The sequence below is a fragment of the Ruditapes philippinarum genome, unplaced genomic scaffold (assembly GCF_026571515.1).
Source record: "Ruditapes philippinarum isolate M1 unplaced genomic scaffold, ASM2657151v2 ctg282_1_1_1_1, whole genome shotgun sequence".
NCBI lineage: Eukaryota > Metazoa > Mollusca > Bivalvia > Venerida > Veneridae > Ruditapes > Ruditapes philippinarum.
The window spans coordinates 1-144,179 of NW_026862013.1; the positions used below are offsets into that span (position 1 = coordinate 1).

Here is a 144,179-nt window from a genome sequence, read left to right on the forward strand (position 1 = left end):
TGACCCTTTTGGGGAATACCGGGTGCAGTAGACATTTTGCATATTTTATTTCCACTGAAGAATGCGTTTTGCTCGTTCCTTTTTGGCAGCACGGGCCTCTAGTTTACGGATTTCGCTTTATTTTTATTCACAATATGTTTTCCTACCCTCAATTGAGCCTGCAAGCTTTACATTTTGTCTACGCTACAATAACGTCATGAACAGTGCAGTCGCATCAGCCGTAACTAGGCAAACGCGTGTATTTACGTCATTACAACGTTGTGTCCATGACGTGTCATGACAACGCTGTGTCCTTGACGTGACGTCACTCTATTGTCAATTACGTTGGTATTTGGCAGAACAGTACAGTAACGGTATGCACGTACGCCAGTAGAGCGGCGTGATTGCCGAAATAAATGTACGCGTCTCGTCCGATCACCGAAAGTTAAGTAATAACATTTTATTATGTTGGAACGTTCATTTGCGTTGGAAAGGCTTGTGATTATTATTATGCAAATGATACTTTTTTAGGGTTTATACATGTATGATGAATTTAAAATATTTAGATCGGTTGCAAATTTTTTTAAATTCAAATTGAAATTATTGCGTAGATTTACATTCAATTTTTTATTTTGATTAAACTTTTTATTTTTTTATCCAATTCACCTTGTGTTCTGTTGAAATTAAACGGTTTTCCCTGCAACTTTTTTCAATCCCAATCCGGCTAAATTAAAAGAACCTTTATACTAGGCGTTTCTTGAAGGGGAATGACCCGCCAAAGAACCAATATGACGTACTCTTTTATTGACGTAAAAATTTTCGCCCAAGCTTAACGCGATTTCAAATTTTTTTTTTTAAAAGTCCCATTTTTTTGTCAATATTATATCTTCTTGACAAATGTCACGGTATATGACCGAAACGGTACACCGGATACGATCGTGTTTTGAGGAGAAAATTGCAAAAGTTCTGGCTTCCAAAACTTTATAAGCCGCTTTTTAACATTTTGTTTTTCATCTGATGCGGCATTATTGTTTTGTTTAATTATCATTCATACGATTGGTGCCGTTGTAGTATGGGGTCGTTTTGCACACACAAAGTCTTGTACGTGTTTAACCAAAATTAGGCAAAAGTGGCGTCCCCTCGTCAAACTGTACATAAACGGCAATGAATTGCACCGTGTCCGTGTAATAAGTTGATAGAGTACATATGTGTGCTCCCGTCTTACTAATTGTTTTCCGTAAAACATTTAAACATTAAACAAAATTCAGTCATAAACTTACCGACAACAGCAAACGGCCGCTTCTGCGAAGAATACTCCACCGCCACTGCGATGGTTTAGTGTATTTTTTACATATTTTATTTTTATACATACATAAATTTTCAAAATTATACATAAATACATTAATGTAAATATACAAAAGGGTTGGGCTAAAAGATATAACAACATTATCCAGGCCCTCCCCTGAAATACTGACTGCAATGTTATTTAAAAATAGATGTGAAAAAGACATATGTAAAGTATGATTTATTAAATTGAAATCTAAGACGAAAGCTAGGGCCATTTCCCCAAGTACAAAAAAATCTAGTTTCTTTATAAATCTCATCCAAAAATAAAAAATTCGAATCGACTGTTTTCTCAAAGCTCTCCTCATGTATACACGACACAGTATACAAAATTCGGAAAATGTATTTGCATTAGTATAATTGATTAAGACAATACAACTCGTCCTTCTCCAGAGTCAGTACTTTTTTGGAAATTTGCTTGCGGGATTTACATTGTTATTAGAATATATAACAAATTGTTATAAATTGATTAAGAAGATATTAAGTGAATAAAATAAAAAAGCGTCAGAAAATAGACCAAGTATCTATCCTTTTAAAACACAAACAATTAAGAGAAAATTTTATAAGGTGAAAAAATACGAACTGAAATATTCAGGTATGTTTTTATAACAAGTGTTTCTTTTGTAGCAAATCTATGTAAAAACTTGAGAAATTAAAATTAATTATTAATCATACTATAAAGTAACGCTTAGATAAAGACATAAAACAAACGTTTTATTCGGTAACCCTATTTAGCAGCTAGTATCAGTCAGTGATGGGACCGTAGTACATTTGGTCATCTTATGTAAAGATATGCTGACCATTTGTTAAAAGATGACAAGGACATCCATAGATTGTGTTAAAAATAAGCGAAGGAAATAATTAAATATCTTCGATACACGGGAATTTGAATGAACTTTACTTTTCATATTTAATATTTAGTACTCACTTATTTTTAAACCACAGGACACTTTCAAGATGATCAGTTTTGAATTAATCTATGTTTTTGTATGCTTGGCCCCCTTGGTCAATTCGCAGACGACAATTAGTGGAAATGTACAGCATGCCGTTTCCGGCGATGCGCAGACAGTCCAGGAGTTGAAGTTGATGTTGCAAACGCTGCACACACAGACGCAGTCGTTGCAGTCGCAGATTGCCGCCATACATAGCACTCTTCTTACGCAGCAGACGATGAGTGTAGATGACATCTGTAAACTAATTTCTAGCACGAAAGGTACGTTTTTTGAGAGCTATATACTATTTAATTCTCATGATAACTTTTATTTTTTTATCTGATTTGCATATTTTTCTTTAACCTGCTGGAAAATGATTACAGCCTTCGCCACCAGTAAAGAGCCAGACAAGCATGTGAATCCGTGCAGTCTGACCAGGCTCTTTACTGATGGTAGCTCAATTTTTTGTACATTTATTTTGATACTTAAAATTTATTTTGATACTAAAATCTCTTAAACTTCGACTGGACTATTCCATATCGTCAGCATATCCAATCCAATCAATTACACCAGGTTGGCGGTCAATTAAGTAAGAATTCTCTAATAGTGACTGTTTTAACTTTTTAGCTGCAAGTGACCCAGTGGATTGTGTTGACGTCAAAGACGCCGGAAATACGAAATCTGGAGTGTATAAAGTGACGCCACCTGGTGAGGCTCAGATAGATGTTTACTGTGACATGGATACAGAGGGCGGAGGCTGGCTGGTAAATGAATCCGTTTTATCAATATCTATGCTTAAGCTATCAAACTTATAATTATTATGGCGTTCTAAACATTCATTAAATTTTACATTCAAAATAAAAGACAACACAGTATTTTTCCTTTCTTTAATGAAAATGTGAATTATTCAACCTATACTGTATGCGTTCAATTTTAGCAAATTCAAAAGAGACAGGACGGATCTGTTGACTTCTACAAGACGTATAGCGAGTATGAAGCTGGCTTTGGTAACCTGACTGGAGAACATTATCTTGGTACATTGTATACATTAATATACAATCGCTGCTTCTATTTCTATATTTGCTTTACATTTGTAATAGTAATGATAATAAGAATAGTCATCATCATCGTTGTCAGCACTATTATCATCAAAAACAACAATAGTATTAACAACAACAAAAACATCATCATAACAACAAAGAATAACAAGAAAACAAATCAGCATTATCGACAACAAAAACGGCGTTGTATTCATCATCACGGTTAATGTCGCAGTTCTTATTAATATTTTTGTGTTGTCACTTAGAGAATATTATTTACTTTTTATCTTAAAGCGTCACATTGATTTGGGAAACGATCATCCATTAACATGAACATCATTGTTCCTACTTACATGTTATAGTTTTAAGTGTATATGTATTGTCCATGTTCATTTATTTTCTCCAGGGAACCGCAATATCCATGCTATAACAAAGTCCGGAAAGTACGAACTCCGTGTAGAGCTGGAAGATTTTCAGAAGCACGTGAAATTCGCGCATTATTCGTCGTTCAGTGTGGCCGATGCTGCCTCTCACTACAAGCTTACTGTTGATGGTTACAACGGTACAGCAGGTTGGTTGAAACATTCTAATCTTGTGTATGGAACGCCGAAGCTGTCTTTATTATTTAATGAAGACAGTATTGAAATGTGATCTGCATATCACTGTTATGCAGTGGAAACATCATTTCATGAATTACTTTTCGGTATTTGTAATTGTATTCAATGAAAACGTCCATATATATTGTGAAATATGTTATGAAGCTTACGTACAAGTTATTTTTGTTCAGATATGAATCGGGTAAACATCATGGTAGTTTAGTCACAGAAAAGTGATGAGCTTAGATTCCATCGGGATGAACTTAGATTCCACCTAGAATTTTTATAATTATCACCATGACAAACAATCCTTTCCTTTTGCTTTAGGCGATTCTCTTATATTTGATCACAATGGACACGAGTTCTCGGCTCATGACGCCGACAATGATGGTGCAAACAACATTAACTGTGCGGAGAAACAACATGGTGGCTACTGGTACTCTGCCTGCTTTAAGAGTAACATTAATGGGAAATGGGGCGTTCCTGGTGAGCAAGGAATCATTTGGGGATCCTATAAAGACTGGACCTTGTACGTCTTAAAGAGAACCGAAATGAAAATTCGTCGTGTGAAGTAACATGCATTTTGGACAGCGATGCTACATGATAACCAAGTGTTACTTGCTTTACGCAACCAAGTAGTTTTTACGAAAATGACGCAAATGTTTATTTTTAATACATGTTTTTGTCACTGTTTGATACTGTCATGTTTAAATAAACAATAAAACGCAAAACTAGTATACCAGGTTTTAATGAGTTAATTTTGTTTTATGTTCTGATCCTTTCCTTTCTAATTAACGTGCGGTCGAGCTAGTATGTATCACAAACTGAGTACTAGTATACGTTTTGGGGACTAGAATTCCTTTTTGTTAAGCATTATATTATAAAGATTTTACTTCCCACAAAAATTTTACTACAGAGAATTTCAAAAAGTACGGGAAAATGAAATTTTCACGGCAAAAGTGCGTATTATTTTAGAGTCGAACTCTTTCCCTTTAAACTGGTATCAATCAAATGTTTTTTATTTTAAAGAAAATGGGGGTTTCAAAACCTTTTTTCATTGTTCACACCGACCCTGCAAAGGTCAAACGGTGATTTTCCAACTTTACTGGAAAAAGACCTCAGGTGCCACCCCGAGCTTTTTTTTTCAGGCATAAGCTGGCACCGGGCACCGGAGTAGAACCACCGACGTCCCGTACCCTAGCTGCATAGTTTCCTTACATGAAAGAATATAAGTTCCTGGCAGGATTAAACCCCACGGGGTGGGGCAAGATGTTTCAAGTCAACGACCTTAACCATTTGGCCATAGACTCTCCATGTCTGATAACAGCTACAATTTTTTTTGAGAATGTCAAAGGTTTTTTTCTATATTTCTTAACCAAAAGGAAGCACATTCTACGAAATTGATAGTTGAGTCTTACAAGAACTGTCCACGGAGTAATACGCTCCACCTTTCTCAATGCTTGAAAGTACTGTTCCAAACTGAAAATATTGCAAGTTTAATGCTGCAGTCAATTTCATGACGGACAATTTCGGGACAAACAACCGGACGGACAACGCAAAACCTATGACAAAAAATTGGTGTGGTAGATAGAATTCATAAAGGTACATTTACATACAAAGTTTAAAGTTCTTTTGTCAATGGGTCCAGCTTTATGGTTTGTTATAACAGGTCTTGGTTACCTGAAAAGGGGTATTGCAGGTAGAACTCATCAAAGGACATCTACAAACAAAATTGTAAGTTCCTAAACGTAGGTCAACGCACTTTGATTTAATATGGCCAGTTTAATGTTTTGTTATCACAGGATCCAGCGATCTTAAATAGAAAATTTCGATCTGCAAAAGGCTGCTGTTATTAGAACTCATCAAAGGGCATCTACAAACAAAATCTGAAGTTCATAGGTCAATGCAATTTGATTTAATGGCCAGTTTTACCTTTTGGTATGACAGGCCCCAGTGACCTTTACATTTGACCTTAAAATGGGTATGACAGAAAAAATGATCCAAGTGCATTATAATGTTATATTTTAGTAAGTGTTAATGACCATAAACGATACTTATTTACCAAAAAGGTGAACCAGCACAGACCAGTGAGTCATGGCATATATATTCCAATATGGAAGTTAAAAGAACAAAGTAATATTTATTCTAAATAGAACAAGTATATTTCAAATTTCTACAATCTTTAATATAATATTATATGGCACTAAACCTGTTTTCAAAAAAAAAGAGAGCAAAATAAATAAAGCTTCATAAATCTAATACTTCAGACTTAAACATTTTTTTCTCATGTTTTGACATCAACATTGTAAATGTATACATGTAAATGGTTAGCAATAACGCATAAATACGAGTATAAAACTAGTGGAGATATAAAATCAGTCTTTTTTCACTAACTAGCATTCATTTCTTTAAAAAAAATCTTGGCAAAATACTGATTTGTTCATGTGCTATGATTAATTTTTATTTATTACATTTGTTAAAATGTCCCAACTTATTTTCTTTTTGATACATCAAGCCTTTAAAGTTAAAGCTATTTTAAACAATATCACAAATGTCTTTCTATACATTAAGGAAAATTTAAGTGTCAAAAATATTTAAACATTTACAAACTATATGTACATGTAATAAGCAAAATTTATATTAGAATTGAAAACTATCCATATCTAATTATGTAAATTGTAGACATGTAATTACAAAAAAACCTTAATTAACAGAATCAAAATGTGGTCTCATAACAGGCCAAAAGTGACTCCCAGGTGCAGATCCAGGAATTTTAACCAGAAGTGATCACAAAAGTAAAGAATAAACCTAAGGGGGAGCTAAGCATTTCACTAGTTTTCCATCCAGGAAGGAAATGAGTGGATTTTTTTTCACATGATTTTCTTAAAAAACTTAAGGCAAAGTCCAGACCCTAATGTAGTTTTAAATTTTTATGCATAATAGCAAAATCCTGGAGACATTCATGATCCCCTAACCATCCCCCACCCACTTCTGGATCTGCACATGACTCTATTTATTACTATTATTACTCTACAATGACATATATTCACAATGATGCTTACATAGCTTCACTATATATTAAATTTTCTAACTAAATGCTATAAGTTGATATAAAATAATGAGGTATATGTAGGTATTAATCTTTTGTAAAGAGGCTACAAAATATCACCCAATCACTTATCAAGGCTACAAAATATCACCCAATCACCCAAAAAAAAACATCTCTGTCCTCACTGTTTTTTCATCATCCATATTTCATTTAATCTGTTAAACAATTTAAAAGGACTGTCATAACCAGCAGAAAAGTAAAATTCTTGATGTATATTTTTCTCTTTCACTTTCTCTGACAGATCTCTTGCATGCCTTATCCATTCATCATCATTGGCAAAGCCTCCAAAACCACTGGCATACACGTTCATTTGAGGAAAGTCTTCAATAAAAACGTCTGGATTTTTTGGTTTAGGTGGATTGTCCTGATGTTTGGGTGGAATGTAAAATGACACAGTAAATGTATTTTCACAGTTTGGTCCCGCTCCTGGAACTATTCTAGTGGCCACCGGGGCCGTCATGTCTATTTTTGTTTCTGTAATTATAGAATATAACAATTTAATGCATGAGCATGGCATCATGTAATTTGGTATAAACTGTGTGGATCATCAGATACAGGTAGTGGAAGATCTTATTAAGCCTTTTACATATGCAACCAGTGCAGACCAAGATAATCTCAAACCTCTGTGCCGCCTGTTCATAGTCTGCATTGTTTGCTATTCAGTCAAAATAAATCTTAAAAATTTCCCCTAAAAATGATGAATGGTTGAAAGATGGGCAGGTCCATTAATGATATTTAGCATGATAAAGGTTAAGTATACATGTATTACACTCGCATTTACTCTTCACCTTTTGAATTTATGTAATGGATTTGCCCATTTTGAATTTGGAGTTTTAGGGATTTCAAAATCAAAGTCCAAAATATAAGCTACCTGGTAGTTGTATAGAGCATGGCTAGGCTGCACAATAGGCAAGCTGGTCTAGCTCTATACTGATGGCAAAATGCTTATTACCTTCTTTTTTGGACAACAGGTTAAAGAAATCGAAGTCCAAACAAGGATTTGAACTCATGCAGGTGAATAAATGTGTGTAGTTATTTGAACTACAACTTCATCACCAGTTACACAATATATCCTAATTCATGCTTTATCAAAACGTTTATGATTGAAAAATTACATTTAAATAGCTTGAATTTTGTAAGTGAATTTTTTTTTATTAAATTCTGTTTTTAGTCACGCCAACATGAGTAATGGTAAAAATTGGGAGTTTATAGCTTTTTAATGTAAATTACAAGAACAATACCTCAGATACCCTTTCATTTCAGGCAAGTGTGGGCATCTGTGTGAAAACACCAATCTTCTAAAAGCTAATGAAAATTGTTGAATTAGAAAGTATGTGTAAAATAAGGTATACATGTAGTTGGAGAAATAATCATTTATACTGAAATAAGCCACCTTACAGGTTGACTGGTTGAGTTTCATTTGGGGGTGGGGTCCAAGAAGTGAACTAATAGAGTTTAGATGTAGTATCAAACAGACTTTTCGGGCAAGTACAGTAACTTAAATTGTCAACTGCTCTTCATGCAATCATTGAAAAACAGGTTACCTTTCTCATTATCTCCAGTGATGTAATTAAACAACTTTCTAAAGCCTTTACTTCTAGCAGATTCTGAACTCATATCTTGTACAGTTGTTGATACCCATTTACATGCCTCATATTGCCTTTCTTCATAACCCTGTGGAGACAGATAGTTTTTGTAGTATAGGAGAATTAATTTGAAAACACAGTGACTATGAGTGATAACAGATTAAGAGTTAATAAAAGACTTATATCATTAAGTATTCAACTTTGACAGTTTTTGGGAAATCGACCTCAGAAGAAGAAAAGATTGCTAAAAGATGGCGTAAGTTTGCCCTTCTGAAATGGTGATATGTTTTGATTCCTTCAAAAACACTGTTAAAAATAATATCTCATTAAAATAGGATTTTATTTTATGAGCAAGAGTATAAATGATCATAATTAAGTTTAACAGCATGCCATAGACAACTGGGTTTATGAACATTACTTACTTCATGATTTAATGACTTATTTATGAAACCTACTTCCTTTATTTGTTTATTCACTATTTCAAATATTTCCTCATGACCTCAAAAATAAAAAAAATAAACATATTAAAGTCAGAAATCTTTGTGTAGATATCAATCACCTTTGAACTTTAAATGTATTGAACTTATATTGGCATTTTATATTACCTGGCCTTTCTCCACAACTTTATAAACTGGTTTTTCAAGGCCAACTCCTGTAAATCCTTGTCCTATGGTTTTTATAAAATTCATATTTGTTTTCTGACTGAAACAAAAAAGTAATAGTTTTGTTGTCTTTCAAAAAAATCTTTTAGAAACATGTTGCTTTAACTTTAGGGGCATTAAATTTTTTTTATAAATAGTATTTTACAATGGACAATGTATAATGTAATGTTGAAACAAATATTGATACAGTTACTTATATATAGATAAAGTCAACACAGAAAACACTAAATCAATCAGATTTCAAGCTCAATACAATTATTTATTTAATAAAATGTAATTTCTACCATTTTCACATAATTCATCAAAATGATCTTTCTGTACATCTAACAGAATATTATAAAATTTTAGTAAACATCTAGTATGTCTAAAATATTTATAACAATTTAACATGTGACATGTTGCACTTAACACTTAGATTTTAATGTTAGCACAATAATATATATTTCTTTATCAAACATAAAGAAACTTATTCCATTTCACCAAGAGTATTACATATTATGGTAGACTATATATATACAGATATTTTATTTTTCAAATATTATAAAATCATTTTCTGTAGAATCTACAAAAATAATCAATCTAATTATAAGTTGTAATGCTAATTGAAATAAACAGTGATAAAATTCGATTATACATAATACTTTATAAATCTATTACCTAGAAAAGTTCACATGTATCGACAAACTGCCTTGAGGCGAAGAGTTAAATTTAGCAACAGCAGTCCTGCACTTACTTAAGATCTATATGTAATTTTAACAGCCCTCCAAAATCACGTTTCCCAACACGTGCAACGACAGCAAACATGCGAACAGTACCAGCCGATCTTTACAGGAAAAGCTAGTTTTATTTTGCCTCAAGTGGTGTAACTTTGCCTGAAGTAGTAAATCTATCACCATCAACTCGTTTTATAACCTTATATTCAATAGTGAAATGTTCATTTCATAAGCGACGGCACGCGGCATTGACAGTTTGTAAACATTCTTACTTCCGGTATGGGGGAGTCCATTTGTGGCGGGTTAGGTTGGATATCAAAAATAAAGAAATTCTCATTATCACGAAAAAAAAACAAGGGAAAGCTAACAGTTTAGTCATTGCACAATTTTCATATTATTATATGCTACTAATAATTATACCTTTCATTTGAAATGTGAAGTAAATTTGAAAACATTTAATGTCGTATTGTCCCTGCTTAAAATAAATTTTACCATTCTTATCACGTGACTGTCATGTGACACTAAATTGTTATACAACCAATTTCATGTTCTGAAAGCCATTCAGCGTGTTTACAGGACAAAGAGCAAGTAAGAAATTTATAAATTTTTCTTTTTCTTTCCGTACTTGTTTATAAATTAGGCCTATGCAAGATTGCACAACGTATCTAATCTGCTACAGTATAACAGGATACTTTACATAACACTGCGTAATACTACATGTATAATTTATACTCCTGTACTCTAATTATTATTGTGTTTACAAACAATATACCTTTCTGACACTTTGCAAACCAATGAAAATGTAAGAGAGAGACTGTGGTAATTGAATTAGCAATCATAATTAATTGCAATTTAAAACAATTATCCAAGGTGGGTCGATCCAAGGTAATTGAATAAAATGTTTACATCAACAATTCAGATACTTAGATTAAACACTAAAACTGAGACTTCTGGGTTTAACGTCTTCCGAAGAGACGTGCATCAATAAGTAATGCCCCGGTCACATATTTACGGATAATGCCACGGAAGAGCTACGGTCTAATCGTTCACGGATTACTACGGAAATGTGAAATTCCGGAGTCCGCTACGGTTCCAGTACGGACACACAACGGTATGAGTACGGAGTCCGACGGATTTACCACCAAAAGCCCCCGGAGAGACACGGACTGTTACGGACCGACACGGTTTGACACGAATCAGGACAGACGCACTACGGATACACTACGGTCTGCTACGGTATAAGCACGGGTTGGTATGAATAAGTACGGTCTGATATGGAGAAGAACGTATTGATACGGAGAAGAACGAATTGCCACGGATCTATACGGACCTAATACATCCGTCCACAACCTCTTGTTTGCTCATTTTCAAAATGCCTCAAAAGAATAGAACACATTCGTTTTGAATTGCATCGTTCAATGATTTTGGCGGAGTGGATTCAGCCTAATCGCGTCCGAACCCCGAGACACATCAGGTCCAATTAAATTGAATTTCTTGAAGGACGCTGGATCCTCAACAAGTTCGGCCATGAGAGCCTCATACTAAACATGAAGCGGTCTTCGTAAAAGCCAATCTCTAGTCCACCATCTCGTCTGTCTTCTCTTACCTGATTATATATGGACTAGTAATCATTAATGAAAAATGTTGATCAATACTGCTTCTTCTTCTTCCAATATAGTACAGACACCTTCCGGCGTATACTCGTACTAGGGCAGCGCAGTGTGAGAAGTGTCTATGTACAAGAGTGATTTAAAAAAGTACTATGTATAGTGCTGGTAAAAAGGTAAAAACACCGGACTGTCTATCGGAGAGTGAGTGGGAGTACTTCCCTCTTGAAGCTGTCTATGGTTGTACAGCTTACAACTGTCTGGGGAAGACTGTTCCAGAGGCGGATGGTGTCTGGGAAGAAGGATCGCTGGTAGCACTGGGTCCTTGCGAATGGTACCAGGTAGTGGAGTCCATGTCCTCGAACAGAGATGACTGGGGTGAGGTTGGATGTAGGGACTTCTACTAGGCCATTTACTATACGGTACATCATGGTCACCTTGGCATGGGCTCTGCGTTCTCGGAGGGTAGGCCACTGTAGATGTTGCAGCATCGATGTCACACTGCGGGTTCTTCTGTAGTCTGAGAAGACCATTCTTGCTGCTCGGCGCTGCACCATCTCCAGTTTCCAGATATTTGCCTCAGTGAAAGGGTCCCAGATGATAGAGGAGTATTCCACCAGAGGTCTCACGAGGGTCATATAGCAGAGCTCTTTGGTCCTTCTTGGGCATTGATTGTGTTTCTCTGTAGAAAGGATGTGGCATTGTTGGCTTTCTTTGTAGTTAGATCAATGTGATGGTTCCAGTTTAGTGACTTTTGGAAGTTGAGGCCTAAATATTTTGCTGTATCTACTTCTTCTAAGATGTGTCCATGGATGTTATATGGTTGTCTGATTGGTTTTCTCTTGTTTGTTATGTGGAGTATCTGGCATTTTTGAGGGTGGAATTCCATCAACCAATTCCTTTCCCATCTTTGTAGTCCATCTAGGTCTTTTTGTAGGGCTATAGCATCTTGGTCTGAGTGGATAGAGCGGTAAAGGGCACAGTCGTCAGCAAACATTCTAGTGGTGGATTCAGGTGATACATAGTTGGGTAGATCATTAATGAAGATGAGAAATAAGAGAGGTCCTAGAACACTGCCTTGTGGGACACCTGACTGGACAGGTGCTTCACCTGATTTGCTGCCGTCTAGTAACACTCTCTGGCTCCGATCCCCTAGGAAGCTGTTTATCCACTTTAGTAGGTTGTTTCGTATACCATAGAATTGAAGTTTTGTAAGTAATCGGTGGTGTGGGACCTTGCAGGATCTGCGTTTACGAAATCCATGCTGGGCATCTGTAAGTATGTTGTAGGTGTCAAGGTGTTTCATAATGGTGCTTGTAACGATGTGCTCAAGTGCCTTACATGCTATGGAAGTAAGAGAGACAGGTCTGTAGTTCTCTGCTTTACTGCGGTCGCCCTTCTTGAAAATTGGTACCAAGTTGGCAGTTTTCCAGTCGTCAGGGATGATTCCTTGGTCCACAGATGCCTGGAAGAACAGTGTAAATACAGGAGTAAGTTCTGTAGCTGCTTCCTTTAGAAGTCTTGCTGGGAGTTGATCTGGACCTGTAGCCTTGTGTGGATTAAGTCCTGCAAAGATCTTCTGTACTCCGCTCTCTGTGATTGTAATATGTTCAAACCGGATCATGTGGGCTTGGTCCCATATCAGGAATAGTTGAGATGTCTTCATCCTTGTTGAAAACTGAAGAGAACTGCTCATTCAGGATATTGGCCTTTGTGTCACTGTCGGAGTGAGTCATGCCCGTTTTTTTTGCTTTCAGTGGTGCTACTCCCTGACTATCTGTTTTCTTGCTTTTAATGAAACTGTAGAACCTTTTGGGATTAGAGGCAGACTCTGGACTGACAATATTGTTGACATACTCATTGTAGGCTTCTTGACATGCCAGTCTAGATTTTTTCTTGAGATCTTCATATCGTTTTATGCTTTTATGAAACTTGGTTGATTTTGCACGGGCATATGCTCTCTTTTTCCTTCGACTCAACTGTTTGATGTCTTTGTTTATCCATGGCTGGCTAAATCTAGAGCTGCTCATCTTGGATGGCACACAGGAGTCCAGGACTTTCAGGAGATTGTCTTTTATGTCTGCCCACATAGTGTTGATATGGCTAATTGTTGTGTAAGTTTCTTTAAAGTGTTGTTGAAATTGGTGACATTTGCTTTTCAGTTTGCTTCTCTTTTAATTTTAAGATTTGCTGTTCATCTTACAATTACATTAATGATCGTGATGTTTATGTTTTTAAAATGTGTAAAAAGCTTGTTAATTAATCTTATTATCACTCAAGGGCCAGTGTCCGAGGCTTATTAGACACTTCGTTTTATGTACATATTTACTCAATTTTCACGATCCAATGTTTGTAAAATATGTAACATTAAATGTTATTCTATTTCTTATGAATTGTAGTACGATATTAATATAAATTTACTTCTATGCATGTCATCAAGCAGCTCGACCACTGCCTCCGCATTCTGAGCCATTTCAATATAAAGTTGCAGCCAGTAAATGGCAATTAATATTTATTAAATGTTCCTGCAAATAAATATGTCTGTTTTTAACAAGAAGGTAGTATTTATACCCTTGAAAAAGTACATGATACTTAATTCATCCGTACTAAACAGTGGTGGGGCGTACCATTCCGTACCGTTTCGTGTTGCAACGCAATAAACCTTATAAGACCGTGCTAATCCTTGCCTCTCCGTAGTACAACGTATTACGATCGTGGCTTTCCGTGACAATGCCGTATTAATCCGTATTAAAACCGTAGCTTATACGTAGGGTAACCGTACAAATACGTAGTTCTCCGTACCAAACCGTCGAAATCCTTGACAAGTTGGTGGACTACGAATCAGTACGGACTATTATGGTTTTCGTACGGACCAGTACGTATCAGTACGGATTAATACGGACTAGTAGGGATACGTTACGGTTGATTTTTCCGTAGCAAATTTTTGTGCATGTTCAAAAATTGACAAGGATCGCTACGGATATACAAGGACTACTACGATTGATTACAGTAACAATACGGAGAGCTACTGACCAGTACGGGTAGCTACGGACGATGCCGGAATTAATCCGTGGGCGTATTCCGTGAATATGTGACCGGGGTATAAATTAGTAATGCCCAATGGAAATAGTCAATTTGCCCACAGATATATATACAATGGATAGGAAGCTCCAAAAATATATGATAGTCAGATTCAGACCCACAATCCTTTGCGCACTTTAGTGATAATCGGGTTTCCCCACTAGTCTTTGATTTTGCACTCTCGTTAAACTTTGGCGATATCCATGAATTATTGTTTACATTGCTGACAAGGATTTTCATCGGAGAAGTATTTGTGTGGAAAAGTGTGTGTTGTACATTTTAAAATAAATAATGTATGTTTTGGAATAAATAACTATTGCTTATATAAGTATAAAATGTTTCATCTTTTTGTCGATGTATCTGGGAATTCAATATTGCAGTATTTTGGCAACTTTCACCCAGGATGCATCAAATCTCGCAAAATCCCACAACATATGATAACTTACGCGAATACAATTCTGCCGATACTGAATTTAACTGTGTGATGTCACAGTTTCTTCTCCATCTATTGAGCTTGATGATTTGTCAACTCAATATTTATTTGTTATAAAAATATAAACTTATATAAAGTTCATAATCCAATCCAAAATGTATGGCAAATATAGTATATAGAACAGAACTTTTATTTTTTTAGACTTTTTATACAAAGAGCATAGTTTTGATTGAATAATCCAGTGAATAAATGTATACAACAATTAATCATGTAAAGAAATGTATGATCAGTGTTTATAATTTTAATAAAAAGTTTACAAAATAGGCACATTAAACTTTCTTAGAGGATACACTACAATTGAGAGTTCAAAATTGATATATACTAGCTATTGAGGAAAGTATGCACTAACCATCTTATATGTAATAGAAAGAGCATCAAAACACGAGGCTATCTGATTTGTACTAGGGGGCTATGCCGAGTGTTTGATGTTCTTTCTCTTTTGTATCATAGTCAAACATATAAACATGGTCTCTGTTGTCACAATATGAAACCCCAGAAATGGTAACCAATGAACGAGCATCTGAATATGATATTTCTATCACTTTCCCTTTCTCTGCCGTCACAATAAGTAAACCCCAGCAAAAATGAGCCAATCAATGGGCATGCTCTGGAGTGCGGGTAACTAATACCTGCACTCCAGTTAACACACTCAGTGCATGTATATGTATACGATTTAACTCTGATAATTTTCAACAGAAAGGTCCCCTGAAACTATGATACAAAATTATAATACGTACAGCACTCAATAACACTTGTCATACAGTTACACTAAACAGTAAAGATATACTCCACTTGATATTTATAACTGAAATGAAAATATGTTGTTTTTTATGGTATTATTTACTGTTTGGAAGGACAACAAGTACTTTACATGTAAGATTGGAGTGGTCATCCCACACACATAGTAATGCAGTGAATCAATATTAGGATTGTTATGATACTTAAAGGTTAAGTGGTTGGCATAGATATATTAAAATACATTTACTTATCTTGTACTTTTTAAAGTCTTTTATCATATTTATACAGTAAATGTATATATCATAGTATAGATACAGTATGTATATATGTACAGACTAGCAAAAGACTAGCTGAACATGACTTGATAAGTAAAGCAAGGCAAATCATCTCATGGCTGACTTGTTTAAATATGTATATATATATACTCGTAATTTATTATATTTTAATTTTAACTTATCTCTTATCCTGCTTGCAGCTACTTATTCTACCTTATATATATAATGCAACCAGAGCCTGCATATTTGTGATGTGTGCAAATCTGATCATGGCCTGCACTATTCACATTTCGTCTGCTCATTTTGAATATTTTACCGCAATTGATTAATGGTATAGTTCAGTTTTATATAGATGGACAAGTCCTTTTAAGATATTCATCGTGGTATGGGTTATAAACCACTCCAATACTTATTTTTGCTTGGTAATGATGAAAGCATATTTCAAATTTCAACCCCTTTTGAGTCGCCTTCTTGAAGTAGCCAGTACTGTTGTGACAGTGGTGTCATACAAGCAACTATGGCATAATGCATAATGACCCAAGTAGGGTTTAAACTTAGGATCCCTGGATTGAGAGTCAAACACCTTAACCACTAGGCTACTGCTCATCTTAATTAGATGTACAATTGAGGATTTTTCATTTTTACAGTGTCATTAATCAAAATAGTATAATTATGATATTTATGTATTTCTCCAGGTTTATAATCAGGAACAACAAGGTGATCAAGATGGATAAATTTGCACTGATTTCCATGTTCATCACATTTGCTACATCAAATGATGTCTTAAAGTTTGAGCCTCACAACACTGGTCAAGTACAGTCTCACAACACTGGTCAAGTACTGCCCAACCTTCAGAAACCCAAGTTTTGCAAGAGTTTAGACTGCCCTGCATATAAAGTGATCCAAACTACAAAGGTGAGATATAATTTGACTAGTAGATACAATGACATTAATATTGCTCTCTGTGTAGATCTATGAAAACCAAATTTTACCAGTATTTATTTCAACTAAAAAAAGTGGTGCATTAAAAAAACAATAAACATTGATGATATCTAAGACCAATTTTTTTCTTTTGAAAAAAAATTGAATGGAAATAAGAGTATAATTTAAAGAAAAAAAATATTTTTGAAGCTCAAATGTGCAGGAACAAATAAATATTGATTAGTATATTGAAGCTCAAATGTGGATGACAAATTTAATTAGTATTGTAGCTCTATTTTATTGAGATACATCATTAATTTAAATGATTTGTTTTCTTTCAGGATTTTGAAGTGAGGGAGTACTATACTTCAAATTGGGTATCTACCAATCTGACTGGAATTAGTTACAAGGATGCAAGTTCTATGATGTTCATGAAGCTTTTTGGATATATATCTGGACAAAACGAGAAAAGTAAATAGCTTATTAAACAAACGTTTGTTCCATTAACTGATTAAATGCTGATCATATTAGTAAAAAAATATGTGGATTTAATTTATTAAGTAATGTCAACAAATAGTTTTAATTTTTAGTAACTTGTCATCTTTTTAAATCAATAAATAGTTTCAATTTTTAGTAACCTGTGACTGTTATCTCTTTAAAAAATGGAGAGTTATTTCCCTTTGCCACTTTTTTTTAAATAGAAAGTTATTTGCCTTCACCACTTTTTTTAAATAGAAAGTTATTTGCCTCCGCCACCAATGTAGAGTTAGGCCACCATGTACATTCTGTGAATCTGACCAATTTTCACTTTTGCAATAAATTTTGCTGTATTATAGATTTGTTATAACCAGTTGCAAGGACACAATTTATTTTAAATGAAAATCTAGAGCTCAAAGAAAGCTTTCATGAATGTTTCTTTAATTTTGCTTCTTTTATATAACTATTTTTCATGTATTTATTCTTCACTTTTTGTATTTAAATTTTTCAGAGCAGAAAATTGCGATGACTGCCCCAGTGACAAATCGTATTATCCCAGCACAGGGGCCAGCATGTGAATCTGATTTCATCATGTCATTTTACGTCTCTTCGAAAGTGCGTGACATTCCAGAACCGTCCAATAAGGAAGTCTATCTTGATACAAAACAAAAACAAATAGTTTACGTCAGGTAAAAAATTGTTTGAATTTCTGGTTAAAGTTTTTGATCTCTTAAATTTGACAATATTGGAGGCCATGTAAAACAATATTGTTGTTCTTTTATTTAATGAGAAGAATAAATCAAGTGAAAAAAAATAGAAAACCTACCATTTAATAAAGCTTGAGTCAGTTATTTATTCCAAAATCATTTCTAATTATTTCATACAAGTGTGTGATGAGGCATACTAACCCTTTATCTTACATACTTTCTTAATTTAAAAAAAAAGCTTTTCCTTTTCTTTTTTTTAGGCAATTTTCAGGATTTACCTACACTTTTGAAGCATGGTCCAAACATGCAACGGAGCTGGCAGATGCATTGGATGCCAAGGGTATAAAATACGAGAAGAGTTACTACTACACCGCTGGCTATGACTCGCCCTTTACATTGTTAAACAGACACAATGAAATATGGTTTGTCCCAGAACAAAAATAGAGAGTTTGTTTGTACAGGAAGAACAGACAGTTTGTATAGTAAAACTGAAGAGAAATAAAATCAAATAATGTTTCAATAATTGAACTGGTTGGTCTTTGGATTCCAAAAGGAAAAAAGAAATATCACAAATCTTTAAAAAAAATTGATCTTTTTCAAAAGTTTTTAAGAACTATTAAGAACTAACATAAATATACATGTATGTTATGGTAAGTTTATGTTATATTAAAGTTATATCACAAATATTTTTTTATTTTGATAAAAAATGTTTGCTATGAAATTTTGTACTTTTACTTTATTTTGCTTGAGATCTGATTAATTTGTTTGACTTTGTAAACTTGCAAAAATCAGCAATTTACATGTATTTAGACTTAAGTGTGGGCATCAGGGGGAAGGAGAGGATATATATTTGCCATAGTTGCATTGATAAAATTGTCATTACTTTTTAAGTTAAATTTCGCAGAAAACTTTTACTTTGAGTCATTACATAAGATTTTTAAAAAAAGATAAATAAGTACAGTATTAGTCAGAATTGGATAGAATATAAACAAAAGAAAGGAAATTAAAACAGTTTCAAATAAAAAACATGATAAATAAATGGGAAAAAGGAAATTTTTATTTGATGTCAAATGCACAATAGATAAATAAAAAAGGGAAGGACATTTGATTTAGATATCATATACGAAGGAAAGAGAGTAACTAATGTTTTGTTGTAAGTTAAATATTATTAAAATAGAAATATCCGAGGACTGAAAATTTTAGTTAAAAGGTGCTTTATGTAACATAAACTTGTTTTGAATATGTTATTATGTAACATAAACTTGTTTTGAATATGTGAATACTTTCGTAAAGCAGCATGCTTCCAGATTTGTGTTTATTTTTATGAAAACTGAAATACTGTTACTTGCCTGATACATACCAGCATACTAAGGATGCATTACACTATAAGTGCGTCATGGAAAAATAATTTTTTTTTTTACTATAAACATTTCTCATTTGATGTATGTGATAAATAGAAAAATACATTTGTGTAGGTCCTTTACTATATTAATTAATTTAGTTGAATAACAAAATAACATAAGTGATAAATGCTTGCAAGCAGCTCATATAATATGAATAAATTTAATATTTAACCTAAACTCTTCAGTATGGTATATATAAGGCCTTTTAGTTTTTCCTTTATTGTGAATATCTATACATATCTAGAAAGGACATATTTCATAAATTTGATTTTGTGAAGATTAATTTTGTTGTACTCATCTGGAGGCATGCTGCTTTAAAGTGTCATTTTTCTTGTACCACAAACTTGTATAGATTTAAGATTCACGATAAAACATTTGTTAACTCATTCAACTTATATATATCAAATATTTACTGTGATGCATTAGAGTAGAATTGTTATTGTGTTTATAGAACTTTATGTACTTATTTACTATATAATGTTGTAATACAGTTAGAGGTTATTTACGATGACAGGAAATCCATTATATTCCTTTTTTTTTCCTTCATTTTTTTAGACATTTGTGTTCTGTTACAAAATTGTTATACTGCTGTTTCAAATCTACGTAAAAATTCTAGAAAAAAATTATCTTAAAAAGACTTGTTACAATCTATTTATTTTAAGTTTTCATACCAACAGGTCTCAATTTTACATATGTTGATGTTGTTGTTTTCTAGTTATATGTTTAAAAAAAAACATTGTTCGTCTTGTTTTTCATCATTAGCTTAATTTCTGCAGAAGAAAAAAAACAAATACTATGCATTACAAAGCATAAGTGACTGTGATTGTTGAGTAATATCTAAATGAAAGTTAAACTGTGCAATTATAAAGGTTGTAACATTATAGTTGAAGAAGATATTAAACTTGATGCCTCATACTTTTCTCATATATTAGAATCTCATAGTGATAAATCAATACAATAATTGTGCTTGTTTTATTAACAATGTCTTATGATGAATTTGTGTATATCAAGACATGTCAGGTGCAATTAGAATCTGTCTACTTTGTTTTAGTCGAGTCTGTATCATGTATATATATATAATGATTATATGTTATAATCTAATCCAAATACTGTTTCTGAATACAAAACTGTATTCCTAACTGGAAACCTGAATGTCAGTGACATATTAAATTATTCCGTAAGTTTTGACACATTCTAAATTCTAGTTAAGAAATCTCGGATATATTTTTTTACAGTACAATAGAGTTAGGTAATTATAAGATATAAACATGTCATTTGTATAGTGGAATGTGTTTTTGAATACTATCATTTTATGATTATATCCCAGAGTATCAAGATACTGCTTGACACTGTATAACTTTTACCGTAAATCTGGAAAAAAAACTTTATATTTTGTTTGTATCCCTTTTGCCTAAAGTCTGGATAATATCTTTATACTTTTCTTGCATAAAATCTGAAAAAAATCCTCATTTTTTTTATACTCATTGTCTACAATTTTGTTGAAATATACTCAAGTTCATGAACATATATTCATTTCTTTGATATTATATTTTTGTGAATAAATGTTTGTAAAGAAAAGTTTTGTTTGTTTATGTTGAAGGAACATACTACACTCATCTTAATGATCATGTAATGGATGAAACTGTTCATTGTGAAACAGGTTTTCCGAAGGTTATTAGATTGATCATCGTTGGCGGGCAGGCCAAAACAATTTCTTCTGTGCGCAACTCCTCTTACTTTTATCAAGGGATTTTGATGAAACTTCACAGAAGCTTTTTCATCAAGTGCCCTCTCGCATATTGTTAGTGTTTTGTGTTTGCATAATTTTTGACCTAATTATGGCCCTTGTTTTTTTTCCTTATATAGAATAATTCATATAGTGAAGAATTTCTTCTGTGCCCTTCCTACATTTCTCAAGGAATTTTGAGGACACAGATGCTTAATGTCATCAAGTGCCTTGGTGCGTTTGTCAGGGTTCTGTGATTTGATTATTTTTAGCTCACCTGTCACAAAGTGACAGGGTGAGCTTTTGTGATCGCTTTTCGTCCGGCGTCCGTCCGTCCGTCTGTAAACTTTTACTTTAAATGACATCTCCTCATAAACCACTTGGCCAATTTCATCCAAACTTCACAGGAATGTTCCTTTGGTGGTCACCTTTAAAAATTGTTCAAAGAATTTAATTCCATGCAGAACTCTGGTTGCCATGGCAACCGAAAGAAAAAACTTTAAATATCTTCTTTTAAAAAACCATAAGAGCTAGAGCTTAGATATTTGGCATGAAACATTTTCTAGTGAGTGTCTACCAAGTTTGTTCAAATAAAAGCCCTGGGGTCAAAATTGGCCCCGCCCCGGGGGGTCATTGATTTTCCCTATATGCATATAGTAAAAACTTAAAAAATCTTCTTTTAAAGAACCCAAAGAGCTAGAGCTAAGATATTTAGCATGAAACATGTTCTAATGGATGTCTACCAAGTTTGTTCAAATAAAAGCCCTGGGGTCAAAATTGGCCCCGCCCCGGGGGGTCATTGATTTTCCCTGTATGCATATAGTTAAAACTTAAAAAATCTTCTTTTAAAGAACCCAAAGAGCTAGAGCTAAGATATTTAGCATGAAACATGTTCTAATGGATGTCTACCAAGTTTGTTCAAATAAAAGCCCTGGGGTCAAAATTGGCCCCGTCCCAGGGGGTCATTGATTTTCCCTGTATGCATATAGTAAAAACTTTAAAAAATCTTCTTTAAAAGAACCAAAAGAGTTAGAGCTAAGATATGTAGCATGAAACATGTTCTAAGTAGTGTCTACCAAGTTTGTTCAAATAAAAGCCCTGGGGTCAAATTGGCCCCGCCCCGGGGGGTCATTGATTTTCCCTATATGCATATAGTAAAATCTTAAAAAATCTTCTTTTAAAGAACTCAAAGAGCTATGTCTAAGATATTTAGCATCAAACATGTTCTAATAGGTGTCTACCAAGTTTGTTCAAATAAAAGCCCTGGGGTCAAAATCGGCACCGCCCAGGGGGTCATTGATTTTCCTTATATGTGTATAGCAAAAACTTAAAAAATCTTCTTTGAAAAAACCCAAATAGCTAGAGTTAAGATATTAAGCATGAAACATCTTTTAGTGAGTGTCTACAAAGTTTGTTCAAATAAAAGCCCTGGGGTCAAAATTGGCCCCGCCCCGGGGGTCATTGATTTTCTTTATATGTGTATAGCAAAAACTAAAAATCTTCTTTGAAAAAAACCAAATAGCTAGAGTTAAGATATTAAGCATGAACCATCTTCTAGTAAGTGTCTACAAAGTTTGTTCAAATAAAAGCCCTGGGGTCAAAACTGGCCCGGCCCCAGGGGTGTCATTGTTTTTAACTATATGTGTATAGTAAAAACTTAAAAAAATCTTCTTTTAAAAAGCCCTATGAGCTAGAGCTTAGATGTTTAGCATGAAACATTTTCTTATGGGTGTCTACCAAGTTTGTGCAAATAAAAGCCCTTGGGTTAAATTGACCCTGCAACATTGCGGGGTGGGGGTTGGGGGGACTATATACAGGTGAGCGACCTCAGGGCCATCATGGCCCTCTTGTTATTTATCTATTGGGGTCATTAAAAAGCCACTGTTACTAAAAATAGAAAATTGGTTTCAGGTCTGTAACTAGATTTAGGAATGAGATATAAATTTGATTTAATTTCAGCTCCATAGGTTCCTTGTAACTGTTTCAATGCATAGAGTTATATTATAGGTTGCTTCTATTTATATTATATGACAACCTAAAAATGGTGATAATTGAAAACCTGGTTTCGTGGCATTGCCCTGTTTCTTGTTGATGTTTGTGATTTTGATATCAAAATGGGAAAGGCAGGACTCTTATTGTCTCCTCAGTTGCCAATTGCACCAAATGTCACAAAGTATAAATCCTTGTGCATAAAATTTCCACAAAATACTGGCAAAATTTAATGATGTCAATGTAAGAATAATTATCCGTATATGGTATAATTACTTTAATATCTTAATGCAAAAGGCATGTCTCCTTGCACGAAATTGGCTCCGACTTTTGGGGTCAATGGTGCAAACCATTTCTGATTGGTGAATTTTCTGGTGCAAATATATATCAACCAAGACGATTTCCTGGAGACCCTAGGTGAGATTGCACAAATGAGTAGGGTACTTTGGCTCTGTACTGATGTAATTTGCAGTCAATGCCCTGAAAAGCTATGTTTGGAATAATAAGGAGAGCCTTTTTCCTTTTAATTTTTCATTGTCTTAAGATATTAATATTTGTGTCTGCATATTCTCAAAATTCCCCATACCTTCCTGAAACTCTCCCCCCACCCCCAAAAAAAACCCCAAAAACTTGCCAGATTCCTATCATCTACATGAAATAGTGCATTGATGATCCTTTGCATCAGTTTCATTCACACAAGCATGGACTTGGCATTACACTTATGTACATGGACAAATAAACCAAAATCAAAGGCCTGAAGGGCCATAATGGCTTGCGGGTTTAATATGGCTATAGTGTCCATGATGTCTTAAAGTTAAAAGAAAATAAGGCATCTCTTTTATTGTCATAGAATCCTGCAAAACGACCTATTGCAACTATTTGTGATTTATTTTAAAACAAAGTTATATTTTTCGCTCAGTTAATCTGTTTTATTACTTAAATCTTATTGTTTTCATAACAAGAGCTGTCGGTAGGACAGCATGCTCGACTATTCTAAGTGCTTGATAGTAAAAGAGCCTTGATAATGTTAAATTTTCTAAGTTCACAAAAGGGCTAATTTTTTTTTATAAATTCATGTTATAGGCCTTAGAGAGAGCCTTATTATACAGTATTTGCTTGACTATTTGGAAGGTAATGTCACAAGGGTATAATAATACTACTAATTACCTATGAATACATAAAATTGACAGAAAAGGTACAAAGGCTTGTTATTAAGATGTTTTATCAAGTAAATCACTGCTTTATTATGAATGCATAAAATTGTCCCAAAAAAGGCACAAACCCTTCAGTAGTTATGGAGATAACAGCTTACAAGCAAAACTTTACCATGAATTTTTAAGATGAAAAAGGGAAGAAAAATCAGCCTAAATGCATGATAGAATTATGGATCTTTGTCAGTGACCTACAATTCTGGCCCTAAATGCATATGTGAAGTTTTAAATAAATATCTTTAATAGTTATTGAGATATGTAAAACTTGCATGTAAACATTAACCAAGAGACTAAGTAGGAAAGGGGATATGAATCAGCCTTAATGCAAGATAGAGTTATGGAACTTGGTCAGTGACATACAATTATGACCCTCAAATTATTACCCTAAGTACATGTGTAAAGTTTCAAGTAAATATCTTTGAAGACCTTTAACCAAAATCTCTAAGTTTCAAAGGGGCAAATAATTCTGCAAATATTGCAGACAGAGTTATGCAATTTCGCAAAATGATGTACATTGTTACTATAAAAAAGTATTGTAAATTTCAATTGAATATCTCAAGCAATAATTGAGATATTTGACTTAACAAAAAAACTTTAACCAAAATTTCTAAGTTTCAAAGGGGTATAATTCTGTCAATATTGTAGGCAGAGTTATCCAACTTGTCAATCTGATGTACCTTGTTACTATGAATAAGTATTATAAGTTTCAATTGAATATCTCAAGCAATAATTGAGATATTTGACTTTACAAAAACTTTAACCAAAATTTCTAAGTTAAAAAGGGGCATAATTCTGTCAATATTGTAGGTAGAGTTATCCAACTTGTCAATCTGATGTACCTTGTTACTATAAATAAGTATTGTAAGTTTCAATTGAATATCTCAAGCAATAATTGAGATATTTGACTTTATAAAAAACTTTAACCAAAATTTCTAAGTTAAAAAGGGGCATAATTCTGTCAATATTGTAGGTAGAGTTATCCAACTTGTCAATCTGATGTACCTTGTTACTATAAATAAGTATTGTAAGTTTCAATTGAATGTCTCAAGCAATAATTGAGATATTTGACTTTACAAAAAACTTTAACCAACGCCGACGCCGTGGCGACTACAATAGCTCTCATATTCTTCGAATAGTCAAGCTAAAAAAAGCATATGTTGTGCCTGTTTGCCAAAAATTTCCATTGCGTATTTTAGTCATACCCACATTAGAGTTCTCTGACCTTCATTTCAAACTTGCCTTTAAAACATGGTACTGTTATATAATGATTATAACTGTTGGGTTTCAAGTTTATTCAAATGGAAATAAAATTAATTCATATTGGTTTCAATAACGAAAATGATAATGTACATACAAAAAAAAATATATCTAACTAAAAGATATTTTTTTCAAAGCACAAACAGTAAACTTTACATCATTTGAAGAGAACTATTTTGTGTCACCCATGTTAAGAAATATTGAACTCTGCCGTAACTAGATGGCTGTCAGCCATAAAAGGTCGTAAATCATGGCCAATATTTAACAGACCAGTATTCTTTGGAAATTCATGTGTACAGCTCACTGCTGTGATATTTACTTCTTTCACATATGAGCCGCGTCACGACAAAACCAACATAATAACAGTCTGATCAGGATCCATGCTGTTCGCTTACAAACCCTATAACAAGTAGAGAAACTGATAGCAAACAGCATGGATCCTGATCAGACTGAGCGGATGCGCAGGCTGGTCTGGATCCATGCTGGTGGCAAACCCATTATGTTGCTTTTGTCATGGCGCGGCTCATCATTACCTTATATTATCTTATAAGAAAAGCTGAAAAGATCAATAAGAAACACAACAAACTCATCTGTGAAAATGTTGGTACTTTTATTGTTTACAAATTTCCTCTTACATCAAGTACATGTAACTATAAATTATGTCATTGTCTTGAGCAGAAAAGTAAAAGAAAAAAACAAAATACACATTAACTTTCACAGATATTTCAAGTTAGTTTGTTTGGTTTTTACGCCGCACCAACAAAGTTTAGGTCATGTGGTGCTGAAATGGGGAAGATCAAGATTTTTCAAGAAATTTGTACCAGAAAATAAAGACATCAAGCATATTGGGCTATAGTCAAATCAAAGTCATAGAGTATCACAATATTAAAAATTGTACAGTAACAAGGGAAGAAAATAACTTAGCATCTCTTTATAAATACTTCAACAGAAAGTTTATTGATAATTATTACAAGATATTTTACTTATTCTATAACCAAATGTTATCTTAACATTTTCCTTACATTGAAGTAAGATCATTTCTTTATGCTATCAGATTAAAACTGCAGAATATTAAATGATTTTATACAGTCTATCCCGAGTTAATGACCACCTTTCTATTAAGACCATATCTACCAAAACCTGAATATAAAGACCAGAATTTAACTTTCTATTCAATCCAAATACAGTTAAACTTTAAGAATGATAACCTATGAATAAGGTTCTTTTTTCATTACCAATGACCTGACCTTCATAGACAGCCCTGACTGTAATTTTATTTATAATACATTTATAATTGATCATGACCTGAAATCAGCTAATTATCCCTGTAGACATGGAAAAAGCTTGATCCCTAGCAATTAAAGTTAAGTGTTTGTTAAGCCATTTATTTCATGGGTAATAAATTTAGTTTTACAGTCTACAAATACACAATATATTACATTTTTTTTATATCTTGTAAGATTTTGAAGACAAATATTCACATTAACAGTATAAATGCATTCACATGGAATCCAGAACTTGGATTAGTACTCAAGTGTTACCATCATAATGGTGAAAGAGCATAAAAAATGTAAAAAAAACAGAGCACACAAAAATTGTCTTACATTAGTACTACAACATAATCATCACAGATTTCTCTATTTGGTCAACAAACAACAGAAAAAATAGCACTTTTATACAAGAAATTAGTCACTTTTCTACTGTGGAGAATTTCATTGAAGCTCTATAAGAGGTGTAACACATTGCCATTAAATTAAACAAAATTCTTAAACAAATATAATTTTCGAAACAGCACATAACTGAACCAGTATAACCTTGAAGTATATCAAAAGTAAAGATCTACTATAAGTACATAGAGGTCAACAAGTAGAAGTCTATTTTTGCCCCAATTTTTGTGAACAAGGTAAGTTTTCAGAAACTTTTAGTATGGAACAATTCACAGTGAAATTATATTCAAAAATATGTTTTGTACATAATAATATCTTTCAAACAATATATACAGTACACATTATTATATGTTAGCTAGATAACAGAAATCACGTTAACTGTTGAATCATTACTCTGCTAGCTGCAACTGATTCTACCCATGACACCAGTGCCAACCAAGACCAGCCGGTACATTCATGCCATGTGATCAGGGTTTGCACTGTTGGCTTTTCAGTCAGAAGATTTTTTCTTTTTTAATTTCATAAAAATAATGAATTGTTTAGTACATATTGAAATAAAGAAGTTATTAAGTGTGGTAAGGGTGAAAATATATTCCTTTCAAGACATACAACAATAAATACCCAATTTCTTATTGGCTATTCTGAAGTTTGATATCAAAAGACTTGTGAAAAGGTGGTTTTGCTGTATTTCTCTTCTACTATTTATAACATAATGTGAATCCTACATTACTTGTCATTTCATGCAGACAATTGTTCTGGAAATGTTTAAAAAAATCTCACCACAAACTTGTTTCACCACAGGTTTACTACATAACACTTTCCTAAACTCAATAATAATACATTTGTATTAAGAGATAACTCAAGAAAGATCCTCTATAAACATATATGATATTCACATGCAAATGCTTAAGAATTTTTACAAAAGAGACCAGAAATGGTAAAAAAAAAAAATCAAAATCTATCTGAATCAAGACTTATCTTAATAATTTGATTGCGTTGTGGTTTTGTAAGGTTTAACTATAGGTTATTTATATGCACTCAACTCCATAGTCTAATTGTGATAATTTATGGATCTACATGGTCTAATTGTGATAATGTATGGATGTACATGGTCTATCTGCATAATATTATCAAGAAGATCACTTAACCTTTCTGCCAGGTTTGATTGACAGGTCTAATTAGCCAATCAAATAACAGCATTTATACACACCTCCAATACTGATAAGATTCAGCCATTTTGTTAGACAAAAGACTGACAACAACAGTGAAATTGAAAGTGAACACAAGTTGATTATCAACAGGTTAATATATAAATATTAACAACCTATATCTACTGCACTAGTATTGACTAGTAAGCAATCTTGCAATCCATAATAAAACACTATAAAAACCCTTTATAACATCTGAATATTAGAGTCATTAATATCTGATATTGACCAGTTTCAACTATTTTTTGCAAGTGTCCATACACTAATTAAAACCATTTAATCCATCAAATACATAACATGTGTATTGGAAAGGAACAGAAAATGTAGTTAATATAGATACACAAAAAGTCCACACACAAACAAAAACAATCAATGTACTGATAAAACACATTTCATACTTTTTCATGGATGGAATTCCCCTATTTGAATATCCCCCTTACGTCAATTTCCACACCAACTTCTCCATTCTCCTGCCCTACATTCACTAACTACACACCTAAATAAACAAACTCAAAAATTTTCAAACTGTACTCTCTTTTAAAAAAAATTAAGTTCACACTATTTAATACCCTGAAATGTGTTTTGCTAACATAAATACATTAGTTAATAGGACCCTAATTGTTTTTAGTAAATCATAATAAGACAGAGTTAGTAATACTGCTATAACCACCAGGTTTGTCTCCCTTACTTATTACATTATAGGAAGTTTATGTACTATATATTTTACATAATAACAATATAAATATTGAATATTTCTAATATTACAATAACAATTTTATAAATGACAATGAAATGAAGTGAGTTCCTGACACTTAACAATGGTGGAAAAGAAATAATTACATTCAACATTGTTGTCCTAAAAAGTTAAGGAAAATTTTACTTTTTACCTTTAAAAAATACTTGAAAAGGGGAGACAATTGTTTTTTTTAATTGCCACTTTTTCAATATTCTGTCCCTTTGTTTTAACAAACTGAATTTGCAAATATGATCATGATGATTGTATTTTCAAATGTTATATTTTTAGATTTACAAGTACATGAGCATATATTATGAAAAGAAATCTGGATGATAGTTTTATTTTATTTTTTACTAAACATGCATTAATCATTTTATTTTAACGATTATTTACGATTTAAAACCATTCAAAGTTCTATAACACCTACATTATAAAAGTTTGTATATCAGAAAATAAAATGAGAGATCAAACATTTAAGCATTAACAAAACCAATAAAAATGTGTAGGTCAGTTGTCTGAAAGGAATATACATGTTTAGGTTATCTTTTGTTGTTGTTGTCTGAATGAGTATCTAGTTACACTGTTGAAAGTCACTATAGGAAATCTCACCACAACTAAGAAAGTACAATATGGCCTTAGGTGTGCCTTCATGCATGATTTCCAATGAAAACCTATAACAGGGTGGAGCCACTTTCCTTTCAAAAATAATAAGAGAAGCTGCCTCAAATAAAAGAACTCAACTAACAATAATGAAGTGGCAACTGGTTCAGATTAAGTGACATTTGACACCTTGCCAAACAAGACCCTATTCTTTATTACAAATAAACAAGTACAAAATGAATATTACAACACTTACTAAATACACCGGGTATATGGTGCATTTAATGACAATTTTTCTAGCTGTCAAGAAGTTAAAGCGTAGTTTTATGTACCTGTATACAGAACTTGTTCTTTACCACTCGTGATCAACGAAGCGAAAAATTGCATACTTGTATAACAATGTACTTTTATTTCAACAAACAAAAAATCAATATAATAAAAATGTACACATCAAAATATTTCATTTTTTTGTAAATCATTTCAAAATATCCGAACCAGACCATGCAGATTTAAAGGTTTTTTTATAGAAACAAAAAAAAATACCACCAATTTAAATTAAAAAAAATAACAACAAGATATAGTACATCTATAAAGGAAAAACTATATATATTACTTCTTACATAAAATTGTTAAGTATTTGTAGAAAAACTTTGAAAATTACCAAAACAGATAAAAAAAAGCCACAAATAGTTTTGTTGAATATAAACTTGTTACAAAATTGATCATTTAATCTTCTGAATTCCATATTATATAAAATACATATAATCTATTACAACAAACATCCACAAGCTGCATTTCTGAGTGAGGTTATTCAATGCAGTCAGTGGCTGTTCCATTTACCAGCTTGCCATATGTAATTAACAGCTGTTCCAATCACTTGGAAGGCAAGTTTTATTGTCAATATCTCTAACTTTCTTTTTGTAATCAGCCTTTCTTCTTGTCATATATACAAAGTTTACTCAATACATTGTTCACCAGAGTTGCGTCTCTCTGATTTCCCCTATCACATGACTGGCTCGAGTGAGTGCCTAAAATTAAAAGGTCAAATTGATGTCAATAATGTACACAGCAAAATGAGCCGTGTCACGACAAAACCAACATAATGGGTTTGCGACCAGCATGGATCCAGACCAGCCTGCGCATCCGCGCAGTCTAATCAGGATCCATGCTGTTCGCTATCAGTTTCTTTACTTGTTATAGGGTCTGTAAGCGAACAGCATGGATCCTGATTCTTGCTCAAGGAAACAACGGCTTGCCCCTGACAGGGTTTGAACCCACGCGGTCAACAATCCTTAGATTACTAGTCTGACGCGTTAACCACTCAGTCATGCCGCTCTTTTGTAAGACATGTATTCTAAAATTGTCAGAATTGCCACTGGCCTTGCTAAAATACCTCTGCATGTCGCAAGGTATTATACATTTTCATGTTGAAACGGTTATGACTTAAACTTATGCTATGGAAACTAGAAATATGTCCATATGATACTTACACGCCCCCTCCCCTTTCACTGCTTTCAAACTAGACTATGTATATACTTATACACATTCTATTAAAGTAAAGAGTAATATTAATTCTTAATAAATATAATATGGATTATAACTAACATATTTAACACACCTATAAATGATGACACTCGAATTCTTGATTAGACAAGTATTTCATGCATGTGACCTTGACCGAATTAACTCGAAATCAAAATGGGTCATCTTCTAGTCATGCACAACCTCCACATCAAATCTTAAGACTCATGTACGCCAAAGGCTTATCTAGTTACTGGTGGGACAAGCTTTCATATGACAAGGTTACAAAGGACGAGATCAGTGTAACTTTTGAGCTAATAACCTCAAAAGGGGTCATCTACTAGTCATGACTAATTTACTCCACTTCAAATCTTAGGACTGTAGGCCTTAAGTATACTCTGGCATGACATTAGAAACCTTTGACCTTTTGACCCCATATTCAATAGCGGTCTTTTACTGGTCATGACCAACCACAACATCAAATCTTAGGACTCACATCAGATAAACAAAATTGGTTGGTATGTTCAGTTAAATTCTTACCTGAACCATTTCCTGTGCCTCCTTCCTGCGTGTCGCCACATGTTCCGACTCCTCTAGCAACATGTCTATTTCCTCTTTCTTGTACAACTGCCTGACTAGCTCACTCTGTAAGTTGTCCTTTATATAATTTACTAGGAAATGCATGATTGCCTTCGGAACACTGTCCTGTATATTCTTCCGCACAATCATAAAATACGACTTTATTAGTTTTTCTGAAAAAATTCAAGTAGTAAAATTTTGATGATTAAACCATATCTATCAAATTATCAAACAACTTATTGGTTGATAAAAGAATAATATATTAGCACATGACTTTTGATTTATGCTTAAATCTCAAATTAAAGCATAATTAACCATCTCATGGTGTTCTATTTTTATGTTTTCAAACTCATCACATTTTTCTGTATAAATACATAGATACAAGTAAGTTTTTTTAGGTGAATATAGTCAAGAATAACAAAAAGAAACCACATGAAATTGACACACACAAAATATAAGTCAGCAAAATAAGAACAATTCACTGAAAGCTAAGAAACTAAATACTTGTATCAAATTTAAAACTTTTCCCCCCAAAAAAATGTCAATATTAAATAACTTCTATCCCTTTTTTCAAGGGATTACGATAAATTACAAGAAGTAAGTTTAAAAGATATGTCTGATAACAACTACACCATAATGTAATGTACTTTGTACAGAGTGTTTGTACCTTTTGTCATGATAGTGCCATTATAATACATTTGTGCCAATTTTTCTATAATATCATGTATTCTCTGTATCCATAACAAAACAAATATGGTTATGAGTGGAGCATAGCTCTACAAGTATTGAGAAAATTGTTCCAAACAATTTACAAATCAATTTTGCTTGTTTGCTTGAATGAAAGCATTACAACATAATTTTTGTGGGAATAAAAATGTGCTAAATGTGAGAATGTATGTTTTTTGTTTTATTTATTACCATAGTTTTGTGTGCTTTGCTTTGGATATATAGTGACAGCAAATGTGTTATATTTCTTCAATGTGTATGGTATTAATAAAGCTTTATCTTTAAACCCTCGTGGAAATAACACACTTCAAGATTTACTAACAAAGGACTTACAGCATTTCTTTTTTAGTACAAGCAGCGACCATGTGATAATTTCACAAAATATGATTGGTCAGAATTATAGTCACCTTTGACCTTTATATTGCTCTCAGTCAAAGATAGCATTTTTATTTAGATAAATATGTTTAAGCAGTGAAGATAGAACAAAATGTTAACAAGGATCCATGTCAATTAAATCACAATCCTCGCTAGTTTTATGTTAGTTTGAATATAGAAATCACACCAGATCCAATTCAAAATCAAAAATGTATTTCTTTATGTATATTACAGTAAACGTGACTGTCAAGGAATTCAAACAAATTCAGTGATATAAAAATCCCACTTTTTAAAAAATTGGAGACAAAGCACTTACAAAGAATCAGGCAACATAATAAATTTGTATCTCTGACACTATATTGGTTCGCCTATCTTCTGTTGCTTTAAACAAACTGATAAAAACAAGTTTATAATAAATATCTCCACCGTTTTCCAAACTGGGATGGAACCGGATGGGACAGAACAAAGTGATGCTCCCAAAACTATGTTATGTTATAACCTATTTTCATATTAAAACAAATCTACTACTTACTCATTTAATATCATCAAATCAAGACAATAAATACTGTTAATTTATACAGTTAGTTAAGTCTGATATTTCTTTAATGCTTCAAATAAAAATAACTGTACCACAAACCCCCCATGCTGGCATTTAAAAAATAGCAAAGCTGTAAACTAAAATAACACAGTATCAATGCTCTTGTAAATTTAACACTTTGCCTACTGGTAGCAACAGATACTATCCGTGCCTGCCACCAGTGCAAACCAAGATCAGCCTGCAAATCAGTGTCATCTGATCATGGTCTGCACTGTTTGCAATTCAAAAAATGTTATGAACTTTTCCCTAACATTCCTACTCAGGGTCCTGAATTCCCCCCTCTTAGTACATGTAATTTTGTTTCCCGAACAGAGACGACCATGTCTTCCTGAACATGTAAATTTGCAATATGAATAAAACTTTAGATTTTTAAGTTTTATTATAAAATTTACTTTTGAAAATACTACATGACTTGATCTGCAGCTAAGTAAATAAAAGATCACAGTCATAATGAAATCATAATACACACTAAAAGCAAAATCATCCTAATATCATATCTTATCATTTATTCATTATTAATGTAATTAATTAATGTGTCTATGAAACTGCATCTACTACAAAACTAGAAATGTGTCATCATGCCACGGATGCCCCCGCATGCAGCCAAAATTTCAGATGGTGCATTAATTATTTTTTTCATTTTAAGTTCAAAGCCCTTAAAACTTTTCAATGTTAACACAAACCATTTCCATACAATGTTCAAGGCACTGAAATTATTCAGTCTTAACCTTTTAGAAATAGCATATTGCATATTTGCAGCCAAAATAATGGCTAAAAGAATGAGTGGTGAAACTGAAAGTTCAAAATTTTTCCAACATTCAGGAAAGATAAGTTTGTCTAAAATCATTGAACCATGACCAAATTCCAACTTAAACTGCTTATTCCTAAGATGTATCTATATTATTTTCAAAGTGAAAGAGACAAACTCTGCCAAAAAATCATCAAACCATGACCAAATTCCAACTTGACCTGCCCATTCCTTTGACATATCCATATGTCAAATTAAAGTTGAATATGTGACACTGTTGGGTAGATAATGAACAGAAACTGTAAATTTCATATTATTTTCAAAGTGAAAGGGGCATTACTCTGCCAAAAATCATTGAACCATGACCAAATTTGAAGTTGACCTGAGCATTCCAAAAACATTTCCATATGTCAAAATTTGAGTTGAATGTGTTGTACCATTGGGAAGATAATAAACGGAAACTGAAAATTTCATATTACTTTCAAAGTGAAAGGGGCATAACTCTGCCAAAAATCATTGAACCATGACCAAATTTGAACTTGACCTGCGCATTCCTTTGACGCATCCATATGTCACGTTTGAGTTGAATGTGTTGTACCTTGAGGGAGATAATGAATGGAAACTGAAAATTTCATATTATTTTCAAAGTAAAAGGGGCATAACTCTGCCAAAAATCATCGAACCATGACCAAATTCGAACTTGACCTGTATTTTTTCATGACATATCAATATGTCAAGTTTGAGTTGATTGTGTTGTACCATTGGGGAGATAATGAACGGAAACTGAAAATTTCATATTTTTTTCAAAGTAAAAGGGGCATAACTCTGCCAAAAATCATTGAACCATAACCAAATTCGAACTTGACCTGTATTTTCTTCATGACATATCCATATGTCAAGTTTGAATTGAATGTGTCCAACCGTTCTTAAGATAATGAACGGAAACTGAAATTTCATATTATTTTTAAAGTAAAAGGGGCATAACTCTGCCAAAAATCATCGAACCATGACCAAATTCGAACTTGACCTGTATTTTCTCATGACATATCCATATGTCAAATTTGAGTTGAATATGCCCAACCGTTCTTAAGATAATGAACGGAAACTGATGATGACGGAATGACAGAATGACGGAAGGACGGAAGGACGGAAGGATGGAAGGACGGAAGGACGGAAGGACGGAAGGACGGAATGACGGAACAGGGTAACACTATATGCCCCGGCCATTACATGGCGGGGGCATAAAAATGGAAGCTCCTAAAAATTCTTAATTCTATCAAACTACGTGGTGGTGGTGGTAGTGTTGGTAGTTTACCACCAGATCATGGCAGTAAACCACACTAAATTTTAAAGAGCACAGTTCAGCCACCGCATTGTCCCTGGACAGGCTGTCAAGCAGTTAACCAGTACTAGCTGCCTACACTTATGCAAGGAACTGATAACTTCTGTACATTTCAGAGTAAAGGTACAGTGGGAATGACCATAGAAAGATCACAACAACAGTGACCTGTGAATATCCTGATTCATAGTCAAACACTCTACCTATTAAATTCATAGTCAAACACTCTATTAAATCTATCTGAATCTTTTCTTCATATTTTTTACATGATGAAAGATGCATTCATACATTCGTACTACTTTCACATCTCAGTGTGTATTTCTATGGAAGGGATTATCCGCCAGTTCACCTATTATGCTTTATGACATTCCAATTTCCGTTTTTACTTTTGCGATAGTGAATTTGATGTTAGATTTTGGTTTCAAGACTTAGTGTATTTCGTATCTTTATAATTTATAAAGGTATTTTGAAATATATCTTTGTTAAACGTTAATTTTATTTTTATACTCGTTTTTCTTGTTTCATTCTGAAAATTGGTATGATTTCCCTTAAAATATATATTCAAAATCACACATTAAAATCAACATTAGGTATTTGGTATATGGACGCTACCGAATATGTGTTAATTCATTTGTAATAAATGTTCAACATTTAATCAAAACAATCAAAACATCATTCACAGTATAGAATGCCGTTTAACAATGACTCATTAAAACAAAATCGTCTTCATAACAATGTTAACGTTATCAAAAAACGAAGCGGGGAACCAATTTTAGTAGTGCGTTTTCTTACGACAGAGGTCGCTGTTTAATACTAATTGATCCCTTTCGGTGCAGACGTAAATATCACCTCATGGAAAAGATCAGATCAAATATTGTGATAAAAAGCTGTTACTAGCTTTATATACAACAACAACGAACATGTTCTCTCTTGCATAATGCGCAACATATCATTTTTATTCTTTAAATCAACTCATTTTTGAAGATCTTTCAGAAAAGGTATGCATGTGGCATACTGTATGCGGCGGATTTTGAGATATTTTGCCTCAAACTTGGCCTTTTTACTATACGTTATATATAGGGGGAAATATTTGGTAGTCATTAACCTCCACATGATCGGATTAGTTTTCGTAGTATCAGATTTGTGAACACCGGTCAGGGAGCGGTTATTTTTTTTTACATTTTTACCAGTTATTCCCCGTTGATTAAAAGGGCCAATTCTACCGCAAAAACCTAACTAATTTTGAATTATACTTCGAAACTCTTAGTGTGCTATGCAAACTGCTGTTTCGAATACATAATACACAATGTCAGCATGGGACTAAAATTACGATGATTTTTGTAAAATAAATACTGAAACACTGTAAGAATAAAATGTGTGTCAAATAAATTTTAGAAAGCAAATTCAAATAAAGGAAAAATATTTGAAAGCCAGCAAATTAAATATCTAATTATAGTTTGCATGTTTACAGCCTTAGAACTGAAATGTAAATTGAATGTTCGCATATTTCAATAAGAACTCGAGTTATGTAAGCAAGTGTAACATCTTAATATTGCACAATGATTACAACGTATTAATAATAATGTCTTCATATTGATAACAATGTTTTCAGTATAATAATAATGTCTTCCTATCAATAAGAATGTCTTCAAAATAATAAAAATATCTTCATATTAATTACAATGTATTCATATTAATTAGAGTAGCGGATAATCCCTTCCATATATTTCAAAGGCAATTTGTTTCAAAGACAGTGTCATTCTAGGCAAAGAATTTACATATTTCTAATCGTTTTACTTTATTTCAATCCTAATGAGTTCTGATGTGTTTTACTGGGGGTATTTTTGCCATCTGCAATTCACTTTAACAAAAGTGTAAAACTAACATTAACAGCATGCAAAGCCCAATAGCAAATAAGAAATAAACAGAAATTAAACAAATTACAATATAAATATATCACATACAATGTAACATGATGATCATTTAAAAAGTAGTTATTGTTCCCAATTGTTTTAAGAATTAATGTAATATTTATATTAATACAAATGTAATAATAAATTTTTTGAACAAGTTGAATATCATCATATTATGCGAGTCTATTATTAATCTACTCATTAAGTTCAGTAAATTAAGTATTGACTCCTCACAAATACAATATTCTGTTATCAACTTTTCTCATATCTAAAATAAGAATGGTTAACAGTTCAGAGTTTTTATTTAATTTGACTATTATCACGCCTATAGTGTAACAATAACTTTAGCACACTTTTATGCTATGTCTGTATATAACACAAATAACATCACATCAAATTGTTATTACACTAGTGTAATACTGTTTTCATCAAATGGCCTTATTACGAAGGGTATTCAGTAAATACTTTTGTCCATTTATGTTAAGATCTCAGTTGTAAGATTTCAAAATTTAGTCATTATCATTTCTGTATAAATGTGGCTCAATTGAAAAAAAATAGAAGAAAATATCTCCCAGAAGAATTACTCTAAATACTGAAGAATATATAATTTGTTGCTTTTCCCGCCAACGAACACTGCATTATTACCCGCGCAAATTGGGTTGGTGTGTATTTGTGTTTGTACACTCCTGCACTGTGGATTATGTGATAAATCTTTTTCTTTTTAATCCTTTTAAACAGTATGAAAAACAAGTTATTCAAATAAAAAGGATGACGTCAAGTCTGAGACTAATGTCACTGTAAATTCTGGTAAATCTACTTTTAAAATGAAATTTTCTTTGAATACAGACAAAATTCAAACATATGCCTAAAATACAAATGCAGTAGAAAAATAAAACAGGCATGTACATGTTTTTTCTAAATAAGTATTACAATTTTGAGGCTTTTACATCCAACCCCTCCATCCCTCCCACACACACACATAGGAATGTATATATTTTTCTAATTATTTACCCCCCCCCCTCCCAAATAAAAAAACCTTTGGTGTGTTTTCTGTAAGTTCCGTGTTTGTATAATAAAAAAGATGTATTTATAAATGCAGAATAACACAACATCATATGCAAAGGGAAGCAGTTTACCAAGCGTGCATAAACTAATGATGTAAAATAAGCTTTGTTGTTTGTATCTTTTGCAAAAATTGTTTGTTGTCTCTGCCAACATACCTACTAGTACCACATCTCTATGCTCCCTACTTGTTAATTTTCTAGCTGGTATAGTTTTGGGCTGTAAATGTAATAAATTAATGATTTTTTTATCTATATCAAATTTTCACATTCTACATTTCCTTTCACAAAATCCTGCCCTTTGATCATGGTCAGCACATCTGAAACAAAGCTAAATGTTTTTGAATAATCAAGTCAAATCCAATTAACTATCTAATAAACAAGATTTCATATCAGTGTTGTGTTAAAAAGCTCTGTTTCCCTGATCAAATTTATTAAAAATTAAGTAAATAGTACCTTCAAAAATGAAAATAATTTTTCCTTGTAAACTGTCATAATATGCCTCATATACTTACATTATACAGTAAGCTGATGGTTAAAAGTGGGCCAAAACAATTAGAATAGGGTTTTTAAATTGAAGGCCGCAATAAAAATATCACAAACACAGTGCAATAGGTTTCATGTGCATTTAAAAAAGGATGGTAATTAATAGATGAAATCAGTATTCTTTAATTATGTTTCCTCTTTCTTTCAGTATCAACTTTATTATTAGATTCTTTACAGTTTTTCAGTACATTAAAATATGCTTGATAATAATAAGTTACCAAATCATGTAGGAAAATATTTCTTTGTTGATTAATCACTTCCCCTTTTAACCAGATACCTTACAATTTCTCTTTGTAACATATAGCACTGATATTTAATCTTGTTTATAGAACACTGGAAGAAAGACCACTTACTGATAAGATCACATTCAGCTTGTTCCCTGTGAGATAATTTTCTACTTGGTGGTTGTGACGGCTGAAATTTTCCAAAAGTATAAGCTTTACAACATATTTCATTACTTAAGGTCCTTTCAAAACTCCAATACTTGCAAATATCAACTATGTCCAGAGCGAGACATTTCTTGCCTGACTTTAAGGCCCATTTTCAGCATGTAACGGCCAACTTCTCCACATATACATATTAAAACACAAGAGATGGACAAGTGCTGTGAGATATACTGATGGGAAACACAGCATCACAGAAGACAGTGTACCTCACATCACTCTGGAGTCACAAATTAGAGGTCCATTGACCAAATGACACAACTTTTTGTTACTATACTAATCTGCTTAGCTCATCAATATAAATGTTCCAATACTGATCAATCCTTGCCAAAATCTTAATCATCCATCTTTCTTTGAAATTTCATCAAAAATAAATGTAATATGCATCATTATACTAATCAACTGAAATTATAAAAGTTTGAGCAACTAGAAAAGGTGGATGTTTAAAAATAAACATGTTTTTTCTGTTTGTTTTTTTCATTTTGGTTGGGTTTCGTGTCGCAACAACACAGTATAGGACATATGGTGACGTTACAGTTTAACTGGTGGTGGATGACCTCAGGTGCCCTTCCGTGCATTATTTCAGGCACAAACTGGCGCCTGAGTAGAGTCACTGAGAGTCTGTAAGCTACCTGGATAGCTTCACCACACAAAAAAATCCAAAGTCCTTGTCTGAATCCAAACCTTTAGTGAAGAGATGCAAGTGGTTTGAAGTCAACTATCTTAACCACTCGGCGACAGATGCCCCAAAAATAATAAACATCCCTTATATATATCTAGAGTGTAATTTTATCTATTTTTAAAGGGTATCTACACCTGACTAAACTGACTATAAAATCTTTGTATAATATATTTAGGCATGACATATTCATTATGACTTTAAACAAAAATAGATTTTTAAAGCTCAAACAAATATATTTTATTTCATTTTTGTTTTGAGAAAATGTTCACAACATTAAATATGCCATGCTTCTATAAGACTGTAAAATTTCCTTAGAATATTATAAAAAAAAGACTAAACAATCTAAATAAAACACATCTAAATTTTACTCTCAAAATCTGGATTGCATCAGTCACATAAAAATACTATAAAAATCCTGTAAATTTTTGCTAATGATGAAGTTTGAATTCAAACTCAAGATATCAGCAGTAAATTATATATACTAGGATTCTCAAAGAACATTAGCTACAGATATTTAAACTTTACAATACACTTAAGAATGTTCATTAATGTAATGATTTTTCACTCATATCTTCTATTGTCACATAGAAAGAAAAAAAAAACTGTACTTTAAAGAATGAAAATTTTTAATTTTTTTTTTCTTTTATGATTGGGTTTTACGTCGCAACAACACATTATAAGTCATATGGCAACCTTCCAACTTGGTGGAGGAAGACCCCTGTGCCTTTCCCTGCATTATTTCAGGTATGAACGGGCACCTGAGTAGAACCTCGGACATTCTGAAAGCTAGCTGGATAGCTTCCTCACATGAAAGAATCCAAAGTTCCTGTCCGGATTCGAAGACACAGCAGTGAGGAGCAAGTGGTTTGAAGAAAATTCTTAAGAAAGTATAGTTTCTTACCACCTCTGGAAGAAGATTTAATCCCTTTCTGCCATGGGCTGGGGAGGCAACGGTACTTCCTGGGTTACTACCAGGTTGTGACTGAGGTTCAGAGCCAGGCGGAACAGCTAAAGAGTCCCCAGATCCACTAGGTTCACTCCGATTATTTCTTAACAAATTGGAAATTTTCCAGTTTCCAGCATTAGGGTCGGCTCTCGTTGGTGATTGTGACTGAAAAAATAATATAATCATTACTTAATTTAATTTTTACAGCTGTACCTCTCCAGGTGAGGAGTAACCAAAATTTCAAATCTTCAAGTTTCTGAAACATAAAATATTCACAAGTTTTGATATTATAATAACACTGTTAAAAATGTGGCAAGGGTTATTTCTACATAATTTTGCCATGTTGAGATATTTAGAATCTAATGTACCGGTAAATCATCATCATTTTATTTGTACACATGACATAAGTTTTCTAAGTAGAACGTTACCTTTTACTTTTCACAAAAATTAGCACAAGTCTGGATGACTGCTGTTTAAACTTAAATACTTAAACTTAACAATGAAATACTCGGTTTAACCAATTAACAAGAGGCATGCATTGTAATTCAGTCAAAATCCAAGCTTAAGTTACTGATATTACAATCAAGACCCTAAAGATAACAGAATATGTGATATTCCAAAAAGGGAATCTTAAGTTAATGAGGAGAAAAACCTTACCTGCAAAGATTTAACCCAAAAATAAGTTCAAAATAAGTCAAATACAAATGATCTACAAATATGTGTGAAGTACATATATTCAGTGGTTAATAATGAAATTTTAAATTGCTTACTTTTACAAAGTTATATTTATATCTGAGAGATTAATTATACCCTATTTTCCCTGTCATCAAGTTGCTGCATGTAAACTTTTTGCTGCATCTCCTTCTGTAGCTGTTTCATACCATCATGATCATTGGTAACAGCTCTATGCACCATCTGGGCTTCATGGAAGTCGGGGTGCTTCGTGTTGATGTAGGCTAATTCTATACCAACTATATTCTCTACCTGTAACAATGTAAACACTCAAACTAGTGAATAAAATGAGTGGTAGGAAGAACCACAGGCACCTTGCTCTATGGCAAACCAGAGCAGGTATAAATAAACAATTAATGTATCAACTTTTCATGTTTGTTTTGCCCTACTGTACAGTTTCATGTTTTTAGCAATACATCTGGAACTAAATAAATTGGTGTGAAAGATAAAGTCTACAAAACAGTCTTTTTTGTGAAATTTGAATTGAAGAGTATATGTGTTGAAATGCATAAAAAAAATTTTTTTTGGTGTTCCATTCTTGTTAAATTTTCCATGCATGGTAGGTATGTAATTGTGTTAAATAAACAATGAAATAGTTAAACAAAAAAAAATTTATGAACTGTTTTCTCAGTGTGTACACTTTTAAATGTAAGTGTATTTTTGTTCTCTACCTGAATTACCGCAAACAAAATCCTAACTTTCTTATCAACATGTAATAAGATTACAAAATCAAGATTATATTCTCACTATGTAATATCATGATATATTCTACTTTTGATCTACAATTTCTTTCTCGTCTCATTTTTAAAGAAGTTAATAAACAAATACAGAAAGGCTAGCTATGAGTTACCATGGTATTTGTAGGTGGTAATCTTCTCCTCAATAAATGTGTAACAACGTCTAAAATCTTATCATGTAGTCGTGGAAACCTCAACATCTCCTGCTGAAAGTTATAAAATATTTGTAATTCTTAATAACACTTGTCAAGTTTAACATGCAAACTCTAAAAACATACAGTACCATCAGGAGAATTCCTCAAACTTATTAAATCCCTCACCCTGTAGGCTCAGGCTTTAAATGGTCTCCTGTTGTTACAGATGTAAATCCACAATAAAATGTGCATTAACCCTCTAAAGCTATCAAATACATTGGTGCAAATTCTAAATGTCAAAAAACACATGCAAGTGTTAATTTGTTGCTATGAGGGAAATGCGGAATGGAGACACTTCTTGATTATGCACCATTATAGCTGTACCATGACTTCCCTAAAGGAAGACCAAAAGTGGCAATCAGTGCACTATTGCAGGCATGAACAGATACTTGGGTAGGTAGCCTACAGGCAATCTTTTAACCCCACAGGCTTCTAAAATTTGATATGCCAAGAGTAACTCTAAGAAATACCTATGACAATTATGATATTTTAACTACCTAAAATACATGTAAAATTCTGTATATTTTGATGACCTATGTACAATTCTGTATATAATACCTGTGTTCCACAATGTTGAATAATTCTCTGCATTTCTTCATGAACTAATTCCACACATCTTAAACTTGGTTCTTCTAATCTTTTAATCTGTCTTTTCACTAACAACTCAAATGATATATCAGGTACAAATAGTGCTGGACGAGGTCCCTGAAAATCATCAACAACTAAATAATATATGAATATTGTTTGTTTGGTTTTACAGCCCACCAACACAATTACATGTAGGTCATATGGTGCCGAAACAGGAAAGACGATTTTGGCTAACCTCACTATAATCCCTACAATTACATTTAGACAAACGAATGTAATCTGTTATGTTCAAGACTATTTTAATTTAATATCTACTACATGTATATTATAGGGCTGTAACGAACATCCGGACTCTCGGTACATCACGAAAGTGGCCTGAATTTCGGACACGAATATTCGCATCACTTTGTATCGCCAAATTCGCATTTTTTTGTAATCATAACTGAAAGAGAAATTCTGATATAGGTCTTGCTTTTAATCCTATTATTAAGCTTATAAAACATCTTTTTAAAATAATCATCGTATTTTCATAGCGTATCCGAAACGTGTTATATATCAAAAAATAAACATCTGCGGTAAAGCTAGCAACAAGAAGTTTCGCTTTAACTTCAACACGAAAAATTACCGAGAATGAAATAATCGTAATGTTTATTTGTACCGTAAGTTTATAATGGCAATAAATATTTAATTCTATAAATTTAAAAAAGTATTAATACGATGAAACTAAACACAATATGACAAGTGTTTTTGCTAGCTTGTAAAGAAACACTTGACTTTATAAATGACAGTAAGTCTCAGAAACTTTCTAACCAGTTATAATTTTGAAACTGTTCTTGTTTCTTGTCATTGACATATTATAACCTGTCCTTTGAAACTTAACCTGATCGTTTAGTAAAACATGTTAAAATACATGTACGTTCAAAATAAAACTTTAATCTGAATGTTCATATTGTAAGAATATTTTATAGATTACTACTTTAATGTTCATGATATGAAAGTGTCCCTTGTAAATGTGTTCTGCTATATATTAGAATGGCTGAATTATTATAAAAGTCTCATGTAAGATATGATAGTTTGACACAAAACATTTTAAATATTCAACCATTCAGGACTGGAGTATCGCAAACCGATTTGTGTATTGCTCCTCTGTATCGTGAATCGTATCGCTTGTACCCTGACAATATACAGCCCTAGTATATTATAGTTTGGTTTTGTATATGATAACTCTATTGAAGTGATAATATACATATTGACTAGGACAAACTTTCCTTCTCAAAATGAGAATTTATAGGGACTTGCATCTGGCTTCAAATACTGTATATTAGGTTTTTTATATTACTGCTAAAATTGCAAAATTTGCCAGTAGGAAAATAACCTGATATACATAAGTAAGATGGATGCAATAACAAGTCTTTGAAACTACAGTAACCATGGAAACAGTTAAACCAGACAATAACAGAATATATCAACAGGCAGGATTAAACAGAATTTATCACCAGGAAGGATTAAAACCCATACTAGTAAGGATCTGAGCAACTTTTATGATTCAACAATCCAGGCCATATTACATTTTAGCAACATTTCACTTGATAACTTACCGTTGCATTTCGTATAGCAGTTAAAATGTCCATTGTATTAAGATTTTGAAGAGCATCTATAGTTTCTAATGTTCTACCAAATGTCTCGTGGAAAATATAACAGATTCTTGCTCCACCACACCTGGAAAATGAAAAATATAATTACAAGTTTTGTCTCATCTAACCTTTGACCATAATGTAAAGGGACTCCACTGAGACTTTTTAAAAAGATCAAACTGGGAATGTTTTCAACTTTTTTTTATTATTTCATGAAGGTCTTGACAAATTTGCTCACAAAAGTTTTGCCAGAATAATCATTTCAATTATGCAAAATAAACAAAAAATGAAAAGTGTATAAATGCTAATAACTCAAATCTCACTAAAACTTGGTTTTCAATTTAATGCTCGAAAAGTTTATTTAAAATGTAAGAATTTCAAATGTTATGTTTTTAGGCTTTTGTGCCTCAGCTGAGCTCCTTTCAATACTAAGAACATAAGTATCTATTATCATTTCATTCAATTTCTACCTGTTAATTAAGAATAAATATAATCAGTTATTTTATGAAGTAAGTATGATATTGACAAGATGTATCTTATCTTGAATGTATTTCTGACTTTTAAATTAAATTAGGTCTTCAACCAATTGTGATTCACAGTTTTTTATTTAATTTAATTGGTTCAGGCTTAAGCTGCTATAAATTTCCACCTGCACTACACTATGGACAGGATTTAAAACCACAACTAATGGGAAAGCAAATCACAAGCTTTGGATACCGAGGCCTAGATTCTGAAATTTAAAGTTGTAGTAACAGACAGGATGTGAGCCTAAAGCTACATATAAAAGATAAAAAAGGCAAGTGGAAACTGCTTGCATGACTATCTTAACAATTTTGCCACTGGGGTGTCGGTTCTATGAATGTTATTTGTAACATAATTTAATTACAGTTCAGTAGTCTCTATATTACGGGATGTTCCCTCTATAGTGCTGCAATAAGCCGATGCAAATCTTGTAATAATCTGTAGCAGTAACTGGCTCTGAAATAGAAATTAAAAACATTAAAATGACTGAAAAATAAAACATAAGAGTCTGTAAACATTTTCCCAATAACAGACCTTGCTCTATCTAAATAACAAAACTTGCATGTTAATAATCACTTTACAATGCTTTTGAAATTGTTTGTTTAAGTACATGTATCTTTCACAAGCTGTATATTGTATTTGTATAACAATGGTATAAGGGCTTTAGCAAATATTCAATTATTCATGAAGTGTAACTTAAGTTGAAAATATTGTAATTGATGTTGAAAATATCAATTCATTTAGAAAAATTGAAACATACAAATCCAAATTCATGTTATGAAGTAAACATTTTTCATCTTTCAACCTAATAAGCAAAACATTTATCAGTTTTGGGAGGAGGGAACAGGGATCTATTATTCAACAACTCTGACTTGATAAAATTCAATCGCCAAAATCCAGAACAACTGCGCTCCAAAATTTTTTTTTTCTTAAGTATCACAGTTTGTTTACCTTATCTTCAATAGGTTCCCCGAATGTATTTAACAGTGATTGGAACTGTGCTATGAGAACATTCACCCTCGTCTTTAATTCTGGTAGACAGTCGCGAATATGATGCATCAGCAACTGAAATACAAAGAAAATTATTTGTATAAGTTCTATTCCATTCCCTTAAAATAGCCTTTAAGCATTACCTTTTCACATGGCAATTTCAATTTCATATTAGAATAGTTTAGGTGAATATTATACCATAAAACATGCTACTATTTGTCAATCACCAATAAAACAGTCCATTTTTTTTTTCGTTATTATGGTCAATTCAGCTCAACTTGACAATGAAAAAATCAGCATAATGTCACTAAGATTCATCATAAATTGTTTACTTTTTTTCATAACAAAACCATCCTTAAAACCAATTTGCCTTTACAAAGATAATTACATTAAAGCATACTCACCCTATTAAGGGTTTTACCAAGATGTGCTGTCCCATTTCTGCTGGCTATACTAGGATATCTTTTCTGTAGAAATGTGGCCTCGTCCTTCAATGCATCTCTCATATCCTGATAATACACAATCATTTCATTAGCTAATTCAGCATTTTAAATGTAAATATTAACGATATTGGTTGTTATGCATATATTTCATGTCTGAAAACATTTAAAAGCCAGACTGGATGATGTCAGTAACATCAATACACATCTTGTGCCCAGAATACTGTATTTATAGTTAGTGATGCAAAAATATTGGCGAATTTTGCGAAGTGATGAAAATCGCTTAAATTTCCTCCAGCATAAATATCAACAGTCCTGTCATTAAATTCTACCCAAGCATGATTCGCTAATATTTCCTCATGTGAATTGTCTGGAATTTAAATTCGCTAACACCCAGAAATATCCACCTATACAGTACTAGAAGTTTGTTAAAATATGATACCTAACTGATTAATAAATCATTTCATGCTTGGAACAAATAAGTACAGCTTCTTCATTCAAAAAGTATCCTTCACTGAACAAATTGTTGTATCTTAGAATTAATTCCTATGTCATATGAATAACAATTTGTGTACCTTAGGTCTGCATTTACAATAGTTATGCAATTTTTCATGTCATCATGCACTCATGCTATTTTGCAATTTTAATTAAAATTTTGAAAAGTATGGTGGGTTTTATAGTTGGAATTACCAATATGTTAAAAGTATGTTTTATTCACACTTAAAAATAGCTCCACAGAACTTTGAGCCATAAAAACTCAAGGCCAGCGTTAACCCTAGTTTGAAAATTTCTTTCTGATGTCTGACTGCATATGAAATTTTATCTAAGTACTTAGTAGCATATCATTAAAAAGAAATCTGTTAGTCAAATTATAATTTCAGTAGTCTTATTGGTAAAATATTAGCAAATAGCTAAAAAAGTGGCTAATGGCACTAGAAAATCACAAAAAGGTCAATTATGATAAATAGCCTTACTTTTCTCTTATTTATATCTGCCTGACTTCTATTAACTACACCAATTATTCCTAGTTTCACAGGTATCACATGACCACAAAGTATTTCCATGGCATCAGTACCAGCATCCATTAAGTCCAGCTTGGTTACTACTGCTAATGTTCTACGACCTGAAAAAAAACATTTGTAATTACTGGAAGCATTTGTGCATAAGAAATATATATGTGACAAAAATATCAGGCATTTTAACATAAAATGGGGCTATCATTATATCAAAAGTGCCAGCTTTGAAAATAAACATTTATTAATCTTTCTGGAAAGCTATTTAGATTGTTAATGACAAGGGGTTTTTCTATTTCTCTCCGTTACCATCAGCATAAAGCATTACCAGCCTGCATGTCCATGCAGTATGACCATGCTTCATACTGTTAGCCTACTAACTTCAAATTTTCAACCTGACATCCCTTAAATTGAGAATGAAAATTTTGGATTGACCAGTCAATTTAAGGAAAAGATACAGATTTTGATCATGTTTCAACTTGTATGGGCCTATGAAGTTTTGAGACTGCAAATGACAGGACTTCCCTGTTATTGTCAAGGTCAAATTTATGTACAGACAAACAAACTGAAAGACTGATAAAAAAATTATGCCCTCCAGATGTATTGATTCAGGGGTATAAAAATCACTAATACATTTTGTAGATATTGCGTAATTTTGATAATTCAAGAAAATCAAAATTGAGCAGCGTCATGACAAAACCAACATAATGGGTTTGGGACCAGCATGGATCCAGACCAGCCTGCGCATCTGTGCAGTCAGATCAGGATCCATGCTATTCGCTTACAAACTCTATAACAAGTAGAGAAAACGATAGCGAACAGCATGGATCCTGATCAGACTGCGCGGGTGCACAGGCTGGTCTGGATCCATGCTGGTCGCAAACGCATTACGTTGGTTTTGTCGTGACACGGCTCAAATGGAACAACTTACCATCAGGATCAACCTCTTTGGCCAGTTTCATTGCATCAGATGTAGCCATGTCTGTATTTGCTGCAGAAACGGCTAAAATAATTGAGTTGGGATTACCAATGTATTCCATGCACATTGCACGAATTTGCATTTCTATATCAGATGGTTGGTCCCCTACTGGTACCTTTGTCATACCTGGTAGATCAACTAATGTCAAACTGATCACATGGGGTGAGTATATCTTCAGATTGATTGCCTCTGAACATATGCCCTGTAAATTGTGAAATAAATATGATTGTTATAGTGAATAAAATTGATGCATCACAACTGATTTAACAAGTTCCTTTTAAATTTTTAGGACTACTTTAGCTGGCAATTCTAACAGACATATACAATGTACATCTGATTGGATTTTAAGAACATCTGAAGCTCTGAAGCTGTAAGTATAGAAAAATTCTCAGAATTTATGGAAACATGAGGACATAAGGTGACTTTCTAAATTCATTGGAGGAATGCCACATGTTGCTGGCTGTGCATTATTTTAGGCAAAAGGACCCGAGTAGAACGATCAGACAACCCTTCAAAAGCCAAGTGTCTAGCATCTTCACATTCAAACTTCATGGTGGAATTCTCTTCATTATTGTAAATGACTTAATGATTATAATTCATTTTTAAGCACTCATTTTATTTACCTGAAAGTAAGAACTACACATTTCAATTGCTATGTTACATTGGTATAATTTAAGATCATTCTGACCAATTTTTCATACAGAAAAAACTTCAAAATGTTCATTATCTGCTGTAACCTTTGCCCTTCTGATTTTCAGACCTGGGGTAATCACTAATCGTAATCATCGATTTTTTAATTGATTACATGATTACACTGTAATCATCATGTAATTGATTACCTTGCTCAAAGTTGATTACATTAATTGTAATTAATCAATTACAGCTTAAATTCAGTCAGTAATTATGATTACAATTTGATTGATGTTGATTACTTTCATTTTTACATGAAACTATTGAAATTCAAATGATTTATTTCACATGTTACAGTTTAACTAAGGTAGTAAAATATCAAGTGTGACATTTTAAGACATCACTCACAATGAAGAAATAAGTTTTAATCCATACAATTAACCAAATTCTAACTGAAAGATAGACATCATTGTTTGGCTGGTATTCTAACCAAAATGTCAAATCATTGGATTTATGATGTCTTTGAATTTCCTAAAGAAACATCTGGAAATGTGACAGCACAGTGCAAATTGTGCCCTAGGAAAATAAATGGAAACACAAAGCCACATTCAAATTTCATTACCCACATAAAGGTATGTTAAATTTTGTTTCACATATTTTGGTTAAACCATGTTTTAAAAAGTTTCAAAAAATGTAGATAACTTCTTTACTTTGTATATTCTAGAGTTTATGTAAGATGCATATTACCATATTTTAATTATATGCAACACTTATTTTGTAAGGTGATAGACAATGTGTCTATATTATAATGGATGCTGTTGTACCATTGAAGTGTTTGTAAAAAAATTGATAATTTCTAATTAATCTAAGTAAAGTCTATTGTCTCTTTGAATTCCCATATAAAAATTGATTGTTTTCACACCTGTTTTAACACCTGTATACAGCATACTGTACAATTGACACTTCAAAATTTCTGTTGCAGAGAGTTCATTATTAAACCTACACCAAGAATACTGAGGACCATTTCTGCATCATCTGCCCCTATAGAGCGTTTGTTTAGTGTTGCGGGTAAAATTTTCCATCCTGATAGATGCAGCCTGACTGACAAGACGGTTTCATGAACTTATGATGCTAAAGTGCAATGCTAAAATATGATAAAGTGATGTGACAGTAACTATAAGTGTGTTAAATTGATGACTGTTGATGAGCTGGAAATCCTGTGTGTATATAATGTACATGTATATATTAAATAGCATTAAGAAACTTTTGTCTATAAATATACATGGAATGTAATCAATTATCAATCAATTACTTTCTTAAAGTAATTGTAATTTAATTGATTACAGAGGCAAGTTTGAGTAATCAATTGTAATCAATTACAATAAAATCTGAAAGTAATTGTAATTAAATCAATTACTGATCAATGTAATCATCCCCAGGTCTGCTGATTTTATTGGTTGAATTTGTTTTACTTTCAATATGACCCACTCCCTGATTCATTTACAGGACCTTCAACACCATAAAAAAGCATATTACAGTCTTGCAAGAATTCTTGGATGCTCTAGATTGGTGACAAAGGCCTGTCATTATTAATGTTAGAATTCAGAATTTAGAAGAATTAATAAAATTCAACTAAGTTACTTAGACTTCTATTACCTTGTTTGTACCTCCCATTCTTTCTGTTTCATTGCTGACCTCCTCTCTTATTTCTTCAAAATCTGTGTAAATTTTGTTCTTTGTATGTAAGAATTTCCCCCATTCTTCAGCTTTGATGATCTCTAAGGACAAAACAAAATAAAGATAACATACAAAAATTGAAATCAACATATTATTTTTTCACATTACAGAAGAACTTTCAGGGCCATCCTTAAAAAAGTGTTTGTTTGCAGTAACGCGACCGACTCACAAAATTTGCCCCTACTCAAAATTTTTTTTCAAGGTCTGGATAAAAAAAAATCTTTTTTGAATCAGAAAATTATGCCTTGTGCTTTGTTTTCGTTTTTTTAAAGGTTAATAGAAGAAATAAAATGTAGGTCTTATTAAATTAGAATTCAGTTATCAATTTATTAATTGTTACCAGATTATCAAAGCATATTTTGTCCAGCATTTTGAAATTCCATGTTTATTTGGGAGTACAGTTCAATAAAAAAAAAAAAAATCGACCTACCTACCCACCTTGAAAATTCTGGGTCGGGTTACTGCAAACAAACATTTTTTTTAAGGATGGCCTTGGTATGTCTAAGTTTCTAAGGACTTGTATAAAAACTTTGAGACATCAGGACTTTGACTGATGAATTGAGCTTAATTCACTAACAAAATTTCCGGCAATCTAGATTTCAAGTAACTTACAACAGGAATAGCAGAAGAAAAGGGCAATAACTTAATCATACTACAATTGATAATCAGTGGTGAAACAAATTAGTTAAGTTTCATAGTAGTTGATATTCAAAATATACCATGATGATTAGAGACTCAGAGATTACGATCAAATCATATTCTCACACATTATAGGCAGTTAGTACAAGACCAGAGCACTTAATACCTGTCATACAAGTTAATTGGCTATCATCTTTGTAGCCAGAAAAGGTGAGAAAATATCCCAGAATCAAAGATGTTTTAATTCAAAGGACTTTGACTTTTATTTTATTCATAGTAAAATGTACTAGAATTATTCTATACAGACCATATAAATGGTTCTTCACAAAAAAATTGGATTTTTATAAAAGTTTCTATTAAAAATACATCAAGGAAAATCAAGACTTTCTCTTTACTTCATGATTCATGACTTATCTAAGTTCAACAACCAAACTTCTAATAAAATTTAAAGTAACCAGTCACTTTTTGTCAATATTTACAATATACATAAAAACACTTCACAGATAAGAAAGTATCATTTTTAGCCTTAAACATTTAACTGCCCATTAGTTTTCCATTTTTTTTATAATTATCATAATATTTGCAAGTTGTACTACTGTACTATCTGTTAACTAGGTGGATTGCAATAATGTATTTAAACATAAAAATTTGAGAAGCCATTTGCTTGCAGATACAGTACAGCTCGCGCAGAATGTACATTTCCCTCCTTCCCATAGAGGAACTTGGGAGGAAAATCGCCAAGAAACTGTCAAAGTCAAACTCAGCAATTTTTGGAGGTATCATGGAGACAGAATTTGCAAAATAAACAAAAATAAACAGTGTGTTTCAGTCCTCCGCAATTCTCTAAGACTTTTCTTTCAAATTGTGTAAAAAAAAATTTAAAAAAAAATCAAAACCAAATTGAAATGTTAGTACAAAATTTGATTCTCTGTTATCTTCTGGATGCATGCTTCTTTAAATCTCTCTTGTTTAAAAGACACATTTATACCTCCAGTGTCAAGGGTCCTGGCCTCTTTGTCATCCTTTGTAATTTGGATCAACTGTAAAATTAACGGTCTTCTTGTCACTATCCCTGTACCACGGGGCAGGAAGTCTCGCCCAACCAAACCTTCTAACACTGAGCTCTTTCCGGCACTCTGAAATGTCAAATTAACTTGTATTGTCTTGTTATAAGTAGCAAATAACTAAAATAACCTCAAATGACAGCAAAGGTCTTGCGGCTCCCCACCCACCGGGTCGTTATTTCAAAAACGAAAGAAAAAAATAATCAGGGATTTACCTGGCTGCCAATAACAACGATTTGCGGCAGCTGAATTGTTTCTGATCCGACAGTGTTGAACACATCTTGTAATTTGTTAATAACAGGAATTAAACCTTCCATTTCTACTTCATTTGTAATTTATGAAAAGAATCGGCGAAAATCCCCCTTTTCTCCAATGGAAATAACCAAACACATCCGAGTATGAAATATTTATTGAACCCAAAGTTCATGAAAAAACAAAACGGAACATAACCACACAAATTGATGGGAATAATTTGTTAAAACTTTAAATGCCTTATAAATTTGTTAAAATATCATATTTAAATTTTCTATCAGATTAGATTAAACTATTGTCCGTTATAAAAATATTTGTAAGACTAATTAAATAAAATTTTGAAAAACTTCAAAAAAGTTAAGAAAATAGTTAAACAATACACTCATGCTTCTATGATAGATTGCACTAGCTTTTAAATGCTTAAACTTTAAGTCAGGTACATATATATGTTAAAGACCAAGTTAAATCGGAGAAAAAATTAACATAATTAAATCTGTGGTGAAATATGCACATGATATAATTTAAACTGCAGGTTTGAAAATCCACTCACCTGGACAACCTCTTATTCTGTCAGTTCTAGAACTTCATTTCTGATAATAAATTTTATTTCTCTTCATATCATACAATTGTCAACTCTTAACCATCTTTAACGCTGTTATGCACGATATGTTGTAGTCGCGTTGCAGTGCATATTTCCGCAAAACAGAGGTTGATAGCTGTCAAGCAAGTGCATGACTGAGACCAGATTTTCCTGCAATAGTATATTGTTTTTCGGTTTATATTTGTATTTATCTGACCACTTTCTGGCCGATAATGACAACGGTGTCTGCTGATATTTACATGTACATATAATTGTAAAAATTGTTGGAAATAACAGAAAAGTGGAGCATCAGGAGCTTTGGTTAAACTTAACACATATATAAATGCTTATGACAGTCTACACCACTATCAAATAATCCGACATGTTCAAATTTTATATAATGACAAATGACCCTGTGACAGTCGTATATGAGTTCTCTATGAAAAAAGATGTATGACCTATACTGTCAATAGATTACTGAATCCTGAAAGGAGTGGTTAAACACAAAAAGAAATCGTGTAATACTCTTTAATAGCTCTATATCTAAATCTATCCAGGCAACAATGTGTATTTATATCAAGCATGTAATACTATATATGAGTAGGCCGGCAAAAGGAGGAGCTTAACTGTATTGTTCAGTATGAATGACATCACTATATACAAATATACAACATGTAAAGATAAACATTTATACCAACTATTTCCTACCCTGATGTATACAACTGACAGAAATTAAATCAACCACACGTACATTTGATATCGTTTTCTTTTCTTTGGCCAAAAGTTTGTTTATGAGGATTTCTTTTTGAGTTTGCAAACGGCAGGAACCACTAAATGATTTGAGACACTAGAATTAACCATTCAAAATAAAATAATCGTCATCATTGTCATCAGTATCATCATCATCACCATCATCATCATCATCAGCAGCAGCAGCAGCAGCAGCAGCATCACCAACATCACCGTCATCATTTTTATTGCCATCACCCTAACTATCATATTAATAATCATAAATATAATCATCACCGTCTCCATTTTTGTCGCCTTTGTAACTATTACCTCTATCATAATTATCACCACTAGCAAAACCAACGTCGCTAGAAACCAAAATACAAAAGTCAGGTCGCTTTTTACCAACAACTGTGAATATTGTAACGTGCAACATGTACTTAGATACTTGCATTTTCAATTGAAATTCAAAGTGTATGTTAGTTAACTGCAGAATATCATTGTGATTAATATCAGACCTACAGCAAACTCATTTTTACTAATGTCTAGCAAATTGTTATAAAGGCCCATTTTATATTCCAGAAAAGATTTTATTTTTATTTCAAGAATTTTTATTTTATTTTTGGAGTTCATTTCTAGTTTCCAAAAAGTTACTTATTGGCCATTTACCTGAATTGTCTTTTTCTTCTGTTGCGTTTCGGCAATTATTACATTTATAGTGATTTAGTATTTTGTATGGAAGTCATAAACTCATAATACTACTTTGTTTACATTTTGCTACTTTTATGACATACTATTATTTTCTCGGGTAACAAGCATCCAATTTGTCCTATTTGTTCTAAAACCATTACATGTATTAAACGATAATAATAATAATAATAATAATAATAATAATAATAATAATAATAATAATAATAATATAAATAATAATGATAATAATAATGATAATGATAATAATGATGATAATGATGATGATGATGATGATGATGATAATAATGATGATGATTAAAAAAAATCATGCTTGTCATTTCTACAGAAGAAAAAAAATCGATTCCAAGAGCAATAATGTGCCTTCAATCTATTATTTTCACATAGAGAAGGTAAATTAAAATACTGCCATGTTTCATATCGGTAAGACATAACTACAGACAAATATACGTCTTGAATTAAGTGTATCTAATAATATAAACAGTATTATCACTATACTTTTTACAAAGATCGTAAATTATATATCCATGAAGTATATTAAATAAGTTAAAAGCCCATCAAAGATCGGTTATAGATATGGCTGCGCGAAACAAAAGAACTTTTTAAGCCTTTAAATTTAAATGATTGTAAGACAATACAAACATTGTGTCGTTAAGCCGTCTTTTGTTTTAATGCATAATGCACAAACATTAATCACTGTTGGTTAACTGGTACGCGTTTAATTCATATTTTTTTATTTAAGATATTGATTCGTTCAGTAAACAACATCAGCTTTTTTATCATTCATTCTAGTATTTTTTTTATTGTAATTACATTTATAGAACATTTTTATGAAGAGAAAATGAATTCTTATATCAAACATTATAAAGCATCTAAAATTCTATGTATTTAATGCGTTTTGTACGTTTCCATATTGATGCATTAAAGGCCCATTATGCCTAAGAAATGCTTTTATTATTATTTCTTAAAAGCTTTTAATTTTTCAAAGGGTAAATAGTTGGTCATTTAACCAGGCAATCTATAGCTTCTGTTACTTTTTAGTGGTAAGTAAAGTTATATTGTTTTAGGATTTTGTTTGGAAGTCAAAATACTACTTTTATGACTAATAATTTTATACTGTATTCAGCACTTCTTCTGCAGATGGTAGACATATAGTATGCTCTAAAACCGTTATTTAAACGTTACAAAACTCATGTCTGCCCTTCCTAAATAAAGAAAAGCTTACGTTGTTTCTGAGGTATAATGTGCTGAACATTGATGTACTTCTCTCTGCGGCAAACTTTGATATTGTCAAGTACATCTTTTTATCTTTCGCTTTTTTTCTTGTTAATTGCCAACATGGTACACTTTAAGAACAAGTCTAAATATTCGTCTGACGATTACATTTAAAGTGTTTGTTGTTTTTTTCGCAGAGAATTTACCCTCAATATAAATATTCAAGTCAGATTTTAATGGTAATTTATAAAAAAAAATCTTCTTTTTTGTTGCAGTCGCGTTCGGTACTTGTAATCGTATAAGAACAAGATACCGCGTACATTCTATTTTGAGTCAGAGTGATTCAATCTGTTATGGTTATTTAATAAAATAAAACAATGATCATTTAAATTATAATAAACTTCTGAATAGCGTCTAAAGCAAAGGTTAAATCCTAATTTATATAAAAATAAGTGTGAAACTGAGCCAAACTTTACATTATGTCCTGTGATTACGGATCCGGTGGTACTATGTTGGATAGAATGAATTTGTAAGTCAGTTTATTTTATTTTTACCTATTAATTTAATTGCTTTTACACATTTTTTTCTTATTTTTTTTCTTCATTCTATGTAACCTTTTTATCCTTCATCAAATAAATGAATACATGTTTTAAAATATTATGTACTATACAGATTGATATTTTGTTAAAAAACTGAACTTTTAAAATGTGTTGTTAAGTGTGTGAAGGTTAGTAAAAAGTAAATATTTCACGACATTTTGAAATAGTAATTAACATTTTACCGACATTTTTAGGCGTTTGATTTAGAAGCACTTTTTTCAAATCTTATAATTCCACTCCATGGTCTATTCAGTACAAATGGCATATAAAGAAACACGATACTGGTGGCTTAGTAAAACTCGAACCCATTCTCCCTGGGTGGAGAGGTAGATATCATGAAACATAACATACATTTAGATGAGCAGCGATATATTTCACGTAACATGTTACATGAAAATGACTGCGACTTAAAATGATCTATCGTTAACGTACACATTCATACTAAAGTTACCAACGAATTCATCGTGAACGGTGACTTGCGTATATAGACATAAAAGTGAACGATGACATGCGTAAAGGGGCCTCCGTGGCCGAGTGGTTAAAGTCGCTGACTTGAGATCACAGGTCCCTCACCACTGTGGGTTCGATCCTCACTCGGGTCGAAATCTTTCATGTGAGGAAGCCATCCAGCTGGCTTACGGAAGGTCGGTGGTTCTACCCAGGTGCCCGCTCGTGCCTGAAATAATGCCCGGAGGGGCACCTGGGGTCTTCCTCCACCAATAAAGCTGGAAAAAAGTCGTGACATGCGTAAAGTAACAAGAGACATAAAAGTGAACGGTAACTATCGTAAAGCAATAAAGGACATAAAAGTGAATGGTGACTTGCTTAACATAAAACTAAACTATAACATGCGTAAAGTTACAAAAACATAAAAGTGAACGGTGACTAGCGAATGATTAAAGTAACAAGAAACATAAAAGTGAACGATAACATGCTGAAAGTAACAAATGACTTTATTGTGAACGACGACTTGCGAATAGTAACAAGAGACAAAAACATGAATGGTGACTTGTGTAAAGTAACGAAATACTTCATCGTGAACGGTGACTTGCGTATAGTAACAAGATAATATGGAGGGCGTTCGTTGCCAAAATTCCAGACTTGTAAAGTGTTCCTTTGTAAAAATACTTTTGAAAATGAGATATAAAAGTGAACGGTGATATGCGTTAAGTAAAATTAATCCAAAATATACTGCATGTTATAAAAGATATAACATTTCAGAAAAAAATTGCTCACTTTTGACTTGAAAATGAAGGGTGACATGCGTGTCATTCCGGGAAACTGAAAGTCAGCGGTGACAATCCTTAATACCATGTGACCTACAAGTGCACGTTAACAAATTTAGCAATATATGTGGCATGAAAATGGTAGACGAAATATTATGGAAAGTCACTGACCTAATATACTAGCACCATGATTGAAACTTATTAGAATTTGAACATCATCAACATATATCATTTCTTCAGATTGGTGAAACCCAGACATGTGCATTTTTATTGTACTTTTCAGATAATAAGACTGAAGTAAGAAATTGTACAACTAAACTATATCATATATTCCGGAGAAATAAGGGAGACAACTATGGCGTTGTCGTCAATGTCTTACTTTGCAGATATGGATAGGTTCGAGTAGTTGGAATGCATTAACCGTTTGATGCTTTAACCTTATTAACACTAACATGATTGATGTTCAATATGTTGTGTAACATTTGTTTTGTCAACATTAAAATAGTTTGCCAAAAAGTACAACAATGAAACTCGCATTTTTTGTATATTCAGTACTCGGGATTTTCGCATGTGGCCATTCAAAGCATACATACATATAGTATCATTTTATTATCTAAGGTGCTGTTTTTAAACAAAATCCATAATAGAGCTATATCTGATATATCGAAGGGTTATTTTGGAAAAATGGAAAAGCTCCAAATGCAACATAGAATGGAAAAGTCCTTTTAAGTAAAATACAAGCAGAATAACTATACCATGTGCGTGGTCAGCTTTTGTCCGATTTGGCTAAAATTAGTGTAATCAAATACACTAAAATCTTTTGGCTAAGATTATTAAGATTATTAGGCAAAACTTGTTAATGAGATTTAACATACTTAATCAAAATAGATATAATAAACATCCCCAGATATAATTATCAATTTAAAAACATGATTAGTATGTTTAAAGCAGCATGCCTCCAGAGTCATGAAAATTTTGAACATGTATTTAAAAGTAAAATATTGTCAAGTGAACAAAGAAAGTAATTTACACATTGCAAACTGAACCTTAAATCTATGTAGATTACCAAAAAAGGGTCAAAATATGCCAAAATAGCCGTTACTGCTTTAGTAACGCAGTAGAAATATGGTCATAAATACATGTACTACAAAATCAGTCATTGATCGTACATACCATGTAAATTTTTACTTAGATCTTTTTTAATTTTATAAAATCTTATTACATTTTTCTCAAATTTGATTTTCTTGAAATATTTTGGCTCGTCTTGAGGCATGCAGCCTGCAGATATTCCAACAACAGTTTATGTGTGCCTCTATGCTGAAACCTTAACAATGCACTACTTACAGTATGATTCGTTAACAGTATATTATAACATTTCACAATTTCAGATGTGTTACTTTTGCGGAGTTTTTGTATATGTACTGCTTTTTCATTTAATTAATATTATTTGATTGTGCGATGAAATAATAGTTTGCAACTTCACTTTATTTACACTGTAGTTTATATTTTTAGAGTCAAATAAAATCAAAATATCTTTATCAAATGCATATCATGCTCTGTCAAGCCTCGTTTTCATTTTGAGAATACAAAAATCCATATCACATTCTACATGTTCTAATTGTAATTGAAGTAACAAAGTTCTGACATTTTGAATAATGAAGTCAGTTTGTCAGGGAAAATGGTATAAGTCTCCTTCATGGAATGAAATTTGTTTACAGACTGAGGTCCTGGTCGAGGCACAGTAATTATGAAACACCCAAGAGTATGAAAAGTGTCTGGGTAAGACTCATTTAAATATAACAAAGTTTTCATATTAGTATCAAAATATATATCACAATTTCTTAGATATGACTTTATCATTATTGGAATATAAATAGGGGTTGATTTCATGCTGAAGAAGATTTAAGCGGAATTCATATAATGTAATAATACACATATGTGTTTGACTTAGCAGGAATATAAATGTATTTGATTTCTTTTGCTGCGGGAGAACACATATAATATACAGAAATACATGTTATTTATGGCATTTGTATATGATAATAGCGTTGGAATCCATCCACCCGTCCGTCCGTTCACATATCCATCCACCCACCATTACATTGTTAATTTGACATTCTATTGTAATCATTAGTTTACTGTTGACAATTCCTGTTCCATTGTATATAGCGAACATCATACCAGAACAGTTTTAGCGGAAAGAAGTTAGGTTTCCATCCGGACAGAGTTGTTGTCAGTAAGTTGATTAATAATTTGTCAATGAACAAATTAATTATATTCGAAAGATCGTATGTTCAAACAAACCATTGAAATGAAGGTTTTGTGATTTTATATCGACGAGACTTAAGAAGAAAATGATGTCTTTTTTTTATAAAAAAAGATTTAAGAAGGACGACATGCAAGCTTTGAACTTCAATGAAAAAAATAAAATATTAATTCTGATATTGAAAAAATAATTAGAAAATATTTGTTAAATAAACTACCAATCTTTGTTTTTTTTAGATTATTTCACCGGAAACCGTGAAATTTTAGATAACCCGACTAGCAGGCACAAGCATCTTATGAAAACTACATTAAATGAACGCGCACGTGAGGGTTTCCGGTACTGGGTACTGGATAAAGCTAAACCGTCACAGTGTAAGTATAGGCACAAGTAAGTATTATTTTCCATTAAAAAGCAGTACGCTTTAGATGTGTCGTCTGCTGAACATGTTGTGTCTGCTGCTAATGTGTGATTAACAAAAATCATTGTAAGTAGCAACCATTTTGTAACTTTTATTATTTCTGATTAACTAATTCAAGACTTTGTACTTAGTTATAATCAAGTTTTAACAATTGATGTTATATTGCATGAAATAGTATAACAATTGTTTCAATAATGATATGTTTGCAGTTTTTGAAACTCACTTTTTAGTCTTAACAGAAACCTTGATATGTTTATAACTCACTATGAGCCAAAACACGCCTATTGCAACTAAATCACTTCAGACAAATGCCTGGCAGGACAAAATATATATTACTTACGAAATTCTGGTACATTAAGAACACATTTAAAATAAAATATTTTGCTTCAATTAAAATCCTTATGTCTTTACCATGAGTGGCTTACTAACACTGACATTCGTGTAACAAATACTTTCATTTTACTTTCTTTCCGTAGTTGATATGCATTTCATACTATATTTGTATTATTTATAAATCACCACCATCTATAACAATACCTACATATTTTATGCGGGACGTCGCGTAAGATTAAAAATTAGTAGTTATTAAAAAGATCTATATTGACTGGGTGTCGGTTCAATACGGAATAAATTGAACGAGTTGAATAAATTTAGTAGAGTTAATAAACCTAGGCGAATACAATATTCTATTTATCACATATTCAAAATAAGAACTTTTTACAGTAGGAACAATTTTTTTTCAATAACACGCCCATAGCGCATTGCTTAAATAAGCGCATACTTACGCTATGTTTTATAACACAAGTGACGTCACGCCAAAATATATGCACGGCCGTGCCATACAATTTTTACGGAGTCACAAAAGCGGCACAGGGATGTGATAAAAGTTTTTAGTCAATCGTATGTTAGATGTAAAATGTATGAATTGAAGTTAGAATTTCATTCTACAAACTATATAGAACATTTATGACATGTTTTTGCTTCTTCTTTTTTTCAGTTGGAAAATATGGGACCGGGGCTTACAAAACTGTACTTGGAATTGGTAACGCGCCTAGAACATAGTCTGCTTCAACACGTGAACATTGTCGTCTGCTTTTTATCATTACTTCATTCCATCGACATGGAAATAAATGTAACAATCGTGTGATTCAGGACTTAAAATGTGAAATTGCTTTCGACGAATCACTTTATCCAGTTACTTTAAAGTTACTTTTTATTATGTGAAATGGAGAATACCTTGTTTCAAAGTATATGTATCCATTGCATTTGCTGTCCTTGAAAAAAAGGTATTTTTTAAAATGAAGACATATCTTTTCTAGGACATATTAATACATACACCTTTATTTTTGAAATTTCTGTCAATGGGCAAAAATTTACCCTTGTGCTTTGTAGAATGATATTGTGTAGACCTTATTGTATGTGGAATTCTTTTTCTTGTCTTAATTATTTTGTCTTAATTCTTTTTTTCACTGACGTCCCTGTGCAGGGGACAATTTTAACTGACTGTAGTTAAAAGTTTTAAATGGTCAACAACTTGAAACTTAATAAAAAGCTTATCATACTGTTCAGCATATTTATTATCATACGTTGCAGTGTTATCATATTCACAGAATAAAGCAACTTCATTGACGCCAATGTTTTTGTGATGAAATTTAAAAGATTGTACTTTGTGTGTATTTGCATTTATTTATACTCGCCACCGGTTGCCCATATGGGCGAGTCCTCCAGAAGAGTATTAGTCATTTTATTTTTTGGAGGATAGTGCAATTACAGATACAGAAAGATGCCCCAATTCCAGAAGCTTCTCCTGGTTCTTTAGCGTGCCAAGTGTTTAAGCACCCATACACGGGACCTCGATTTAAAGTCTCATCCGAAAGACTGATTTTAGTAATTTTAGTTGACCAGCCCGGGAATCGAACCCACAATGTCGAGATTACAAGTCTCGCGCTCTAACAAAAAAAAAAAAGATTGTACACAACTTTCAGAAATATTTACAGATTTTAACACAAACTAATCATTCGGAACACTTCGCCGTTAAGCTACAGTCTCACTTACATCCCGGCAGATCCCCGGTAGAGCCCCGGTAGACGTCCGGGTGATCCGGGTACGACCGGGAACAACCGGAGTACATCCGTACTCTCCCGGCAACGTCCGGGATGATCCGGGAACATCCGGCATTCGACCCCGGATGGAATAAAATATTTAATATCACCGGGGTGGTCCGGGATGATCCGAGAAGGTATTGCTTTGCCGTCTTCATCCTTAGCTCTGCCGGGAACGACCGGGGTTATACCGGGAAAGCACCGTAGCTCTGCCGGCACAAACCGGGGATGATCCGGGGTATGATATAGCCGGTAGAGCCACGGTAGAGCTACGGTAGAGCCCCGGCATATGCCGGCAGAGCCCTGATAACTACAGGCAGAGCCCCGGAGGATAAAGGTAGAGCTACGGATGATCCCGGTAGAGCCCCGGCAAAGCCCGGATCATTTCAAAAGAATAACGACAATTTGCGATGATTGGACTTTGTATTAAAACCCTTCCCATTTCCCTTCTATCCAGTATGGCATAAGGATTTTTCAGAAAATCATCATGAATTACTATTCTGGAGCAATAGATATTATATTAAATAAAAATTATGTATCAATGTTATCATTTTCGGGCGTTTTCAATCCACCGCGGTTCTACCGGGGCTCTGTCTGGATCGTCCTGGGCTCTGTCTGGATCGACCGGGGCTCTGCCTGGGTCAACCGGGGCTCTTCCGGCGTCATCCGGGAACGACCGGGGAAGCACCGGCATGAACCGTAGCTTCACCTGGGCTCTGCCTGGATGATCCGTAGCGCATCCTGGGTGGTTAGCTGGGAACTACCGTAGTGATGCCGGGGTAAGTGTGACTGCAACAATAATTTCACCCCGGATCGTCCCGGATCATCCCGGTTACTTACCGGGTTGGTCCTGGGCTCTGCCGGGAGTAAGTAAGACCGCAAATTTATACATAATCATCTCGGAGTTAATGTGATTGAAAATAGTTCTACCAAAAACAATAAAAAAGAAAGATAATGTAATCTTTATATAAAAAGAAACGAATGTATTTGTTTGATTTCTGAAAAGTAATGTCTGTTTCGGTAATTATGACTGAAAGATATGTCTAGCAAACATAATCTGTTTTAAAATACACATTGACAGTTTCCTCAGAATGATAATGGTAAGAGTACTTATACCGTATAAAAGAAGCCCTTTTGTCATGGTTTCCACGTGCTAGTACGATGTCATTTGACAATAAATAATGATTTAAATTAAATTTTGATAATGAAACTGCCGTTGCCGTTATTGCATTGGCGCACTGTGTCATGCATATTAAAAAACGTGCAACAACGGCCTGTGGTCGCGAGAATCTATACGTTAGTGCATGTTTACTTCTGTAAATGTATGAGCAGTTTTCTATTGAAGAATGACAATTATTAAATGATATACATAATAACATTATTGACTTTCGATCTAATAATCTACATTAACCACGACCTATAGGCCTCCCCAAGAAATCGAGCGGACATAGATAATAGGATTACGGACAGACTGACTATCCTCATCCCAGTATGTTTAAGAGGGTGCATAATAGCAATCATAAAGCAAAATTTGTACATGTATTTCTTTATAATTTAAACACAAATAAATAATTTGAAAAAAAAATCCCAGTTCTACATGTATATGTATTTTTAACAGGTATTTATTCATTGTTTTGCCTGAATGCAAAAACATAGGAACATTGATTTCAGAAAGGCTAAATAATAATATAAAATGATAAGTAGGTAATTAGGCATGGAGGAGTCGAATCGTCATGTACGAGTATATTTCATTAATTACATATTCTGAAATAAGTTCGTGAACTTAAAGAAAACTTTTCAAGGGCGAAAAACACAAAATGACACAAATGAGATACATGTACACGATTAGCGAGATTGAAACACCACCTAAACTTGATGAGCTACCAGACGTACAGGGGGAACCGGTTGTTATCGGTTGACTAGTCGTTGTTGCAGGTGGGAGAGGAAGAGGTGGGAACTTTGTCTGGATCTCTGAAAACATTGAAGCATACTCGGAAGTCTTCTTATAGAAGGCCGGTGGCATTCCCATTGTAGCTGTAACGTTATAGTAATTGTGGCCACTGTATTCGTTTTTGTCCCAAATAAATTTCCAGTCTCCGGGAGGCAAGTAAACATTCATTGTCTCAACATTTCCTTGTATTACAGGTGCTACTAACAAGTCAGAACCAAACATATATTGATAAGATACGCTCTTAGAAATGTCGTCTGTTGGGAATTCCATGAATAAGGGCCGCTGTGCGGGGATTCCAAGATCATGGTTGTCACGTACAACACTTTTGGTGTAGTTTGAAATATGAACAAAGATTTGAGCAAGCCGACCAAAACTCTTCTCTATGAAGTCATTGGTGTAAAACTGAACGTTAGCTTTTGGCTGATTTCCTATAAACAAATTTGAATGAAAAAAGTTTAAGATAAAGTCACAACCTATAAATGTCACGTGTGATGTAATCTAGAAAATTAAAATAAAAGCAGATGAATGTAATTTTCTTGTGCAAGGGGAACGGTGGAAGCGCACTCAAGACCGATTCAATAAGCTTTAAGCTTTTTGTACGATTTACGAACTTTAACAAAAATACACAAAAGTTCATGTAGAAAGCAATGAGAGAAATGACTAAGTATTTAATTATAACTATACTTTACCTTCATGAGAGCGGAACATCGGCGTAAATATGGCTGCCTCAGCAGATCGTAGCAGAAGTTCTTCAGTCCGGACTAAAGCTTGTCCGAATTTCTGAAACTGTGCCGCTGTTGTATATCCCCCTATATCGAAATGGGTTATCCCGATTCCTGACATTCCCATGTTTAAAGCTGCTGGAATTGTCGAAGGGAGGCCATCACCGTAACTAAAGTCGACATTTTGGTCCCCGGCCCACATAAGTGTCGTATACTTCCCACCCAGCAAACATGCATATATGGGACCCATATGGGCTATATCTAGGCAAGCCCATATGGGTATGCCCATATTGGACCTATATGGGACCAATATGGGCAAGTCCATTTGGGTACGCCCATATTGGACCCATATGGGTCCCATATTACAGCACTATAAGGAAAAACGATTTTTCGTTTATTTATTTCTTTAGAACTTGTTTACTTTGAGCTACAGTGTGACCACCTTGGCATAAATTGCTATTATCTTTTATAAAAATCGTAGCATTAACATATATACAAGCCATGAGGGACCCATACGGGTCCCATTCGGGCAACCCAATAAATATTAGCATGCCTGAGCAGGTGCGAGAAATTAATTTGTTTAGTTTTTATATTGGTTTTAATTTTTATAATCTAAATATAAAAATGTGTTTTTAGACTATTAATTCAGAAATAATTTATAAAAATCAGCATTTGATGAAAAATTTATTTCGAGCATGCGCAGACGTGATTTCCGCTGCCGCTTAAAATCAAATTGTGTATTGAAACGTTAAATTGTAAAATTGTACACGAAAACAATATTTCATTTCAATTCGGAACATTTAACGACGATTTCGTATAACGATCTTTCATATTATATCCTTACAGATTTATTGTGTGTGTAGGTAAGTGTAAACGTCATTTATTTTTTGTTTTTGCCTTTGCCATGTAATTTCGCGATAGTTTTTGTCAGTTTAATTTGCGACATTTTCTAGAATTTACGCCCACTATTAGGCACTTTAGCTGACCTATGGATGTGTATAGTTGTTATTGTTGAATAACTTAACTGTGACGGAGTCGACACTAACATTTTAATAATATTGTTTCGATCTAGACTAAATTTTAAGAGATCCTTTTTTATAGGGACACCATCATTTGAAATCCAGTGACCCCTCCTAGCCTTAGAAGTCCCTTCCATTTTGTACCAATATTTCATTCATAAGCATTTTAAAATATTAAATGCAAATACTTATTATTGCAAATTCAAGTATTTTTTCCATGTACCAACCAAGCCCTATGTTGCACAGGCACGAGTATCGGACCTGGGAAGAAAAAATATGACCCGATAGATAATTAAACCTGTCATTGCCTGTGTTCATCTTTAAAAAGTCAAAAACCGAAAAAAAATTGTAAATTATACCCCCCTTTAAAAACATACTTTAAGTTAAGAGAAGGCCAGAAACTCCAGATTCGAGCCTGCAAGCAAGGGATTCACTTCCCGGGCCATTGTGAAAACAATTGTCCAGACAATTAAAAAAATCTTTTATCACTTTCATGTTTGTATTAAGCTTCCAAATGGGACCGACCCCAAGTCTTTAGCCCTTCCCGTTCATTAAATATCTATCGGGGAAACAAACGCATTCGTGCTAAAAATCCTTGGTAGACAAAATTGCGGCACAACAATTTGGTACGTAAACATAGACTAGTACATGTTTGCCAGCCGATTACGGGTCATAATCATATTGTCACTTGGCGCAATAACTCACTTAATGTATATGTATTTTATAATTACTTATTAATGTATTTTCATTTTATTGTAAATAGGCCATCAAAAAGGCTGTATGAATCGGATAGTGGCACTGATGAGAATGAGACAGCCACAGAGAGTAGGCCACCAAAAGTTATTGACCAAGCAACAACGCCCAAAGAGTCACAAAGCCTACTTTCATGATTTCATCTCCGCCTCGACTATCTGCTAGGCATTGCCAGAGGCCAGCAGTGATGTGCAAAGTGCTTCTCCAATACAAGGTGCTTCTGATACACCCTTCCGTGGGCAGATTATTTGGCCCAGTAAGTATAAACTTCGGAGCTATAGATATATTTATTATTACAGTACATACTTATTAAATGTCATATTCTCAAAACAAGTCAATAAATGTTATAACAAGCTGGATTGAGTGACACAGCCAAAAATGGAAAGTTTCACCTTGTGACGCCCCTAGTTCAAAAAATATTCAAAAGAAATTGATGATTACTTGTGTTAGTCTTTATCATGATGTGAATTTGTGCGCATATTCTTGCCTGACCCCACTACTGTTATCCAAAGTTACGGTCCCTGGAAGAGTCAAGAATGTTAATTTTCACCAAATGACATGCCTAGGCTCAAAAATATGTTAAGTTTAATTCATGATTTCTTATCATTTTCACCTTTTGTGACCTTGCACACTCAACAATCCTTTTGAGATTTTAGCGTTAATTACTGTTAAAGCCAAGTAAAAATTTAAAATACTGGATTTTTTTCATTTGAGCCGGGTCATGACAAAACCAACATAATGGGTTTGCGACCAGCATGGATCCAGACCACACATAGCTCTAAAAGTACATGTGTATATGGCCTAGAATAATGAATCCTTTTTTTCAGCTGCTGTTACACAGATTCTCCGAGTCTTGGAGACAATGCGAGATAAGAATCGTGAAATTAAGAGGATTGGGTGCAGCGAATGCTGTTAAGGGTCAGCAGCAGATGACCAACCGCTGCAACTTCTGAAAGATATCTCATTCCCTATTCGTTATCCTGAGCAGATGGAAGCATTCGATAAGCTTCTGGGAGATCAGACAATGCTCTCATCTGTGGTAACATAGTGTTAGTCATGTATGTTGCTCCATTAGTAACTGAAAAAAGTATACCCCATATCCACTGGCCTAAAAGCGAAATAACATAATGGTCTGTGGTGAGCACTTGATGATAATGTATAATCATTCTGCTATATTTATGTTGGAAAATATTGCACAGTGGACAAACACTTTGCTGCATTAATTTCAGAATTAAAAACTGGCATGTTTTAATTTTTTGATTCATATTGACACAGTTATGTTATTATATATGCTATAATAAGCCTATAATAGCCATGAGCACAAGACATGGGCAGTTGACCTCGTTTTCAACATTAATTATTAATTAGGACAAGACAGTCAATTCATTAATCAAAATGCTGGCAGCTTTCAAAATACCAGGAAAATGACTAGTACCCACAAAATCCAGGAATTGAGCTGTTATTATATTATCAAAAATTATTCTGTTGATATTGAATAAACTCTTGTATAAAAAAAAAACAATGATAATGTGCCCCATAACACTCGGTGAAGGGGACAAACATAAAGGCACAAGTCACTAAGGTGTTGTCCTAGGCTGTAAATATATGAGGAAAGATCTTTTAATTTGTCAATCCAAACAGTTTTCTTGGCAGATCATGTTTTTGAGGTCCAGTTGACAATTATTTGTCATTTGGTGACTTGCAGCCCATCACTTAGTAGTGTTAAAATTAACATTAAAAAAAGTTTATGTTCTACTTTATTTAAGGTGCGGTTCCTCTCAATGTTTGGTATGGCAGATGTACAGGAAACTGTTGACCGCTTGATGAAAAAAACCATGTCAAATGAACTGGCAAGAATGTACAATATGAAGTGGCTGAATGGGAAGAAAAAGTTTGTGGGCCTCTAGATACTGAATGTATTGTATAGTAAGTGATATTTTACAAATTTGCAAAGTCGTGTCTTCAAAATAGATATATATTTTCCAAGATCTTGTTATTGTGTTTCGGGTATTGCTTTAATGAAGGAAAATGCTTGACTAGCTTTTATGGAAATTAATAAGAGAGAATATTTTACATGCTGTGTGATTTTGATCCCATGCATTGTGTTGTGATGCATAATATAAACAGAAATCACCTTCCCTGTAAAGCAAGTTATTGCTTACCTTAACATTCTTTACTGATACACCGATAAGATGATCTCAGCTTACAACTGACTGCAGCGATATCACAGAAATATTTTGAAAAGCTATGTTAAACCAGGAAACAAACATCTTTATTTGGTAAAACATACCAGAATTAGTTTATATTTCCAATTTATACTGCTCAAAATGCTACAAGGTGGCTTATGACCTTTGAATGGTTTCAAATACCTTCATTTCACTTCATTTCATTCTTTAAGGATAAGAATGCTTGTTTTTGTAGAATGTGTCCAAAGGAACTTGCCGACAAAGGCTGCAACGAGGAAGGATGTTGAAATAGAGGTTTCAAAGTGGCTGGCTGGGGCGCGGGACCGCGATGGGGGAAGGAAAACAAGAAACAAAGTGTCAGAGACCTTACCTGAAGAAAAATGAAGGAAGTGACTAGACATGTTTTTAATTTAAAAATGCAAATTTATAGAGGATATTTGTTTGTTTGTGTGTAAGATGAAATTTTTATATCATCAAGAGAGCTTTAAAAACAGTATTCTCATGAGTGGCTATGCGCTCGTGAGAACACTGTTTTTTAAAGTTCCTTCAATGATATACAATTACATCTTACACAACAAACAATAAAGTGTCTTTTTATTTTATGCTAATGAAATTTCCTCAATATTAACGTTAATATTAAATATGTTTTCCCCACTGTTAACATCAATTTTAGTTGAATTTAAGTCCAATTTCTCATAAATACAGGAAGTCTTGGGCTGAAAAATAAGTTTGACAATCAAAGTTGAATAGCCATGATATTATTTATTGAATTCAAAAAATTTGAATGATGATAAAATCTTTAAAAAGTAGTCTCGTCATAAAAAAGTTTGAAATTTTAATCATTTCACTGTGAAATTATCAAATATATTTTTCACGGATACATCAGTAATGCACTCAAAAGCATAAAATAAATGACTTTTATTTTACATTTTCAAACCTTTACTTCATCTGCATATAAGTTATTCCACTGATTGAAAGTCAATATCAAGGTATTTTTAAAATGTGATAAGGGTCAGAACTACAGTAAGCGGCTCATTTGTTTATCTTGTTATATTTTTTGTTGCTAATTTTAATGTTTGAGGTCATCAGCATAGCATGTCTTTCTTGTAAATGCAAAATTCTTGTCTAGTCAAATTTTGCCTTCTAGTCAGTATATTCTGCTGCTATGTTATGTTTGTTGTTGACATTATATGCTGTTTTTCTGTTGTCTATATGCTGTTTTTTTTTTTTTCCATTAAACATTGTTACTGTATGGAGTAAGGTAGTCTAGTACTGGTGTAACTCTCCAGAAACGATGGTTAGGAAACTACCTGCCTATATGACGTAAAAGGCGTAAAATGAACAAAAAACATTGTTACTATTTAAATCAAGACATTAAATGCTTGGGGAATGTTTTTGATACTGATCAATACAATTATAATATCTTGTCAAAACTTGACACTGACAGGGAACACATGTATTGATATGGTATTAACCTTTAAAATAAAGTTGAAATACTTTACAATGATGATTCTTGTAATCTTTATTGTTGTTATTGTTGAAACTTTGATAATATCGAATTGATAATAAACCAACTATTTTTACTGACAATTTTTTTAATGAATTTCTTCACAACAAATTTGATCTTTGTGTAATATCACATTTTAATTATTATTGATTTTTACAAACTTGTACAAACTATTTTTTATTTTTCATCAGCTGCATATTTTGTTTACATGTCTATAAACAGTATTTCAATGTGCCAAGATTTTGTGTATTATATTTGTTACTTTTCATTAGCTGCATATTTTGTTTACACGCCTATTAACAGAATTTGTAACAACCGTGCCAACCTTTTGTGTATCATATTTGTTACTTTAGCTGCATATTTTGTTAACACGTCTATATAAACAGTATTACAACCGTGCCAACCTTTTTAGCTCGACTATTCGAAGAATATGAGAGCTATTGTAGTCGCCCCGGCGTCGGCGTCAGCGTCAGCGTCCGCGTCGGCGTCTGCGTTGGTTAAAGTTTTTTGTAAAGTCAAATATCTCAATTATTACTTGAGATATTCAATTGAAACTTACAATACTTATTTATAGTAACAAGGCACATCAGATTGACAAGTTGGATAACTCTGCCTACAATATTGACAGAATTATGCCCCTTTTTTACTTAGAAATTTTGGTTAAAGTTTTTTGTAAAGTCAAATATCTCAATCAATGCTTGAGATATTCAATTGAAACTTACAATTCTTATTTATAGTAACAAGGTACATCAGATTGACAAGTTGGATAACTCTGCCTATAATATTGACAGAATTATGCCCCTTTTTAACTTAGAAATTTTGGTTAAAGTTTTTTGTAAAGTCAAATATCTCAATCAATGCTTGAGATATTCAAATGAAACTTACAATACTTATTTATAGTAACAAGGTACATCAGATTGACAAGTTGGATAACTCTGCCTACAATATTGACAGAATTATGCCCCTTTTTAACTTAGAAATTTTGGTTAAAGTTTTTTGTAAAGTCAAATATCTCAATTATTGCTTGAGATATTCAATTGAAACTTACAATACTTATTTATAGTTACAAGGTGCATCAGATTGACAAGTTGGATAACTCTGCCTACAATATTAACAGAATTATTCGCCCCTTTGAAACTTAGAAATTTTGGTTAAAGATTAAAGGTCTTCAAAGATATTTACTTGAGACTTTACACATGCACTAAGGGTCATAATTGGAGGGTCATAATTGTATGTCACTGACCAAGTTCCATAACTCTATCTTGCATTAAGGCTGATTCATATCCCCTTTTCTACTTAGTCTCTTGGTTAATGTTTACATGCAAGTTTTACATATCTCAATAACTATTAAAGATATTTATTAAAAACTTCACATATGCATTTAGGGTCATAATTGTAGGTCACTGACAAAGATCCATAATTCTATCTTGCATTAAAGCTGATTTTTCTCCCCTTTTTCAACTTAGGAATTCATGGTTTAGTTTTTCTTGTAAGTTGTTATCTCAATAACTACTGAAGGGTTTGTGCCTTTTTCGGGACAATTTTATGCATTCATAATAATAAAAGCAGTGATTTACTTGATAAAACATCTTAATAACAAGCCTTTGTACCTTTTCTGTCAAATTTATTTATTTCATAGGTAATTAGTATTATTATACTCAATAAAACACCCTTGTGACATTACCTTCCGAATAGTCAAGCCAATACTGTATAATTAGACTCTCTCTTAGGCCTATGACATGAATTTATAAAAAAAAATTAGCCCTTTTGTGAACTTAAAAAATTAAACAATATAAAGGCTCTTTTACTATCAAGCACTTAGAATAGTCGAGCGCGCTGTCCTACAGACAGCTCTTGTTTGTATTACTTTTTGTTACTTTTCATTAGCTGCATATTTTGTTGACAATTACAACAGTGCCAACCTTTTGTGTATTATATTTGTTACTTTTCATTAGCTGCATATTTTGTCCACACGTCTATAAATAGTATTACAACCGTGCCAAGGTTTTGATAATTATATTAATTTTTTTTTCATCAGCTGCATAATATTTTGTTTACACATATATGAACAGTATTACAACCGTGCCAAGGTTTTGTTAATTATATTATTTTTTTTTCATCAGCTGCATAATATTTTGTTTACACATCTATGAACAGTATTACAACTGTGCCAAGGTTTTGTTTTATTATATTTGTTACTTTTCACAAGCTGCATAACATTTTTTTCTTCAGCAACTACCATACCAAAGTGTAATACATGGTTGTAATGAACAACTTTTTATATTAATTGATGTAGATCTATATCATTTGAAAATGAAAGTAATTGGTAGATAGAAATTTGTAATGAATTACAGTAAATGTATAATACTTTTTCTATGAATTATGTAGAAAGTTAAAAAGACATTTGGGGTCATACTGTTGATTCACTGAAATTTAAACATTATACACATATATTTCTTGGAGTTCCAAAGACCTTCTGTAAAGTTTAACCAGTGTCTAGCATAAGTTTCATTTTTCCTTATAGTGATCTGTAAGGTATCTAATGTTATAAAACTGCATTTTTAGCTCGACTATTCGATAAGAATAAGTAGAGCTATTGCAGTCACCCGAGCGTCGGCATAACCACTTATGTTAAAGTTTTTGTAATAGTTCAAATATTTTCCAAGTCCATTGACATATGGCTTTGAAACTTTGCACACTTGTTCAGCATCATGACCCCAACCTGTAGACAGGAGAAGGTAACTCTATCAAGCATTTTGACAGAATTATGCCCCTTTTTCGACTTAGAATTTACGTTTAAGTTTTTGTAATAGTTCAAATATTTTCAAAGTCCATAGACATATGACTTTGAAACTTTGCACACTTGTTCACCATCATGACCCCAACCTGTAGACAGGAGGAGGTAACTCTATCAAGCATTTTGACAGAATTATGCCCCTTTTCGAGTTAGAATTTACGTTAAAGTTTTGTAATAGTTCAAATATTTTCAAAGTCCACTGACATATGGTTTTGAAACTTTGCACACTTGTTCACCATCATGACCCCAACCTGTAAACAGGAGGAGGTAACTGTATCAAGCATCTTTTTTACTATCAAGCACTAAGAATAGTAGAGCGTTGCTGTCCTACCGACAGCTCTTGTTAATTATTTTGTTCGTACATTATAAACAGTTTTCCATTACATGTTGCTTATTTAGTGTACCAAAGTAATATTTACTACATAGGACTTTTTGAATAATAATTAATATTTCTGTATTTTTGAATTAAAAACTATGTAGTCAAAATGAAATTCTGTGGATTTACAAATATGTACAGTTTACTCGGATTTTTATATTGTACACTTTTCTAAGTTTATTTACATAAGTAAAGGTTTCTTTGTTGACATCAGGCGTCCACAGAATGTATTGAGAATCTGTATATATATGATATACACTTACCATAAGTGAGATTACTAAATAAAGTTACATTGTTAAAGCATATACATTGTGTATTGTTTTCTTGCATGATCATAAAGGCTTTGTGCCATAATCTGTCTGTTCCAGGAAACAGCTAGAATGAGTTAAAACATCACTTGAATATTTAACGAAAGTACAAGAATCATGCTCTGTAGCAAGCGGTTGCTATCTAAACGTTCAGCAAACTTAATTGAAGTAATTGAAAATAGATCTACCCCGGAATTCAAAACTACCCATAATGGAAGTATCTGGGCTGCCCATTTGAAACCCATATTTAGTACAAGGGCTGCCCATGTGGGGCCCATATTGTGTACATGGGCTGCCCAGATGGGGCCCATGTGAATCCCATATTGAGTATAAGGGCTGCCCAGATGGGACCCATTTGGAACCCGGTTGCACTTCCTATATGGGGCCCATATGGGCAGCCCAAATGGGACCCATATAGGTGCCCATATGGGCCCCACATGGGTCCCATATAGAATGCTATCTGGGCAGTTCCTATTTATGTAAATTAAATGTTTATTCAATAAATCAAATAACTTTTAATCGACCTTTTCTAATACTAAAATACTAAAATACATATTATCAGATGAGTTAAAATGTATCAATGTCAAATTCGTTTGGATTAAGATAAAGTAATTACTACGATATGTATAAGATGGTAAAAATTTTCACGAAAATACCAACCGGCGTATTATTCATAATACTAATTGCGAAAATACCTGCAGATCCAGCCCTCATCCAAAACACAACGTCACCGGTGACGTTGCGTTCATCTATAGCGTTCCTGTTAACTTCAGCCCACAGCGTTGGCCACTGGTTGTGAACTTCTCTCCCTGTTTGATTGCTATAGAAAACTGCGCCATCTGCTGGAACATATTCTCCGAAATCTGCCATCCATCCACTAAGACCGAGGTCAATCATATTCGTCTGAATCACCTCTACATTAAAAAAGGTCAATAATTTATTACTTGACAAAATCGCCAAGAATGTACCACCTTTGTTCAGTAAAGATTTTACAATGATAATAAAGTTCAGACTATTACTGTCATCATATTATCAACGCATAATGAAACATTCATTAATTCGTTCGTTCGTTCGTTCGTCAGTCAGTCAGTCAGTCAGTCAGTCATACATTCATACGTATAAGTATATAATGATGAAAACTGGAGTTCTATGACGCAAATAAACATACCTTTATACCATTTTCTCGCATTTGGGTTCGTTAAATCCACAGTTCCGCAGTTAAACTCTCCAAAATCTGTTAGATACGGTGTACCGTCACTTTTTTTAATGAGGTAGCCTCCTTTTGCGGCTTGTGTGTATAAGTCGCCATTAGAATTCAAATTTGGATTGATATAGCCAAGAACACGTGTTCCGTTGCCTTTTAATAGCTTGATCTCGTTGTCTAAATCTACAATTATAGTTAACGTGGACTTGACTATTCACTATTTAAAAATACGGAATAAAGATGCCAGAACACTCGATTTCACCAACCAAGAATAAGTACTTGTTTTACTCTTATGTCAACCGAATGTTCAGCAAAAGTGTTCATGGCATTTTCGTGCCAGTATTAAAGTTTTTTCAGTTATGCATGAATAGATTTCTTGAAATTTATCTATTGTCTAAAAGATACTACAAATAGTACTGTTGGCGTTATACCTGGGTAAACGGTCTGGTTCCATATCCAGTTCCAGAAGAGTCGGGAACCAAACGATGTCTTCAGTACACCAGCCCAGTCCTGGATCCATAGACCACTGACCGGAACACCATTCTGCTTAGCCTGATTGTAACGTTGTAACATCTACAACAAACGATATCGTTAAAATGTGGTATAGAGATCTTACTTATAATTCTCTGATATGTTATTTCAAATTGTAGTTTTGAAAAACTAAGAAATTCAAGAATGTGTGGCGGAAACATTATGCTAGAACATAAAAATATGGAAGAATACATCTATGAATTATTACGTTTCATCATAGAAATCGACCAAATAAACAAAACAAAAACAACATCAACAATTCTTATACCACTTCTGTTCCGCCTTGCACTCCCAGAATTGCCCCTGTATAGACCCAGTCGGGAAGTTTAGGCTGGGTGCCTAAATAGTGTGTAAGTAACCCGACAAGGCTTTTGAGATCAGGCTTGCTCTGGAAGTAAAAGCTGCTGACAGGTCCATTCACGTAAATCTCGTGAAAGTTTGGTGGCTGCAGGTTGACTTCTGCGTAATTGTAGCCGCCATAATGGCAATACAAGTTTCGGCTGCTTACAAATGTCGTCTGCGGGAAATATGTCGTGTGGTAGTCGCCACCAGCACCACCAGCGAGATTGTCGGCAAAGAAAGTGACAATGTTGCTTTTGTTCCTGCCAACACCTAAAATATCACATTGACTTAGTTAAAAAAGGACATTTAAAATATAACAAAGTGCTCATTAGCTACATGTACATGATGGAGATTCCGACAAGCAAGAAAAACTCTAGCTTTCTTCATCTTCAATATCAACGTGAGCAACGTGAGCGTGAGTAATTAAATCGATTTGAATTAATTACTAAGATACATTTGAATGCTTTCATGGTCCTTAAATTGTCGTCAGGTCCTTTGGGATCGTTGAGTCTAGCAAGTTTGAGGTTTGAGAATTAAGTACCTCTCAAGCCGGTGCAAGAGGCCGTGACGAATGTGTTTATCATTATCCCTCATGTACAGACTCAATGAAAATCTAGTCTGCAATTGTCCTGCAATTTTGCTGTTTCAATGCTTCTGATGTATCACTTTTTTCCAGATAATCAGATACTTGGAAACTTTGGAAACGATAAACATTTCAAAACGTATATTGAATCACTTGATTGAAATATCAAGCTGGGAATGTTTACATGACACTTTACCTTGTTCTCTTGTCCAGATAGGATATGTCCTTCCACGGAGATTAAGATAAGAATATTGTTCCCCTAGACCATAAACCCTCTCATCGGGGGACGCTACTACACGTAGCCAGAAATCGTTAAAGAATGGACCAGTGACGAAACTCACCACCAACGGATGACTATCTTTAGTTTCGAGAGTAACTTTAACCTGTAGCATGCATGAATATACGTTCAGACATGAATAATAAATCATCTAATTTGTTTTGAATACCATAATGCTTAATAAAATATCCACAAATACCCAAAACTTTAATTATGGCTTTCCAAAAAGGAAAGTAAACGATGACTTTTATTATGGTAGTTTTGGTTGATACAGAATTTATTTTAGTTTGATTGTATATAGGAAGCTATAAACTTATAAATACACTTTCGAATCCGTTCCTGGAACCAACCAGTACTGTTACAAAGATTCTAGCAAAAGGAAACAACGATTTTTCCCTGACGGGGTTTGAACCCACGCGATTAGCTAGCAGTTTTTTTGTATAGTAAATAACAATGATAAATTTTCTATAAATTTACGAATAAAACCAGTTGATACGAGCAAAATATTCTTTATATGTACAATAAATATTATATGAGTCAACATGAAATGATTTGATACTTTAACTAACCCGCGATTGTTCTGTCTTAAACGATATTATATCTGAATTCGCCGTAGAGTTCACAGTAAAAGAGGTTGCTGGAATCTTGTCCCCGACGTAGTTATTGATAAAAAAGTTCCCCCTGAATTCCCGGAAGTTCACTTGACCATTTCCTACAAAAAACATCGACGACGAAGGGCTGTGTTGAAGAATCTACAGGAAAAAAGTACAATGAACAGTAATTAATATATAAGGTTGAAAATCAAGCCGGACCATTTAAGAAATATACGTTTAAATACACTTTTATTAGAAACCTAATGCATTATGCTTAATTTTAATGAATTTTGAAATAAGCTTGATGTTTGTAATAAAATGTTATAGAGGCAAATCATTTAATCACCTAAGCAAGTTATTTGCACAATATGCTTATCTAATATAAAATACCTTGCATTGTGAAAGAAGTGTAAATAGCTGTTATTTGTGTCACTATAGCATAACTGGAAAGAGGTTAAAATATCTAATTGATGCTTGACTGTGAACAAAAGAAAAGTTTCAAAAAGTTTTATTTACCAGTTTGGAACCAAGAGATACATTCAGTGTTTTGCTTGTTAGATCGTACTTCAGTGTGTAGTCTTTTGTTGCATACACCGTCGAACTATAACAGCACAACAGAGCCTACGAATTTCAAATAAACATAACCGTTATAGTAGCAGTTTATATATAAATGGCGGGAAAAATATACTCTGTTAAATCGAGTGCCACACATGAAAAAGATAAACAAGTCCATGGGTTCCTGCAGAAAGGAAAAGAAGAAAAAACATCTGGGTTCGCCATATACCATGTGTTTTTATTTTTGATTAAGGGCAAATACGAGTACTAACGTGAGAAACTACATGTACTTTATTTGCAGTTTCAGTTTCAGTTTTTTATCAAACCAAGGCAAGCAATAGTTATTATTAAATCAAAGTGCGATCTATGTATAAGGTTAAGTGCGTTTTTTGTAGATTACGCAAAGACTCAAACCAATCCTGCTATATTTTCAATTTTGTCGCATTGGGTGTTCTTTAGGGATTCCGTTTTTATTTGAATATAAGACTGCACGTTTGTAAAGTCGTTTTTCATTGGATAATCGTGACTTTTATATAGTTTTTACATAAACGGCTGCTGACAATTTATGAAGAAAACTCACTTTTTTCTCTAAAAAAGATTTTTGCTGTATTACAAATTCGTTATAAATATTCCTGACAGGTTATATGACCGTATATAAACAGTTGTGTGCAATATATCCCTCGCCTAACGGCTCGGGATATATTTCCAAACAACCGTCAAATACAATTAACCTGTCAAAAATCTTGTTTACTAATACATTTTGTACATCTATGATCATATCCATTGGCGGTTACATCTTATGTCTTATTTAGTAATCTAAATGTTATCTAATATATACATGTATATAAAGCTTATTGCTACATCTACATTAGATTACAAATGAAACTAAAAGAACGCTGTAGGTAGAAAGTAGTATCACGGATTTATATTACAAATAATTTAAATCCGTGGTAGTATTATCCAAGCAAACGGGAATTGAAAATACATGTAAAAAAAATTAGGAAAACATTGACGTAACTAGCATTAATTTTAAACCTATAAACTTTTTACAATAAACAGTGAAACAGATACATTGTCTGTCAACATTAAGAACGCCGAAGCATCTACTTACTATTAACGTAAAGCCGACCTTCTCCATTTTTAAGCTAAGACTGGGTCAACTGTATAGTGACAATCATGTTTAAAGTGAAAGATAAAGGAATTTTTATTCACCACTTTGAAACGTATCGGAAACAGCAGTTGATACGGTATCAAACAAACTGATAATAGTTGAGTTTGAAATGAATGATCGTACTTGACATTTCATATTTTAAAACGCTTCAGATATAGTTCTTTTCCTTTAGTTCAACTACCACAGAGCATGGCCTCTGTCCACAAACCGTTGTACGAAGAGACAGCAAAAGTGCCCTCGTAGGGAATGAAGATAATAGGGTTATAAAGGTCCTTGCAGCGAGTGACGACTTTATCTCTCTCATAGCGAGAAGATTATATATAGTGTTCGTAGTGCATGAATTGTAGGACAAAATTATTCAGTGAAGAGTTTATGGTCCTCGTAGTGCGTCCTCGTAACGGATGCAAACTGTTCGATCCTCATTGCGAGACCATCTTATCATGGAAACTATGAAGGGTCTTAGTTGAAGTGGTCGTGTTCCTGCTGGTATCAAATAATGACTGTACGGTCGTCTTAGCGAATGAAAGTTGTAGGGTGAAGACTGTAGCGCTCTCATAGAGAGTGTAGAATATGAAAAGTGTAAGGTCTTTGTAGTGAGTGAAGTCTATACGATCGTTTGTTGCAGAGAATGAAAATAGGAAGGTCTAGTCTATACGATCGTTGTTGTAGAGAATGAAAATAGGAAGGTCTAGTCTATAGGATCGTTGTTGTAGAGAATGAAAATAGGAAGGTCTAGTCTATACGATCGTTTGTTGCAGAGAATGAAAATAGGAAGGTCTAGTCTATACGATCGTTGTTGTAGAGAATGAAAATAGGAAGGTCTAGTCTATACGATCGTTTGTTGCAGAGAATGAAAATAGGAAGGTCTAGTCTATACGATCGTTGTTGTAGAGAATGAAAATAGTAGGAAGGTCTATTCTATAGGATCGTTGTTGTAGAGAATGAAAATAGGAAGGTCTAGTCTATACGATCGTTTGTTGTAGAGAATGAAAGTAGGACGGTCTAGTCTATAGGATCGTTGTTGTAGAGAATGAAAATAGGAAGGTCTAGTCTATACGATCGTTGTTGTAGAGAATGAAAATAGGAAGGTCTAGTCTATACGATCGTTGTTGTAGAGAATGAAAATAGGAAGGTCTAGTCTATACGATCGTTGTTGTAGAGAATGAAAATAGGAAGGTCTAGTCTATAGGATCGTTGTTGTAGAGAATGAAAATAGGAAGGTCTAGTCTATACGATCGTTTGTTGTAGAGAATGAAAACCTGAAGGTCTTTGTAGTGAATGAAGATTGTACGGTTGTCGTAACAAATGAAAAAAAATAGGTCTTGGTTGTTAACGAAGACTGTACAGACATCGTAGCGTGTAAAAAATTGTTTGGCTATTTTAAGCGATGTCGATTACCGAATACTTCAGAGCGTATTACACAAATATATCTGACTGTCGAGTAGTGGAATATATACATTGGCGAGAAGATTTTCGCTGAATTAACAATAGGTTTATCGTGAACAAAATACCTCGAAATTAATAAGGATTACAAACCCGAAATGGAAATTCCAAATTTAGAATTACAATGTATTTGATTTTATTCAGGCCTTCTTCGTATAATTCCTCCGCGCTCGTTTAGGGTGTGAGAGGTCTGGGGTTCAATTGAGACAACTATTTTTTTAAGTGTCTTTTTAAAGTAGCTACCATATGCAAGGATAAAGTGTGGCTGTCATAAAAAATTTACATATATGATTTTTTTATGCAACTCTATTTATGCAAATTTCGGTATGTATCAAACTCAAACTGTTATCGTAAAAAATCTAAACGCAGTCGCTGCATCATCTCGGTGCCCTGTAAGATGAATTATAGTATATATAAAAATAAACTTATACAGGAAAATATAAACATATATACAGTACGATTAAGATTCCAAAGATCAGAAAATACCAAAGAGCTTGCAGCCCTTTGTTTTTATTTCTCTTATGAAAACGACGTCTTTAAGAAAAACACTTAATTACACAACTTCTTGTGTGCCGAGGCCTACACTTTATCAAAGGAAAACAAAAGAAGATATAGATTGTTTATTTGTCTACCTGCAATTTCCAATAATCCTCTGAACAATATATACGCCAAAATGCACCTTAGACAACCCAGATCAAAATAAGATACTGGGGGTGTAAGTCCCGAAAATTTTAACCAAGCAACGCCACTGACCGGAAAAGTAATATCGCGTGGTGTAATTGTGATAGCTATAGTGCTTTATTGTTGTTATTTAGGGTCTTAATGTGATTACCATTAAAAAAATGTGACAAGGAGGCCATCATAACTGAGACAAAAAATAATTTTCCCGGATCATAACAACGAACATTTAGAAGTCATTAATGATTTTGACTTTTTAAGGGTTATTATAAACAATGTAGATTCGTTATTTATGTAAAAGGTCATGCAAGTTTAATTAAATAATGTAATAAGATAATTATAATGTAACGCCATCTTTACCGCTTCAACTTTTTGTTGTAGATTTTATTGGAGGCAGTACACAGTTTCGGCCGTTTAGTTTCGAATTGGCCAGGGTCAAATTTACAAATAAGAGACAGTTTTGAAATTGAAGTGGATATTTGAGGTTCTAAATGTTTATAGTTACTATATTTCAAGTTTCAATGACTAGTATTTTGTTTCAGTTATTTAGTAAAATTGAATTTAGTGGCGTTGACCCTTGGTTTTTTGAGAGAGTACCGTGTGGTTTTTGGAGCTAGCCGGTGAATCAGCTCTTCAATTTAAAGGGTATGCAGAAGACTTAGAATAGTGAAAAAAGTAGGTGGATGGCACCCCGTTTGGATGTTATTTTCAGATTGTGCATTGTTTAAGAAGGAAGAAACACTATAGCTTGTGATTTAATCTTTTGACGTTAATATATTGTTGTATTTTGCGAATAGGGGTAATCCGCTTATTTTGTCGTTGATTTTCGCGACCAAAACAATGAAAAACACAGGGCTATGTGCCAGAAAACTAGAAGGTGGACATGTATTTTTAATTGTTTGCTGTGAGATACATATGTATTATATATGTTAAATATGAAATGCATTTATTTCAGGTGTGTGATTACAGACTTTTGATTTTGGCGCAGTCAGTTGTTTGCCGAGAAGCCTTGAAAACTGTGTATTGCCCCCATTTTGAATAACACCGAGAGAGTTCTCAGAATGTAATAAGATCTTGAAAGATACAGTCAAGTCAATATATGAAAAAATACTGTAGAAAATGGGAAAAGCGCCATACTTGGTACAAATGAACTTTGGGCTATATATAAAAAAAATAAGCATGGGACCCATTTTTTTAAAATCCAATATGGCGGAAAAAAAATCAATATGGTCACCATACATGTTAAAAAATTACAAAACTGTTTGTTTTTATTGAAACAACTTTATAAATTTTAACATATTAGGTAGGGTATTAAGCATATAATTATAAAATAGCTGTTATCAGTATTTAAACAGTGCCTTGTCTCCTTAAAGCTATTATACTTGAAATATTACATTATTTCTGTTTGTCATTAGTTTTCATAAGTTATTCAAATCGCTGTCTTCCCATCTTTTTAAAACATTATTTACCCCTTTTTGTTTACAATGTCAATTTATCAGAAGGAAATACTTAAACAGATGAAACAAAAGTAATAAGAAATTCTAGTACATAATGTTACATCAAAAATGTGTATTTGATTGGTTACATTTGGGACACGTCAACGGAAATTAATAAGCGCTATCTTATTTGCCCCTCTAGAAAGGTGCAAATGTAGCAATTTTATCTAAAGGGTATAAGGAAATAAAGGTGTGAATATGAGATATATAAGCTAACTGGTGGAAGATTTTAACATTTTTTAGTACTTGAATTGTCATATCATGAAAATATGAAATTTTATCATTGCAATACTTTTTTATAATATGTGCAAGAAAAATAAACGAAAAAGGGAGACATAAATGATGTATTATAAAATTATATGATGAACATTTTGTCAAAGTATGCGTTATAGTTAATACATGTCAATCAAACTCATTCTAAACTATTCCTTTTTTCTCCATGAAAACAAACACATGACTTGTGCATTAATGTTGTATAAGCATGAAAATGACATGATTATTTTGTAGAAATGTTTGGTTTACAGACTTTGATTTGGACACATCTTTGATGAAATAACTTCATGTACTTTTAAACACTACACATTGGTGTTCGATTGATTAACTGCTAATTCGACACCAAATTTCAAGACTAATCTAGCCCGGACATATTATTATGTCCCATGTTACACTTACTTATTATTGTGAAAAATGAAAAACGGACGTTTATTTACATTTCAATGTATCAAAAATGATTAAATACCTCATCTTCCTTTAATAATATCACCGTCACCCTTAATTATATGTCAAATTTCAAGTCGGTGCCCTAAGGATGTCCTGTGCCACAGCCTTCTATATTAAGTTGCTGTGTTTCATGACCGTTCCAAAAGGCATGTCCAGGCCGTCCTGATGATAACTTGTTTTTTTAAAACATCAGCCATCAGCCTGTTTTGTGAAGAATGGGCATTTTCACCGCATTACCAGATCAAATAAAAGAAAACACTGGACGGATGTGCTGGATAATTTGCCGTACCTTGGGACCATTTTTCTTCTTAGGTCCTCAAAAGTCAAGAACGCCACCAAGGCGTTGATGGAATTTGGCATTGAAAATTATATTAGTAGGCCTTGCTGTCCATAAAACATTAGGTCCCCGGGTTTTCTCATAATAATGCCAGCTCTTGACCATGCTTATGAGCACAAAACAACACCTGGGTCAATGTGTGATGGATGTGTTCTTTTTGTTGTTATAGCTCAGAAGTTGCCAGGCTTGTCAACAAAGTCCAAATTATCGTTAACAGGCTTAAACAAGACTAGAATAAAACATTTGATATTCATCACCATGATCAACAATGTTACTTCCAATATAAAATAGGTTATAAAAACATGTTTTGTCCCTTTATGACAGACTTGTTCTTATATGTACAATATTGTTTATGATATGCGATGTGATTACGAATAATTCAATACAAAGATGGTATAGTAAAGGCTTATTACAGCTTCGGAGCAACAAAAATGATAAACAGAAAGTCAGAATAGACACCTTCTTTGCAGTAAGAAATGTCCCAAAAAGCAACTTTCTGTAGATAAAGAGCAAATGAGCCGCGCCATGACAAAACCAACATAATAGGTTTGCGACCAGCATGGATCGATCCAGACCAACCTGCGCATCCGCGCAGTCTGATCAGGATCCATGCTGTTCGCTATCACTTTCTCTACTTGTTATAGGGTTTGAAAGCGAACAGCATGGATCCTGATCAGACTGCGCGCGGATGCGCAGGCTGGTCTGGATCCATGCTGGTCGCAAACGCACTATGTTGGTTTTGTCGTGACGCAGCTCAAATAGCCTACAGCTTCCATATTATATATGTCACAGGTACACGGTGACAAACATGCTGAGTCTTCCTTTCCAAGTTAAGTTGTTTTAGAACGAGATATTTTTCTTTTCCTGTCTTGAATATTATTCATAATCCAACTTATATAACTGAACGTTGTTGGGACTACATTCTGTGAACATTGTTCTCCGCGGTAGATCGTTGTATTCATATTTTAGTTTCCTGTTGTTAGTGGAGCATTTTTAGTTAGGGTTGTTATTGTTCTTAAAGTTTTGTCTGAGGCTGTCAATCCTTTCAGGACATTGTTCAACATAAACTTCACATGAAAGCTTTAGATCTCTACCTTGAATAGCCTTTTGTCAAATAGAGAGATATTTGATATCATTATAATGCATGTAATAAATATCCATGAATCCCCCAGGATTTCAAAATGCACAGTGCTTGCAAAGCACAGAACAAAATACCCTTTAAATTTCCCGGAACTATCATTTACTATTGAAGGTAAAAGATGAAAAACACACACACTTTAAAACCATGAAACTAAATATTGGGGTTTCAATCACTCTCCAATTGAATTATGAATAATCAAACGTGACTCTCGTGTCACTGTAAATAGATCTGACAGCTCAATGTTTGAGGGACTGTGGATGTTTGAAGTTGCATTGTAACATAAGATTTGTTTAACATGAACTTTTGGTTTGGAAAATCTTGTTGATTAAGCTTAAGGATATGTAAATAATTCCAGCTTTCTTTGCATTTACAAAAATGTTTGTTAGCTTTGAATACTAATCACATGTTTCATGTACTTATTCTGATGTACAATGTCAACAGGTTCATGAGGTATCATTGAATATTTGTTCTGTTCTGCTTTGTAAAAGGATAACTGGTTTCTCAAGGTTTTCAAGGTTTATTTGAATACGTCAGGGCCCATATGGGTATGTGACAACATAAAACAGTACATACATACAAAATAATACGAAATGGCAAATAATATGTAAAAACAAAATACTACAAAATGGCAAATTATAAATGGTCATACAACTCCATGATGTAATAAAATTACTGTAATAATTGACTGATAATGGAGGATGAGAGAGAAAAATCAAAAATCATTGCGAGAAAAAAACAAAGAGAAAAGACATAATCTAATAAGCTAACATTATTTAAATAATAACATAATATTTTTGCAAAATATGGCAAGTTTCAAAAGGATATCTTTATTACTATGGTTCATTAATTTTTCAAATTTTAAAGCACTTGGACGTGCATAGAAATATTTATCAAGATACAGCTTTCTTGTATTAACTAAATGTGAACATTCAAAAAGATAATGGAATTCGTCGCCTAAAGAGTTACTGGTACATAGGTTACAAGTTCTAAGTTCTCTTGGAATATCATCAAACCTTCCTTTTTCAATAGGAAGTTTGTGATTCATACTTCTATAAATTTAAAGAGAATTAAAGCTAAATTCATAGGTAACTTGTTGAGGTATGGCTCAAAACAAAAATCCTGTTTATAAATCCTGTAATTTAGACATTTACTGGAATTATTAATTGTACTTCTCCAATTTTGCATAAAATGATCACGCAATCTTAAGTTGACAGTATTCTTGAATGAAGCAGGAGATTCCACATTTTGATTTATCCAAAAATGCGACAATCCAAGATCATTTAAATTATTTCGAACAAAACAGACCCAATCTGATTTAATATTATTCAGAGTATATAAATTATGAGTTGTTCTATATAGAATGCTGATTATCTTATCATGTTTAGAATTAACTATTTTACCCCAGTAATTTAGAACTCTACTTAATTTGTGTTGAAAGTGGGGTAATACCCAACTCCCCATAAATCATATCATATACGTCAAACAACATTTACTTCCCTTGTGTTTATCAGCGAGTAATATTGGCTTTAACTATAAAATAGTGTTTATCAATTCGTGTTATTAAGTCTCCGGTGTGGTCTAGTGGTTAGGATTCCTGGTTTTCACCCAGGCGGCCCGGGTTCGATTCCCGGCACCGGAACACATATTTTCTTGTTTTCTTTTATAATATTCGTTTCATTTAATAATATACGTTATTAATAAATTATCATTGTTTTATAAGTTAAGTTAAAAACAGCAACAAAAATGTCCGATCAAACTACATAGTTAGCAGGAGTTTCTCAGCAAAACAAGACATCTGTCAACGTATATAGTTTGTCAAAAGAATGCAGGAACGCTTGCAAGATGAAAATTATAATGAGCTTAAAAGTTGGAGAATAAAACAAATGTACACGGATAATGTTATACATGTATACATGAATAAGAGACAAATTCTATTTAAAGTGACCTTCTGCTCATTTTTTTCGCTGTCAAGTTTAGGTTAATTAGTTATATGTTTCAGAAGATTGACTATTATAATGGTCACTGACAAAAAGATACATGTAATAATAAAAAATGGTAATGATGAAATATTAAAAACTGTCTAAAATAAAAAAAAAGCCATCCCCACTCTTTCTATCAATTGAACGTAACTGATACTTTTATGAAGGTTTTTATTATAGAATATTCATCGAGTCACGTGGGTTATTGATTATTGTTGTGTTAACGATTTTTTTTTTTTTTGCTTTAATCTTTACACTTGGATGGGCATAATGTCACTTTAACATATGTGAGAGACCTTCATATACCCGGTACGATGCAAAATCAATGATTTATGTACGACAATGTCCATTATTTGGTCCAGGGATAATTAGAAAATCGAAGATGAATGCATAGTTCGAGAATGAATGACTGACTTCAATCGTAATTTTTCGGTCATTTCCGTTATAATGCATAATGGGTAATCGGCGAAGCAAATTGAATGTTTAATTTCAAAAATAAGTAAAAGGAGCCTGATTTTCAAACATGCATAACAATGTATTGCAGTTTCAATATGTGCCAGAGTGAAATAGTATTCATTGTTAAACCACGTGTATCTCCTAGCTGCAGACGACTTATGCACGTGCACAAGAAATGTACTTAAACATATCGCTTGTCTTCAAAATAAAACCTTTAGGGGCATTACTTGTGGCATGTCAGGGATCCGTGCCCGACAGCGAAAGCTGCATTTTGTTCTTAATGGGAGGATGAACCCTAATTAAACATTGATACCATAGTTCATGTCTGTAGAGCTGGGAATCGTGGTTCCGAATAGTAAGGCTAGTTGTTCAATCTGAAACCGCGCTACTTAAAGGGACTCCACCGAGGTTTTTGACATGACGGGACTGGAAATATTTTTTTTAGATTATTACTACATTTGAGGTAGATCTATACTAATAACTTGTGTGCAAAATTTCAGGTCATTAGCTCGCTCCGTTTCTCCAGAATAATTAATTATAATAGTGAAAAATGACCCAAAATAGAAAAGCGTTTAAACGCTTTTCAATCAAATCGAACTGAGAATAGCACAAACATACGAATTTCAATTTATTTCTTCATATATCTGTTTAAAGTGCTCATGTTTATCTATGTGAAAAATTAAAATGTTATGTTTTAGGCTTATAAACCTCAGTGGAGTTCCTTTAATCTAAAAGTAATAGTAATTCTTCGATAATGACACGTGTAAAAGATTCCTTTCTTTTTTCATGCATCATAGTTACACGTGAAAGACAAGATAACTCTTCGAGAATAGAGAATTACACTGTTCAAACAACGTCTATAATTATATGTATACACATACCAAGATTCCCGTTACTATTATAGATACTGTACCGTAAACACGTGATAAAAACTGTGTCGTTGTTCTTATTTTATCCTTTCTTTGATGCAATTCGCAAGTTATTATTTTCGTTATTTTAAGTTGTCTTTTACTTTCTCAGTAGTAAATAATTTTCGCCATTTTTATATTGTCCTGAGGCAGTAAACAGTTAGATTTCAATTAAAATGGACTTTACATGTAAATATTTTTAAATATTTCAATTAAATTTATCAATTTGATCTCGCATGTAAAGAATGTATAAGTACTTTGTGGTAAAAATTTGAAGAAAAATTGAAATTTTTATTGACTAGATACCTGGGGGTGAATCACCATTGTTGTAATAGGTGTCGTAAAATTAGAGGCCCGTCTAGAACATATATACAATAGATTAATATGATGAACATGTAAATATCATTTTATACTATTAAACAAATTTATGGTGGATTCTGTCGTGTCGTGTCGTGTCGTGTCATGTCATGTCATGTCATGTCATGTTATGCTTTAACATCTGCAGAAGCACGAGTCTGGGTCAGCGAGCGGAGGATTCAATATGTATGAGGACTTCTGCGAAGTTAGATACTCAAAAAAATGTGCTTTAATGCTATTATTTTTTATTCAGGCTTTTCATATCATTTGACATTTTTGTTTGACTTATGAAATTACCGGGGCCTTTTTTTTACACGACACCCTGAGCCACGCCTACAAAAAAAACGTGCAACAACGACGCGTGCTAACATAATTTTAACCGCTAATGCATTTTTGTTCCTTAATGCAAGAATAAAGGAAATCCGGTGTTCACTACATTATATATGCTACAAATGTACAGTTTCTCTAACATTGAAGCGTAGACATATAATATTTACATTCGATTATACTTCATTATTTCCTCTTAAATTTACGGGAGAAAATAAATCATTTTTATTCGTCAGAAAAAGCCTAAATGATATGCAAAACATTATTATTAACGTTAAGGGTTTATATATTGTATAAAATAAAATTTATGTTGTACATATAAATTTTGCTCTATATATAACATGTTTGTTTATCTTATTTCTTTTTATAAATTGCACGTGTTTTTCGACAATTCGGAAATATTGGTGAAAAAAATACAGTAATAATATGTCTCATCACACCCAAACGTTGTCATGGTAATAAAATTATTAAGAATTATATGTTTATGCAATATGCAATGAGGATGTCATCCAATGAATAAAAATAAGCAGTAAATTTTTAAGAGGTCTTGTCAATATCTAAGACGTTTAAAATTCTAATCGACGAAGCATCTTTATCAACGGAAGTGAGCGGTCGTGACCCCTGGCCGAACCTCGTTACATTCAACCTGACTATATTGGACAAGCCAATTAACTAGCCATTGTATATGAGCATGACATAACAAACAAACAATTAATATCATCCCCACGTGGAGTTTCGTGGATCCCGTGGAGGCATGGACGCTTTCATTACTTATACATCGCGTTTTCATAATTCGTAAATTAGTTGGTTTTTCAAACACGCAGTGCAAGGACCGGGAGAAAGGGGCTTTCCTGTAGTTAAGAAGGGACGGAAGATATAATATATTGTTCGTCATTCAGGTAAGATATTTTGGTTTTCGTTAATTTTGTTTAGCACGCTTTTCCCGCGTGTTATAAAAAAGTATGCGAAGAGTTCTATGTGAATACTGTGGCTATTTATACATGGCGAAAATTAGAACCATTTTAATATATTAGCGGCTTATACAAGGGATATTTGGTGGTCAAATGTAATTTATTCATGAATTATGTCACTTAGTCCACTATTGACCAAACTGGTCAATATTTACATTTAGTATGGACGCAGTAACGCGGAAAACCTAGAGGTCAAGCATTGTAATGTACATGTACTCTTTATTGACCACGGTATTACTAAATTTATAAAGTTAAACTGACCATATACATACATGTACATTTTTGGATATCCGTTAGATGTGAAACAACTTGACCTTTCCTAGTTGTTGATGTTGTATTTAAGTTTAAATTCAAACTTTACAGCTTTGGCATACTTTCTCTTACAGTTTTGTATGTTCATTTTCGAGATAACAATAGAAGTGAATAGTTTAATTTAATATCCCGATAGTCCTACTTTTATATCCTTATACATGTACATTGTATGAATAACTTCGGTTATAAATTGAAAAGCTGTATTGATATTTGGGAATAAATTTTTGAAGTTGGGCAACTGTCAGATTGGTTTTCTTATTTTGAAATATATTTTAAAGACTGGCTGCATCTTTTACCAATTTTCTTTTTTCGTATATTATTAAGGTCTTATGTTGTGTTTAGAGAATTGTATATTTCTGTTCAGCACATACATGAATATTTAATCTATTTAATTGTACAAAAGTATGATATTTTCACTGAGCTATCAACAAAATCACTTGGATATTATCTTTATTTGTAACTTGATTTAGATTAGAAAATGGGTTTCATTAATTAGTGCAATTTTCATGCTGAAATTTGCATCATGAATGAATTCTGGTTTTCTATAAAAATTATATTTTAGACCATGTTCTTTTAACAAGGGAGACAATCACAAAGAGGTATATGCTATTTGTTATTTCCCTTTATGATTTGATTATTTCTATTATTCCCAGATGTGTTGCCAGTTACTCACTTTCTGTTTGTATACCTGAACGTTCGTTATTCCATGTTTTATTGCGTATATCAGGTCAATTATGTCTGATTTTCCATGGTTAAGGCACATTCATAGCATTTAATTAAGACGTAATAGACATAAGGAAAGTTTTGGCACTGTAACATTTTCGAAACATGAATTTGTTACTATCTCTCGAAATATTTTTAATACAATGTATTGCTCCAGAGCCCATTCACACTGCGACTATAGAATAATACAATGCATGTGGAAATTGAATTTAGACACGTTTTATAATTGAAACTGATGCCACATTCGTGTTACAAAGATAAAAGTAACCGAGAGGTGACAAGGACTAAACAAGGTGGGGATCAGGGTCTGACCCCTCAAGTGTATATGGCTTAAACAAGATAGAGAAATTATACGGATGCACGCATTTCATCTGTTGTTAAGAAACATTGTCAGATCATCAAGTCAGTACGGAATCAGGTGCTTGATGACGTAGTATCCTATACCATTGGCAATGTCTCGTGCTCTTATACTATAGTAACAAAAACTTTGGTGGCTGACTTGTGTCATTCTTGCTTCCACCCCGCGACCCCGCCAAGCGAAAAGTCGAGAATTTACAAGTTAAAATGACGGGGTCGCGGGGTGAAAACACGAATGGCACAAATCAGCCACCATATAAAATTCCAAAATTTATTTAAACCAAAAGTTCGAATATTCATTTAAGGCAAAAGTATCGCAATCATGCATGTTGTTTCTCTACACCATCATAGTATCTATAAATTTTGACTAATTCTACAGCCTGCATAATAATAGTATTAGATCATGCGGGTATATATATTGTTGGTAGAGCTGTGTACAGTCTAACGTGTGCCAATAAACGATGTTTATATACATTGTATTATATTATATTTATTTCACACAAAATGAAATGTAACCAATGAACTTCCGGCATTTGCATCCACATAGTTCTTAGTTATGTTTTCTCTTGGCTCAGTCCTTCTTTCAAACATAATTTAAACTGAAAGGCATCCAATAAATGTTGGCTGAGGACAGTGCTATAAAATATGGCATTTTCTTCACGTGATATGTGATTTGCGTATCTTTTCCGAAGATAAAAAAAGCCCTTTTCTGATGTTAGATTATTAAAACATGCCCTTTATTAGCGTTAAGCAGGATATTTGGGGTGATACGTCCAGCCAGTATGACTAGACACGTATTAAGACGAGCTACACAAAGTTTGATCTTATCTACGGTAAAATAAGGGTCAGCGTCGATGAAGAAGGGCTCCTGGATTTAGGACCGGTTAACTGAAAGTTCTTGTGGTGACTTCATTTGTAGTACTCAATTCAAATGGTTCTTCTTTCTTTTTACCTCTACTGTCGGAAGAATATGGAGAGCTATTTTACTTCCCTGGGCGGCAATGTCACACTTTTTTTTGCCTGCCGGTTGGTATCATCAAAACTACAGTACTGAAGGGAATGGGTTGATACTTCACCATACACCATACATATAAGCAATTATTTCGTGATTAGAAATAAGTTTGATTTTCCAATATGCTGCTGGCATGGGGAGGATGTTGGCTATGATTATGGTTTCTTATTGTATCGTGTTTTCTTGTTTTAAATGTTCGAAATTTATAACCTGTTAAAACTTCAAGATCATAAATTCCAGAGGGGTATACAGTGGCCGAATAAGTATTTATTTTAGGACTTAGTTCGCTTAATCTTTAAATAAATACTTGTGGAGAGATTTTCTTCAATACTTTTATTTCCCGCCGAAATTATATTCTAAATCCGGACTCTTAAGCCGATTATATGAGCGGTGGTAGATGAAAATATAAAAAGCATTTGTACTGGCGATATTTATAATGAAAATACTTGCTATCAAGAGGTATTGCGCCCGCATTACTATAACCTTTTGCTGGTGGCAGCCTAAGAAAATAAAAACGTTTATTTCTACACCATATTGAATATAATCAATGCACGTTCAGCATTTTTATCACGTCATGTTCCAGTAGAAATCATTATTGGATCCCAACTTATTAACTGAGCCTCGTTTTGATTTCCAGAGTCCAAAAAGTCCATATCGAATCGACATCACACCCTTACAGTCTCGTTTTCATTTCCAGAGTATCAAATCCGTATCACATCACCTATTGCCTCGTTTTCGTTTCCACTCTTCAAAATGTTCATATCAAAGTCATATCGCACCCTATTCAGTCATATTTTCATTTTTTTAGAGTCCAAAATCCATATCAAATTCTTATTGTAAATAAAGTAACAAAATTCTGTCAAAATGTCAAAAAATGGCGGTATGAAATAAGAGGTGAGAACAATACTGATTCTATTGGACTCGTATACAGCTGCAAAACCTAATCAGATTCGGCTAGTACCTAGTCCAATACAGTTTTGACTGTACTCATCCAATATAATTCACTATTGTACTCAGCGTTGAATAAAAACCTCGTATTATAGTTTGATTATGTAACGAAATCAACAAAAATATCAATTTATTCAAATAATGAATTATTTTCAAGTGATTTTATTCCTGTTTGCAAGTGGGAAAAGAAAAACAGAGGTTGCTAATTATAAAGACACTTAAACAGTTTGTGTATAAATATAAGCATATAACATATTCATCCGGTTCCATGGACCTGTAGGTTATTCAACTGAATCCGAAAATGCCAGTAAAAATCGTTCTGCATTTTTTTAGAAATCATGAGTTCTCACGATAGATGTTCAATACTGGCATTTATAACCTCGAAAACAAGTCGATATTGGTCATTATTATGTAAAACAAGTGCCAATTGGTTTATTAGTTCTGCAGATAATGAACGTTGTTAACGTTATTGTTAGTATCGAGTGACTTGGCGCGCGCTCGTACATGGAATATCTATAAATATATTACGCCAATCAATATCTATGTATAATAATTGTAAACATTGTATCAGTTTAATGTGGAATAATATTTTTTCACGTGGAAGACAGTACGCCCTCAGGAATCGGATTTCCGTGATGCTTCCCCATGGTAACACGGATGCCACGAATGTGTTTAACTGCTGATTTTGTATAAAAGTAGGGTAGTTGACATATGTAAATGTCCGTTAATGATTTATCTATAATTATCTCTATGTGTAATTTACAAATGATTAACTTATTCTATTTTTTTATGTTAAATCAATTAAATTATATAGTTTCAAAAGTAATATGTCGTAAAAGAATCGACGAATTCTATTTTCATATTATCGTTGTCAGCATACTATGATCATATGTTTACAACAATTATCAGACGCACCAGGGGATCGGCAGCTACTAATAAAGCTTTTCTATATTTTGTCCTTTTACTTTTTTCATACTAAAACATTTGCAAATTCTTGTTCAAATAAAATAATAAAGTGCACAAGGACCTGCAAAAAAATATGATGTATAAATTTGACTTTGTGTGGAGGGCTGTTGCTAATGTTTTTTATTAAGTGCAGTCCGATCCATTTACACTACATTTGAGCCCCGTCATGACAAAACCAACATACTGCGTTTGCGACCAGCATGGATCCAGACCAGCCTGCGCATCCGCGCAGTTTGATCATCCATGCTGTTCGCTATAAGTTTCTCTACTTGTAATAGAATTGGTAAGCGAACAGTATGATCCTGATCAGACTGCGCGGATGCGCAAGCTGGTCTGGATCCATGCTGGTCGCAAACGCACTATGTTGGTTTTGTCGTGACGCGGCTCATTTCATTGTAAATTATCAATGTTGTGTTTTTCCTGTTATCTCACATGTATTTATACATGTATTAGATAGTTGCAAAGACATGTTGAACTTAACCGAGCTTAAAATATGTCCTGCATGTTGGAAGTTTGCCACATGCACGTGTTTTACTCTCTAACTTGCCGAGTGTAAATCTCGTGCGTATTGTAACACGGTATACCCGTGCATGATATTTAGGGCATATTGCTTTTTACTGGTATTTAAATGTATGCAAATTTTATCTGGGTGAAGATAACAAAGTGTGGAACAAAAAAACAGAACAAGGGTGGTATGACTGCTACTCCGTATAACTGAATATATTTTACATACAATAAAAAAGGGAATAATTCAAAATTCATGGGAAGTTCATCCGAATACGAGTCAAGTTATAACAAATAAAAATATTCGAAAATTATAATACTTAAATTGTGTGTATATAATGAAACGAATCATGAGTGACTAAGTCTTGCTTGCCTTCTAAGGACCTCACTATCTCGATTTGGACGCTTAAGTATATGTTATTTTTCCTTTTTTTAATTGTTAAAACAAATTCCATCAAATTATAAATTGAGTGTTCCGTGAACTAGACACTTTTTCTGTCTGTTACAATGCTGTTACCACAGGCATAAGCCATTAGATAACTAAACCCAAAGTCGCGTTATTTTCTAAAACATAAATTTTGCTAACATCGTATTTATTTATCGTTTTATTGATATTTTCGTAACTGGAAATCATAATTATGTTTTATTTGAACATAATCGGCTTATTGATAAATACAGGTTTTGTGAATGCAAAATTTATTTTACATAAAACGAAACGAAAAGTCTGGCTGTAATAATTTGACAGTCCTTTGTCAAAATGACAATGGCACGGTAAAAATCTTCGCACAAGACTACAATGGCGTTATAATTGGATCATTTCGCTTCTTGTCCGCTCTTGTCGATAATTTAGAATATTTTGTTTTCGTTTGTACTTTTGACCAGCTTAAGTAATAGGTGAAAACATAATCCAGAAGTATATTGATTTTATTATCTAACATTGTTACACAAATTTGATACCCCCGGGCTTGCAAGATTTTTTTTACAGATAATCTTGTTTTATTTTTTTCGTTTGATTGCAACGTGTCTTGCCATTTTAGCGAAAGGACACCAACAATGGTTTTAACGAAAATTCTATAATTGTTTAGCATGATATGTATCACTATATTCGCTTTTAAGACAGACGGACACTTCTAATATAAAATTAACTCTTACCCTCCTGGCGGCAACTGATTCTGGCCATGCGACCAGTGCAGACCAAGATCAGCCGGTAAGTCCATGCCGTCGGATCGTGGTCTGCGCTCTTAGCTGTCTGTTAATGAATGTTTTGAAATTTTCCCTAAGAATATTGAATGATTTTGTCCAGATTGAAAGATGGACATGTAAATTTAAGATATGTAAATGTGTTAGGGTAGTATATAACCATTTTGATAGCTTTAATAATACTCGGGTATTTATTATGAAATCAATTTCATTTTATGACTTGTATAATAGAAATAGTAAGCTTATTTTTCACTCAAAAATATTAATTCGTATTCAAGCTGGTTTTTCATGTTAGGAATGATTTTTTTTCAAGCATTTCTGTTTGTCCTGATAATATAGCGCTGAAAAATAATATACGTGTACTGAAGCGAGAAGAAAGTGTAGTTTTTTTCATCTTTCAAACGTAGATCTATTTCTAAAGAAGCTCTTATGAACGTGAATTTTCTTCTGCACGATGTTATTCTGCTTGTTAGGAAGTGCATTTTAAAAATTCCATTCTTGTTAATTATATATCGATATGTTTGCATATGATGGACTTTAGTATAATCTCACATAGAATCATAGAGAAATAATACAGTATTAATCATCATTACATACGATAATAAAGACCTGAAATACTAAGCTTTCGAAGTACAATACGGTATATATTTCAATTATTTTATGCTGCGTTTTTTGATACGCGTTCGTAGTTCATTTTTTGTGATATTTTAATTTTCAATTTGATTATTTGTACATCGCCAGTTTGTTATCGAAATACATGTTAATGATTTAAAAACAGAACAGATTTATCACAAAACATACAATTATGAAGATATATATAAGATCTTATATACGATGTCTTCTGAAATGTGAAATGATTCTGTGCCTTTAAAAATACAACTATGAAATGTCATGAAACGATCTGTTCTTTCATCGCCACTATATGAAATGAACAAATGATAAATCATGCATATATTTATGTTCTATCTCGTTTTCTATATCATCGGTGTCGCTTTAATGAAGCTATTTTGCCCGCACCTTGGTCAAAACTGACCATACCTGTGTCCACTGACACGTAACTGTCAAGTTTGGACATAACTATCAAAATTACAAAGGTATAGCTTGACACAGGAGCGAAAACTGCTCGCTCATGACTAAACTATGTCTAAATATTACCGGATTTATACGGTCAGTTGCGCCGAAAAGCATTAGGTATTAAAACAGGACAATGTGGACTTAACATAAGCTTTTATAATTTTTTCAAGTACTAAAATCGTACACGAAAATACGTGGATTCTATTGGTAGATGTAACAATAGATTGAAAGCATTATTCAAGCATTGGTTGCCCAAGGCGATTTTCTATTCAAACCGAATAGTTCATGTAAAGACTGTTAGGTCATACCAGTAACTAATATCGATATTTCAACGTGGTCACTAGTCATTTGGCGTTGGTCATTGGATATTAGTATACACTGTCTACATTGCTGATGACCAGTAGCTAGGGAATTATTCTTCAGAATGGACATGAATATTTTATTCTAACTTTGATTCTAGAAGTATGGACGTATATATTTTGTTGTATATTTTGGCGTGTATCTGTGCGGGCTACAGTTGCCCACAGAAGTGGCGCCATCTGCCGCGTTGGAATCTTGCTTTTTGTTTAAGTTTTCACGTGTTGTATGAATGAGGGTTTCTCTTGGTTCGACGTTTTAACGATTTTCATGTTGGATTCATGTAATTAGTAGATTTTCTATTATTGTATTGTTATGTTGGTATTGATCACTCGGACAGGAGTGGTGATCTTGATGGACAATCCTTGGTATATTTAATCGTTTTGTATGCGGACGTTTTAGCTAGGAAGCTGCAGCTATCTGGTTTTGGAAAACATTTTTGTTTTTGCTACAGCAAAATTTGATTTATAATTGATCGCGCTTTAAGATGTTTTTAAAGTGTCTGTTCGGGCTTTTTTCATTGTTCGTGGGTCATAATATCTGCTTGCATTTATTTTCGTCTTTTGAAACTGATATGTCGATCTTTCTTCCTTTATTTGCTTTACTATATTAGAGTATGCATGGCGTATTTCGAAAGTTTAGTTAGTAAAAGCTGAACCTTCAACTTTGTTGTAAATCAGGTCGACAAATTATGACGTTTCATTCACCTTTGAAATTGTATGGTTTCTTTCGAAATAAAAGTGCAAATAGAGAATTAGCAAGTTGTTTATGCAAACATGATCTATTTCATACGGTTATACTTTTTACGAACCTGAATTTATTTACAACCTTTCGACAACTTCTCCTTTTTTTTACTAACACTGCTTGGGAGCTTTGTTTTGGAAAATATCATAAATTGCTGATGAATGGTTTTTAAATGGACTTCACTTCCTAATGAAACCAGCAAATGTCGAAGGATGCGAAATATGGACTCCTGTATGTAGAAAGCATTGGTCGGGGAATGGACGAATGGAGGAGTTTACGCTTGTGTTGAATGGCACTGGTAGAATTCACGGAGTTTAAATTATACCGTGATTCCCCGGTGTCATCCAAGACACTGCGTACAAGCAACACAATTATACACCACCAGGAAGGATTTTAAAAGGGACACCACTTACTGGACAACGGCAAAAGGATCTGGAATCGAGAATGTACATGAAAGCATGCCATACAACTTCGGATCTTCTTTTTCCTCAAAGACTGACAGGCATACGTTATTCAATGTTAAAGGCATTCAAGACTGGAACAAACAAATTGAAGAACTCCACCTCTTAAACAGCACAAACTAAAATAACAACAACTTAAGCAACACAAACTTAAACACACACTAAAACGCATTTTCATTTGTTTGCATGGCTGTACTAAACTGCACATAGTGACGTGTGTTTATATAATGTAATTTGGTAAACTTTCATTTTAAGATCGAGTTAATATAAATTGTTGTTCACAGTGGCCTTTATAATAAAATCTGAAATCGTTTTACTTAAGTTGTATGGATTGTCCTTTTTGAGGAATTTATTATTATAAACAATTATGTATAGATATTTGAGAAGTGTATATGATATGTAAAAACAACAACAACAACAACAACAACAGTCATACCATCAATGTTTCCTGTTCATGGCCTACACGTGCATGCATACACTCAAAAGATAGTTAAATAAGTCTTGTAATTTTATGAAATTCATAGCGTATTTTTTTCCTAAAAAGCTGTTCCCAGTATGTGCATACTTTCAATGTATCAAATTATTGAAGCTAGTCACTCCAGAAATTTGAAAGGCCCTGGTCACTCTGCTGAATATTAGAACTTTAATGATGAATTTGAGCTGGTTCAGTTTAAAATGAAATATAGTTATATATGCAGTAGTTAAAATATGGACATCATTTAATGCTGGGTTATTGGCCATATTAAAGTTATAAAAAATGGTGGGGAAGGAAAGATATAAAAATGAAAGGTTGATGGTGTAAGACGAGTCACTAAGGTTACACATTTTCAAAAAGAAATGACCACAGAAGGTGCGTCGCTTCATATTTCCGACCATCTTTGTAAATTATCAAAGCAACATGCGTGTATATAGTAATTTAACACTTAACATATTTACTTGACCCGTTTATTAGGGGGGAGTTTAATGGCTAGTAAAATGGCCGGAGGTATGAAAAATGTCAAACTAGACCTTACTGTAGGTCAAGTTTGGCAAGATACATATCTTCATTTGCATAATATATGCATATGGAACATAACAGGCTCTGATTATCATGAATATTAGATGACCAATGACATCTGGTATTGGTGATTCAGTAAAAGCGACATCTACCGTATATAAATCAATATAATAAATTAAGATTTACCAATAGATGTATATATTTCTTCCCACCTCGTAACAAAAAATGACAACCCGACCATTGTCGCATATTCATTACAACAACATAGTGTGAGGTGAAACTCTAAACAGGGGTTTATTTCTCCCACGGCTTTGACCATTTTTGAACACCTGTTTTGTTTACCTAGTAACAATAACTCATTGCTACATTAATATGTCTTCCCTATGTTGTAATATACTATCTCATTTAACTAGCAATATATCTATAACACCAGAAGCACAATTAATGTCTGCATGCTGTTAATATAATATAAATAGCTACCCGTAGTCTAAGTACTTAAAATCCCCGATTTTGACCCTCATTAAAGCATATAACCAGGACACACGAATGCTGACACTTTTGTTTTATACTTCAGAAAAGAAGAGACATTTTGTTACATATTAGCTTCCTGTATTTTTCTCTTATATATTAAAAACCTTTACCAACCTGTCTTGATATGTATTTGAAACTGTCTATTAAGTGTTTGATTGAAGATAGTAAAGTGATGTGGAAGGGGTTGGTGTGGCCCTACTTTGAAGACATAGACAAGTCCTTGTCGTGACTGACGCACAGAGCATCAATTAATGAACAACATACTAGTATTCTCGTCCCAGCCATAGGTTCCGTTAAATGGATCCACCCGCCAGTTAGTGGCTTTCACTTTTCAAGTACTGACCGGTGCATGTCATACCTTTAAAACACTGTAAACTTATATATTATATATTTTTACAGTGCAAATGTAAGCGCAATTATCAGTTCAGTTGGCGGCTGTTATCTATAAAATGATTTACTGTTTTAATTTTTGTCATACAATAATTCCAAAACAACATTGAAATGTTCCAAAATTCCAAAATACTTGTATGAAAATAGATATGCTTGTATATTTCCTTATGTGCAGATGGTGCATGCATGGAATCACTGCTAAACGGTGTTAAAGTGTTTGAGCCGCGTCACGACAAAACCAACATATTGCATTTGCGACTATCATGGATCCAGACCAGCCTGCGCATCTGCGCAGTCTGATCAGGATCCATGCTGTTCGCTATCAGTTTCTCTACTTGTTATAGGGTCTGTAAGCGAACAGCATGGATCCTGATCAGACTGCGCGGATGCGCAGGCTGGTCTGGATCCATGCTGGTCGCAAACCCATTATGTTGGTTTTGTCAAGACGCGGCTCATCTGTTACTAAAGCACTCGAACCATGTTTATGTGTGTTAGATAATAGAACCTTTAGATATGATACAATTCTTTCAAGAAACAACTGTAAAATTTTAGAAACAACTTAATAACATTAGGTACAGCTTAACACCTTAATTTGAGTTACTTAATAAAAATCAAGTCTTAGTATTGTCATGTCTATTCAGTTACGAATATCTTGTTCAACATCATTACTCTAGCATCATAATATGACTGAAAATAAAATGTATTTATTCTATTCTGTAATTCTATTCTATTTTATAATTCTATTGTATTCTGTGCCAGTCACGTTTTTGCATGTCATAAACTCTCATCTGTGTATGTATGCAGTCTGTGAAACGAGGGTCCATCAGCCCACAAAAAAGGAGCTTTCGCTGTCGAGAACTGACCCCGGACATATATTCTGAAACACAAAGTAGTGATAATTTACCTCCGTGCGGTTTCTACAAAGCATTAGCCAAAGAGATGACTTTTGAGCCGAGGCAATGAGCACTTAAACGTACAATAACCTGAGACAATATGAAAAGGTGAACCCTCTCATCTTCTATACCTGCTTTTCCTTTATGCCGGCTCGATCATACCTATCATACTTACTATATGAAACAGTCAATGTTAAAATGCATTCATTTATACTTGTATATCAGAAATTATAAAATGACAATGTCTGAAATCTAAATCCTGCATAAATCAGAGTTTTTGTGCTGGAAAATTCAGAGACAGACTATACTGTGGGTATAGTAGGCAATGTAATATTACTTCCCTAGATACACACTCTTTTACTTTTTATAAATGAGCCACGTCACGACAAAACCAACATAGTGCGTTTGCGACCATCATGGATCCAGACCAGCCTGCGCATCCGCGCAGTCTGATCAGGATCCATGCTGTTCGCTATCAGTTTCTCTACTTGTAATAGGGTTTTTAAGCGAACAGCATGGATCCTGATCAGACTGCGCGGATGCGCAGGCTGGTCTGGATCCATACTGGTCGCAAACGCATTACGGTGGTTTTATCATGACGCGGCTCAAATAATCATGATTCCTGACAACCCTTTTCACTTTGTAAGCATTCAATGTTTTTTTAAGAAATCCAGTCCTTATAAACATATTTTATTTTATTATTTAAAGGACATGGGTTGAAAACCATGTAATCTGATAAATGTTAATAGTTCAGAGGGTGGAAATGGAAAAAGATTAAACATCTCCTAGCGTTTTAGCCACGAATTCAAAAAGTCAAAAATCTACATCAAACGACTTATAAATCAAGTAATGTTGTAATGCATGCTTTCAACGAATTGGTCTTTTCACGTTCTAACTAAATCAATTTTCTATACAAATATCCCACACTTTGATATAATACAAGTGATAGAAGACAAATATTTTTAGAAATAATTACTCCTTGCACAATGGCCATTGATGTGGTACAACTCTAAATAATGGTCAGTTTGTGTGCTAAGCTATAAAATTGAACTTTTCATACGGTCGATATAGAATCAAACACCCAACATTTTTTTAATTCAGTAGACGCCCACCCAAAGCACACAGACACACACACGCACGCATTCTTATGTTCAGGAAATGTTTTTGTTGTTGTTTTTTGGGTTTTGTTTTTGTTGTTGGTGTTGTTGTTTAGTGTCGGTTTTTTAATACACCCTGCATTGCACAAAGCATTGTTATCAGACATACCAACGGAGTAATCGTTATTATCTAACCGCTAGATGAACCTATTTATTGGAAAATATGCAAATATGTCACTATTTAGAGTGGAACTAATATTTTCGGATTAGTTTGTGGTTTTCCCCATGATTATAAAATTCGTCAGTCCAATGCTCTTCCAGCATACGTTACAATATATTTGAGTCGCTTATCTTTATCCATTTGTGGCTCGAATCCCGCCAGAAACATTAAATTAGTATATGTATATGAGACCTCGGATATGGTTCGTAGATGTTCGGTAATTTGATACGTGTTGTACATTAAAATTCCATCCATCCTTCACATCATAATGAATATAACCGCTCAGCCGATGAATATAACCACTGAGTCGATGAATATTGCTACGAGCCGATGAATATTACTATGAGTCGATCAATATAACCATGAGTCAATGAATATAACCACAAGTCGATGAATATACCCACGAGGTATTTAAACAGACAAAATAATTGCATCAAATCTCAAAACATCATCAACTTACCTATATCACCAATGTAGACCTAATCAAAGCTCAAATCGTAAAAACTACCTACCAGTTTCATCATTTTTTTTACACCGATAATACATGTAATTTCAAGAGTCACATTTGTTGTTGATGTGCACATTTTCTTTAGTTTCATTTAGTTTTAGTAGCGAACCCCTCATAATGGCAGGAACAGAAGAAGGTTTGAATTACTGCTGGTTTTCTCTTGAGACTTGACCAAGATTCGGAATTCTGCAGGAAATATGGACAAATCATTCGAAAGAGTAACGATTCGGTTATGGAGTCCACTCCCTCAGACCTACGTGGAACATATTAATCAAGCAGCTTAGCTACAGCTTATGCCAGCATTACGATTTTATAAGTGACGTTATACGAGGTAATTAATCATAATCGACGTCAACAATACGTCACGCAGAAATTGCCGTGAAAGAAATAAAGCTGGCCATTCATTTTAAAAGACACTTTACACCTGTATAACTTGTATTTGGAATGAATTTAAAAAAAAGACATAGTCGTTTTATTATCAAACAATTGTGAACAGCGGTCCAATATTTTGATTTGAAGAGTTCTGTTACTTTTATTCAAATATTTAGGAGCTGACAATATATTTTGACGGTATGAGTACCGCCTCCGTGGTCGAGGGGTTAGAGTCGATGACTTCTAATCTAGTTACCTCTCTGGCGTGGGTGCGATCCCCAGGAGATGCTTTAGTAGTTTAGCGCGGTAGTACTGGTGTATCTCTCCAGGAACGATGGTTAGGAAACTACCCGCCTATTTGACTGAAATACTGTTGGGAAAGGGCGTAAAATGAAACAAACAAACAAACTTGACGGTATGACGAAAGGAACTTCGTTGAGGATAAAGCTTTGGAACAGTTCACATTTTGGCAAGGACCATATCTATCAACGTGATACCACCGTTTATTGGACATATACACACTCTTTATTTCTTAAAAAAAATATTCAAAAAGATTTTGTAAAGAGAAGGACAAATGTTGAAATGAGTTCATTCAAAAGCGAGGAGCGAACATGGTACCTTAGACTGTTCCAAAACACCGGAAGGACGTCAGATACATGGCACATTTGTCAAGTCGACGATTTGCCAAAATACTGCTCTTGGCACTGTTAGAATTCACTGATTTGTTCTGTTTGTCAGTGAATCTAGAGTTCCAAATTCGGTTGGCAATTATCTACGAAGAAATTGTTAAAGGGAGGCAACTGTTGCTCGCGCGTTATCATTTGGTTTTGGGTTTTTTCCCTTGTTACAAAAAAACTGAAATACTTTTACAATGTTATATGGATTAAAATTTGATAAAATCATCTTTTTGTATAGCGTTTTATAGCCTATTTTGGTAAGTTGGATTTATGCAAAAAATCTACCAGTATAACAGGATTATAGAAAGTTGCAGAACTGTGCCATTCGTATTTATCGAGTTTTGTGACTTCTTAAAACTTTTGAAATAGGTTTGGTTAACTTGATAAACAAGTGGGATGTATCTTAAGATCCGTCAAAAGCAATCGCTTTATAACATAATTGAGCCGTGTCACGACAAAACCAACATAGTGCGTTTGCGACCAACATGGATCCAGACCAGCCTGCGCATCCGCGCTGTCTGATCAGGATCCATGCTGTTCGCTTACATACTCTATAACAAGTAGAGAAACTGATAGCGGACAGCATGGATCCTGATCAGACTGCGCGGATCCATGCGCAGGCTGGTCTGGATCCATGCTGGTCGCAAACCCACTATGTTGGTTTTGTCGTGACACGGCTCATATATATTTACAGGTCGTGACCTTAGCAAGTTGCATAACTTTTGTATTCATATCTTACGAGTCTTGTATCCCAAGATTCTTTTGTACTAATGTCTTCATATTTTACTCACCTTTTACCAATACAACAACCATTATATTAGCATTTTACTTTAATGTAACTGTTGTATTAATTTTCTCCTAATTACATTACATTTAAACATTTTGAAATTTGTCCTCTATTGTAAAAGTAACTTCATACATGTATAACATAGGGTAAATTGCCTATACCAGTGTGTTGATAAGTTCTATAACTCTGATTCCCATTTTCCCTAGTTATCTCCTCTGTATACATTTGGCATGTTTCATGTATACATGACATTCTATAAAATTCCATGGCCTGATGTACATATTTACCAATTATTTCTCTTTGTAATGCCGATACAAACAAATGAAGTTCCATAAGTAAGCATCTATTTTCCCAGCTATGTCCCCATAAACATTAAAATAGTATAGGAAAGAACGGAATCTTTAATGAACGTACAAAACGTCAAAATTGAAAATGTTGCAGGTATTAGTTATGGTTTTAGTAAGTTTATTTTTCATATTAGAATTCAACTTGTTTTGATGATTATTTGATCTGTAGGCTTACATATCCACAATGACCCTGGTAAGTACCGTAACTTCGGCATTAATATATTTTAGTTATTCCCCCTTAATGAACTCTGAAAAGGCTAAAAAATAGACCATGTTGACACATTTCAAGGAGTAATTTCCTCGTATTGAGTAACCAAGTTTGTCATATTGTTTTCTCAATTGCGGGACGGGGTCCGTACTCTCAGTGCCTGAAAGGGCGGATGTGGCGCTATTTAACTTAGAACACACACTCTCAGTTGCGGGGTCATGTATGCTTAACAGACACAGACTCTTCATATGCCTCAGGACATATAGTAATTGAACCGTCCGTCCGAACCGGCTAGTTGAATATATCTTAAGTTCTACCTGTACCAATGAACACTGACCTCTACAAAGTCCGTGATATTGGCAAGTTACATAACTGTGGCCTCCATTTCCCCCAGTTATTTCCCTTTGTAACCCCTTGGAAATTAGGTTTAGTGAGCAGTTCAGCTTTTACGTAAGTTTAATACCTTATATCTGAAGTTTTATTTGTAGCTTTTTGGCAAATTGGTTTATGACAAGAATTAGATACTGGAAATAATAATGTTTTTTTTTTCTTTAGGATATCTTTTTATTATCCACAGATGTATTGTGTACCATGAGTGGCATGTCGCTCTAGTCTTATCTGTATACCATGCCGTCTTTTGTAGTGTTATATGCTGTCTTGTACCGTAGATTTTACATAGTGCTAGAGTATGACTAATGTGTTTTACAATGGAACCATTGTTTTATGGACATCAGTTACATTTTGCAATGGTCAATTTCGTTTTGAATACCATACACGTCCATGAGTGTTGGAATGTTGTCGTCTGCTCCAAGTGACGACTTAACTGGCATATTTAATTAATGTTCGCAAACCTTTCCATTATTTATCTTGTGTCCAATTAAAAAAACATGCTTTCTTTTAGATCTAACGCTTTAAATTGAGCGAAATAAAAAGTAAAAGTACATTTTATTCAAGATGTTTTCTTTATTACTTTACGATAAATAATCTGCAACAACAACAACCAATGGCCCAGGGTGAAAAGCAAGAACCTTTTAGTTGATGCGTTGATATTAAATATTTGTAAAATTTTATTATCTTAATCCGATGACAAATGGAATATAAAAAAAATAAAATTGACCGAGGGCCTTTAAGGAATAAAAGAAATTAACTTGTTTCTTGACCTGTTTGTTTAATGAATTTTAAATATTTAAATAGTAGCAGGTTTTACTTATTTTTTATGTAATCTTTCTTTAAAGTTGGGTCGGTTTTAATGTTAAGTTTTATAACAATAACACTGAAACGTTGCGAGTTAATTTAATTGACCTGATACGTATTTAGTTTTTGGTTCATTTTTACTGCTTTATTCAGTTTCATAAAGATCGACTGTCGGATGTTTTAATTATTCTTATATTCATTTTTTTGCGGATACACTTTCATGGGAAGTTAATCTAAATTGTGAATAAAAACACTTTGATATCCGGCCGAGTTTTTTTCTTGGAAAAATATCAATATTTGACATGCTGTCAAAGTAACAATGGTAATTGATTGTTACAAGGTATAAAGTCTTTGATTTTTATCGCCAGGTGTGAACATTCTCATGTTAATCATATGACTTTCAATAGAGATTGAAGTTTAAACACTTTAGCTACAGGAAAGGCTCATTCACCTTCATATTTTGGACAATACAAAAACTAGAAGTTGATTAAGTACCTTCAATGTTTACTTGGTAAATAACAGTATCAATCCGATTGTAAGAAAATAATGAGCGCTAAAACGCAATCCAGCCAGATAAAAGGCATACGATCAACTACCCAGTCACCAGTCTCCCTTAGACCGTCGTCTGATGTGACCTCAGGAACCAGGCGCGTGTCGTCTGTTTTTTCACTCCCGTCTGTTACTTCACAAAAACCGAGGCTCGAGAGGAAGTCGATTCAAGAATCACCGGAAACAGACGATCGCCGTGTGAGTTTTCCATTTCCGGTAACTTCATGGATTTCCCGCCAAAAACAACAACGGACCCTAAAGGGGTCGCTTAGCCAAGGGGAAATCGAAACTGGAATTAAAAAGAAAAACAAACATGATGTATCATGGAGAGTTGCTCTTTTAGTGTCAAAGGCGAAGAGAAAATTCTCTGGGGAAGGCTTTACCAGTACAGCCGAAATCCAGAAACTACACCGGCGGATTTCTTTGAACGATTTCTTTCGTGTTGCAATCATGAAAAGGTCCGACTCTGAGAAGAGAAAAATGATCAGAGACCTAAAGATCAAAGCATTGGTGCACAAGGTAAACATTTTATTATGTTTCTATTATCTTATTTTTTTCCCAAATATATTTTAAGGCGATTGTCTAATGAATTAGATGATTACCTCTTAGCAACAGGAGAATGGTTTCAAAAGCTATTGATGTCCTAACAAAATTTCGTCACATTGGTTAGTTTTAGTAAGATACCAGTACTGGTAAGTTTAAGTAAGATACAGTAAGATGCCAGTACTGGTTAGTTGAATAAGATGCCAGTACTGGTTAGTTTTAGTAAGAAACCAGTACTGGTAAGTTTAAGTAAGATACAGTAAGATGCCAGTACTGGTTAGTTAAATAAGATGCAAGTACTGGTTAGTTTCAGTAAGATACCAGTACTGGTTAGTTTCAGTAAGATGCCAGTACTGGTAAGTTTCAGTAAGATACCAGTACTGGTTAGTTTCAGTAAGATGCCAGTGCTGGTTAGTTTCAGTAAGATACCAGTACTGGTTAGTTTCAGTAAGATACCAGTACTGATTAGTTTCAGTAAGATACCAGTACTGGTTAGTTTCAGTAAGATACCAGTACTGGTTAGTTTCAGTAAGATACCAGTACTGGTAAGTTTCAGTAAGATACCAGTACTGGTTAGTTTCAGTAAGATACCAGTACTGGTTAGTTTCAGTAAGATACCAGTACTGGTTAGTTTCAGTAAGATACCAGTACTGGTTAGTTTCAGTCAGATACCAGTACTGGTAAGTTTCAGTAAGATACCAGTACTGGTTAGTTTCAGTCAGATACCAGTACTGGTTAGTTTCAGTAAGATGCCAGTGCTGGTTAGTTTCAGTAAGATGCCAGTACTGGTTAGTTTCAGTAAGATGCCAGTACTGGTTAGTTTCAGTAAGATACCAGTACTGGTTAGTTTCAGTAAGATACCAGTACTGGTTAGTTTCAGTCAGATACCAGTACTGGTTAGTTTCAGTAAGATACCAGTACTGGTTAGTTTCAGTCAGATACCAGTACTGGTAAGTTTCAGTAAGATACAAGTACTGGTTAGTTTTAGTAAGATACCGGTACTGGTTAGTTTTAGTGAGTCGACTCGGGAGTGCCATGCTCTCTTCACAATCGGGAATATGAAATTGTTAAACTATTTTACTTTGCTGCACAACATTACAGGACGTGGAATGAAAAGTTAAAGTTCTAACGTTATTCTCAAAAAGTAGATTAGTGACGTGTGAAAAAAACTTGAACATGTAAAAGTCCAAAACTAGTTTAACTATGAATTATTTCCTATGGACCTAAAAAGGTATCTTTATAGATGTATCGGCACATTGTTTGTCAATACATTCCATAGTAAAACAAATAGCTAAATAATGTATAGGCTCCAATTTTCTTTCTTGGAGCTTTTGTTATGGAATTCTTATACTTGTTCATAAATATATTTTTGCACAGTTGTACATTGTGCCAACTAACTCGAAATTTTTGTTACTAAAGGATTTTGTTCACAAAATATAGATATTATTAATAATAATTAAAATACTATATTAATGATCCGCGGTACGGCTTTATATAACCTTAATTGTATTGTAATTTATTAATAACGGTAAGCCTAATCTTATTTCCATTGTGATAAGGGAAACAACTATTTTAATAATAATTAATATAGCAAGGGAGACTACTGTACTATTGGTAAATTATGTAAAATATAAAATTCTCACGCCATCATAAATATTTTACTTTGAGTAAAGCCGAAAGAATTTTCTTTTTGCTTTCATGGCTTAACAAGTTAAGAATGTTTTCCTTCAAGTGTCCCAAAATTTATCATCTTCGAGTACTGTAGATTCACTTTATTCACTACACTTCTATTAAAAGCCCATTAAAAATATCAACATTTTAAAGGTATCGACATTTCCATTTTATACCCACTACATGGAGTTCACGAACGTATTTTTATACATTTCTAAATATTTAAGTGTTTGTTTTGTAAAACTTCGTAATGATATTAAAAACAATTTCGTCTTCAAAATCCATTAAATCTTCTTCACCTTGTATAGAAAATTTGGTTGATAACATGAAAAGAAAACCATCTTACAAAGAAAAATCGAAGTGCTTGTGAATCAACATTGTATAAACATTTCAGGATTCGTGACTATTGGAATCAACTTTTCGTTATTTTTTAGACTTTGTAGAAATTGCAAGACATGTGTTTTTTACAAAATTTAATATAAGAATCCTTTACCGTTTACATTTTCTTTATATATTTTTGGAAATGCTACACCCACTATTTGTATTTATCAGTATGTCAAAGGTCAGAGGGCAGAGTCGCCGTGGCATTGACCTCTTAAAGCTTGTCCGACCAATAACTTGAGAATACTATTGCATACAACTCTTAAGATTTGGTGAAGATGTAAAATAAATACAGTTTCGTAGTTTTTCTAAATTGATATAGCAATGCATTATAAATAATTAAGTTGGCATCAAAGTAACGTATCGGCGTTACGTCGTGATCTTTGGTCATCTACGTGTAAATAGATTAGTACATTTGGGCTAAATTATAAAATCTATATTGATTAGTTCTGTGGTATAGCATAGGTGGGTTTTCTTAATGCCTGCATGATTTTTTTTCCGGATAATGTAATAAATTATAGATAAAAATACACCCATCTTCCTGTGAACGGCTTAATTTTGATATATTACAATTGTCCATCGCCATGCCTTCTTCTGACGTCATTTTATTCATCAGCATTTTCCGTTTCATTACAATTATTACGTACTACAATCGAAAAACCATTTTGCAAAGTTCAAATGTTAAGCAGTTCCACTTTTTTCAAGCAAATCACCGGTTGATCAGTTTATATTTCTTTTCTTTTCATTTTGAAGTTTTGAAATTAGTTTCAAAATGACCAAGATAAACTAAATATCATGCGAATCGAACGCTTTCTAAATAATTATGATATAACGAAGAATTACGAATTTGGCTGATCTCATACGAACCTTTGACAGGTAGATTACCTTAATCAGAATATAGTTATGCAGTTCTGTTAAGGTTGCATAGATAACGCTTCAACGTTTGCACCACATAACCGTGCTGCTTTTGCGACTCCGTAAAAACGGTATTGCACCGCCGTGCATATTTTGACATGACGTCATTTGCGTTATACAAACAGAGCATGAAGACGTAAAACAACGTGGTAAAAATATTGGCGTTACACTATAAGCGCTTCAATGAAAAAGCGATCTTTTTACCGTTAATAATTCTTATTTTGGATATGTGATAAAAAAGAATATTATATTCGTTTATCTTCATTACTAAATCTATTTAACTCGTTCAATAAATTCAGTATTGAACATGCACTCATTATACCCTCTATCAAAGACACGTTCATCAACATAACAAACGTTTACTCCCATCTTTGGTCTTTCTCTCTCTACAGCTAGAAACAGGAAACTCGCTACATGATCTTAACTACATCAGTGACACCTTCGGGAAAAAATAAATCTGAAGATCTGAAGGTTTATTCGCTCGCCAGTATCGAAAAGAACTAAGATCCGTTCTGCAGACTTGTACTCTTGTCTGCAGTTGACGTTATCTATATTTAATTGACGTAACATACAACATTCAATTACGTTTTATTCAACGTCATGATTAAGCAATTTGTTATAATACCTTAACATATTCCGCGATATTCCATGCAAGACAAAGCCAGACAATTTGTTAATTTAAGTCTCACTTTGTACATACATTAACAAAATATAGCAAAGTTATATACACAAATATGACCCAGCACAATTTAATACTAGAGTTTTCTGGAATGACGTAATGGCATAGTGTCATTACATTATCTTTTTAAAGTCATAGTTAAATTTCTGGGAGGAACTGAATAAAAATAAAGGGGCAGTATTTAAGATTACTTAGATCTGGCTGTCCTGATAGGTTTTACTTCTAAGGATAACGCTCGTCTCCTCTGCGTCTCGCGAGATGCTGACCTAGTAAAAACCACTTGATTATTATACTGCCTTTTACATAATTTGTTTACAAACGACATAAACTTCGGCATATGTTTCGAAAATCAAGAGACGCTTTGCAAACGCTTTATAGATGATGGAACCGACGAAGTTTGTTGAAATACGTTGCAACAACAAAACTATTGCATGTGCATCCCTCAGATTCATTATTTTTATAAACTATTTGTACGGGAAAAAATAAGGAAAAAAATGCATTTATGTCAATATTGTTTTGCGGGCTGTTCTCTTTTTCACAGCTACATAATAATTAATTATGTTTGACTTGGTTTTAACGTTTTGTATATTTTCTTTATTTGATTTAATTTCAGTATTTAAATCTTTCTACAAACAGATTCCCACTGTTTTGAGAATATTCAATTAACTAATATCCAAATTAAACACTGGTTTTTATACATATGTATTGTAGAATTATAGTTTATTTATTCAAGGGCTCTCCATATTGGCTCAAATTGTCTTATTTGTTCATGAAAATACAATCTTTACTTCAACATTCTTATCAAAAAGATCTAAATCACAGCAATTATTACCGTTATCAAACTAGCTAGTCAAATTAAAACAATTTTTTGATAGTTTCATAATTTTTTTCCAATGGATAACATTTCATTTTTTCTTTTGAACATACCAAGGTCGCTATGTAGAATATTCTCTTGTATGATTTAAAAATCGCTGTACACTGATATTTTAATGAGCTACTTAAAACAGAGTCATAACGAAATCTTGAAACAAAATTTGTCACTGGGTAGAGATACGTGAACGTTAAGGATTTGAGATCTTACTGTATTGATTTAAAAATGGATTTTAGTGATAAATAAACTCAGTAAAGTCAACAAAATCATACAAACAGACATACGAGTGGACATAATTTTATAAAAGCAAGTGATATGGAATACGAATACGGACAAGAAATGCCGGAAATTCAGGATTTCTTACATAGGCATCGTATGACGTCACATGGACGTCGTAAGACAGTGCACGTTGCGGAACGTGGTCAGACAGCTCTAGGATTATTACGTTTACCGCCAAGTCCCGGTCGCAAAACGTTCATGACTAAAAGAGCGTCTTTAACACCGTCTCCTGCAGTTAAAATAACATTCAACTTCGAAAGATCTCGACTGGATCGGCCAGTTTCTTGTAAAGTTAGAGTGATTCATCCTCCAACTTCACCACGTCTTTTTAAACCAAGAAGTGAACAGTCGCATTTACATCATGGGGGACTGGATAAAAAGCATGTATTATATGCCCCCTTCTATCAAAGAAGAGGGTCGATCATGCGGCGTAGGTCAACAGTCACGAGCGATAATACTGATGAAGAGGAATATAGGAAGGTAGATCTAAATACATGTATAGGAATGGTCATTAATTTTCTACATAATATAGAGCAGAATAGTTATACCTTATATCATCTTTCCTGATGTTATTTCTCCTGTTTTATTGTTGGAACTCGCAAATTACAATATATGTTAACTAAGTATCATATTTAAGCAAATTTTTATTTATTTATTTATCTATTTATTTCATTACAATTCATTTTATTTCACATTTCATCATTTCATTTTATTTACACGTTGTCATTTGTATTTAGCTTTCTCATTTACTTTAAACGTTAATCTGTGTATAGGGAAAGAGACAATCAAATGAAAATGAATACAAATTATCTAGTCCAGTTTTGCTTATATCAACTGTTACTGAGAACATGGTATTAAATTCTTTACCATATTTTTTTCCACGTGAGATGGGCCTTTAAAGACATAACTATACGACTTTGAGTGTTTGTATAAGCTCAATGCATTCATCTGGCATTATCTAATGGTCCTCCTAAAATATGTAGAGAAGAGTTCTTTATATACTAACTATGTTTTGTATTCATTATACGCCCATCAAAGACCTCTTTCTTTTCTGACTTCTTCAGAATTATGAAGGACATCATCTCATAACCTGAGAAAAATATAACACCGGGTGTCTTCAAACACTTTAGAATATGATAACGAGTATACAGGCCACTTCAAAATATATTACATAAAAATTAATACTTGTCCTTTTATCATAAAAATATAGGATATATACCACTAATGCTAGAGCGATACTTCGCATGACATCAAAGATAATAATTTTTGAAATTATTTACAAACCCGATAAAGAGTTATTATTTAGAAACGCAAACGTTTGAAAGATGTTTTCTAGTTTCAACTGATTTGATAGAGAGAATAAAAGTAACTTTAATAAAAATGCTAACATACTATTTTATATAAAATTTACAATAAATATTTTTCGTAAATTTGGGCGTATAGAATTGTCGTTTCTGATGATATGAGTCGCCCTACGTGAAAATCAACAAATAACGATAGTTAAATTCAATGACATGTTTTTAGAAATTTATAAAATACCTTACAGCGACATACGTAGATCAATCCTATGAAAATAAAGGACAACCGTACACTTTAACTTTTACTTTTACAGCATTGCATACTAAGTTTTTATCTAATAAGCAATTACACTATTTTAGAACGCATATGATCACAGTCTGTATAAATTGGTAAATTTTTATATTCCATGACTTTTTTACAGGTGCCTTAAAACCGATTTTATACAACTACTCGTCTAACCACATTCCATATACAATGTACATCTTACCACATTCCATATATACAATGTTCATCTTACCACATTCCATAAACAATGTTCATCTTACCACATTCCATATACAATGTACATTTTACCACATTCCATATACAATGTACATCTTACCACATTCCATATACAATGTACATCTTACCACATTTGATATACAATGTACATCTTACCACATTTGATATACAATGTACATCTTACCACATTCCATATACAATGTACATCTTACCACATTTGATATACAATGTACATCTTACCACATTTGATATACAATGTACATCTTACCACATTTGATATACAATGTACATCTTACCACATTCCATATACAATGTACGTCTTACCACAATCCACATACAATGTACATCTTACCACATTTGATATACAATGTACAATTGACATTTTACCATAACATTTTAACATGTATCATATACATTTTACAATATACATGTATCATATACATATTACAATATACAATTGAAATGAACAATATGATCTCCTTTTTGTTTATTTAGCTAGTCATAATTGTATTTTTATATATTAGTGATTTTTGACTGTTATTTTTCTGTTTGTTTGTTGTTATAACCAGTTGCATATTATATGCCTTGGTTTAATAAAAACTGAAACTAAAAACTGAACTTAAAATGGCTGCAAGCCTCGATATTCATATTCGACCGAAGTTTGCCGGTAAGGACCGAGCAGATGCCACTGTAAAACGACGTGTACCCTTTTCACCTTGTATTAATTCTACGGTCTTAACATGTCAAGTATTGTACTTCAGATCATGTCAAATTTTCTAAATTAATTGTGCCTTATCATTGCCTGTTCAATACGGCAACATTCAACCGGGCTCGTTAAGGATTAAAGTTATTAGAAATTCAATAGAATAGAGATAATAAGTGATGCTCGACGTCCAACATATTAAACCCCATCATTTCCTGTGAGAGATCTTAAGATTTCTGAAGATTCACAAAAAATCCCCAGTGTGATGAGCGGAATATTAATTGATAGATATTCATTAATGTATAGAGAAATATGATTCTTATGTTTTATTATTATTTTGAAAACAACAAAAATTATAGATTTATCAAAATGAATATAATTACTAGTATATGAAATATAAACATATCGTCGGAAGTGGACAGTTTTAAATATAAATGATATAATGACGAAAATGGTTAGAGAAGGTTTTGTGATTCCTCAAATTTGTGTTTCATCCTATGATGATCAGTTAGACGGACGCGTTGTGCTTGTAAATCCATCATTATCTCCACCCCAAAGCCAGGGTCGGAGGTCAAAGGTCAAGGTTTCTCGTACAATGTCTTTACCAGTCTTACGTACAAGTTCTAGAAATAACACTAGATCTAGAAGATATACTAAAAATACAGAGTTGGAATCTGTTTCAGTGAACATTACAGACGACGCTAAATGTCATGGTCGAACTAGGGGTCAACAGTTATGGCAAAAAGCATCAGACACATTAAAACTCCCGTTGTTGCTTGTTAAACTTAAAAAAAAGCGTCATAGTCTTGGACTTGAGATTGGTGAAACTTTGATAAAGAAACAATACTCTAAACGGAGGTCTAAACTTGCAATCTATTCATTTCAGAAAAGATTACTAGCCAAATTTAGACTCGCCGGGAAGCTGGCAATATTTTGCTCAAGGAACTTCAAACAACATTGTCTGAGGTAAGAGTTCTTTTGTAATTTTCATTTAAATGTTAATACATAACACTGATATATACACAAGATGAAGTCGTTGCTATATAATTATACATATATATTTTGGTATTTCCCAAAAACCAATAAGAAAATGCATGTAACTGTTGTACCACGCGCATTGGATACAGTAAAATTATTTTGCATTGTTGATAATTATTACCATTTTCTGTTCTATTCCGTTTTATTCTGTATGCACAGACGCCGACTATTTTGTATTCTCTAAACAGAAAAATACTTTTAAAATGTTTTACATTTGTACTAAAAATAACTAACACACGACTAGTAAATCATTATTGTATGTTATTTTTATCAACACAGTGACTACGTTATAAATATTGCATTGTCAGAAAGATGTGTAACCGTTTTAACAATCTTAGATTAATACAGATTTTTTTTTAAATTTTGTCCATTAAAACATTAATGTGTTTTAGCCTTAAGAAGAAGAACAGGTATACCAAAGGTGTTTTTTTTATATTTTTTTAAAAAAAAAGAGCTTTAATTTCAGAAAAAAGCGTGCGGGCTCAGCTTTAGATTCGTTCTCGTGCTTCTGCACTTAATGCATTAAGCCTTCTATAGGATATAGAACACTGTCTACGATTTTTTATTTTAGATATCTTTCTTGCATTTCCTATCTTTTTGCTGTGTTGGCTTTCTCTATTCTGAAAAAATCATCATGAGTGCCGTAACCATCTAGTATCATCATTTCATCATACTGTTGGCGATTTCTTGCAACCATATTGTGACTTAAGAAATCTTATAATTTGCATCAAGTTCGTACTGCTTGTCACAAATTCACTGTATAACACTTTCTCGGGCTCTTTATAAGTTAAACTTATGTCAGATTCTTTATGTTTATCATAAAAATCATTTAATCATTATCAAAAAGTATCTTCATCATTCTCGTGAACGTCATCATCAGTTTCGGGAACATCAACATCATCATTATCATTATAGACTAAGTCATCATTATTGACATTATTTTTGTGAGCGGCATCGGAACTGCAATTATTATTGTGTTTATCATTATAATAAAGAACTCGAGATGATGTTTCTAGCCTGCATTCACAAAGGATTAACGATCAAGATTTTTTTTTTAATTTCTACACAGTTTATATAAAACATTTTGTTTTAACTTTTAAATGACAAAAAATTATGAAATAGAAAAAAATGTTTTTGAATTACTCTTTTGCTTTTGAAGCAATATTGATCTTAAAACTATATTGAATCAGTTAACGTTATATTTTGCATTGTTATTTTTCAATCATACATACGTTTGTTTGTTTGCAAATTTGAAAATTTTTACATTTTGAACCAAAGTGCGTTTATAAGTCTAATATGATTAAATGTAGGTTTAATATGATATCGTAGTAATAAAAACAAAATAAGGATTATAGGCTTCTGATCCCGATCCTTTTCTATGTGAAGACAGGACCCACTTAAACTATTGTTAATTACGTCACTCCTTTATTTTAGGAATGAGGTGGTGGTTTCGTTTTTTTGTATTTAGCAATGGTCGATGATTTTTTGACAATAATTTAAATAGAATAAAATTGACAGGAAATGCAGAAGGGATTGTGTACGAACTCATTATTATAATATGGTATAATAATGATTATCAATTTTTCTCTCAGAGTTCATGCTATATAGACTTCTTCTCTCTTTTTTTTAATCTTTATACGTTTTTGATTGTTGGTTAACATTCAAGACGTAAATTTAATCTTTAGCTATTTATTAATTTTTATGATGACAATATCATAATTTAGCGAAATGACTGTAAAACACGGACAAGCATATCAGATTGACCTTTCGATCTATTAAGTTTAATAGACACGAAACTTTAAAACATAATGATTTATAATCCTTGTAATACGAGGAGGCCTATATTCTGCACAATTACCCTTGTGACCTTTTTTTTTTTTAAAAAATCAGTATTTTTTTAATTTAATGGCTGCAATCTACCATTTTTTGCTTCGGATGTTCACAGTTGGCAATATATCTAACGTAAATTGAATTAATAATTTTGATTATCCCATTCAAGTACTTCACCATTGTAAAGTTCTCAATGGGAGGTATGTCACTATTTTCAAGAAGAATACTAAAATTAATAATGGTTACTTTTTCAACTCTACTGCAACGTTGATCTTAAGATTTATGAACTGTTGGTTTTAAATGCAATTTTAGTCCTTTCTTTTTTGTCCTAGTCTAGTTAAATAAGTTATCATTATACGTCCTCAAGTCAAGTATCGTTTCACAAGTTGAAAGTTCTATAAGTAATTTGTAATTTAAGAAAGACATTTTCAGCGAAAATATAAAGAAAATGGAAGAAAATTAATTGAATTGGAAAAAAAGCTTTATATTGATGCTATAACGTATTTCGATAAATTGTAATCCGAATGACCATTGACATTTTATATAAACTTGTTGAAGAGAGAAAATTAATTACTGTCATAACAGTTAATTTAAAAACACATGTTTGTACATGTACAATCTGCAAATGAGCCGCGTCACGACAAAACCAACATAGTGCGTTTGCGGCCAGCATGGATCCAGACCAGCCTGCCCATCCGCACAGTCTGATCAGGATCCATGCTGTTCGCTGTCAGTTTCTCTACTTGTAATAAAGTTGGTAAGCAAACAGCATGGATCCTGATCAGACTGCGCGGATGCGCAGGCTGGTCTGGATCCATGCTGGTCGCAAACGCACTATGTTGGTTTTGTCGTGACGCGGCTCAAATGTATTATATCAAATTAACTCTCGGAGATTATGAAAAGGAAAGGCTTCTGTTTTCTATTTAAACCTAGATTTTCAATGTCTTTCAAACAGTTTGTATTTAGATATGTTATTAACTATTCAAGCTCTTCATATGCTAAGTATAATTTTCGGAAAATTATTTAAAGCCTTTTTGTTTTGAATCGGAGATTTTAAAGACAGTGGCGTGAAAAGCAAATTATGTTAGAAATATGTATTTATCGCAAAGGCCGATAGCAGATATGACTATTGAGGGAAATCCGTTAAAGGCACATTATACCTCACATGCTTTTTCTCCCCTTTTAGATAGGGCGAACATTAATTTTATGAACTGTAAATAATGATTTTAAAGCATGTTAGATGCTTGTTACATAAAAAGGAGCACTTGATGAGAAAAGTATATGTCACAAAAGTAGCCAAATGTAAACAAAGTATAAAATTTTGTCTTCCATACAAAATGCTAAATCAGTACAACTGTACTTATTGCAAAAAGCAACAGAAACATAATATGGTTTAGGTAATTGGTCAGTAAAAACGTTTTGGAAATTATAACAGGACATAAAAAATAACAAGCCTTTTTTTTTGAAAAAAAATCATTTCTGAGGCATAATGGGCCTTTAATGTAAGTTTATATATATATATTTTTATTGAATAAGTTTTCATCACTGTCTGTAGGTTAAATGAACATCAAGATGAGCTGGCTCCGTACATCAAGAGATTACATTTCCACGAAGATGATAACACCGATGATTTACTTATTGATCTGTCCAAGTTCAAGGCCAACAGACAAGTACGTTAACTTCTGTCAAATCGTATAATATCCAGTTAATTCCCTTTATTATACCATGGTTATAGGATCGCACGATATCTTTTTAGAACACTTTCCTTGTCAATGAAAACCGGCATTACAATCGTGCAGTATAACAAATAGAAATATTATCAAAAATCTTTTTAAATTTTCATTTTATAGATGCGAATCCCAGAAGAGACAAAAAGAATTTTATCAAAAGAATTTTCACACCGGACCGAACAAGAAGTATATCATGTAAGTAAACACATATATTTAGTTCAGAAGACAACAAATTTATTGTTTAATTATATATGGCAGACGACAATAGTTTCAGCAAACAGTTTTATTTATGCTGATTCTGGGGAAATTGAAAACATCAGTCAAATTATTTATTACTCTCTATATTTTTGAGTTAGTTATAATAATAATAATAATAATAAAGACTTTATTTAACGAGAGAACTCATTTGAACAAACATATCAATCTTCCATGAGGCCCTCAACAAGGAACAATATAAAGTTAACATTTTCAAACTATTAAAATACATAAATGTAAAAACATACAGGAGATTATCAATTTGTATACATCAATGCGTGATAAAACCTCAAGTATAAGGTTTTAAAATGGTTAACAGATGTAGCAGACTTAATATAATCAGGAAGGCCGTTCCAAATACAAGATCCAGAATAAACAAAAGACTTACGAAATTGTTCAGTATTTGGTCTAGGGGTATAAAGTTGAAAATCAGATGATGAACGCAAAATGCGAGTATGAACATCTGACGATAAAATGAAATTATTCAATAAATAGGAAGGCGCCTGATTATTTATTATTTTAAACATCATAATAGCTTTTTGAAAAACAACCCTCTGTGAAAAGGTCATCCAGCGGAGTTCAGAAAAAAGTTCAGCAGATGGAGTGTCATAATCTTTGTCTAGAATTAGTCTTGCAGCTCTCTTTTGGAACTTAATGAGTTTATCTTCTAGAAAAGACGAACAGTTACCATAAATTATGCAACAATAATCAAGATGTGGTAAAATATATGCATTGTAAAACATTTTACGTACAGGTTTAGATATGAATAATTTTATACGTGATAATAAATGTAACAATGAGTTACACTTTTTAAGAACATTATCAATATGGCTTTGCCAAGACAAGGTGTTATTAATTGTAATACCCAATAATTTTTCTTCAGAGCTACAGAAAATTTGCTCTGTTTTATATAAAATACAAGGATTACTTTCATGAATATAATTTTGCTTGTGTTTTGAGGAAATATACATGACCTTAGTTTTGTTAACATTGATAGACATGCGATTCAAATCACACCATTTGTTGACATTTAAAAGATCATGAGTAAGAGATTCAACTACTCTGTTAAGGGATACATCAGATGTTGTAAGGGTGGTGTCATCAGCAAAATATCAGTTTCTGTTTTTTTCCATAGACAAAGGTAGGTCATTGATATAGATTAAAAACAATAAAGGACCTAGAACTGAGCCCTGAGGAACTTACTTACTGAACTTGAATATGGATATGAACCGGATATGTAAGTTTGTTGATATCTACAATCTAAATAGGAGGAAAACCAAGCAACTGATGAAGGGTCTAGGTTATTCATTCTAAGCTTTTCAATAATAATAGAGTGATCCACATAGTCAAAAGCTTTAGAGAGATCAAGGAAAATTGAACCAACTATTTCATTTTTGTCAATAGCTGTAATCCAATCATCAATAATTCTAATCAATGCTGTTTTACATGAATGATTTGACCTGAACCCAGACTGACGTTGGTATAGAAGTTGATTTTTCTCAAGGTATTGCTTTAAATGTGAACTGACATGACGTTCAAGAATAAGTGATATCAAGGGAAGTATGGAAATTGGCCTATAATTTCTTTTATCACTTTTATAACCCTTTTTATGTATAGGAATGACTTTTGCATTTTTGAATGATTTAGGAAATGTATTGTTAAGAATACTGTTATTGAATATAGTGGTAAGTATGGGAGCAATAATATGAGCCGATAACTTTAGAAACCTTGCACTGAGACCATCTGACCCACATGACTTTGTAATATCAATCAATTTTAATTGGTTCAACACATAAGAGAGCTCTATTTTAGGTATTTTGAAAGGGGGTATATGCTGAAGTTTAGATGCATTTAGTTCAACTAGCTCAGGATTTTCATAACCAGTCTGATTAATGGTATGATGGGATTGGTGGAGATTCACAAATTGTCTGTTGAATAAATTTGCAGTGATTAAAGGGTCAGAAACCGGGTTGCCATCATCATCATCAATAAAATGTGTTTGAACCTTGGATTTGTAACCAGATAATTCATTTAGACCAGTCCATAATTTCTTTGGGTTGTGTTTGTTTTGATTGATGGTATCATTATAATATTGTCGCTTAGAATCATATATGAGAGACTTAACGTGTTGTTTCCATATGTTGTAATTATATGTGTCATTAACCCTATGAAACTGGTGTTTTGTTTTAATAGCATCGAGGATGTTTTTATTAATCCAGTTTGGTTGGGTGACCTTCTTTACTCGTTTTTTTCTGGTTGGTGCATGTTTTTCAAGGACAGACAAAAATTTATCAGTGAACAAATCTATAGAGTTATCTTGATTTTCTACAGATGCTACTTCTGACCAGGGTTGCTCTGACAATTCGGTTAAAAATCGATTTTCATCAAAGTGTTTAAGAGACCGGAAGGTTATTGTCTTATGCATGGGACCTTTAACACTGATATTTGAAAGTTTGCGTGTAAGACAAATTGGAAAATGGTCACTAATGGATAAGGAAGGTACAAAAACGACTATATTTTGAGGCATGTTTGAAAATGCATGATCTATCAATGTAGCAGAGCTTGAAGTTACTCTGGTAGGAGATTCAACAAGCTGAGAAAAATTTACAGACTGCATTAGATCTAACCAAGATTTAGAACAATTATCATGCTTCAAAATATCATAGTTAAAATCTCCAATAACAATACATTCTTTTTCCTCTAAATATGATTTTTCTAAGGATATAGCAAAATTATTAAGCCACTCAACTTTAGAAGATGGTGGTCTGTATGCATAACACAATAATAATGATTTACATTTAGGCTGTTTAAGTTCAAGCCAAATGGATTCAATAGAAATACTTTCTAAATCAGATCTATGTACAAAAGATAAACAGTCTCTAACATAAATAATTAAACCGCCTCCATTGGAAGGCCTGTCCTTGCGAAAAAGTGTAAAATTGTCCAACTGTAGTTCATTGTCTAGAAAATTTACATTTAGAAACGTTTCACATAAACAGAGTATATCAATCTTTTGTTCTGAAATTATAATTTTAAGTTCGTCTAATTTTGGGTACAAATAGTGAATGTTAAGATGTAGTATGTTCAACCCTTTATGCGTGTACCAAGAGTTACTATTCTTATTGGAGTCATAGTTTAAAGTATTGTCATTTACAATTTCATTAGTCAAATCAAAATTGGTTTCTCCATATTGAAATGAATTACTTTCACAATTATTTAACGACGGCGATCCCAAGAATTCTGATTCCTCAGCCATGAAGTTGGTACTGGCATGTAGACCGGGTTCTCGTCTCTCCTCCCTGTAAACCTCCCTTTCTGAAAATGAGACTTGTTGTCCATTGTGTTACTGCTATGGTCATCAGATGGCATCGTAGATATGCCTAGGACATAGTTTATAGCCTTCCTCATGATTGTTCCAAACAGTTTTCCACCCTTTCTATTTAGATGTAAATAGTCTTTATACAACGACTTGTCTGGAGTACCATGTAGGATAAAGTCAGAGTCATGGTTGATATAGTGGTGACCACCATCTGCACACAGATCTCTAAACCTGTTGTTGGTTTCAGATATAATGGTGTTGACAAGTTTGTCGTTTCTTCTAGGTAGAATTGAAGAAATGATTATTTTACATTTTGAGTTGATGGTTTTTACAGTGTGTATTGTATCCTTCAGCTCATCAACTATGTACTGGCTGGAATCTGCATCAGATATATTATTTGTGCCTACATGTAGTAATATTACATCTTTGTTTCAACAAAATAATTCACACCATATCAACTAGTTAGTATTGAAAAATAAAAGATTATTTTCTTTTTACTGTAGGTCACTTTAGCTCTGCGGAACATAAAGAGTTTCTCAGAATATCCTAAACGAATGCAGGAAAAAATTGCAGAAGTTGGACTATACGAAAAGTATGTATACTCACACGCCTATATACATATTTTAAATCTTTGGGTTAATATCATACATAAATTGGACATTTTGTAATCATTTCATATTTATTATATGATATATCAACATTTAATGCGAAACTTTGTCTATGTCTCTTTTACATGTAGAAGATATTACTAACCAGATTCAATTAGATATAAAAAAAAATTTTGTATGTTTTAATTTGTATTTTTATGGAAAGAAACAAATGATTGCTTCATTTTTTTTAGTTTCATTGGTGTCAAATGGATGTTTACATATCTGTATGAAAAATAAACTTTAGTGCTACAATTCATGATCTTCCTCCAAATTTGTACAAGATAGAAAAATATAACGCCACTCATATGTTTGGGATTATTGCCCAGTTACAATTGCTTTATATAGCCTTTGCAGATATTTATCTACTTTGTATTTACTATGATTACAGTTTCTATATTATCATTATTAAATGTCTATTATTACAGATACGAATATATTTCTATTATTACAGATACGAATCTAAGAGAATGATTGTACGACAAGGACACCCAGCGTCCGCTTTTTATTTTATTCTTTCCGGGGCAGGTATGTAATACTAAAAATCTCATTTAATGCAATTTAATTATAAGATTCGTTCATATAGTTTTCTATAGCCAATTTATAATAAAAAAAATGTACCAAAAAGCAAGAATGATGATGTGATATTACCTGTTGTTTTTTTTTATTTTTTTTTTATTTTAAGATGTCAACGTTCTATTAAACAACATACAATGTACAATGTAGTTGTTTCTTTAATTCTAACGTGTATTTAAAACTATACTAACCATAACAAGGGAATACAATGTTAAAGCAAGCTATAATGAATATTTTTTTAATGTTTTAGTTGTTGTCATGGTAATGGATGAAGATAGCAAATATGCTCGACCAGTAGCTCACTTATACAAAGGACAAACATTTGGGGTAAGCTATATATTCATCACTGTAAAAAGAAAACACTTTTTTATTACATGTTTGAGGATTTTAATTCCTATTTTAAAAGATATAGATAACGAGCGTCTTGCTCAAGTCCTTTTTAGATACTTTAACTGTATGGTGCATCGTCTTTTATAAACATTAACATATGATTATACATATTAACGAACGATAACTCCAAGAATATGAATTTTTCCGTGAATGAGCTTCCATTATTAATGAGCTTGTGACGCTGCATTCCAAAAACATTCTGTACAATTCTGTTGTATGCCTAGATAATGATTGGGTAATCGGAAATTGAAAGACTAATTTTGTTCTAAATGAAAAAAAAAACTTCATTGTTGCTTTGTTTGTACAGGAACTTGCAATTATTAACGAATCAAAGAGGAATTCAACTGTTATTGCCAAGGAAACATGCGAGTTTATGTCTATATCAGCAAAGGTTTGACTTTACATGTATTTAACTTAAAAAAATATCATATAATACCATTGGATATCATTTATAATCAGAGTATCGGCTCATGGTATGTGATAATAGAACAGATTTATTCACAATAAGGAATTTAACTTGCGGTCATTTTCCATGAATGCAATTCAAGACTTAAAAGGTCTAAAATAGTTTGAAATTATAACAATTTGTATATAAAAGTTGAAGTCAATAACCCTTGGAATAAGAATTACCTTTCTATTAGAACATCATTTATGAATATTTCGAATAATTTTCTAAAAGAAACTTGCTTGCATTTCATCTGAAAAGATCTAATAATACCTTGATGAATATTTTTGACTAGTTACTATGTCACATATTTTAGGATTATCACAAGATATTCATGGCTGGAGGAGTGAAAAACATCAACGACCCTGACCAAGAAATCTTCCTCAAGTGTGTATTTGAAACCCAGTTTAGTAGTTGTTACCATTTTAACATTTTATATTGTATAATTATGATTAAGTGTTTCTTTTTTTCTTGAATATACTGATAAGCTTGTGAAATGTCTTGAAATTATACAATAAGGAAGAGGCATTCATTCTGCTTTTTTCTGCTATTATACCATGCCTTTAACAAAATTTACAGGTATGTTAATTCGAAAATTGAATAATAAACTTTCCAAATTTTATTTTAATTCTATTTTTATAAGTTTTGGTATTAGATTTTAACTCGCATCGACATTGCAAAGGTCATATTCCGACCGTCCTGCTTTACTACTGGAGAAAGACCTTAGGTGCCACTCCGTGCATTATTTCAGGCATGCATAAGTTGACACATAAGACGTGAGCTAGCTGGATAGCTTTCTGAAATGAAAGAATGCAAAGTCCCTTAACGCATTTCAAACTCAAGCGGTTCGAAGTCAACGCCCTTGACCACTTTGCTCCTATTCTATATTGTTTGTTATATAGTGAGTAACCTATTAAATGTGTAATGAAAACTTATACTGCAAAATTTATTTTCATTAATAAAAATGAAAAGTAATTCGTGAATTTGCCAAAGATCATATAAACATCACAATTGTTACAAACGTTATAAAAGTGTTATATTGTTTGCAGGAGTTTAACATGTCTAGCAGCATGGCCGATACATATCCTACAAGAAAATCCTAATAAATGTCAATTTCTGTTTTTCAAGTAAGTACATAAATAATAATATCTCTGCATGTGCGATAATTTATTTGTATGGGTTTTTGAAACCGCATTCATTAAGTTCCAAAAGAGAGCTGCAAGACTATTATAAATTCTAGACAAAGATTATGACACTCCATCTGCTGAACTTTTTTCTGAACTCCGCTGGATGACCTTTTCACATAGGGTTGTTTTTCAAAAAGCTATTATGATGTTTAAAATAATGAATAATCAGGCGCCTTCCTATTTATTGAATAATTTCATTTTATCGTCAGATGTTCATACTCGCATTTTGCGTTCATCATCTGATTTTCAACTTTATACCCCTAGACAAAATTCTGAACAATTTCGTAAGTCTTTTGTTTATTCTGGATCTTGTATTTGGAACGGCCTTCCTGATTATATTAAGTCTGCTACATCTGTTAACCATTTTAAAACCTTATACTTGAGATTTTATCACGCATTGATGTATACAAATTGATAATCTCCTGTATGTTTTTACATTTATGTATTTTAATAGTTTGAATATGTTAAATTTATATTGTTCCTTGTTGAGGGCATCATGAAAGATTGATATGTTTAATCAAATGAGTTCTCTCGTTAAAAAAAGTCTTTATTATTATTATTATTATTATTATTATTATTATTCAGGTGTTTTTCTCGGTAGAAATACGCAACATTGTGCATGTAAATACATCAACATAGTTTCGTTGAATCGTGTGAATGTGTTCTTTTGGCATCCAAACAAAGATCCGACGGCGTCTTACCAAAATTTTAAAAATATTTACACTGTCCCCTTTCTTGCTTAACAATAAAACCACATTTATGTTTCCATCGCCAATTAAAGAGTAGTGCCCTCTTTATGTCTCCCTTACCGACTTTTTGTTGTTGCTTCTTTCTATAAGATATTGTTATTTTAATGCCCATACCATAAACATCACATTTGTCTACAGTATGTAAAATAATAACTGAAAGAACTACTTGTAATGTTGTTTTGTTACAGAAATGGTGAGGTTATAGTTAGAGATTCACATTATTCAGACTGGGTTATTATTGTCAAATCAGTAAGTATAACCATGGTAACATTCAATTGCATGAAAACCATTTGTGTAGTGACATTTATAATGGTAGTGCTAAAATAAAGAGAACTAGAATACCAAAAGAAAGTCCAAAACGGCAAAATTGAAAATATTGCAGGCCCGGTTTGATAGCGGCAATGGTAATTGCAAGCTACCGTTCACGCACCCTAGCACAGGCTTAAGCAGTATTCAACATTCAAACATGTAAATGGTAAAATTTTGACTTTAGAAACATCTGCAAATAAGCCACATATAAAGAGCTATAGCACGCAGTGTGATAAAATTTTACACAGTTTATATCAAAATCATTTAAACAAAATAGATGGACCGTTGCACAGACAACTGTATTTTGCAAATTCACGATTGGCTACCCTGAGGTCTTTTTAAGGGTTATCATTCACAACCATTGTCGTCCAGTTACAGACACAAAATTTGAGCCGCGTCACGACAAAACCAACATAATGGGTTTGCGACCAGCATGGATCCAGACCAGCCTGTGCATCCGCGCTGTCTGATCAGAATCCATGCTGTTCGCTGTCAGTTTCTCTACTTGTTATAGGGTTTGTAAGCGAAAAGCATGGATCCTAATCAGACTGCGCGGATGCACAGGCTGGTCTGGATCCATGCTGGTCGCAAACACATTATGTTGGTTTTGTCATGACGCGGCTAAAATAAACCTAGCTAGCATACAATAGTTTCATAATTGTCGCATTAGCTTCCCCCATTTCTTTACCTTTATTTGCTTACAGATTTCATTAAAATATAGTTCAATCAAGTAAGGTTAAAGCTATAATTGAAGGTGAACAGGTTTCTTCTAACAAAAAAAAACCCATCAAAAACAGTGCGAATATGAAATAAAATCGCGAACGTTTCTTTCTGATATAAGCCTATCATGTGCCATAGATATTTGTAAATATTACATCACTAAGCAATCATAGCTCCATTAAAAGAAAATCAATTATAATTATCTTTTTATGCATATCTAAGCACAAAATATATGTCTTTGTCTATTTAAAACTAATAAAAGAATTAGTTTAAATGCGTAACAATTAAGATCTTTTGACATTTTTGTCTTTTTTCAGGGTAGCGTCCAAGTGTTGAAGAAACTTAAACGGGTAGAAGCTTTTGAATGGAAGCGAAAAAGTAATAATTTGTAAAAGTTTTCAGTCTTAAATCACGTCATAAAGATAATTTTTGGATAATTATATTATCATGTTACAAGGTCAAATAAGTTCAAATAAAGTAATCCGTCAATATGATAGTAATATGTTTTGTATTGTAAACAAATGTTCAGGTGACACTGAAAAAATTGTTTTAATGATGATAATTATATAAACTGCCAAACTATCACAATAAATAATGCAGAGTAAACTAGGTGAAATATATTCTTACATACATCTTTGACGTCTAATCTTTGCCTTGCTAAACTAAAATAGAAAAATAGAACGTAAAATTATATATGACAGACATGTGAATGAAACTATTAAGCGGCGTAACAATGAAGACTAACTGAGCCATAGTTAGACGCTAATAAGAAAGGAGCGGCGCAGAAATTTTCAAACTTAGACCTCAAAGGATGAAATAGCAGGAGAAAGACTAACAGATAAAGTTGAACAATACTCTTCTTACAAGAAAGTTTACTGATTATTGGTTAGATAACTATTTATCAAATGTTTTCAGAAGCGATAGAGTACATGAGCGGAAGTAAGAAACGTGAAGTAGTAAACCAGAGGACGGAGTGGCGCCGGGTTCTACCAGAATTAGGAATACCACTTAGCCAAAGTGAAGAGGAAGATAATAATATAGAGTTTTATGAAAATGGTAAACCAGTTCCTTTTGTTCATCCTGAAGGGAAAGAAAAGAATTTACAAGAAGATGAAGAGCACACTAAGAAACAACCACAAATACCAAACCTCTGGCCATTTAAGTGAGTACAAATGATAAAACATGTACATGTACACATTTTCAGTCGTTATATTGGCAAACTATTTCACGCGTTATAAATATACATGTAACTCCAAAGAAATCCACTTGAAAATGATGAAAACTTTTAAAAAATCTATCAAAAAATCTAAAAACATACAAACAAAACAGATTATTTGATACAGCAGTTTCCAAAGACCGAACTTGTGTCTTTTTCATCTTTGCTTGGCAAGGCGATGTTTAATGTACGTTTTTCATCATGTTAAATACGTGATTTAATTCAATTATGTACAATAAATCTTCTCCAACAGGGTTGATATATCAGAGATAGAATCTGGTAGATATATAGAAGATAATCGCCATGCTGGTCCACCATTTCGGACTATCTCAGGCACAGCCATTGATACTTTAGATAGTAAATACCAAGGGAGAAAACTCAACAGGTTAACAGTCAATAATAAATTAGGTAATCGTCTTTACACTTTTAAATAGTTCAAATTACCCAAATAAGCAAGGTTAATTAGTAAAAAAGCCAGGTGAACCTTTTGTGAACTTAACAGAGTAATTAAACAATAGTTGTTTTCATTCTAAATTTACAAAAAGAAATTTTGAAATCTAATTAGATACTATATGTGTTATAATGAGTTTTTCTTCACTTATTGATAACTAATGCTATGATTTTTCAAAGACCAGATAAAAAAGGTAAATGCAATGGGAGAAGGAGCCAAATTTCTTGTTTTGTACAGGAACGCTTGTCGATATGTTCAATTAAATCAGGATGGAAAGCTCGGCAACACATTTAGTATTAGTAAGTAAGATGGAAATTATGTCATTTATGTTATTGAATATCATTTAAAGGTAAACAAAGAGATAGAAGTCACAGTATGGCTCACGAGGAAGAAAAAGAATTGCTTGGATACCAACCGCATATACGTACCATTATGGAAGACATTGACTCGGGAATGAAACGAAAGGTTTGTTGATTTAATTATGACAAAAGAAATATTGCTTATATCCTACAACATAAGCATTAATGGGTATTCTTTTGTTTTCTGAACACTTTTACAAGATACATGTGCAGATAATTATATAGATTTGTTATTTTACATTGCTTATATCATGATGATAGCTAGGAGAGAAAGACCTTCAAATTTTGTAGTGGTGGCGGAATGGCCGAATTGCTAATGCATTGTACTATATAGTAATATAAGAATTGCTGGCCTCGTGGTTCAAAGCATCCTCATTGGCAAGTCGTTGTTTCGTTGAGCTCTGGTTGGTTCTAGGAACGTCTTCGAGAGTGTGTCTATAAGCTTATAGCTTTCTCCACATTTTAATTGATATAATTTTTTAATTTTGTTCAATAAGAACTGTATTAATTTCACGTAATGGTCATAAATTACTATATTATATTAAAGCTAATAGGCATCATAATATTGCATGATAATAGTCAGTACAGCTTGTAGGGCGGGTATTATTCATTGTACAAAAAACTAGTAACCCAAGTGTTTTTATTTCACCAGGACAGTGACGTTGAGATTAATCCCGCAGACATAAACCCGGAGTTCGTTCATGTCCAAACTTTGACAAAAGGTCAAGTTTATGTAAGTTAATATATGTCATATAATAATTGAAAGTAGCTTACAAGATAGGGAATTGTATTACTTTCATTCGACTTACGCTGTTAATTTTTTTTTTTCTGATTCTTCTTTATGAAACCAGTTTAGTTAGTGACTCTTCAGTAACTGACCGTTATTTGGTTGATGTTTTAATGCTGTTAGCTTATGTTTCCCAGACTTTTTTTGCATAGCTCTCTCAACAGAATTGCTTATATGGTTTAGTCATTCAGTTCCACTCGCCTATTATGATTAAATATATATAGAATTGTTAAGAATGTGTGTTTTGGATCGTCATTTATATAATTACAGGGTCTAGCTGATGTGATATTAAAAGACCAGCCTAGTTTCTCAGTTGTAAGCCATGGTGCCGACTGTTTACTTATCAACAAACAATTCTACCTGGAGCATGCTTCTGAAAAACTTTTACGAGATATGAGACAAGAGGTAATGCAAATAATATTTATTACTGATAGTGTACTGTGATGATTTTTAAGTATTTCACTTCACTTCAGTGTTTTTATATTTTTCTAGTCCTTCGGGGTCATTGATTTCAGCACGTTAGTGTTGAATAATAAATACCGCTTAAGGCGATGCTTGTAAGCGCGATACAAACTGAGTCTGCAATTTTCATATAATATTGTTGTTTTTATTGCTTCCTGGAGATCACCCCTATTTAAGATTTTAGTGCATCATTTTATCATGAATGTATATGAGTTGTTTATATACACAGGTTTTTTTTAAATTTTACACAAACAGATATAATCTTACTTATGCAGCATATTACATGTTTAAAAAAATAATATAAGAAAGACGAAAACGATATAAAATGAGTTTGCAATAAGATTACATGCACTTTTTGTTCTTTTTCTCCAAGAATTTCATTTGAGCCGCGTCATGACAAAACCAACGTAATACGTTTGCCACCAGCATGGATACAGACCAGCCTGCGCATCCGCGCAGTCTGATCAGGATCCATGCTGATCGCTTACAAACCTTATAACAAGTAGAGACAGCATGGATCCTGATCTGCGCAGACTGGTCTGGATCCATGCTGGTCGCAAACGCATTACGTTGGTTTTGTCATGACGCGGCTCAATTTTTATTTTGTTCTCTTTCTATGCTTTAGCTTTGTCCATATCCGACCGAAGAAGAGTTACAAGAAAGTTTACAAGTGAGTGTAGACTGGCAAGCCTTTAAGAAAACATTGTTGATACAATCAATGGAGAAAGTGTCCAGTAGAAAATCAATGAGAACTACTCTAAATGGAACTAAAACACAGGAGGCATTTGTTTACTAGATATCATACCTGTAGTAACTTTTTCGTACACCTGAAACAGGAAAGAAAATAGATTGATTGGAGGTGTTCGTAGCGATCATAAGTGTGTTTATGGAATCATCTGAAGAATTTGATGATTCGGCAATAGAAATACAATATTATAGGTCTGATTGGAGTCCGTGAACGTTTGGGTGATACTTATCTATTTCCGTGACAACAATACGAAACAAGAAGTGATTGTAGATTTTTCTTAGTGTGTTGTTTTCCTAGTCATTCAGACTTTTAAGTATCTCAACTCTGCTCCACTAGAAGTTCATGTATTTCTGTTATTTAAGAGTGAAAATCTAATAGAAAACCTGTTAAAGTATCTTGTAAGCGTGGAAAAATGCTTTAACGTGATTAAAAAAGACATTCTTATTTTACAACAGATACTTAAATGACAAGAATTGGACGAGTGTCGCTGCTAATTTGATGGGCATTTTGATTTTCACTGTCGATGTTGAGTGTAAACGGCGGTATTGAAAATACTATGCTTCTAGAACAGTCAGTCCCTACAGTAGTGTTGACTGATTTAGTCATGTAGTTGGTGTTGGAGTCCATTACATAAACAATGAACGGTTCCATGGTTTAATTCTTACCCCCCATATATATAAACACTATTTCTTTAATGGCCAGTTTTATTTATTACACAGCTGATATTTCATTGTATGGTGGAGGAATTCGGTATTTTGTCTAATTATATTTGCTATTTGTGTAGCTTATTTATTCATATGTCCAGTTTTATCACATGCTGCTAGGTATCGTTCTTCATGTGGTACTGTGTGGCTGAATCATCTCGATGGCTACGTTCTATGAACGCTGCTATATCTTGTCGGTCTTTGTTCTCATTTTTTATACTTATAGATTATATAGTGCTAAAATTAATAGTGCTAAAAATATGTGCTTTGAATTCATAAAAATAGACAAGCATTTGCTAAATGTTTGATGCGTTAAAACTGTTACTTGTCCCTATCTGTATTTGTCTTCCATAGCTGTGATAAAATTACATTTATTTAGAAATGTTATTCATTTATTGATGATGTTTATTAAAATAATGATGATGAAAATAATACCTGTTATTTTTTATTGAAATAAACATTGTTATCAATATGTGTTTATATTATAAATAGTATAATGTAGATCTACAATGATCAATAACCTAAGACATAGAAGAATGTAGGTATATAAGATATTGATAAAAAATGGAGGAAATCTTCGTAAAAGAAAGATAATCAGTGGAAATAAACATAAAAAAAGAAAAACCTGCAGTTTTGGTTTAAATAAATCTATTCATAATGATTGACGAAAAGTAATTTTTCGCCCCCTCCAGTCTCCCCAGTACCGCCGCAAGCATCATAAAGAATGGGACTGAATAACCATGAAACGCTAAAAACAAAACGAGACATGCATGGCAACACAGTATTTAAATTGGAATATAGTAAAATTATGATGCTATGAGAAGCTATTGTTAGGAAAAAGATAACATGTAATAAGAGCATTATTAAACGATGATGCTTTTCATAATATTAAAATATGTCAACATTTCTTCCTTTCTTTAGAAATTTTATTGGAAATGCTTACAAAAGATTGTTACGGAATAGTGCGTAAATTGCAACTGTATTAAAAATGTTATCTGAATTAAATAAATCAAAATATTCACAGTAAATAAAAACAAATTATTGTTTGAATCTTTTGTACAGAGAGCGCAAGAGACTTAATAACTTACGATAAGAAAAATCTGTGCCGAACAATGATACACTATACATGTATATACATTCTCCCACATGTAAAGATAAGAAGTTAAAAAGCTTAAATTACATAGACTCTAATGTATAAAGAAACATTTACGAAAAGTGAAATTTGGTACTATGTTTATATCAAACTGTGTTATTAATCATATACATGTATATGACCAAAAATCTTTTTTTTTAAATTGGCCTATACATATAATATCTTTATCTTAGTAAATTAAGATAATTGTTATGTCTTTTGAAAATAATACGATTTCCCAAATTCACATGGCATATCTGTACTGAAGCTAAATATTAATTTAATTTATGTGAAGTAAATATTATGAAAAGCAATACAAATATTTAATGAAACAATACAGATATGAAATGAAACAATACAGATGTTAAATGAAAAAACGTAGTATATGAACATCAAAAGCGAGATCAAAACACTTATTAACACGATTATTTATCATCTTTAATTTCTTTTTCTTTTTATGGGTTACAACCCAGCTACATAATACAAGTTTGTTATTAGAAGCATTTGAGATAATGTTGCTGGAATCTTTTAGCGGAACCATATTCTCTCGGACGATTTACTTAATACCAACATGATATTTTGCCTTAACAAAGAGGGGAAAATAAAAGAATAAAAAATTGCTTTTATTTTCTTACGTTTTGAGGTAAATAAACTTCACACGAAATATTTACTTTTAAAAAAGACGAAACTTTGTAAGAACATTTTAAATATGTGATTTAAGATTTAATTTAGAATGTAACACGCAGTAAATGATCAACATGCTGAAACAATGGTCGCTAATGAATGACCTTTGTTTATAATGGTGGAAAACAATAGAGACATTTTCCAAATGACTGACCGTCTGTCGATTAAACACAAAAGAAAGTTAGTGAAAATGTCAAGATACGATTGTACCTTTTGAAATATAAACAATACTTCTACAATTGTAATTTAATTGATACAGTAAAGTCACGAATAAGACATGTTTTCATTAAAAACAAATATAGATTCTTATTTTCGGTTAAAATATCAAAGTGATACATCTTAATATGCTATGTTTTGATATGTAAAACCTGCTACACAGTTTTAGATTACTATCATTTGAATTCTATATGGATTAGTTTAATCGGTTTTGAGATGGAAAAGGGCAAACCAAAATCAGCAGCAAGAGAAAAAAGTCGGGAGTCGAGCTTTGTGAAAAGCGGTCCCAACAGCAACCAGAACAGTCGTCCAATCAGTCAAGAACGCCAAAAAAGAGGCAACGAAAGTCGGCGTAACAGCGTAAATGTGCTTACAATGCTACCGAAAACTCCACCAGGCTCCCGGCGGTTCTCATTCACACCTGACAAAGACAACATCGACGGAGAACACATGAGGCGAAGTGGCGAGGAAGGACGTGAAGAGCGAGGTGCAGATGTCGCCTCAAAAGCGTCTTCAAAAGTCAGCAAATTTTTGGATTATTATAACGAAGCTTTGCGAAGAAGGCTTGAAAGAGAACTTCTGAAACCAGTCAAAGTCGTAGTTAAAGAGGAGTCTGATCACGACACAGAAGATGATTTGTCCGATAACGAGAAAAAGGCGAAAGCAACAACGATGTGGGGTAAAGCTGTGAAAAAGACAGCGATGGTAAATAAGATTGCTGATGCTGGACTAGGAAAAAAGTCACTGGGATCTCACGCCCTGACAATGATTAACAAAAAGAAAGCTGTAAAGCAAGTTCAGATGTTACTGAGGAGAGTGGAAGTGAGAAGGAAGTTTCGGAAGAAGACAAGGATTATCATATTTTGTGTAAGATGTGTAAAGGATCACAGTTTCAAGTAAGTATCTTTTTAGGGAAAAAAAAACATTCCAACGGGTTTGAATAAATTGTGTTTGTATATACATGTATGTTATAATAGAAAGTTATAAAAGTACTAGAACAAACAAATATGTTATTTAACTATTTCTCAAACTTGAATTCCCACTAAAGAAAACCCACGAAGTATGTAAGATTTATGAGAGTCACGTGTTGAGCGTATGCCAAACATGATGGTGCCGCTTTAAACAAGATTTTTCGTTGAGGTCCGTATAGCAATGAACAGAAAAAAGTGCTGTACCGTCAAAATATACTGATATTAGCATATATCAACATGTTTGACAAAAAAAATTAACTTACTGCTAAAGCAACAATATTGTTTTCTGGTTCTTTTGTAAACGCAATTTTGAAGTTTATGTGTGTACTAATAAAAACATAATGAAGCATCTGTAGTACTTGATTTCATTACAAGCATGAGGTCGACATACCAGCGATACTGGGTGATATTTTTGAAGAAAGTACTCTAGTACATGTCTTGTTAATATTCTTGATTCTTCTAGTATCTTAAAACATCGTGTGATTTTGAAATAGATACGAGTACATATACTACAAAGTAAAATGGAGTAGGTCACGAGTTATAATTATAAATATAAAAAAAATCAGTTGAATAAGTCACGTTCAATTCAAGTCACTGAAGTTATGGCTTTAATTGTCATAACTAGATATCATGTGTAACATAAGATACTGATCTTATCTGATAGGTTAGGAAATGCATCCTTTTCATGGCAAACAGAGCGTTACATGTTTGATTCTAATTACAGATTTCGAGAAAATAGTGAACTTACACCATATATGAATACACTAAATTACATTGATTACAAGAACGATCAAGTCAAGGATTTAATGTTCGATCGATCACAGTTTAGTGCAAATCGACAGGTGTGTATCAAATATGTAATAGATGTTTAATAAACTAAATAAAATATGTTTTATTAGTGTGTTAACTAGCTTTATTATAATGTTCAGAAAGGTTGTTTTCCGAGAATTTATTTCATCTTTATTTTGATATTATTTCTGGAACAAACGTTTATTTCAGTTAATTGTTCAGTTATACAAATAAATAAATTTACGCTTTAAGTAAATTGTCTTTCGGGTACTGTATTTTTACAGATGCGAATTTCTGAAGAAACAAAACGAATTTTGTGCAAGCGAAAATCAACTAGGACGGAACATGAAGTGTATTCGGTAAAATATACATGATAATATATATATATAAATTTAAGTATTGAAAATATATATGAGAATAATGAGATATATAAAATTTATATAATTCCTACTGTTGATCGCAAAAAGGAAACTTTATATGAGCCGCGTCACGACAAAACCAACATAGTGCGTTTGCGACCAGCATGGATCCAGACCAGCCTGCGCAGTCTGATCAGGATCCATGCTGTTCGCTATCAGTTTCTCCACTTGTAATAGAGTTGGTAAGCGAACAGCATGGATCCTGCGCGGCTGGTCTGGATCCATGCTGGTCGCAAACCCATTATGTTGGTTTTGTCGTGACGCGGCTCATATACATTTTTATTCCATATTTAACTACAATTTATAAACATTATACCTATTACATCTTTGATAGAAATCATTACATTTGGTATCAGAAAATGTTCGTTATATTTCCATATAAATGTCATTTACACGTAATCTTTCCTGACAATTGAAAAACTTACGTTTTTTCTAACTAACCATTCGCTACAAATTATTTGTCACCTTTCAGGCACTGATAGCTCTGAGAAATATTCGTAGCTTTGCTGAACTTCCTGTTAGGATGCAGCAGATGATAGCAGCAGCGGGACAATATGAGTCGTAAGTTAAATTAACAAATTAACCTCAACATGCTACAACCGAAAGTGGTTAACCTTTGTTAGTTACTTCATAACCCTACATCCAGATTCTATTTTTTTATTTTTGCAATTTGATCTTTAAGTCTCTTTAGTTCCAAATGAAATCTGACAAATTCCAAGCTAGAAAATTTCATTTTAACAGTTCAAGGCTTGTGTAACGAATTATTCTTAATCATTACTATGGGATAAATAACAGATTATTCGCAATCATACCATTTACACACATCTACACACATGTATGCACATAAATTTTCACATTATATATCTGTGAAAATATATGTGCATACATGTGTGTAGATGTGTTTAGATGGTGAATATGCAGATATATGAGCGTGCATGTACTTATGCTTTTGTATATGTATATGTATGCATGTTTGAATATGTAATTATGATTATTAAATGTTGAAATATTATAGCCATATATACTAGTAGTATGTAAATGTTTGCTACATGGGTCTATGACCTTCTGGTGGTGTTTTAAAAATAAAGTCTTGAAAACAATCTTGAAATACTATGCACATAGTTAACATTTCTATATCAACGTTTCTAAGTTCTCAAGACTTTAAAGTCCATCGGTTCCAATAGTTAAGCGCCTCTAAAAATTGAATATGGCTAAAACCGGTGCTACAGAGCGTGAAAAGTTTTGCATTTTTCATTGCGTCATAATAACATACTCTACATTGAGAGACTCGTGATTTTTTATTTTTCGCAATTTGGTAGAGATATTTTCAATAATGGCACGACCGTTTGATTTCTTGTCCTCTTGTTGTTGAATGATGAAACTTAACATTTTAAATTACATCTTCTTTGTACTTTAGATATGAGGGAAAACGAGTAATCACACGGGAAGGTCACCCATCTGCCGCCTTCTACTTCATCCTGTCAGGTGCAGGTAGGACACTTCGTATAGCTTCATTTACAATGTTATAATTCTGTAATCTGTGAACAAAATTTCTAAATGTTGTTATTCTTTATCTGTATTCAAAAGTTACATTGATGTTATTATTTTTTTAGTCTGTATACAAAATTTACATCAATTTCATCATTCTTTTATCTGATTACAAAATTTGTATAAATGCTGTTATCATTTAATCTTTATAAAATAGTTACATAACTAGTGTTATTCTTTAATTTGTACACAAAATTTACATAACAGTTCTTATTCTGTTATATGCATACACAAATTAAATAAATGTAATTATTCAGTGTAGTTTTTCAAACAATTGATCAAATAACTTTAAGCTTTGTGAAAAAGGACAAATGAGTTGCATTACATATGATTATTTTATCAACGTCATATGTACCAGTTTAACACAAATGATACAACATAAATATAAACTATGATTTCATTTACTTTTTTATTTGTTTAGCTGTGGCTATGAAGATGGACCCTGAAAGACCAAATATTGCCAGTGCTGTAAAAGAATATGTTAAAGGGGATAATTTTGAGGTAATTGTAAACTTTGAAGACGTCAATACAACCTTATACATATAAATCACATTTACAAACAAAGAAAAAAGTAAAGGATTACTAATTTTTAATGTTTGCTACAGAATTGTTTATTCAGTTCAATGGTTCATAAACTTTAAAGTTCTAAAGGATATTTTTCTGTCTAGCTGAATTTCTGAAAGTGACGAAATTAGATTCGTTTGTTGAAACTATAAGTACAAAAATATTTAGTCTTAGTCTGCAATTTTAATGTAATTTAGATGTAAATTATGCGTCACCCTTTCTGGAGATCTTGAGCAGTACTGATGTGTTTTAAAAACACAGTATTAATGACAATGTGCTACTCGAGACTACGAAAAAAGGACCGAATGTTGTTCTTTATTTTCATTGCGTATTATTTTTCTTGTATTTTTAGGAGAACCCAATGATCAACGATACTGTAAGGGAAATAACTGTGCTTACGAAAGAGTCGTGCGAGTTTCTGAGTATCTCAGCCGCCGTATGTCATATATTTATGATACAAAATTCGTTATAATACAGCGCACTTATAACTAAATAAATTAAGTTATTATTACAATCCGAATATTATGAATAACAATATTGGTATCACAATGTTGCCTTCTTTCAATTATATGTTCCAACCGAAATACATGGTAAAGATATGGAGTACGTACACTAACAAGTATTGATGAAATATGCTCAACATTGTTCCATAGATTATGTAAGAAAATATAAAGCGAGGGACGCAGTACCAAAGTTTGTCGTTTAATGCTATAATCAGTAAACTCAGATCCAAAGCTATCAAAATATTTCAATTAAAGATATTGATGTTTAATTCTTATACAAAATTATATTTACTGTTATTATTTTCAGGATTACAAGAACATCTTCATGCAAGGTGGTGTTAAAAATCTAAATGATCCTGACCAAGAGATGTTTTTAAAGTAAGTACTCTATAATTTTACAAAATTTAATATCTTTCGTTCTGTTATCTTTACGTATTACAAGATCAGAAGGCGTCTCTCAACATGACCATTTAACTCCAAAAAGTGGTTCTTTTCTAGAGCTAATATTTGTAAATTGCAGACTCTGGTCGATACAGAATGTGTTGTTGTTGTTTTTTTTTACATAAAAGCTCTTATGCTGTCTACCACCGTCTGAAACAATATTCGATTCGTCAATACTTAAAGTTGTGTAATCCATGATCCCAAAGTAGAAGACAATCTTAAAATGAAAACTGAGTTAAGTAAATAACTGTATTTAAATTTAAAACACATCGCTTTAAATAAAATAAATTTGAAAAAGAGTAGATTCTTCGGTATATTCTTCGTAAAGGAAACAAAATTATACAGGCATAATTGAATTAGAACAACAAAAAAACTAAATAATTTTGTTATAAGAAAACATAGGCTATAATCAATGATACAAAAGAAAAAATCTACACTTTAGAAAATAAAAATAATGAAGTCTGAATAGTTACTTTCTGATATTATGATATCTTTAATTGTTCTAATAAATATTACTTCAGTCAGTAATTCTATACATATAAATTTTTACAAATATTTTCTCTGGTCTTTTTAGGAGTTTACATTTCTTAAATGGCTGGCCTATAAAGCTTCTTCAGGACCATCCAAAAGAATGCCGTTTTCATTATTTCAAGAGAGGGTATGTATTGAGCGAAGACACGAAAAGGTCTCCATGGTTATTCATCGTCAAGTCTGGAAGTCTTAGTGTGATGAAGAAACTAAAGAAAGTCGGACCATTCGAGTGGCGAAAAAGTATGCTTTATTTTTAAGAATCTAGTATAATATATAGGGATGACCCAAGCAATTAGAACAGCAATGTTATATGAAATTGAAGGTTCCCTTTGTTTAAGTCTGTTCATGAGAAATAGTTGATAAATGAATATCTCTCATATTCCTTTTTACCGGCTTAATTGGTATTTAATCTTCAATACTAACTTGCTAGAATCTGTGATCCCGAAGGACCGAACAAATATAACAATACTGACCAAGTTTTGATTTGTGAATAAACATTCAAATCTATGATGTATATGCATTTTGTGTAATATTTATGTCATTAACCGAATTAAATTTAATACAGTAGATCATTACTTTTACGACAGATTTGTGTAAGGTAAACTTTAAACGCTACTTTTTAGTAAAATGCAGGGAAATTTGAATTGCCGAAATTGGAAGTTATCGCATTCAGTTCTACGGATTACATAAAACACCGTTGTTTATTTGTTCCCTCAATTTTCTCAGTCTGGGTAGTGTTGAGTTGTTGAGTCTTTTAGTTGAAAAACACGCACTATTTAATAAAGATTAGTTGTGATACAATTCGTATCTGAACCACTATCGAGTTTGCTTGAACTAACCAGTATATTGATGTCATCTGAGAAATCATTGTCATGATCCAAGTAGGGATCGAACTCATGACAGACAGGCTTCTTATCCACTTGGTCAGCGCTCCCTTAAAAAGTAAGGTCTTTTAAACCGTAGGTTAAGCGTGTGTTTTTTTCTGGAACTATTTGGTTAAATGATAACATGTTTATAAATTATCGCTGACATAATTATGTTAACTTGAAGAGAACTGTCTGTCAGTGTATTTGTATATAGCGCAAATACTGGGGACAAATTAGCACTCATGGCTATAATTGGCTGTTCCTATTTATCTTCAGACAGCGGTATTAAACCGTTGACAGAGAAAGAATCGAGGGAAAGACTTCAAGAACGCAAGCAATGGAGAAGATATGTTTTATCTGAACTTCGTGTAAACTTACAAAAGCAAAATGAATTTGAGGAAATCGAGGAAAGGGTTGATGGAAAGCCAAAACCATTTGAAGTAAAAATAGCTCCATGTTGAAATTTAATTACATGTATTTGAAATATTCTTATATCTTTTTACATTTAATGTGTGTAAGAGTATTGTTGTATAATATTATATGCAAGATATCAAATATTCAAATAGCTATGTTAAGTATTTTTACGACATCCTATGCAAAAATATTGGTATGTAAAAACAAACTAAAGTTGTATCAACATGCCATCTATTAAATTCTTATAGCCATTCTACTTAATAAATGTTATGTTACAGTTATGTAAGTTTTTTTTTATTGGACTCTTAAGCATGGCTAGTTTAATTGAGATAATACTAGGTAAATGAGCATGTAATTCGTGAAATACTGTTCCAGATACGACACAAATTTGTGTGACGTTTTCACAATTCATCCTAGAATGTGAAAGCTATTTTACTTGTACAGGCGGTACTGTTGATTTAATATTCAGACAAATAACAATTAATGTTGCACTTGCATTTACATTTAGCATCCTGATATCAAAGTTCACATGGAAGGGGCTGGTTCCCTTGATGGCAAAAACCAGAAGTATTATTACCCGAATCTTTGGGCGTATAGAAGCTCAAACGATGAAGAGGAAAAATCCGCATTTTCAAACATCAACAAGCAGTTCCTATATACCATATCAAGGTAAGCTATACATGTTGTGTCGCG

General features: G+C 32.9%; 8 protein-coding genes and 1 non-coding gene across 15 annotated transcripts in view; 6 read left to right on the forward strand and 3 right to left on the reverse strand.

The window, feature by feature from the left end:
- Window positions 1-2,083: 2,083 nt before the first annotated feature.
- Window positions 2,084-4,628, forward strand: LOC132717649 (ficolin-3-like; the record flags this gene model as incomplete). The annotated part of the gene is given in 5 exon segments (XM_060701166.1): window positions 2,084-2,536; window positions 2,883-3,019; window positions 3,193-3,289; window positions 3,702-3,866; window positions 4,219-4,628. Coding segments are annotated over 5 exon segments (903 nt in total). The 3' UTR covers window positions 4,467-4,628.
- Window positions 4,629-6,111: 1,483 nt separating this feature from the next.
- LOC132717652 (heme-binding protein 2-like) lies at window positions 6,112-10,274 on the reverse strand. 2 transcript variants are annotated; one of them, XM_060701169.1, is made up of 4 exons: window positions 9,982-10,274; window positions 9,192-9,288; window positions 8,545-8,674; window positions 6,112-7,474 (listed from the first exon to the last, which is right to left on the reverse strand). In XM_060701169.1, the coding sequence occupies exons 1-4, from the start codon at window positions 10,050-10,052 to the stop codon at window positions 7,122-7,124; spliced, it is 651 nt and encodes a 216-aa protein (XP_060557152.1). In that variant the 5' UTR covers window positions 10,053-10,274; the 3' UTR covers window positions 6,112-7,121. The 2 variants fall into 2 exon arrangements, with proteins under 2 accessions (XP_060557152.1, XP_060557153.1); XM_060701170.1 differs by having other exon boundaries at window positions 9,906-10,021.
- LOC132717651 (heme-binding protein 2-like) lies at window positions 6,121-19,706 on the forward strand. Its single transcript, XM_060701168.1, has 5 exons — window positions 6,121-6,125; window positions 16,851-17,070; window positions 17,418-17,547; window positions 18,065-18,242; window positions 18,521-19,706. The coding sequence occupies exons 2-5, from the start codon at window positions 16,882-16,884 to the stop codon at window positions 18,702-18,704; spliced, it is 681 nt and encodes a 226-aa protein (XP_060557151.1). The 5' UTR covers window positions 6,121-6,125; window positions 16,851-16,881; the 3' UTR covers window positions 18,705-19,706.
- A 6,733-nt stretch (window positions 19,707-26,439) lies between these two features.
- On the reverse strand, window positions 26,440-53,821 carry LOC132717653 (dynamin-1-like protein). 3 transcript variants are annotated; one of them, XM_060701173.1, is made up of 16 exons: window positions 53,649-53,821; window positions 53,358-53,505; window positions 51,650-51,771; window positions 49,316-49,565; window positions 48,346-48,494; window positions 47,336-47,440; window positions 46,893-47,006; window positions 46,306-46,397; window positions 45,384-45,504; window positions 43,756-43,902; window positions 43,117-43,206; window positions 42,345-42,518; window positions 41,490-41,699; window positions 39,817-39,877; window positions 32,119-32,330; window positions 26,440-31,085 (listed from the first exon to the last, which is right to left on the reverse strand). In XM_060701173.1, exons 1-16 carry the CDS (start codon window positions 53,748-53,750, stop codon window positions 31,029-31,031), a joined length of 2,154 nt encoding a protein of 717 aa, XP_060557156.1. In that variant the 5' UTR covers window positions 53,751-53,821; the 3' UTR covers window positions 26,440-31,028. The 3 variants fall into 3 exon arrangements, with proteins under 3 accessions (XP_060557156.1, XP_060557155.1, XP_060557154.1); XM_060701172.1 differs by lacking the exon at window positions 39,817-39,877 and adding an exon at window positions 39,077-39,137 and having other exon boundaries at window positions 43,117-43,209; XM_060701171.1 differs by having other exon boundaries at window positions 43,117-43,209; window positions 53,649-53,820.
- A 3,445-nt stretch (window positions 53,822-57,266) lies between these two features.
- On the forward strand, window positions 57,267-63,055 carry LOC132717655 (uncharacterized). Of its 3 annotated transcripts, XM_060701176.1 has the most exons (6): window positions 57,270-57,446; window positions 59,026-59,138; window positions 60,461-60,521; window positions 60,912-60,978; window positions 61,245-61,395; window positions 62,424-63,055. In XM_060701176.1, the coding sequence occupies exons 2-6, from the start codon at window positions 59,098-59,100 to the stop codon at window positions 62,470-62,472; spliced, it is 369 nt and encodes a 122-aa protein (XP_060557159.1). In that variant the 5' UTR covers window positions 57,270-57,446; window positions 59,026-59,097; the 3' UTR covers window positions 62,473-63,055. The 3 variants fall into 3 exon arrangements, with proteins under 3 accessions (XP_060557158.1, XP_060557157.1, XP_060557159.1); XM_060701175.1 differs by lacking the exon at window positions 59,026-59,138 and having other exon boundaries at window positions 57,267-57,446; window positions 61,245-61,379; XM_060701174.1 differs by lacking the exon at window positions 59,026-59,138 and having other exon boundaries at window positions 57,268-57,446.
- Window positions 63,056-65,113: 2,058 nt separating this feature from the next.
- On the reverse strand, window positions 65,114-80,530 carry LOC132717656 (sulfoquinovosidase-like). Its single transcript, XM_060701178.1, has 11 exons — window positions 80,344-80,530; window positions 79,194-79,298; window positions 78,654-78,836; window positions 78,004-78,190; window positions 77,151-77,494; window positions 76,783-76,924; window positions 76,316-76,534; window positions 75,843-76,061; window positions 67,340-67,350; window positions 66,169-66,415; window positions 65,114-65,907 (listed from the first exon to the last, which is right to left on the reverse strand). The coding sequence occupies exons 1-11, from the start codon at window positions 80,368-80,370 to the stop codon at window positions 65,312-65,314; spliced, it is 2,280 nt and encodes a 759-aa protein (XP_060557161.1). The 5' UTR covers window positions 80,371-80,530; the 3' UTR covers window positions 65,114-65,311.
- Window positions 80,531-87,785: 7,255 nt separating this feature from the next.
- Trnae-uuc (transfer RNA glutamic acid (anticodon UUC)) lies at window positions 87,786-87,857 on the forward strand. The gene has a single exon. It is a non-coding gene; the product is annotated as a tRNA-Glu (tRNA).
- Window positions 87,858-113,683: 25,826 nt separating this feature from the next.
- Window positions 113,684-134,874, forward strand: LOC132717657 (uncharacterized). Of its 2 annotated transcripts, XM_060701179.1 has the most exons (19): window positions 113,684-114,463; window positions 117,373-117,452; window positions 117,917-117,934; window positions 120,910-121,024; window positions 121,205-121,279; window positions 125,162-125,250; window positions 125,760-125,833; window positions 126,132-126,208; window positions 126,579-126,662; window positions 127,033-127,103; window positions 127,766-127,843; window positions 128,841-128,901; window positions 129,999-130,059; window positions 130,597-130,843; window positions 131,151-131,305; window positions 131,698-131,813; window positions 132,360-132,440; window positions 132,765-132,899; window positions 133,582-134,874. In XM_060701179.1, exons 1-19 carry the CDS (start codon window positions 114,020-114,022, stop codon window positions 133,750-133,752), a joined length of 2,232 nt encoding a protein of 743 aa, XP_060557162.1. In that variant the 5' UTR covers window positions 113,684-114,019; the 3' UTR covers window positions 133,753-134,874. The 2 variants fall into 2 exon arrangements, with proteins under 2 accessions (XP_060557162.1, XP_060557163.1); XM_060701180.1 differs by lacking the exon at window positions 117,917-117,934 and having other exon boundaries at window positions 113,685-114,463.
- A 1,612-nt stretch (window positions 134,875-136,486) lies between these two features.
- The window catches only part of LOC132717658 (uncharacterized), a 10,870-nt gene continuing 3,177 nt past the window's right edge, over window positions 136,487-144,179 (forward strand). Inside the window, exons 1-11 of the mRNA XM_060701181.1 lie at window positions 136,487-137,336; window positions 138,136-138,253; window positions 138,485-138,559; window positions 139,092-139,180; window positions 140,037-140,110; window positions 140,589-140,668; window positions 141,084-141,167; window positions 141,542-141,612; window positions 142,250-142,446; window positions 143,349-143,512; window positions 143,995-144,155. Of these exons, the coding sequence (XP_060557164.1) occupies window positions 136,657-137,336; window positions 138,136-138,253; window positions 138,485-138,559; window positions 139,092-139,180; window positions 140,037-140,110; window positions 140,589-140,668; window positions 141,084-141,167; window positions 141,542-141,612; window positions 142,250-142,446; window positions 143,349-143,512; window positions 143,995-144,155 (1,793 nt within the window). The 5' untranslated portion in view covers window positions 136,487-136,656. The remainder of the gene's footprint in view (window positions 137,337-138,135; window positions 138,254-138,484; window positions 138,560-139,091; window positions 139,181-140,036; window positions 140,111-140,588; window positions 140,669-141,083; window positions 141,168-141,541; window positions 141,613-142,249; window positions 142,447-143,348; window positions 143,513-143,994; window positions 144,156-144,179) is intronic.

What these genes read in the sequence shown, in the direction of transcription:
- LOC132717652 (XM_060701169.1), bottom strand. Translation starts at nt 10,052, where the DNA reads ATGTTTGCTGTCGTTGCACGTGTTGGGAAACGTGATTTTGGAGGGCTG. An exon ending in AAGTTGTGGAGAAAGGCCAG is followed by an intron (nt 8,675 to 9,191) that starts GTAATATAAAAT and finishes CTGTCTCCACAG; the next exon opens with GGTTATGAAGAAAGGCAATA. An exon ending in CACTGGAGATAATGAGAAAG is followed by an intron (nt 7,475 to 8,544) that starts GTAACCTGTTTT and finishes CTATAATTACAG; the next exon opens with AAACAAAAATAGACATGACG.
- LOC132717651 (XM_060701168.1), top strand. Translation starts at nt 16,882, where the DNA reads ATGGATAAATTTGCACTGATTTCCATGTTCATCACATTTGCTACATCA. An exon ending in AAGTGATCCAAACTACAAAG is followed by an intron (nt 17,071 to 17,417) that starts GTGAGATATAAT and finishes GTTTTCTTTCAG; the next exon opens with GATTTTGAAGTGAGGGAGTA. An exon ending in ATCTGGACAAAACGAGAAAA is followed by an intron (nt 17,548 to 18,064) that starts GTAAATAGCTTA and finishes TAAATTTTTCAG; the next exon opens with AGCAGAAAATTGCGATGACT.
- LOC132717653 (XM_060701172.1), bottom strand. Translation starts at nt 53,750, where the DNA reads ATGGAAGGTTTAATTCCTGTTATTAACAAATTACAAGATGTGTTCAAC. An exon ending in GGGAACCTATTGAAGATAAG is followed by an intron (nt 46,398 to 46,892) that starts GTAAACAAACTG and finishes TTTCTATTTCAG; the next exon opens with AGCCAGTTACTGCTACAGAT. An exon ending in TAAATCTTCTTCCAGAGGTG is followed by an intron (nt 39,138 to 41,489) that starts GTAAGAAACTAT and finishes TTACATTTACAG; the next exon opens with CCCAAAACTATACCAGCTAG.
- LOC132717655 (XM_060701175.1), top strand. Translation starts at nt 57,397, where the DNA reads ATGTCCTGTGATTACGGATCCGGTGGTACTATGTTGGATAGAATGAAT. An exon ending in ATGTTGGATAGAATGAATTT is followed by an intron (nt 57,447 to 60,460) that starts GTAAGTCAGTTT and finishes ATTTGTTTACAG; the next exon opens with ACTGAGGTCCTGGTCGAGGC. An exon ending in TAAAGCTAAACCGTCACAGT is followed by an intron (nt 61,380 to 62,423) that starts GTAAGTATAGGC and finishes TCTTTTTTTCAG; the next exon opens with TTGGAAAATATGGGACCGGG.
- LOC132717656 (XM_060701178.1), bottom strand. Translation starts at nt 80,370, where the DNA reads ATGGAGAAGGTCGGCTTTACGTTAATA. An exon ending in AGGTCGGCTTTACGTTAATA is followed by an intron (nt 79,299 to 80,343) that starts GTAAGTAGATGC and finishes TGAAATTCGTAG; the next exon opens with GCTCTGTTGTGCTGTTATAG. An exon ending in TTAAGACAGAACAATCGCGG is followed by an intron (nt 78,191 to 78,653) that starts GTTAGTTAAAGT and finishes TGCATGCTACAG; the next exon opens with GTTAAAGTTACTCTCGAAAC.
- LOC132717657 (XM_060701179.1), top strand. Translation starts at nt 114,020, where the DNA reads ATGGAATACGAATACGGACAAGAAATGCCGGAAATTCAGGATTTCTTA. An exon ending in GGGTTATTATTGTCAAATCA is followed by an intron (nt 128,902 to 129,998) that starts GTAAGTATAACC and finishes GTCTTTTTTCAG; the next exon opens with GGTAGCGTCCAAGTGTTGAA. An exon ending in AACAGTCAATAATAAATTAG is followed by an intron (nt 131,306 to 131,697) that starts GTAATCGTCTTT and finishes TATCATTTAAAG; the next exon opens with GTAAACAAAGAGATAGAAGT.